Below are 121,506 nucleotides of genomic sequence, written 5' to 3' on the forward strand. Positions count from 1 at the left end.
TGTTCTCAGAGAGAATTCTTATATTTTAGAGAAAAAGAACACCACAGGTTTCCACAGTCATGAAAATTAAATTGGAGAAATTAAAATTAAATTAGAAAACTGTAATCCAGAAGGACATCAAGGAATAGTGAAAGATAGAGGTTTTCTTCCAAAAGAATGTAAACTCCTTGGGGACAGGGGCTGACTTTTGTAATCTGGGGTGGTAACCTGAGATTTGAAAAGAATCTTTTGTTCTTTGCCATTAGACCTCGTTACCCTTCCCCTTCTAGAATGTAAACTCTAGAATGTAAGAGCAGGAACTGGCTATGGAGATGGTGGAGATTCATAGCATGAAACATCCAATTAATGGGGAATCAGGAATGGGACTTGTGTTTCAGGATCGGAATAAATGCAGCCTTTTGGAGTTTCTAAAATGTGTCTACTCACCTAGATACTCATTTTTTTGTTTTTATAGCTTTTTATTTTCAAAATATATGCAAAGTTAGTTCTCAATATTCAACCTTTCTATACTTATTTCCACAATTATCATGCTACACAAGAAAAATCAGATCAAAAAGGGAAAATAAGAACAAAAACAAAAAGCAAGCAAGCAATAAAAAAGGTAAAAATACTATGTTGTGATCCATATTCAGTCCCCATAATCCTCTTTCTGAATGTAGATAGCTCTCTCCATCAAGTCTATTGGAATTCGTTTGAGTCGCCTCACAGTTGAAAAGAGCCACGTCCATCAGAATTGATCATTGTATAATCTTGTTGCTGTGTACAATGTTCTCCTGGTTCTACTCACTTCATTTAGCATCAGTTCATGTAGGTTTCTCCAGGCCTTTCTGAAATCATCCTGTTGATCGTTTCTTGTAGAAAAATTATATTCCATTAACATTCATAAACCATAACTTATTCAGCCATTCTCCAACTGATGGGCATCCATTCAGTTTCCAATTCTAGGTACCCATTCTTGTAAGAATGTAAAATAAATCTTTTCTGCATTCACCAGTGAATCAATGAAGTTCTTGGTAAGAGATTTTGTTTCTTACAGTTATTATTAGAATACCATTCATTGGAAAGGGGAAAAGATCCTTCAAATGACTTTGGCAGATAAACAATGACAAAGACTATAGATAAAATTTTAGGAAGCAAATGCAATTAAACTGAAGGAAATATGCCAGGATATATAGCATATTCCTGAGAGTTGAAGCTATTTCTAATTGGTCTTATAAACAAAAGCAGATAAATGTTCAGTAGCTGGACAAAGCAAACAACTTTAAATATAATTTCTAAGCTGCAAAGAATGATCTAACTTGAGAAAACTAGGATCAAGCTATCCATAACATCTTACCACATTTTGGTTACAGAAACTAGATCAAAGACTACTGTGGTTATCTAACTAGCCATAAAGGTGAGAATATCTTCTGAGAGAAGGGCCACCAGACAGAAGCATTCCACCGCCATATGATATAAGGACAAAGACAGCGCAGAATGGTCACAGCAACCCCCTGCTACCTGGATGGACTTTAATGGTTAATGGGATAAACTAAGTGACCTTTCATAAGAATGTAGCCTTGACCTATGCTCTAATTGTGACCTGATACTTTGCAATAATAATAAGTTGAACTAAAGCTAAAAGCTGCAAGTGTTAGATTATTTTAAACAATATTTCCCTCCTGTTTCCTCTCCTCGCCTGCTCTCCCTCCCCTATAAGTATTTAAGTACTTCATGGGTAAAGAGTTTGTTATTTACTAGTATTTCGTTTCTGGGATAATTTCCAAGTTTATGGTATATGTCTGGACTCCCCCAGACAATTGGAGAGAAAGGGGGGAGCATCTGGTTAGGGTCTATATAATCTTGTTTTGCAGTTTGCACTCCTCTACTGAGACTTTGTCAGGAGTTGTCCTTTCTCACCAGATCATAATGTCTTCTTTTGAGTCTCCGATTTTAATTTGGGTTGGGGACATATAGTAGCAACCTATCAGATGCTGGGGAGCATATCTACCTGTGTGTGCTTCCCCTTCTCACCTTTATGTCATGGTTTCAGTTCAAATCCCAACTCCTAAAGGACTTCCTAGTCACCCTAGTGACAAATGCCTTCCCCTTTCAGATTGCCTTCCATCTCTGCTGCAGTTATCTAGCTTGTACTTTGTTGCTTGTGTTCTCTCCATTTAAACTGTGAGCTCTTTGAGGGAAGGGACTGGTTTTGGCTTTTTTGTATCCCTAGTGCTGGCACATAGGCAACACTTAATAAATGCTTATTAACTGACATGGATGTAGTAGTGACAGGTGCATTCAAGAACGCAGAGTTGCACAGGAGTTCGATTTCCTTGGAATCTGCATTGGGAAATGCAAATAGAACCACCAGAGAGGTGTGGCCCTAGCCCACAAAGTACCTGGCACCAATTGTGTGGGGGTTCCTTCCACCTGGTACTACTAATAGGTTTGGGAAAACTGCCTATGATGAGACATTCATCCACAGGTGACCCCAACGACAACTCCCAAGTTTAGTTTCCTTTCAGAGAAAGTTTATCAACTATCATGGGGATATCTCCTTAAAACCTCCTCTAGGACCTTTGTCTCCCGAGTTTTCCGTGGGATGAAATAAAAGCTGCTCCATTTCCAATACTGGTAAGTTACATGGAATACTCACGTGGAAACTGTGGGAAAAGACAAAAGCTATTTCTATGCCCCATATTTTTGAGATGTCCCTGAAGTAAACTCCAGAACCGGGGCATAAGGAGCCAGAGATTATCTTCTGGGGGTCAATATCAAACATGGGAGTCTGGATTCTTGGAGGAACATCAGGCCACAGATTGCAAGTGTGAGAACTTTTACTTTTAGGTACTGCCTTAGAACTCAGGGGCTAGACATTCAACCTTTCTCATCACTGGAAAAGAGAAACCTCATCTGTTTAAACTTAATAGGAGCAGAGGGCAGGAGAACTGCCAAGAGAGACCTCTCCCAGGAGAGCAAAGTTCAGCAACCCTATTGGTCCACGTAGAGGCCCTAATCTATTGGGGTGGGTAGGGCAAAGGAAATGTCTTGTCCAATAGCTTCCCAGGATATTTGAAATACACTTCCTGACAATCACCAAATATTTGTTTTATAAACATGTGTATTCATCAGATCTCCTAACCCCAAAATGAGACACTTGAGGTGGGAGTTCTTTGAGGCCAGCTGCATTCTTTCACCTGCCCAGAGGCAAAGAATGTGGGATTGATGGCCTCTCCCATCTCAAGGGTCTCCCAGTGACTCCTTTTCCACTTCATATAGCTCTTAGAGATCTGTATAACTTTAATAGTGATTTCCGCTAGACAACTGTGTTTTGTTTTATTCAAAGAAGAAATGTCACAAATTTTAGCCCAAACACCTTCAGAACTTTATCCCTGTTGTGATTTGTGCTCAAATTGCTACCTTTTTTTTTTTTTTTTTTTTTAAATTGCCTTCCAAGCTAGACTGATCCTCAAAGCCTTGCTTGTGACCCGAGTTCGTATATTGTGGTGAAAATGAAAATGCACAGTAGTATTGCATAATTCAACCATAAATTCTTGGATTAGTAGATTGGTTGTTGTGGTCGAAGGGGAGTGACAATGTTAGCTCAATTATACTCTCACAAACTGGCTTCTTTTTACAAAGGCAGGAGATCATGGATGTGTAATGCTGCATAGAATGTCAAACTTTTTCAACATTTTAATTTTGCTAACATACTCTTTCCTGTCTTATTCTGTTAAATCTCTGGAAATGGAGTTATTAAAAAAAAAAAAAAACCACACACAAAGATATCAATAACTGTTTTTAAAAAAGAAAATCTGGCAAAGACAGAAGAATCAGTCAATGTCAGAGGGGCTAAGGACAGCAAGTACATTAATGCCTTTCTGGAGAAACCGTGAATTGATCCAGCCCTTCTGGAAAAGTTTGGAATTATAAGAGAAAAATTACTCAATTGTTCAGACCCTTTGACCCAGCGCTCCCACTACTGGGCACAAACAAAATGGAGGTCGAAGACTTAAGACTCCATCTATATCAAAATATTGTGATACTTTATATTTCAAAGTGGCAGAACAAACAGACGTATAGGGATGTAATGAAATATTATTGCTCAATAAGAAATATGAGGAATGAGGTCAAAGACAAAGACTCCATCTATATCAATATATTGTGATATTTTATGATATAACAAAGTGGCAGAACAAACGGTGGTAGGGATGTAATGAAATATTATTGCTCAATAAGGAATATGAGAAATGAGGTCAAAGATATGACTCCATCTAATATTTTGTTATATTAACAAAGTGGCAGAACAAACAGTGGTACAGGGATGTAATGAAATATTGCTCATTAAGGAATATGAGGAATCAGAGAACTTGGAACTTTTGAGCAAAGACAGCAATAGCTGTCTTTAACAGCTGTAAAGACAACAACATAATGGCACTTTAATAGCCCTTGAAGGTTTATAAAAAAATCTTTATACACATTATCAAATGCTCTTCCCAATATGCCCTTAACTTCAATCAGCAGCAGTGATGAAACAAATTAAAAAACAACCCTTTTCACCCAAGACGATCATCTTTTACAATGCATTTTAGAATCCTCCAACAACCACCCTAAGTGATATAACTGGTAATTTTGATAGTATAGGAAGCTTCTCCACCTGAGCCTGTGTCCGTCCCTCCTCCCAAGCCCCATAATTCCCTTACTATCTATTAACAGGGAGTTGGCAATCCTTACTTGATTCTTCCTTCGACATTTATTGGATGATATAATGTCAAGTGCTTACCATGTGCAAGTCAATGCCCTTAAGGAATTCATAACTTTTTTGAGGACGGGGAATGACATAAGTAGTATAATACAAAATTGAGAAAAGCTTCTTATAAACGAGAAGAGAGCTAAAGTACTCTAGGAAATTATGAAGAGGATACTGAGGAGGCGAGGGTATCAGAAGTGATTTCACTGAAGAGGTGGGACCTGAGCTGAAGTCTAGAAGTAGTTATCAGTAAGAGAATACATTCTCAGCAAAGGGAACGAACTGTCTCCATGAACGTGGAGTGGAGTGGAAGATGGAAGGACAAGACTGAGGGACAAGTCACAGTATTGCAACATTAGCATTTATGTGAAGAGAAAAGTGTGAAATATCTAGGCAGAAAGGTAGGCTGGAGGTAGACTGGGGCAAGCCTTAGACCTCAGGCTGAGGAATATTTTAAACTAGAGGCAATAGCACATCTTCACAGACTTTTTACTAGCTGTGTGACCCTGGACAAATCATTTATTTTCTGAGCCTCAATTTCCATGCATTTCTATGATGTTCTTACAATGAATAAATGGTACGGTTATGAAATTTCTGGATGACCCAAAAGTAGGAAGGATGACATCCACTGCATGACAGAGTAAGGACTCATAGTAGATCAAAAGGCTACAGTGAATGCTCAATGTTAATAACATTACAAGCAGGCAGAAAAGCTATGTTGAGAAACATCCAATTCTGACTTGATTTTGAGCTTTTTCTTGGCAAAGATAGTGGAGTAGTTTGCCATTTCTTCTCCAGTTATGTCTATGGAGGAGGAAACTGAGAGAAATAAAGTTAAATGACTTGCCTGGTCACACAACTAGTGAAGTCAGTCTTTCCAACTCTAGGCCCAGCATTCTAGTTTCTGTGATACCTGGCTGCCAATGTTGAATTAGGGAGATACTGTCCAACATGAAGGAGGTGATAATTCCACCATATTCTGCCTTAATTAGACCACTTCTAGAAGACTGTATTTAGTTCTGAACACCACATTTTAGTAAAGGCACCAAAAATCTGAATCCATCCAGAAAAAGTCCAACAAGATGATGAGAAACATTATACCATCCCTTAAAAAAAATGGTTCAAGGAAATGAGGATGTTTACACTAAATCCCACTCTTGGGCACATATCCCAAGGGTAAATCCATGACAGGAAGATCTCATGTATAACAAAATAGTCTTAACAGGTCTCTGTTAGCAAGAAACTAAAATAAGATGAGTGTCCACTGACAGGAAAATGAACAAACTGTTGTGACAGAAATACAATGGAATATTCTTTCATAGTAAGTAGCAGGAGACATGAAAAATTCATAATTGCTTCCAAAAAGTAGGATGACTTGGATGAATAAACAGAGGGATTAAAATTCTATCCTTGATATAGATTGTGACCATGGGCAAATCATTAATTTCTGAGCCTCAGTAATTTGTAAAATGGGGATGACACTAGTAGTACTTATCTCACAAATTTCTGAGGTTCAAAAAAGACAAAACATGTAATTTGCAAGCTATATGTTAGCTGTTAATTCTCATCATGCAGAACCAAGGGGAAAAATATGCATAAAGGCCACAGTATTTTAAACAATACTGATCAGTGATCTTGGTATCAGAGGACTGATTAAGAATTCTCCGTCTTTCTTCTTGGTCTAAGAATGGAAGACATCTGTGAATGGAGTATACACTGTTCAACCTCATTAGTGGCGTAGGTTTGTTCTTTACTTCTGTGCTACAAGATTGGGTTCTAATTCCTGGGGCATAGTATTAGGGAAAAAAACCAATTAAAAAAAAAAGTTTCAATAAAATACTTAAGGAAACAGTTATCCAAAAACAGAGTGGGTTATCTAGGGAAGTACTGAATTTTCCTTTGAGTTTATAAAGGCAAGTGGTGTTCCCTTTTTCAGGTACAGGTTGGATTAAAAGGCTGCCAAGGTCCCTTCCAACCCAGAAATTCTGTGGCTCTAGTGAGGGATAGAAAGGCTCTTGAGAGTCCAATGCTATATCTCGAATCCAAGATCTATGGTCAAAATTGGATAACGATTCCCATCTGGAGGGCCCTCATCCAGTAATTTAACCCCATGGAAAGCTCTGGACTTCCACAGATTCAGCAGCAGATGAGTTAGAAGGTGATGAGTGATGGTATCAATTCCGCGGAGGAAACAGTTTTAAAATCAGATTATCAGAGTAAGACAATGGGCAGGAGGGTGGACCAGGAGGAGTCCAGGTTTGAAGTGGATGAAACAGTTTGAGAGGGCGAGAACCACAATGGTCGTTTGCATGAAGATTTAGACATTATGTTCTTCTGAAGTGGCTCATCCCTCCCAGGGCAGTCCCGAGGAGAAGCTTCTGGCACATGATGGTTGAGCCAATGGGCCTAGAATGGAACCTATTATGTTTTCCATTTGGGCCCTGGAGAAGAGAAAAAGGGTGTCGCATAGGGAGAGATACCTGATCGTTTCCACAGTAGTAGGTGCTGAGAGACCTCACCACAAAGTAGTCCTCAGAACAGAAACTGAAAGAGGAAAGGACTTCAGTGTTAACCTCACTTAGCTCTACCCTCAGGTCACAACAATAATGAAGACTTACTGGAGATGCTACCTCACTAACGGCAGAAAAAATGTCCAATATGATGCTGCCAAGCCAGCTACTGTTCTCTCAAAGGAGGGCACCATGAGGCCTATGTTATACATGTTATGTGTTGACCCACAAGAATTAAAGGGAGAAAAACAAAAATGATGGGACATACGGCAAAAATCAAGCAAGCCGGCTTCTCCCTGTTCTCCCTTCTGATCCCCAACATCCCATCCTTATGCCCTGGTATGCTCCATCCCATAAAAACTTGTGTGGATTATCAAATCTCTCTCCAGGGGCTAGATGGAGAACAACAAGTTTTCTGGCCCAAAGCATGGGTGAGGCAAGAGTTCAGTTAGATCAGGAAACAAATCACACATGGCTCTGAGGGTAGAAATCAAACCCTGTTTTATAAGGCTGCAATGGCCACTGTTTGCTTCTCAGCTGGGACAACAGGAGCTGGGCAAGCAGCAGGAGAGTGGGACATAGCCCCCTCCATATGCTTTCCCTAAACCCACCATCCCTCTAAGCCCCAGAGAAATCCTCTTTCTGGAATTCAACCTTTTCCAAAAATACTCTTGACTAGGGGCAGGATGGACAGGGGTGGGATTCCAGGCTGGCCGGCAGGCCGGTTCCCATGAGGTAGCTATCGCTGGTGCTCCTGGGGAGGGAGTGGGGTTAATGGAAGGAAGCTGATCATGGGTTCACAGAGGCAACAAGGTTGTTGTTGGCTTTTGGAGGTGGGGGGGAAACAGAGAGTCTCTGAGCTTGCCCTGAATATTTGAGCATAGGTAACACTGGAGGGCAGGGGCTAGAGGTGTGGGTGGCATCCTCATTTTCCTTTGTAGAATGGGGGGGTTTCCTGGGAGAAAGAGAAAAGGGAGAAGACAAGTGTAAGAGTTCATGAAGATGGGGGTTTCTCCCTTCATGAAACGGTTCTGTTCCCCTGAACATGGCTGGGACCAAAAGCAGCTGAGAATTTTAGCAGTCTCCTGTCCTAGAGTCGGCCTCCAATCTATTTCGGAAAGGAGCTTCCTTTTTACTGCTCCCCCAAAGCCTAAAAGGACAGCCAGGTCCACAAGCACAGGAGGGTGCAGGCACACACCCACAAGTGTCCTCCTCGCACCCCTTGGTGCTGGAGGGACCGATGCAGCACCACCCACCACTAGTCACTTTGCACCTCTTGGTTTTGTCCTAGAAGGAGGAGCCTTCTCTATTCTCTGGGCTTCTCCCTGACCCCAATTTTGTCAAGTCCGGCCACTGGCTCACTTCTATCCCCACTGCTAGATTTCTGACTCCTCAGAACTGAACCCAGTCCCACGCCCTCCTCCCCCAGGTTCTGCCCGGATCCGGCCCTTCAGCAGCCTTTACCCCAGCTTGTTCAGGTCTGTTTTACAGAAGGCATTGAGGAGGATGTCACCCTTCATGACGATATGTGATCTCGGCAGGGACCACTACAAACAAAAGAGAAGAGCAGGCCTCCCCACTTAGAGTGAGCAGGAACATCCCCGACAGTCCAGCCCACCGCTGACACGGGGCACAACATCAAGGATTCCCCTTCCTACTCAGCGAGACTAAGGCCAAGCCAGTGCCTGGGTGGCAAGCACCCAGAGAAGCTTGGCAGGACGAGGAGAGACATCAATCTTGGGACGGACCCTGGAGGTGAGCAGGGAGGCTCCTCCTCGGCACCCCTGGAAGAGCGGGATGAGCTCACTCACCATGGGAGCAGAGTCAGAGATGGTTCCAGTGTGAAAGCCTTTGTAGCACCAGCTGCGGAGCAGGTCCACCCCTGGAGCAAAGGGGAGGAGAGAACAAGGTGGGTCACTCTGCAAAGCCTCCTGCCTGTCCCCAAACAAGGTGGCGCACACGCACCTTTAAGTTTGTTGCTGTGATACTTCTGTTCCCACTGCGTGGTCAGGATATTAAAATAACGTGGCTGCTCAAAGAAACGGAGATAGCGGGCAGAGACTCGAGAGGGGAAGACCCGCTCAAACTGGCCCCGGCGCGAAAACTCATCCTCCATCTCAACGAGGACCCGAACGTCATCTGGCGTCAGGATGTCCAGCACCGACGCATAGAAATCCTTGTGTGCCCCATGTGAGAAGAGAGGGAGACAGAGCCTCAGTCAATGGGGGTAGGGAGAGAGGCGGAAGAGGAAAATCCCCCTATTATTGAGGGGGCAGAGCACAGTGAACCCAGTACTGGCAGGATGGAGCCCATGAGGCTGATACTGGGGAGACGGAGGGCACTAAGCCTCATCTGTGGAGGGAAGGCAGTGCTGAGCAGGGTGGAGGATTGGGGGGGCTCCAGAGCAGGTTCTGAGCCACTGCCACTTCATCAGGCTCAGCCTTCTCAGGAAAGGGAGGGTCCAGTTCTGGACCCTCTGGCCATGGGGCATTCCAGACAGAAGATGACTTGCCCAAGGTCAGACAGCCAACTGGATGGAGCAAAGGCACGGAGCCCATGCTCTAGGATGCTGGCTGGCTGCTCTGCCCAGCCCCCAGCCCGTCTGTCAGAGATGGCGTGAGAAGGCCCCATTCTGCTCCTGGGATGGCTCCCCACCTGATCAGGCAGTTTCTGGGTCAGGTAATAGGCTTTCTTCATTTTCTCTGCTGTGAAGTACTCTGGAGCCAGCCTACTCTTCTCCTTTGTGGAGCTACTAAGACTAAGAGCAAAGACAAAAACGGTTTAGGCAGGTCCAAGAGCCCTGAAAACGAGATGCCTTCCCAATGAGAGAAGGGGATGGAGCCTGGCTGGGACCTGAGGGGAGGTGGGGGGCAGATGAGGAAGAGCTGTGAGGAGCCACAACATGCTCCCAACCAGGCAGCTCTAAAGCTCATGATTCCAATACTAGCAAAGAGAAGAAGAGCACAGGGTCTTCACATCAAGGTGAACAAGCCTTACCAGTCCCACTTGGATTGGGGGAAATCTCAGTGGAGGATCCCCAGTGATCTGACCCCCCCCCCCCCCAGCAGCCCAAGGCCTGTGGTGGCCCCTTTCCAGAGGCTATAGTGGGGCAGAGGCCCGACCTGATGGTGGAGCTGCTAGAGCTGCCACAGCTGGAGCTGATGTCCTCTGCGTGGGGGAGAACAAAGCCCGCCAGGTTCAGGAGGTCTCGGATCATCTGGCCCTTGATGCTGATGTCTAGTGGAGAGTTGGAGTGAAGGCTGCAGGAGGGAAGCAGACACAGGGTAATCAAAGCAACTACCTGTTTTTGACCCAGAGTTTCTCTTGACCACAATTATAGTGTGGCCCTAATTCGGCATCATGCCTTTGCCTGATCCTGCAGAATCCAGGAGGGCTCAGAATTCCTGCAGCAACAATTTGCACTTACCTAGTGCTTCATTACAAGGAAGGAGGAGCTAGCACAACTATTTCTTAAAGATGAAGAAAGAGACTCAAAAATGTAAGTTCTTTTATTGCTGTCCCAGGGTCAATTAATGTCGGGACTCAGATTCCAGATTGATGCTATTTCTGTTGCACTGCCCAGCCCAGATGTGCTATGCAATAGCTCCATTACAAAGGTCCCCTGGCCCCATGAGTAGTAAGAAAGGCCACCCTTTTTTAGGTTCCCTGCCAAGGGTAACCCAGGTTGGACATCAGGTTCAAGGAACCATTTCCACCCCTCTCCTCTACCATCTTTAAGTTCCAATAGACAATGGGGGGAGGAGGAGGAAAAGTATGACCAGGGAACAGTCTATCCATTTAACATAAGAGTGGAAACTGAGGTCCAAAGTAGGAAAGGGCTCTGCCAAAGTTGGCAAAATAAGGATTAGAATGGGGCCAAACTTCAGGAAAGGAGGCTGAAGAGAGACTACAGACGGGGGGAGGGGGGGTCTCTGCTGGGTATCCTTGAGGATACCACTCACCTTGGAGAGATGTTGACTTCAAGGACCCAGGGCTTCAGATTTTCATCAAGCATGATGTCAAAACCAAAGAGCTCATGGCAGCTGTAGGGCCGGCGCACATACATCTTGAGCAAACTGGTTACATAAGGCTCTGACCTGGTGATGGGGACGGCGGTAAATTGTGGGCTTCCTCCCATGGCCCAGGCAGAAGCACCTTGCCCCTTGACTAGCCCCAGGAGAGGAAGCACCAGTCTTCAGTAGATCCCTATCAACCTTGAGCCAGCTTCTGCTGAGACCTCTCAGAGAATTGGGGGGGAAAAAGAGGGAAATGAAACCCAGCCTACACACATTAACTCTCACTCCACCACCCCACCATCCCCTCCCCTATCCCTACTCCCCAGCAGGCTCCTCTGGAAAGGCCCAAGGAAGCCCGAAACACCACGTCACGGAGGCCAGTGAACCACAAGTTAGAGTCTCCGGTGACTCACGCAATGATGGTTTTGACGACAACATCCTTAATCTTTTCCCAGATGGCATCACTGTTGATTCCTTTTTGGCTCAGATAGTTCCACAGGGCCTTCAGTGCCCTAAAATAAAGCAACCCAAAAAAAAGGAAAGGAATCTTGGTTCAGTGTCATGTTCTGGGTGAGAACCTCTCCGTGGTGTGAGGGAGCCTCTGTCTACAAGATCTCTTCTCTCAGGCCCCCTGACATCTCGGGGGAGGAGAACGTGGAGGTCATCAGACCCTCCGGACACCAACCCTGAGCCACAGCTCTGAAACCTTGGGGTGTCATGGAGTCCTGGGCTGTCTTTCTCAGGATAATGTTTCACAATGTAAACAACTGAATACGTGGGCTCACAGTGGAAGGGTGTCCTAGGGAGACATTATTAGGAGAAGCGGCCCTGGCCCCACTGGGTGACCGTGCTCGGCTGCCTCACTCCCTGCACTCACACGTGCCCTCTATCCTGGAAGGCCACCCTTCTTCAGCCCCCTGCCCTCAGACAGTACCACTTATGGCCCTGGCAAGCGTTCTCATCGGTGTTGGCCTGGTATTCGGTGTTCTTCTTATTGATGCTGTAATTGGTCAGATGGATGAACTTGTTGCTAAGGCTCTTCATGGAAGAGGAGTATCTGGGAGTCAGCAGGACAGAGAACATGGAGGAAAGGGAGTCAAGGCTTTCCTGGGCTCCAGACAGGCCAAGTGGCACACATGAACCCATTCTCACTGATCCCCCACCCAGAATTCAGGCTCTCTAGAGCCTCTCCAACCCCTGAGGAACAGCCAACTGGTGTCCTTAGTCATAGCAGTAACTGGGGAAGTGCAGGGGTCAGAACCCCAAAATACTTAAGCTTTTTCCTCTCTTAGTTCTCTCCTCCAAGCAGTCTTCCTGATGTAGAGAAGAGTTCCTCCCCAGCTCTTCCAATCACCTCTATCCATGTTTTTCTGCTTGCCCCCAACACCCTCCCCTCAAAAAAAGGAAAGCAAAACCAAAAAACCCAAACAAACCATTTTTCCCACCTATCTTATTTGCTTTAGTTCCTGATAAACAAATCCATATACTACAGTATATCTCCCACTTACTTGCAGCTAGCAAAGCGGACGAGTCCATCCGTGAAGAGGTAGATCCGAAGGGGATCATATGAGGTGACGTAAACATAGATACGAAGGTCAAACTTGCTCCCGCTGATGAGGTAGGGTTTGTGCAGATACCTTCCCAGGAAAGAAGAAAGGGGCCAACAGTGGTAGCAGCATAAGATACAAGAATAGACGAAAGAAGGAGAAAGGACTAGAGCAAGAGCTAAGTCCACAGATTCTTAAAGCAAAAACAAAAGGTTCCTTGGTGCTAAGAAAGCCACTCTGAAAAGGAGACATGGGAAAGAAGAAATGTGGACGAGTCTGGAACTGGCTAGAAAGACTGGGAGATGGCAGATGGGGGAATCTCCGGCAACATGAGAAGAGGCTGGCTCACCTCTGCACGAGAAGGGGTCTTCTCTTAGGTAGCTGGCTCCATTTGTGGATGACCTGGATGCCAATGCCTCGGGCCGATGCTGGCTAGAGAGCAAGAAGGAAGAAAACTGTGTCAGCTCAGGGACCCTTGCCTTCCCTGCTCTTCTTGCTCCCTCCAGACTCCTTACCGGCTTCACAATCCACTTCTGACGGCTGCTACTCTCCCAGGCCTTTCGCAGAAGTTTGGCATCCTGTGGGAGGATGAAGGACTGGGGGAAGAAGCTGAACTCCTTCTTTCCAAAGCGGCTCTGCATGCGCGACAGGTTACGCCATAGTCGGTCTTTCCGCCCAATCTGGAATGAGCCTGGGAAGTGGTTCAGCTACACAGGAGAGGGAGAAGGAAAGAGAAATGAAAAATGTTGAGGGTGGCTAAGGTGGTAGCCAGAAAGATGATGCCAGAAAGAAGATCCAGTCCAGCTGTCCATACCAACTCAGTAGCTTCTGGAAACACTCAGACAGTGGCAATTTGGAAACAGATTATGTTCATGAAAGGAAAAGACGAGTTGGCCCTATTAACATCTCTCTTCTGTATCTGGACCCTGATGGCTCTTCCCTCCAGTGTGAGACAAGAACTGGAGACATACTTAGTCCCTAGAAGGCTTCATCATAAGAAACTGAGTCTATTTCTTCCAACAAGGGACCACAAGCCTCTGTGTTTTATAAAAAAAAAAATGACCAGAGTGGGAAACAAATGGAGGGACTATATGGCAGTTTAGAGTGGAGTATGTGGTCAACTGTAAAACAGAAACTCTTTCCTTTGATACACATAGGATGGTACCTAGAAAGGCCAGGACTAGACTGGCCAGTTTCTTTTTCTCTTCTCTTCTCTTCTCTCTCTCTGTCACTGTCTCTGTCTCTCTCTTTCTATAAGTACTGACCAACAGAGTGGCTGGGACATACGTAGCTATTGCTAAATAAATAATTGAGCAACTCTCAGGTACTATGTGACTGACCTGGATTGAAGCCCAGGGGCCTACAACTAATTCTCATCTGAAAGCCTATTATGCTTCTTCTCCAGCGCTATTTGAAAGCCTTTGGGTTTTTCTCACTTTTTCCTCTCTAATTTTGTGTTCCCTTTCCTTGTTTTCCTACTTGGGAACCACCTGGTACAGTCTCTCAGGGATGGCTCCTACCTTTTGATGCTCCCGAATTGTTTTGAAACTGGGAGATTTCATGTGGTGACCCCAACAGCCCAGCCAATCATCGTTTTCTGTGAAAGACATTTTACAGAGTCAGTCCCTTTTGCAGTTTCTTCTCTTTGTGGTGGAAAAGGACTATAAAACCCCATATGTGCCCTGGAGGTCACACACTATGGTCCTGTGCCCACATCAGAGAAAGGCTCCATAGCCAAGACACTATTACTATATCTTCAGGGCCCCAATCCCACACATAGCATGAAAAGGCCAGGATCTCAGGGCTATCTTTTCTCTCATGTTTATAATATTTGTCCCTCCTCCCACAAGTCCTCCATTAATAGACTCCTCTAAAAATAATTGTGCTGAATCCTAATCTCTTAGCACTTCCCTCAGAAGGCAGGAAGGGCTCCAGATGCAAAGGTTCACATCCCACAGTGAGGTCAGAGCTCTTTGGCAACACTAGGTCTGGTAAATGAGGCAGAACAAACCGATACTCACTCTTGCTGACTTTGAAGTGAGAGCGTCCAATGGTCTGTTTGACAATGTTGGGAGTCACTGTACTCATTTTCCAACGAAGCAGTTTCCTCTGTTCCCAGGGTAGCTTCTCCACTACACAAAAGTCACGGATGGTAGAAAAGACCACAGTGAACAGAGAGAGGATATAACTACATTTGGCTACCAATAACTCCACCACAGCCACATGAGCCTCTGAAATTGTTCTGGTTCAATGCCTACTACAACAAACTGAGATGCTCATGGGCAAGATCCTTTTTTTAATAAAAATCAAGAGGGAGAGATGAAAGAAGAAATAAGGAACAAAGACTAGAGGAAAGAGGTAAAGGAACAGGGTTGATAAGGAAAGGGGAAAATATAGGGAAACGAGGAAGAATCTAAGAAGAAAATATAGTTTGGGGTTAGAATGAAAGCCATGTAAAACAAAGGCATGAACATAGAAAGCTTGACAAATGGTATATTCATTATACTTGGCTCGTGGAAGGTAGGTAGCCTTTCTCCTCCCCCCATGTCCACCCTCCCCCCAATGGATCATCCTTATATAAGGCCTTTTTCTCTTCACCCCACATACTAAATTGTTTCTCACTGGCTCCTATGCTTTTAAATACTTTTCCAGGTTTACCTCTCTCATCCCTTGTGCCAAAGTAGATGGTAGGGGGTACATTAGGAAAGAGGCTGTAGATAAGGGGTTGCCGGACAACTTTCTCATGGTTGGCAAGGGGTTTGGCCAGAACTTCCATGCAGTTCCTAAAATAAGAAGACAGGAATATGGCAGAAGAATGAGGTGACCCGCTGAGGCTTCTTCAGTATGCTGGAGGTACAGATAAATCCCTGCTACCCAAAAAGAAAAGATGCTCACCAACAACTTCCTAAGTAAAAACAGGTAGGATATAAACTGCTAAGCATTTCAGTTCTTCTACAGAAGGTTCAGTTCCATTGGGTTAGCCACATTGTTTGAATGCCAAATGTATGCTTGCCAAAAAAAAAAAAATTTATTTTATGGAGAACTCACACAGGGCAAGCAGTCACAAGGTGGTCAGAAAAAGTGATACAAGGATACTCTCAAGGTATCTCTTAAGAACTTAAGAATCTATTGTATGACATGGGAAACACTGACATAGGACAACCCAGAATAGTGTGCCCTCATCAGAAAAGGTGCTGTGCTCTATGAGCAATACAGAACTGAATTAGCCCAAAGGAAACACAAGATGCACAAAAATAGAGAAGCTACTTTATTTGTGTCCGACATGTGGCAAAGCACTCTGAGCTTATATTGGTCTGATCAGCCACAGCTGGACATAATGTAACTCAACTCTAACATAGTGATGTCATTTTGATCCTCTTCAAGAATGAAGAATAACAATTGATTCAAGGTCCTTGTCATTTTTTTTTTTTTTTTACAAGTTCTAAATCCTTTTTTCTCTGGGATATATATTCAGAAATCCATGGTGCAACAGGAAGTACACTGGATTTGAAGGGGGAGGGTTGTTAGTACATGATGACTCTTAAACCCAGGGCTCTGCTATTTATTCCCAGTGTGATCTCAAGCTAATCACCTCATTGCCTGAGTCTGAGATTTTCCATCTGTACAATGAGGGGGTTGGATTAGACGGTCCCCATGGGGTCTTCTAGTTCTAAGTTTATGATACTTTGAAATCAAGAAGTCTGGCATTTTTTCAGCGCTTCACACTCCATGAAGAAGTAGAGATAAGTACTAAAAAGGACTTTAAATGGAAGAGAATTTGTCCTATTCCCTACACAACCACTGAAGTGCCTCTGGATTCAGCAACTGTGTGTAATCTGCAAAAGGCTATTAGAATAGTCCACGAAAAAGGTGGTGAAAACCCAAATCAAGGTGATTATAGTGACCAGAGGATAGAGATGGTGAGGCGGTATGCTTGAAAAGATTTAACAATTCAATGAGCAAGTATAAGAAATTGAATATGACTTCTAGATTGTAAACTTGGGTAAATGAAAGAATGATAGTGCCCTCAATGAGTTTTAGACATGTTAGATTTGAGAGATCCATGGGACCTCAGGAAAGAGATAATGATTAGGTATGCAGATCTGGGAGTCATCTGCATAGACATGACAATTGAAACTATGGTGGCTGCCAAGGTTATCAAGAGGGAGAGAACATAAGAGGAAAGGGCCCTGAGTGATGATCCTCCTCGAGAGGATGTCAGTCATACAAGTAACAAGATACTGAGGTGTCATAAAAAGCCAGCAAGGAAAGGCTCACGGAGTAGGGAAGGCATATTTTCGAAAATAAATATAATGTCTCAAAAAAAAAAAAAAAAAAAAAAAAAAAAAGCTGTCAATAAAAAGAAAATTAGAGTGAGAGGATGATCAAAAAAGCAAGGTCCCAGAAGAGATGGGAATCATGGGCACAGAAAGACAAATTGGAATTGGCTGGGACTGAAAGGAGCAAAGGAAGAAAGAACAAATGACAATGCTGAACTGATCTGAAGTATGAAACTGGGGAAGAGTGAAAGCTAATTCAAACTAACCCTTGATTTTTTTTTTCCAGTAAAATATGAAACAAGATCCCTTACCAAGAGGAAAAGGTTGATATAATCAAATTCTGAAGGGGTTTGGAATAGTCAATTGGAATAAAAACTTAATTCAGAGGGTCAATCAGGGAAGGCTAAAGGTATCATACCACAGCAGAAAAGGTTTTGTGATCAGAGTATAAAAATGTGTAGTACACTCTGTTTTGCAGCATTCAGCAGCATGTAAGCAACAATGAATATCCAAGTTTGGTCAGCTTTGGAAAAGGAAGACTGGCAATGTGATAAGGGGTCAAAGGATTCCAGGTCTGAAGACAAAGTAACTCTGAGTTGTTCTGTGATCCTCTTCTATCTCTACCTAGTTCTAAACAGAACTGAAAGCAGGGTACTCTGTGGAAGGGACTCCCAAGGCCTCACTCCTTCACACTCTGGAAAGTAGAGTAGCTTAATTGATAATAATAAAGCAGACTCTGGATTTCTCAGTCACTCACCGAGAGATCACTGCAACTGATTCACTTGCTGAGACACCGCTGACTGAAGAACACTCAGAGTCCTCTAATGGGAAAAAAGAGAAAGCAGTGACTTCTCAGTTGCCCAGGAGTTATGCATGTGATACCTGAAGGGAACAAATGGCAGGAAGGAAAAAAGAAAGACTGTCTGAAAGGGACTTGGGGATCAGGCAGTCACTAGAAAGCCTTTTTCCTGGTGCCCTTAAGGCAGCAGAACCAAAAACTTACCATCCTCCTCTTCATCCTCATCTTGGCTACAACAGTCTTCTAAACCATCTCCCAGCTCCTCTTCCACATCCTCAGCTTCACCTCGGAACATGTCAGTATTTGAACTATAAGGAAGCAATTCCACACATCATTGGTCCCCCTTTTATTCAATCTGTTTCCCAGGTTCCCCTGATATCTTGCTCCAAATGCTCCCAAGGTCTAAGCACAATCCATAAAGCTTCCTTTGGTAGGAATCCTATATTGTTTCTTTATTTGCCCAGAGTACCTAATATAGCAGAATACAGTCAAATGGCTATTAATTGGCTCCTAGAATTTGAAAGACCCTTCTCTGAGAATTGTAGGACACAAACCTGCAGAGTGGAGAAAGGCTGAGGCCTGTGTATGCATGGGCTAACCACTGATACAACAACTTGTCCAAAGATGGAAAGGAACCTGTCCTTCTAACCTGAGAAACTTCTTGAATCCACCCTGACCCTTGCCCATCTCGAACAAGAAATCAAACTCTAGTCTGAACTAGACTGGGCCTGACCCTAGGAACAAATCAATGACTAGAGGTACAAAATCGAGTCTACTCACTTAAGATGCTACAGCATTCAACCCTCCACCTCTGGACCAAGGGCTCCCACAAACTTGTAAAAAGTATTTTGAAAACTATTTCAGTATTACTGGTTTCTTTTGTGGTCCCATACATTTTATCTTTTGCATTTACAAAGAATCTTCCAAGAAGGAGTCCATAGACTTCCCAGATTAAGAATGTTTGCTCCCCAAAGAGCCTGGGCAGGATATTCTGTAATTCACCTGAAGCTTCTAACTGATGAGTTCTGTGGCTGTGGCGGCAATGGCAACGGCTGCTGCTGCTGCTGCTGCTGCTTGCCTTCTTTCTGTCCTCTGGCTGGCTGACTCAGATGGATGGAAGATATCCGGCTGGCCATGTCTGCCACACTGAGAGCTGGGGCTTTGTCTCCAGTGGGGCTCCCCACAGCAGGTTCGTTGTTGGGAGGGGTGGGGTGTGAGGCAAGGAGGTGAATGCTGATGCGCTTCGTGCAGAAGACGGTGCTGTCCAGCCCCACGCTGTCAGAACCGTCGGGGACTGGTCTGGTCTCCAAAATAGAATCCTCTCGAGCAAACCGAGGACTCACCACGGGGGGCTGCCACCGCCCATTCCCATTAAGGAGATTCCAGTGGAAGCTGGGGTTCATGAGGCAGGACCGTTCAAGTCGGTAGCCTTGCCCCATCTTGGCAAGGCCCCTCCCTGTCAACTTTCTCACAGCCTCAGTCAATCGGATCTCCCTGGAAAAGGCCCGGGGAGCATCCTTAACCTCTAAGGTCCAGGAAGGCCGCTCTGCCCTTGAGGATGAGACGTTCTGGACATAGTTGGGAGAGGCACCTCTGGTGGGGGGGCTGGTGGAGGGCGCAGTGAGGGTGCTAAGGGTAGGAGTGGTGGTGGTATGGGCAATGGCATGGTCAGGGGCAGTGCCACTGCTCTTGGAGACCCTGTGGTCAAGGTGCAGGGGGGAACAATCTCCAGTGCCCCCTGAATGATGCCAAGAGACAGGCAATGGGATCTTGGGGGGGGGGACTGGCTTCAGGCCCTCTGAGGCCTGCTGTGAAGGCACTTTTGTGCTATTTGGCCTCAGAAAGGAATTGTTGTTGAGCACAGGCTTGTAGGAAGAGGGGGAAAAGGAGGAAGGGATCTTCCCTGAGATGGCAGGGGTCATGCTCTTCCCTGAAGAGTGCTCCCCGGCAGCTCTCAGAGGGAGACACGGGTCTGTGGCTGAGGAAGCCATAGTCCCAGGAAGGGTGGAACCTGTCGCTGGGGTGATGACCTTAGGGGCAGGGAGACCGATAGGGAGGCTCCTTCTGGAGAGAGTAAATGGTCTTTTGTCCGCTGTGTTTGACCGTAAACAGAAAGACTCAAGCTGCTGGTAAGGTTTATGTCTGTAGTTGGAGCGCCGGTACAGCAAAGTGCTGCTGAAAAGGTCCGGGAGGGAGTGCAGATGACAGGGGGAGTTGCCGTGGCCTGCGATGACAGCTGTGGTCCCAGAATTACAAAGGGTGTTGGGATAAAAAAAGTAAGCTGGCTGGGGAGTGATCCCCAGGGCACCTGGGCCCTGCCCTGATGAAAGGGTACCCACGTGCTTCTTCTCTAGTCTCCAGATCGGCTTCACCTGCTGTTGTGCCTGGTACCAGGTTTTGCCCTCGGAGGGTTTCTCGGCTGGTGGGGTCGGCACTGTGCCCGGGGGACCACCCTGCTTGAAGCTGTTTCCCCGGCGGAGGCCAAGACTATAGTGCTCTGTCCCTGCAGAGGCCATGAGGGAGCCATTTCACAGCCACATATGGCCTGGCTCATGCACGGTGCCCTGCGCTTCAGGCTGCAGCAGCAGCATCTTTGGATCCGTCAGCCTGAAAAAAAGGAAAAAAGGAGGAGGTGAATCAGAGTCCACAAAGAAAAACTGGGGACACAGAGATGCCATCACTGGGGGAAGGGGAGGTGCATGTACGGGTGCGCGCATGTGCGCGCGCGCGCACACACACACACACACACACACACACACAAACATCCTTCTGATTTTCTTGGCTTAGGGACCAGACTTGACCCACATTTTTCCTGGTGTGCAAGGAAAGACAGCTCTCAATGAAGACTATTTCCCTCCCATCACCACTCTATCAGAGCAAACCTTCTAGAAGAAAGGAACCTTTTAAGACATATGTACTTGTGAAGGGAGGAGAACCAGGAGAGAAAATTGTACACAGAAAGAGCAAGACTGTTCAGCGAAGAACTGTGAATGGCTTAGCTCTTCTCAACAATATAATGATCCAAGACAATCCCTAAGGACTAGTGATGAGGCATATTATCTGCCCCCAGATAAAGAACTGATATTATCGGAAGCATGTCATTTTTCACTTCACTTTTTTCATTTCAGTCTTCTTGTATAAGATGACGAATATGGAAATGTTTTACATGATTGTACATATATAATCTATATCTCTCAGGGAGAGGAGAATAGAATTTGGACCTCAAACATGTTTTTAAAAATTGCTTTAACGTGTATTTAGGGAGAAAATAAAATACATATTAAACATGTTTATTAAATGAGAAAAAAGTATTGTTTGCATTCCTGCAAAAACTCCCTCTTTCTTCTTTCCAAAAATGGCTCATATTTGAAGATACTTCTCCCTCCAAAGACCTTATCCATGGGGTCTCCTTCCTCATCCCATCACAGGTTCTGCTGAAATAAGGGTAAGTGTGAATCCAGCAGAAAAAGCAGCAGATAATGTCTCCCCCTTACCTACTATGAAAGAATACTTTTTTCACTTCAGAAGGAGTTAATTCTCTAACCACTCTGCTAAACAACTCCCAAATATCTATGGCTAGAATACAAAGTCATGCCAAAATGAATTAGGAATGGTCGAGTTGTTGATTTCTTTGATTAAGCAAAGCAAAAGTTTAGGAAATGGAATGATTATTTCTGGGACCTTGAACCATTTTTAATTCAAAATTTCCAAGTATGAATAATCCCATTTCAGAGACTTGGGTTAGGAAGAGACTATATAGTACAGCTGTTGATATTTTCAAACAGCCAGAGTACAGCCAGCAGGGGACAAGGAAGAGATAAAATAAATCTGTTCCTTTCCCTTCTTCAAATTCCAGGCTAAACCCAATAGTTACAGCAGAGCTGAGATGGGAACCCAACCATAGCCCGATTTTTTCCTGATTCAGTGCCCCCAATACAAAGTAATTTAGAGCCAGGCTGCAAGATGCTTTTCACTCCAACTGGCTCAATATTAAGGGAGCTCAAAGGTGCTGACCGGCACTGGAAATTACCTATGATACTATAATTCAGAGTAATTTCAGTATTTCACAATTGAGAAAGGAAGAAAGTGGAAAACAACATAAAATAAAACTTCCCCAGTTTGTCCTTGACTGCTAAGCTCCTGTCATCAAAAAGAAAAATACTTCTATCTGGTAGTCAAGAGGATCTGGAAAGATTCTGAGAATACTGTTCAATCTAGGCAAGTTGACTAGCATATAAGTAAGAAGGGAAACAAAGTATTCTTGGTCTAGGGTGAAGGACTCAGTAAAGAGCAACTTACCTAAGTTTTATTTTAACTGGGAAAAGGAAAAGTACTCGCCAAGTTTTCATGAGTTCAAAGGAATTATTTTTTAGCTAGAAGGGTGGAAGTGGAAGGCTTCCTAATGGAGGTGGCATTTGAACTAACCCTACAAAACAGGTTAATATCTTAAGAGGCAAGGACAGAAAAGATGAAGAGGACATGCTAGGCTTAAGGACATTCATTCAGTCTTGATATTAGTTCTCTTCCAGGAGCAAAGGCAAGAAAGTGGCAAAGTAAGAGAAGATATCTTTTGAGAAAATCAAATAATTCAAATGGACAAGCACAGGGATTACAATGGAAAAGTGTGATATCAGTATCGAAAACAGGTAGGGGACCAGGCTATAGAGAGTTTAAAAAAAAAAAAAATTTGGACTTCATGAGGCAGATAATAACTAGCCACAGAGAGCTTTGGAGCAGGCCAAGGAAGATGATCATACTCAGATAAGCAGTAACTAGAGTGGTCCACTAGACCCAAACAACTTTGACTTTCTAAATCCTTTATCCAGAATAAATGGGACAATGGATTTAATATTGCTTTCTCTACCTGCCCTTTAAACAACCCTTTTAAATTTGTCTAACACAGAGTACACTTATTTATGTAGTCAGACTGGAAGAGAATTTGGGTCACTTTAACCACAAATTTATTTGAGTCCCACTCAATCTTTTATGTCTGGCATAACTGCCCTAAAAATCTTTTTAGGTTTTCCACAACTATCAATAATAGCATTCTATGAACCCTGAAATGCTTCCTATGTTCCCAAGTTGTAAGAGAGTAAAGGGTGCACATTCATATAATTTCTGTGAGATATATACCAATGCAAAAACAGGACAAAAATGGAAAACAGATATAAAATCAACACACTTAATCCCTGATACTTCATATATTCTGTGGCCCAGGGCACAGGCCAGGCATGAAATTTTTTATTTGCATATATATATATATATATATATATATATATATATATATATATATATATATATAGCATTCAACTGTACAAAATATCAGCCATAGTGTTAACAATAATCAACTGTGAAATATACTCTGACCAATATAATGATCCACAATTTCAAAGGACACATGATGAAAAATACTATCCATTTCCAGGGAGAACTGATGAATTCTGAGAACAGACAAACATATTTTTTACTTTTTTCCTGCCTCCCCCCTTTGGGGGGGGGGGGCGGCAACATAGCTAATATGGAGATATGTTTTCTATGATTTCATATCTATAATGGGTATGGTATTGCTTACCTTCACAATAGGTAGAAAGGGGGATGGAGAGAGGGAGAGAATTTTTTTAAATTAAGGCATAAATAAAGCTTATAAAATGTTCCACAATTTTACCCCCTTAAAGGGGGGAAAAACAAACTTAAGGACAAACAACTAACTACTCTCTAGACCACAAAAATCTCTGACAGATCAGAGATAATCTTAAATGCCAAAGTTCTTTTGTCCTGAAAAGAAGATAGGTGACTGACTGGGCTGTTTCTGAATACATATTGCTTTATGTTTTGCTCTTCTAGATTCAATTGTCCTTATGCTAACCCTCACAACATCTGAATCAAATTAAAAAAAAAAAATCCAATTCTTTAAAGTAATGAAGGGAGAAACTGCAAAGCACATCCTAAGTAGGTCATAAAAAAGTCCCATAAAAACCAAAATATTAGCAAAATAAATTTTGTGCTAACAAAGAGCAGGAAAGAAAGATGATGTTCACTAACTTAAGAGATGACTAAACAAATTGTGCTACATGAATATAGAGGGAAAAAAATCATACGTCTTAAGAAACAGAATACGAAGAATTCACAAGTATAGGAAGACATAGGAACTGAAGCAAAGTATACAGAACTAGGAGAACAAAACAATGACAAAGAAGTAAATGGAACAAAGAGGGGCAGAACTCATGGTCAAATGACAAGAACAGCCAGCTCTCAGAATTTGACTATTTTAATGTTCATGTGAAAGAATGTTTCAAATCAAATGATAAGAGAAATGTAAATCAAAACAACCCAGAGGTTTAATTTTGCCTCCCCAAAACTGGCAAAAACAACAGAAGATAAGAATAGTTGATGTTGGTGGGGTTGTGGTCAGAAAGGCATAATAATGTAGTAGGATGGAGCTGGAAACGATTACAACTCTTCTGGAAAACCATTAGGGAATATGCCAATCAAGTAGCTAAAATATTTCAGGCATCTTAACCCTGAGATACTACAAGTATATACCCTTTAAAAAGGTCACTGACAGAAAGACAGAAAGTAACATGAAAATATTTAGAGCAGCACTTTGGGAGTAGCAAAAAACTGGAAACAAAGTAGATGTCAACCAATTAAAGAAAGACTAAAGAAATTGTGCTACATTAGGGTAGTGAAATAATACTGTGATATAGAAGCAGATAATAGATAGAGAGCCAGGCCTCAAATGAGAAAGCCCTGTGCTGTGTTTTACCACTAGCCAGCTATATCCCTGGGCTTCACTTAACCCCATGTGTCTCAGTTTCCTTATCTGTAAAATGAGCTGGAGAAGGAAATGGCAAACTACTGCAGTATTTTTGCAAAGAAAACCCCAAATGAAGTCATAGAAAGTCAGACATAACTGATGACATACAAAGATTACAAAAATGATGAATACAGAGAAGTGTGAATTAAGAAAATCAAATTTATATTGTCTCCTTTTTGTAATTTATTCTATTCTCTATCACTGGCAACATTTCATATACTGCCTAAGTCATATTTCTTTGTCTTTAAGTTAATTTCAGAAGTTCAGCTTTCCTCTCTTGAATTAATTAAGTTCAGAAATTCAGTTTTCTTGTAGTAACTATTCTATCCTTGTGTCAAGGGAATCTGTTGTCCTTGCAGGTGGTTGCCAAAGAGTCTGGTCTGTTATTTTTGCAACACTGACTATCATTCAAGAAAGTCTGACCTTTTATCACTGTGACACTAGCCATGAAGATGGACATTACCAATGAAACTTTCCATAGTGAAAAAAAAAAAAGTAGGGGTTGTTACCAGCCCTGTATTCCAGACTTCCATCCATTGTTTTCTTCATTGATGATAATGCCTTTTAGCTTTTGAAGGATCTTACTTTTGTCTGTAAAAATAACATGTCTGAACAACTGGAAAAATATCAATTGCTTATGGGTAGGCTGAGATAATATAATAAAAATAGCAGTTCTACCTAAAATAATTTACTTATTCAGTGCCATACCAAACTACCAAAAATTATTTTGAAAATTAGAATAAAAAACAAAATTTATCTGGAAGAACAAAAATCAAGAATATCAAGGGAATTAATGGGGGTCTTGCTGTTGTCTGTAAAAATAGGGGGGGGGGGAGGAGTGTAAAGGGATATGGTCTAGCTGTACCAGATCTAAAATTGTATTATAAAATGGCAATCATCAAAACTATTTGGTACTGGTTAAGAAATAAAGGTGGGGGATTAGTGGAATACATTAGGTACATAGGACACAATAATCAATAACAATAGTAATTTACTGTTTGACAAACCCAAAGGCGCCAGCTTCTGGATAAGAAATCACTATTTAACAAAAGCTGCTGGGAAACCTGGAAAATAGTATAGACCAACATCTTACCCTCTGTACCAAGATAAGGTCAAAACAGGTAAATGATTTAGACATAAAGGATGATAGTATAAGCAAATTAGAAGAGCAAGGAGTAGTTTACCCATTAGATTTTTAGAGAAGGATTACATTAAAACATTTTTTGAGGCAGTTGGGGTTAAGTGACTTGCCCAGAGTCACACAGCTAGGGCAGAAATGTTGAGTGTCTGAAATGGGATTTGAACTCAGGTCCTCCTGACTTCAGGTCACTGCTCTATCTACTGCACCATCTAGCTGCCCCTGATTACATTAAATTAAAAAGGGTTTGCACAAATAAAACGAATGCAACCAAAATTAGAAGGGAAAGAAGATCAAAGAAATCACAAAAGAGAGGAAAAGAATTCACATGTGCAAAAGTGTTTGTAGCAGTTCTTTTTGTGGTGACAAAAAATTGACAGAGGCCTCATTATTAAAATAGAGAGAGAACTGAGTCAAATCTATAAGAAAACAAATCATTCCCCAATTGATAAATGGTCAAAAAATATGAATAGGCAGTTTTCAGATGGAGAAATTTAAACTCTATTTAACTATAGTCATATGAAAAAATGCTCTAAATCGTTACAAATTAGAGAAATGCAAATTAAAACAACTCTGAGGTACTACTTCATACCTATCATATTAGCTAACATGATAGAAAAGAAAATTATAAATGTTGGAGAGGATGTGGGAAATTGGAACACTAATGCATTGTTGGTGTGAATTGATCCAGCTATTCTGGAGAGCAAATTGGAACTATGCCCAGAGCACTAAAAAATGGTGCATACTTTTTGATGCAACAAAACAACTACCAGCTCTGAATCCTGTCATAAAAAAGGGAAAAGGAATCTCATGTACAAAAATATGGATAACACCTCTTTTTTTGGTACAAAGAATTGGAAATTAAGGGAATGCCATCAATTAGGGAATGGCTGAACCAACTGTGGTACATGAATGTAATGGAATACACTTGTGCTACAAGAAATGATGAATAGGTAGATTTCAGAAAAACTTGGAGAGACTTAGATGAATTATTACTGAATGAAATGAGCAGAACTAGGAGAACATCATACATAGTGACAACAACTCTATGTGATGATCAACTTTGATAGACTTAGCTCTGCTCAGCAATATAATTCCTGAAGACTTATGATAGAAAATGCTATCCACATCCACAGAAAGAATTATAGTCTGACTGCAAATCAAAGCATACTATTTTCACTTTGTTTTTTATTTTCTTGGGTTTTTCTTTCCTTGTGGTCTTTCCCTTTTTTTCTGATTGATCTTTCATAACATCTCTAATATGGAAATGTTTAACACGTTTATAAACATACAGTATAGCCTATATTGGATTGCTTGCCATATTGAAGAGGGAAGAAAAATTTGGAACTCAAAATCCAACAAAAATCAGTGTTGAAAACTATCTTTACATGTAATTGTAAAAAAACAAAATGCTATTAAGTGCAAAAGAAATTATCTATCTACCCTTGTTCTAGATCTTTTTGCATGGGGAGAAGCTAAAGACCCTTTTTATTAATAATTGCTAGCCTTACCAATAAAGTAAATATGCTCAGAATTCTGTACTTCAGTTTACCTTGATTTTTTTATTGTAACAGCAATAAATGGAATACCAGAAAACTATATAACAATAACAATGCAAACACAAAATAAAAAATTAATAAGAAAAATTATAAAGAATAGTCATAGTTCCCCAAGAAAGATATGATACAATACCTCATTTCACTCCTTTGCAGAAGTGGGAAGAGGAGGTGTAACTCAAGGGTTTGGAATATTATACATAATATCTTGTTTGTTGTTGCTGTTGTTGTATTGATTAGGTTTGGGGGGATGAATTTTTTTTTCTTTCTTTTGTAAGTTCTTAGTTTTATAACACTTGGTTCTCTGGGAGGAAAAAGGGGGAAAGGAATATAGTTGGATATTTAGATGATATAAACAATCAACTTCGTAATTTTTTCTTAAAGATAAGTTTGATAATAAGGAAGGCAATTTGGAAACCAATGAGAAGTAAAAATAAAAATTAAGAAATAATGAGGGAGAGAGGGAAACCAAATGGTTGTCTCAGTGATAGATGAATTTTTCACCTCCTAAAAATTCAGAGTAAATAAACAGAAGGTACAGAAGGGCTCTGAATCTAAGCTTTGATACTTGATGAGCTATAGAAGGCAGGAAGAAATTCTAGTAGGAAATCATATAGTAAAAGTCTGTCTAACAAAGAATCCCCAACCTGTTTGTCCTATTCTTTTATCTCTTAAGAAGGTATAAGGTATGGAGGGATGGGAATAAATGTCACCTGCCTTCCTAGAACATGTCCAGGCACTAAGTAACAAACAGGTGATGTGAAAATATCTTAGCAACACCATCTGAGCGGCGACTTTAGAGCTATGGAAAGGGAAAATTATTGTATTCAATTCAGGACACTGCACACTTTTTTAAAAAAAGCTTTGATAAACTGAAGAGATGCTTCAAGGGAACATTCAAGGATGTTAGGAGGCCTTAACTTCATGTCCTATGAAGACCAGTTAACAGAAATGGAGCTGTTTAGCCTTAAGAAGAACACTTAGGGGGATCCTGGCAGCTGTGCTCCAGTCTCTGAAGAGTGCTTCAGTGGAAAGAGGATCAGACTTCTTTTTGGCCTCCCAGGGCAAAAATAAAGTGAGGCATGGAAGGTGCCAAGAAGTAAATTAAGGCTTGGTGTCATGAGAAGCTTCCTGGCCACTAGATTACCCAAAAAAGGACTAGCCTGCCTTGAGAGGTTTCAACAAATGCCAAACAAGCACTTGGTCAGCATGTTTACAGGAGAGATTTCTTCTTTAGGTATCAGCTGAACTATGTGGCTGCCAAGGGACCTTCTCATTCTAAAATTCCACAGTACTATGATATGAAGAGGTACATGTGCTCTACCAAGAAAGATACTAAGAAAGGATATTACATAGGCTCTACAAAATCTTAAGGGAAGAAGGTATTGTCAATCATCTCTATGAGAGATGACTCTTCCACCCTAGTTTCTTCCTTGCCCTCTGTTCTCAAGCCTATGGGTAGGAGACAGTTTTCTCCAGGCAAAGATTTCTGATAAGGATCTAAGTCTGTCAGGTCTACGCCACAAGAAGAAAGCTTTTCTCTTCATTTCACAGAGGGGTTAACTGAGGCCTGGCATCCAGATTCCAAACTGGACCCTCTCTTCCCCAGTTGACATTTGTCGTCAGTAGCATCTATCTGCATTCTGGTCTATTTCCTCTACCTCCAGAAGCTCCAAGTACCATTTCCTCTGAAAGCCATATCTCACCTCCTGAGCAAGTAAAGAGCCTAAAATTTAAGAAATGGAGGGGGAAAAAAAAAAAAAAAAAAAAAAAAAGAAATTTCAAAACTTAAATATTTTAAGAAATGAGTCCTTGGTATAAAATCACAAGTCTAAAGATAAGTTCCAGGAAATCTAGAAACAATACCCAATTACAAGTTAGTTTTTTAATGATTTCACAGCAGCTCTGACATCCCATTCCTTCTTTCTATTCAAGCATCCATCACTTTAAGTCAAGTTCTAATCACTTCTCACAGAGACTATTACAAAAGCCCTTAAGTGCTCATTCTACCTCAAGTCCATGCAGTTGCCAAATTTATTTTCCTAAGAGTACAGCTCCTACCACATTACTCCCCTGCTCAAAAAGCTCTCACGGTTCTTTATTGCTGATAGGATAAATTACAAGCTCTTCTGGCTTGTAATGTCCCTCCTAATCATGCTCTTCTCTGGGTAACTCAGAGCAAGTCACTTAAGCTTTCTCGAGTATCAATGTCATCAAATGTACAATATGTGTTTAGTCATATGAAAATTATTACTTATAAGTTATCCATTACATTTAAAATATTTGATTTACAAATGTTCATATAACTTTTCAGGAAGGTTTTGTATTTATTTTATAAGTTGCATTTCCCCAGCATAATTATGTAAGCTCCTGCAAGGCAGTAAAGGTCTCGTTTTTTTTATAATTCTGTATCACTAGAACTTGGCATACTGCTGATTCCTAGTACACATGAAATGACTTTCATACTTATAATTGTTAGCTGGAGCAATCCAAATGATTCATCATGGAATGAATACTCCTTCTATTCATACTTAGAACAGCCTTAATAGTATTTATTTTAGAAGATATTACCCAAATAGCATTTTTTTAACCCAACATGTTATCTTTAGAACCATCAACATGACAGACATCTTTCTTGAACCTTCCGTGAGCTAAAAGAAGGAAAATCCCCTATAAGGGGCAAAGGCCTAGAACATCTGGAGATGGGTCTTCCCACGACTCTCACAAAAAGTGAGAAGAGTTTAAGGGCACCATAAAAATGGACAGAGAGCCGGTCTGGAATCAGGATAACCTAAGGTGTGAGAGCCCTGGCCAAGTCATTTAACCAGTGCAAAGGCAAATCTCTAGGCCTATAAGTTAAAGAGAAGGTGGCCATTGGTAGAAGTTTTCTATACTGACAAAATCACATGTCTAGTATCTGTTCCTGATACCTCTTTGAATCAGGCTACACTGGTGGTCACCACCTCTTGTACCCCAAGCCTAAGAGTCATCCATTGGTGTGGTGAAGTAGCAGGCCAATTGCTAATTAAAGTCTTCTACCATCTTAGCTCCCACTGAATAAGTGATCAAAAAATCCAGTTCAGATAGTCAACTTTTCCCTCTTCATCCTCAATAATCATCCAGTCCATTAACCACAAATAAAGGAGAGATGCTGGAAAAGAGGCCCAATAAGGATTATACAATAAAATTTTTCCTAGCACTACAGATAAAATCCCTTATGAAGTCTATCCCCAATTATTTTGTTCTAATGTAACTTTGTTTTAAAATACATATATTTTTTGTTCCAGGGAATGGCTTTCTGGGGAGGAGAGGAAGGACATATATTTGGGAATGGAGATGATATAAAAACAAAACACAGCAAGTTAAAAAAAACCTCTTAAACACATTATCAGAAACCAAACTCTGTATTTACTACCAAGCCAACCCTCTCCCCTCTCCTCACTTGTGGGATCTAAGTTATTAAGGCAAGCTCTGATATTGTATGATCCCAGGCAAACATAGAGGATTCTGATTATACTTATACAATCTGCATCCTTGGGTAAGGTATTGTTTTTATAGGGTTTGTATCAGTAATTGGCATTCTGAAAGCTGAAGTACATATAAGGATTGAAAGGTAATTACTACTTAATATGAGGACCAAAGAAATAAATGGTCTTTTCTTGGGTAAGTTCTCTTTCTGCTTACAAAACATACAGTCCACAAATCCTTTGTGATACAGAGTGGCCAAAGACTTACATAGAATTCATTGTAACCAGATGAGTCAAATATTATTTCTATAGGCCAACAACTGGAAATAATTGTTACACTGATCTCTTTTCTTTAAAAAAAAAAAAAAAAAAGATAAGCCATGTGACCTGTGGGGGTTCGGTTCCCAGGCCAGAATATTATGTACAAGCAGCATCACAGAACCCAAGCACATTGAGTAACAATGTTTCTGTAGAACAGTGTATTCAAAGTTCCAACATGGAAGAAACTCACTCATTACAATTCCGGGAGAAAAGTTGGGACTATACACAGTGACAAAAGGTTCTTCTACTTCCTACAGCTATAGTAGGATGAGCTCTGAATAGAAGTTCTGACTGCTTCCAGATGGGTCACATAATATGAGAGTGATAAGGAGCTTAGGAAATTATTCCACTCCCTCTCTTTTCAGCCAAGGAAAAAGGCCCCGAGAGAGGATTCACTGCCAAGTAAAGGTTGCAACTAACAGAGATTAGGTTCTCAGCCACTCTTAAAATTCAGGGATTTTTACTTATAAAAGACCCAAGCCCATTAAATTCTCTAGATAAGAAGTCTGCAAATGTTTCAAATACTGCTGTAATAAGGTTTTAGGAAAAGTCCAGAAAAGATCCAAAGTAAGGGGCATAGTTCCGTAAGAAATGATGCCAACTGGCATGAGAGCACTGATATCCATACACCTTCAAATGCTACAAAGTTCAGCTTCTAATGGCCTTGATCTCGGTTAATTATCCCCAGTTTGTCCTGCAGAATTGTTTGCATGTTGTCTTTCCCATTAGACTGAGTTCCTTGAGAGCAGAGACTAGTTTTGTCTAGTGCTTAGAAAGGAAGAAAAAAAGAATTTATAAAGCTCCTACTATGTGCCAGGCACCAAGTATTTTACAAAGATGATCTCATTTGACCTTCACAATAATCCTAAGTGTAATTTTTATCTCCATTTTACAAGTAAGGAAACCAAGGCAGTCAATATTTTAGTCAACTGGGGATAGACTTCACACAAAATATAAATATTTAGACTTAGTAAGGAAACCAAGGCAGTGCCTAGCTTACACTGGCATTAAGCTGGCTGAGGACAAATCTGAACACAAAACTTCCAGATTCCAGGCCCAGCACTCTTATCTCCTAATATCACCAAACTACCTGTATACTCAGCACAATATCTGACACATAGGAGGTCACTTACTAAATGATTACTGACTCACCTGGCTTAACTCAGCATCCTATCCTGACATTTCTTTAACTCAAGGAGAGTGCTGGTCATGATAGGAGCCACAGATTTAATAGCAACTGAACATTTTCTCTGGAATACAAAGGGAATCCTGGGAAACTTTTAGCCTTTCTGGCTACTCTATAACCAGAGCAATGGTAGAAGGGAACATAATCTTTCTTAATCCTTTTTCTTTCTTTTCTTTCTTTTTTTTTTTTTTTTAAATAAAGCTTTTTATTTTCAAAACACATGCACAGTTTTCAATAGTCACTCTTGCAAAACCTTGTGCTGTAATTTTTTTCTCCCTCTCTTTCCCCCCACTCCCTCTCCAGATGGCAAGTAATCTATGTTAAGTGTAATTCTTCTTTACATATTTGTGTGTGTGTGTGTGTGTATACATATATTATTTTTTGCTGAGGCAACTGGGATTAAGTGACTTGTCCAGAGTCACACAGCCAGGAAGTATTAAGTGTCTGAGGCTGGATTTGAACTCAGGTCCTCCTGACTTCAGGGCAGGTCCTTCAGGGCCACTAAATCACCTTGACTCTTCCTCCTACTTTTCACCTGTACCTGTATCTCCATTGGCCCAGGAGTGAGAACAAGAGTTGAAACCAAAGAGAAGGAAGCTCAGGGGCCTTTGAAGGTTACAATGAGTTTTGGAACTTGAAATGAAAGGTACAAAATGGATCAAAAACACTATACAACATTGTCACTCAACTAATGCTAAGGCTTTTGGAAGTCAAGTACCCCACGGAGCATCTATAGTTTTGGCCTTTATGAAGAATCAATCTAAGGCTAGCCTATAGGATTACACTCTATGATTAAATGCTAAAGCATCTGCCAGTTCCTGAACATAGTCAATAAGCCAAGAAATCCATCTGAAAAGACATGGGAAAAATCATGGATGAAAAAAAGAGAAGAAAAGTTATATGATCTAAAGAAAAGAATAATACAATGTGAACAAAATTGTTAATTTCAACTTTGAATGACCTGAACTCTGTCTGACCAATATGATAACCAATCAAAATTCCGAAAGTCTGATCACAGTAAACAAATAAGTTGCTTATACAAAATCCATGGTTTCATATACAAACCTCTTTTTCCAAATTTTCTTTATCAAAATATTCATGTTTGCTGATGGTTTTCTAGCTTATAATACAACTTTTTTAGAAGGTTGAGGTTTCAATACACTTGGCAAATTGGTAAAGTTGACAAAAAGCCAAAATAGTCAGTGTTAGAAGGGTAGTGATAAAACAAGCACATTGTAATCTGAGCTGTGAATTGGTCCAACAGTTTTGAAAATAAATTAGAAATTGTTTGTAGAAATCTTAAATGTCTTTGACCTAAAGATTCCACTGGTTGGCATATACTCCAAGAAGGTAAATAACAAAAAAGGCACTATATATACAAAATGTTTATAATTGCAAAAAACTGGAAACAAAGTAGATGGCCATCAATTGGGAGATTGCTAACCAAGTTGTGCTAGAATACATGAATGTAACAAAATTACAGTGCCATAAGGAAAAATGATAACCAATACAGAGAATTACTGGATGAAACATGAAGAATTATACAAAGTAAATAGAACCAGGGAGACAGTATACACAATGACACATGAGAGAACAATTGATCCAGAGTAAACTATCAGCTCTAATAAGTAGGCCTCAGGACTTTTAAAGACTATGACTAGGAAAAGATCTATATAGTTTGGCTAGCTAGTTTTAGGGACCCAAAGGGCTCTCTAGGAATCCAAAGATAGCTTACTCTCCTACTTTTAAGCAACTTTGGGGGTGTGAAAATTGACCTTATTAGGATACAGTTTCTCAAAGTAATCACCAAAGCAAATACAGAAACATTTGTTAAGACTTCACATAGGTGGCCAGTGAGGCAGGGACAGAAAAATTCAGAATACAAAGCCTAACAAAAATAAATGGTGAAAACTATCTTTATATGTATTTGGAAAAACAAAATACTGTCACAGGAATCCAAGGGAAGTCTTTGGATATTAAGGAATATTGACAAATAGGGACTGTGGGATGAAATTACAGCAGCATCATGTAAAATTGGCCAACTTGCTGCAGACTTTTGGTTGCCTATACTTCCAGAGATCCTTCTGCTACAGAATCCACTGTGGTCCTATGCAGCTTCAGGATACAAAGCAAAATTATTTTGCCCTGTCAGCCTAAGTGTCATGGGTAGGGGTTAAGCCTAGAAAGAAGGAAAATAGGGTATTCTCTAAAGCAGAGGCCTCCATACTTTTTTGATCACATGCCCTGGTTTCTAAAATGTTTTGAAGATGCAAATGTATATATTTACTTATATATTATAGATATGTACTACTATATATTATAAAACAAAAAATAAGACAATCTGAGAGGATAAGAAAAATATTTTTTTTAATTAAAAAAAAAAAATCTCCAGTCAATAAGGAGCCACTGTTGTTTACTGAGTAGAAGGGTGACATGGTCAGAGCAGAGCTTTTGGAAACTAATTTTAGGGAGGATTATGAGACAGACTTGAAGAAGGCTGCCCTTTGGGAGAATATGACAGTGATCCAGGTCAGAAGAGGAGGTGGTGGGCATGTCGTGCATAAGGGGAAGTTTTCCAGTGGCATCAGCACAGGTGCTCCTGGCAGTTCCACTATCAGTTAAGTTATGATTGTCCTGAAAGGCTGCCTCAAGTGAAGGAGGCACTACAGGGGAGTTAGAAGGGGGGAAGTGTTTAAGGTTAAAATGGGGGCAGTTAAGCTTAAGACAAGTGTCCTGAATGGCTTTGCTGGTAGAGTTACCCACTCCAAAGAAGTTGATCAGCTTGCCCCTCCATTCTGGAGAATGCTTTATCTTAAAGTCCTTCCTATTGCAACTCCTTTTGGAGTTTCCTGCGAATTTTAGATTCTTCCCCTTCATGAACTCTTCTGCTCCAACAAAGCATTCACCAAATTCAGCCCTCCATTTCTTACATTCATATCTTTATGCAAACTATGTCTCATACCTGGAACCTACTCTTTTCATCTCATCTCCACTCTTAGAATCTTTTCAAAGATCCACTTATCCCACCTCCAAAAGAAACATTTTCGGATACTTTAACTATTAATTCTCCCTCCTCCAAGCGTCTATATCCCCTCAGCAGAATGTAGCCTCTTGAGGGCAGGGGCCCAATATAGAGCAAGACTGCTCAACAACTCAAGACAAGAATCCATCAGTTTCCTTACACAAACCAGTCTCCAGAGGCCAGGTACAGTCTAACTGGGACATATTCTTTCTTTCTTCTTTTTTCTTTTCCTTTTTTAACAAGTGAAGCCAGCATGCCTTTTCCCTTTTTTTTTTTTTTTTTTAATTTTAAGTGTTTTAATTGATTGTACCACAAAAGAAAAAAAACCAAAGATTATCATGTCTTGTCTGTGAATTTGCAAGATACGCTTCCTAGAGTACCCAAATCTCTTTACTACATTACTGGAGAGTGTGGCTCTTAGGTTCCAAAGTTTCCTTTCCCTTCTATCTAGGTATTTTCCTAGGTCATCAAGGGAAATCTAGACACAAATACAAAAAAATGAAAAAATCTACAATCCACAAGGTCTTTGAAAAATGTTTAGTATTTATAGTCAAGGTAGAATTGTCTTACCTGAAGATGAGAGTCAAATGGAGTTTGAAAAGAGGAAAGAGGATAAGATCCTATTTTTATTTGAGAGATAATGCCCAGGGTTCTCCTTCACTCAGAAAGTACAAAAAGTAAAAAATAAATAAAAAATAAAATAAAAGCAGTGAGCTTCTACAAGCCCAAATAGGGAAGATGGGTCAGGAACATCAGGAGAAAATATACTATTACTGATTTTCAAATGAGTTATCAAGTCTAAAAAAAGGGAATAAACTGAGGTACCCACAGCTATAGAAGCTAAATCTCTCAATTACTGAAAAGGAAGCAAAGTTATTCTTAAAAAGTGAACTGCTTTCCTGATCCTAATCCTGAACTACCTCAGAAGTGAGATAACCTCCCTCAGCCTCATCTCTAACAGCTAGCCCAACAATTAAGTCGAATCTTGTGGATCCAATGGTGCCAAGAAGAGAAAGTAAAAACTTCAAAGCAAAGGAGGAAAACACCTTTTTTACTTAGCATCATGCTAATTAACCAAAACAGCAGGTTGTGAGGCAGGGAAATAATTACCAGAAACTTCCAGGAACAAGAGATGATTGTAAAAGTAAACTTGAGGTTTTGACCTTTGAGGGCATGACCCTAAGGGAAAGAAAAACCTAGGCCAACTTTCATCATTCCCCTTCAGCAAATAGAAGACCACTACACAAAGGTCACAGGCATGTCCATAACTTCTGAAAAGATAAGAAGTGGATAGAGCACCTGCCTCAGGAGGACCGGAGTTCAAATTTGACCTCAGACACTTAACACTTCCTCGATGTGTGTGACCCTGGGCAAATCACTCAACCCCAATTGCCTCAGGGGGAAAAAGCCCCAAAAATCCCCAAAGGAGGAAGAATGCTCCAAAACACTATCAAAATTCTCAAAAACACAAGGCTACCTGAAACCAGGTGAACAATCCCCAAAGAACCCCTATTCCAGCTGGCTAGAAAGGAACTAACTGAAAACCCCAATTTGCTAAGGTCCTAGAGTGACTTAAAAAAAAAAGAAAGTCAACCACACGATCTGCTTGAGTTACAGAGACAATCAGAAATAAGGCGATGCCCTCTTTTAGTCGCTTTTAGCCGTGAAGGATATCACCAACTTCTTTCTCACACAAGTGCTCTACATTACAAAGCTGTCTATCTATAGTACTTTACAGGGACTAAATAGAACCTAAGTGTCCCAGAAACCCGGTCTTGCAGCCTGACAAACTCCCGTACGTCTAACATGCCCTGCTTGCCCGATGCCCGAGAGCTGGCACCGTTACGTCGGTACCCATTCTAACGAAAATCGTGCCGAGCATTCAGAAGACCCAGGATCCAATTTGCCCGTGTGTCACGGACGAGCCATTTAACCCAACCAGATGAAGCGGCTGAACTAGATTTCTGAAGTTTATTTACGGCTTAAAAATAAAACACACGTTAAAAACCACCAACAACGAGAAAAACCAAAACCACGACGATAAACTGGCTTCTCAAACGCCGCCGACCCGCAAGCCAGTGCGGGTCAGCGAGCTCTGCCCCTGGAGGCGCAGAGTAGCAACGGGAGGGAGAAATTACGCCAGCCCGGCGGGAGCCGGAGTCCAAGGGGCCAGACGCGTTTTGTTCTTCCTCATCGGAACGAGCTTTGCGAGGAGCAAAGCGGCGGCGGTTTCCGTAAGCGGGGGCTCGGGGGGGGAAGTCCTCCCGCTTTTTTAGAGGGTTGGGGGGGGGGAGCGCTTTCCCCGCTTTACTTTTTCCCGAGAAGGGGGAGGGGAGGCCCCCGCCCCAACACTTCTCGTGGAATGTGGGCTCCGGGACTGTTGAGTGTGCTGGCACCACACGGAGCCGCGCAGGGGCAGCGGGGGGGGAGGGAGCTCAGACCAGGGGGTCCGGGGCCGCCAGAGGCTGGCCGAGGTGGGGGAGGGGGCGCCCCCGACCGAGCAGGCCGAGCGAGGGGGCAGGAGCGGCGAGGAGACCGCGGCCCGGGGCGGGGGGGGGGGCCCCGGGGGCGGACGCGGAGGGCGGGGCGGGGGGGGGGACGCGGCACACGGCACACGCCTCAGGGTCGGGACTGGCGGGAAAGGGAGCTGGGGGCCGAGAGTCCGGAGGGAAAGTGGCGGAAGTAGAGAGGGAGATGGAGAGCGTCCGTTCCCGAGGGAGCCCCCGCCGCAAGCCCCTCCTCACTCACCTTGCTGGCCCCCGCTACGTCCCGGCTTCGATGCCTGGCTCCGCGCTGCTCCTCCCTGGCCTGCCGGGCGGGCGGCCTCGGCGCCCCTAGCAACCACGCACCGCCACGCGACCCGCGCTCGCCGGCGCCGCCGGCCACGTCCCACGTGCGCGCCCCTGACAGACGAACGGGAAAACGAATGAAGCAGCACCAAGGCGGGGAAAGTTAAATAGGGAGAAGAGAAGAACTGGAGGAGGAAGGGAGGGGAAGGGGTGGGGGAGGGGAGGAGGGAGGGGAGAGGAGGAGAAAGTCCCCTCCCGATGGCCTGCGCGTGTGCGAGAGCATTCCATTGCTCCCGAGAGGCACTGGGACCGACTTTGGCGTGGTGCACTCTGGGAATGGTAGTCTTAACGATTCGACTACCGTGAATCTCTAATGTAGGACTTTCTTCTGAACCTTCCCCAAAGTCCGCCGTTATTGCAAGTGAGATCCAAGGAGCTTCCTTTCCCCTTTGATGAACAAATCAAATGCGTCAGAATATTATATAATTGTGTGTGTACTTTATTTATAATGTGCTATTTTCTTGATATTTGATTAGTTATGTTTATGACATGTTTGTTTTACTCTATTACATACCGTAATATGTAATGTATTTATTCTATATTATAAGATGACATAGAGCATCAGGTCTGGAATCAGGAAGGCTCATCTTCCCGAGTTTAGATCTAGCTTCAGACACAATTTGCCTCAGTTTTCTCATCTGTAAAAAACAATCTAGAGAAGGAAATAGCAAACCACTCCAATGGATTTGCAAAGAAAACCCCCAAAGGGACTACGAAGAGTCAGATGCTGTTAAAATACTATAATAATGTAATTATATATTGTATAATTATATAAATATATATGTTATGTGGCTATATTTTGTTGTTACACATTTTATTTGTATACATTATTTGCACATTGTACAAAGTATATTACAGATATGTATGCATACCCTGTGCATTATCTGTGTGTATAGTATAATAAGTGAGGTGCTTTGCAAAAACACAAAGTGTTACATAAATGTTACTGCTGGGCTTTTGATTATAGTTATGACAAAGCATGACATGCTGGATTCCAGGAACATTTGGGAGGTTCATCCTATGAACCAAAGTGTGGAAAGGCTTAGCCAATCCGCCTCTCCTTGCCTTCCTTGAACCTTTAAGATACATTGACTCCCCAGCTTATTTATTCAGTTACTAAACTAAAACTGGCCATTGGAGCAATGGAAACCTTGTATCATTGTTCACTTCAAAATCTTTGTTTTTCTCCACACATTTCTCTCTTAAGTATTGTGATACTTAATATAGGTGCTTCAGAAGTCATCACCAATCATTTCACTTGCTCTGGTGAGAGCAGTCAGTCAAACACCACCTTCTACTCCCTTACCCTAAACACTTACCACCAGCAAGCACTCCAGACAATGGGGTCATCGTTATTTATGTCCTAGTTGATTTAATTTTTTGAGAAACCAGGGAGAGAACTATAAACTCAGGAAAACTTAAGGAAATTCAAAAGGAGGGATGAGAAGCACTTTTTTTTTTTATTAAAAGACTTTACAAAAAATTGATATAACTACCCTCACCCATAGATGGAAACATGAGTACAAAACGGGGACTAGGTATCAGGGTGGCCCCCAGCAACAGGGAGACACACACAGGGATTTATAAACACACTTCAGAACTGAGCAAAGATGTTGCTCCCAGCTCAGGATGTGGGGTCTGGCACACCAAAGTAGAACCCTTTTGGGGCAACAATGAAGACCCTCCAAAAGAGAGACGAGTCTGGAGCTCCAATAAGGTTGGTTCTCTTGAGTCCATAAAATTAGTTCCTAGGACTAAAGGTATTTTACTGAGGAGAATATATCCCAAGATATGGAAAAAAAACAAGGGTCCCATGGAACCAAGAGAGCTAGAGGATAGGGCCCAAGAAGTCTGATTTTGGCCTGAGAAGGCAGAAATCTCTCTGTGGCTGAAGGAAAATAAGACTTCTAATCAGGATCATTTCTGATCTGTGATCATGAAAGGCCCCTATCTCCCTCTTCTGGCCTCTTGGTAAATTAGTGGTTTGTGTGAAAGGAAGAGGCTGATGTAGTTGGGGAAAGCCCTCCAGGGTGTCTGAAGAGACTGGTGGCTTGGGACCCAAGATTTCAGGCTCACGTGCTGTGAGCTGGTCTCAAAAGGTGGATGAGTTTCTTGCAGTGCCTGGCAGAAGAAGGCCGGGGGCTCCCAGGAGGGAGTGGGCCGGACGATGAGAGGGAAGCTAATTTCTCACTGGCATCCAAGGACACCAACACCTGGAAGAGAGTGGAACATTCAAGCTGTCAGGTGCTCCTGACTGACCCCCCCAGGAAGCACTGGCTGGGTCGACCTTCAGAGCGGGCACTTCCTCTTGGTGATTTTATTGCTAACTCTGAAATGTCAGGAGAGGGGGACAATGGGCTAGGCCCCTACACTCCTCCCTCCCCATTGCAGATAAAAATGAGAAATAAGTCAAGGCAGCCTGATGATCTCAAATGATCCTGTAGCACGGCTGGCAAATCTTGGCCAACTCTGGTGTTCCCTCTCCCTTCAATGGAGATATGGAATGGGTCCTTACAGAGCAGGATCTGCTTGTAAGAGGCCATGGGGGAGCAACTCTAGATTTCGCCCCCGAGAGGCCTGGAGGGACAAGGATACTACTCCCTGTGTGCCTTGTACAACAGAGCCACTGAGGCACTACAGGAGACAAGAGCTTTCTTCCCAAAAGTGGTGGTTTCTCGGCCTAATGGTTCTCACTTGCAGGACTCTCACTCCCTTAGGGAGTGGCACAGAAGACTGAGATGGCCCATTTCCTTCTCAATCCCTGGACGCTCCGCCCAGCTCCAGAGCTTTATTTTTGATTTTTAATAGCCAAATACAAGCTAGGTTTCCACCCTGAGACATCTCTTCCCCAGTGGCTGTTTGGGAGGTAATATGGCCAACAGGGGAGCTCAGTTGTGAGGTCTCTGAGGATGTACCTGATGGATGCAGGGCTCTTGCCGGAGGCTCCGCAGAGCAATGAGGGCAGCTTCTCTCACTGTGGGTTGGGGATCCCCACATGCCGTTTCTAGGAGCCGATGGGGCACCTGGCACCGAAGTAGTTCCTCTCCTAACCCTTCAGGGCCCAGGTTGCCCAAAGCAGAAGCTGCATTACGACGGGTGCCCGTCTGAGGATCACCTAGCAATTGGGTTACCCTAGGCACTGCAGGCGCTAGAGCTGCTGCCAGGGGCCCAGCCTGGTAGGCTGCATTCCCAACAGCAAAGCTGGCACTGCGGCGAACAGCAGGGTCCTTGTCCCTCAGCCCAGCCAAAAGCAAGCTTAGCAGTCCTGCCTGGCTCTGGAGGGCCCCCCGAAGGGCAGTGCTGTGATGTAACAAGTGACCCAAGAGCCCATAGGCTCGAGCACGCACTGGATTCTCTGGGTGGCCCAGGAGGCAGCGCAGAGGCCAGTAGGATTCATCAGGCCCAGCTAAGAGGTCCTGTAGGAAAAACAAGTGGGTGGGAGGCCAGACTCGGGCTGCATGGGCTAAGAGGGACAGGATGTCAGAGGTCAGAAGGGGCTGGTCACCCAGCAAGGCGGCTGACAGGAAGGTGATGGTGTTCGGTGAGGCAGCCACAGCAGCTACAAACTGATTGAGGGTGGTGGAATCTGTAAGGGCCAGGCGGGTGAGAAGGCTGACAGGCAGCTCAGCCTGTGGGAGCAGGAGGTAGCGGCAACAGACCTGGGGGAATCAAGGTGAGCACATGAGAAGAAGAGAAGGCTATCCTTGGACTCCCCAGAGAGGAGTTTCTCAGGATAAGAGGAATCAAATCCTAGGAGAGAGCCAGAGAGAAGAGGAAGCACAGAGTATCACTGCCTCCATTTCTCAAACAAGGAATGTAAATGGATAGGCTTCCCACACATCTCCCCCAGGAATTCCTAATCAAAGAGAGGTGTCCCCAAAAAGAGATGGGATAGGTTATCTTGCCCTACAGGGATAAAATATTACATATGTTTTCATGTTTTTTCAATGTATTGGTTGATTTTTGCTGCCAATTTTTTTGTTTTAAAATTTTTCTTTAAAACATTTCTTACTATATGGAATATTTCTCTGGGAAAGGGAAAGGAATACTGGGAGGAAATTGGGGGATATAAAAACAAGATATCAAATATAATTTACAAAAATTTCAAAGATGCCAAGCGACTTGAGTAGAACCAACACCACATTGTACACAGCAACAACAATATTATGCGATGATCAATTCTGATGGATGGGGCTCTTTTCAACAATGAGATGATTCAAGGCAATTATAATAGACTTGGGTTGGAAAGAGCCATTCACATACAGAGAGAGGGCTGCAAGGACTGAATGTGGAGCACAATGCAGTACTTTCATCTTTTGTTGTTATTGTTGTTATTTGTTTTTCTTTCTCATTTTCCCCCTTTTGATCTGATTTTTCTTGTGAACATGATAAATGTGGAAATATGTTTAGAAGAAATGCACATGTTTAACCTATAATGGATTACTTGCTGACTAGGGGAGGGGGAGAGGAAGAGGGAGGGAAAAAAAGTTTGGAACACAAGGTTTTTCAAGAGTGAATGTTGAAAACTATCCTTACATGTATTTTGAAAAATAAAAAGCTATTACTATAATTTAAAAAAACTAAAAAGATATCAAGGAAACTACTGGCCAAGGATCCCAAAATGGGGAAATGCTCCCTTTGGGCTTTTGCTTATGGCATTAATAGGGACTAACTCCCATTGTGGTCTTCATCCAAGCCCAAGCACCGATACCAACTCCTCCTTGACCTCCCTTCCCTTTGCCAGGCCTAGTGAGACACTATCTTTGTCCTTGAAGGGTGGGATTACAACAGAAATCATAGAAACAATTATGAAGATAACTAGCAGTTGCTGGGTATATTGAGGGGAGGTTGCTGAAGTGATTGCCATTACTAGAACCAGCTGAAATGACTGAAAATGATTTCTGTGGGGTGGTTTTGGACCAGGAAAGAGACATATTTGGAGAAGAGGAAAGACTTACAGGCTAGAAAGCAGAAGTAATCAAATCCTGTCCCATGGTGGTGAGGAAATACATTTTGTGGAAACTAATCCATTGCCTGCCTCTACACACAACCCAACCTTCCAAAACCAATCTTCTACTGGATATCTGTCCCCTGCCCGCTCTTCCAAGGCTGCAGCAGCACCTACGTACCTGCAGCAGATTGGCTGGCACTTCTGAATCCCTAAGGTCAGTCAGGATACTTAGAAGAATGTCAACATCCACATCCATGGCAAAAGGAAAGCAGAGAAGCTGGCAGACAGGAAGTACCACTGCTGGAAGCAGCTCGGACCCATGGGGTCTGGGGAGTGCAGATGAGGCTGATGTTCTTGATCTCTCTCACCCACTCAAATGCCAGACCACTGGCTGGCTCCTTGCGGCAGACTGCGTCCCCTCTCCCTAAGGCTCGGATTCAATCTCCCAGTCCCCCAATCCCTCACCCCCCTCATTTCCCAGGTATCTCGTTCCTCTCCTTTAACAGACTCATTCTTGGCCTCCCATCAGCTAAGGCCCAGACTTACGCCTGCCCGAGCTGTTGCAGGAAGCTGGGAGACAACAGGTGCTTCAGAGTGGACATGAGGATGCTGCCATGCTGAATCAGGTGGGGGAGACACAGGTGGGGCTCCTGGGTAAAGACTGCCAGGGCAAGGTTGAGCAGAGCGGTTATACCTGTGAACACAAGGGTGAGAGTGTGGGAAAACAGACCATTAGGAAAAAGAGGAGCCCAATGAGTCCTGTGGCCTAGGGCTATTTACAGACTCACAGAATCAAGCACTAGTGCTGGAAGAGATCGGAGGATCACTTAGTCCAAGGCCCTGATCATTTTGTACATGTGACAGAGCTCTTTCCACTTAAACCACACTGCCTCTCTTCCCTGAATAACTAGGAAGATAATCCTACAGCAGCTCTCAAGTTCTGCCAGCCTCCCCTTCCCATGAAATGCCTATGGTGGGCATCAGCAACAGGAATAGCCTTTGCCTACCAAGATATTACAAGCTGCAAATTGGATCCATCATAAGTTGTTGGATCCAGTGCTGGAAGGGATCTCAGAGGCCATCTAATCCCATCCCTTCAATTTACAGACAAGGAAACTTGGGAACATTAAGTGATTCGACCCTAAATCTCATAGGAAGAGAACCAACCTGGGCCTAGAATGGGGATGATACAAAGGATGGGACTGGTCAAGAACTAAGGGCCAGGGCTATGCAGATGTCAAAGGCTGGAAACTTGAGAGGGCCCACACCCCATTGATCTTGGGGAAGTTAATAAATAAGACATAAAAACTGGGAATTCTACCTCGGGGAGAGATGAGAGTCCATTCAGGCTCTGGGATGGTTTGGCTGGGTAGGTTCCTCTTGTCCTCTGAGGAGGGTACCTCCTCGGACAGCCTCAGAGTCATGAAGAATCGGTGCCACAAAATGGTCCACAGTTCTGAGTTGGCTACATCCTGCACTATCTCAGCCCCACCCTGAGAGAGAAAGCATCCAGGTGGGGACTGGGCTTCAGCTGCCAGGATTCCAAGCTATTCTTCCCTGCCCCCAATGTATAGAGAAAGGGCATCTTAAAAACAAACCTCTCTTCTTCATGATATCAACATTGACCAGTTTCTAGCCTCCCCACATTCATTCCTACAATCCCTGACACCTGTGACCTTGCCCGGGGGAGAAATCACTTTCCCTATTAGCCCTCTAGGTTCACAGTGGATGTAGCTGACTTAGTACTTCAGATCTCTAAGATGATGGAAGAAAGGGAGCAACTAGTTGCAAGCAAGCACAGCAAATTTAAAAAGAGAAGTAAAACTGAAATCCCTCGTGTCCTTCACAGCAGAATAACCTAGTTCCCTTGTCCCTATTTCTTGTCTGTCCTGGGTTGTGCAGATACCTGGGTGATTAGCTGCAACAAAAGAAACAACAGCCCATCATAGAATCCAGAACCACCAGGTGGAGTACGACGTAACTGCAAGAAAGAAGGGAAGAAGGTCAGGTATGGACAGAAACTACACATTTTAGAGGCTTGTCCAATCACACCCAGAATAGCAGAGGGTTGTATCTGTTAAGACAGATGAGCAGCCAGAAAATCTAGAGTGTAATAATTATTCCAGACTTAGTTCCAGAGGAAACCTCATGCTATATGTAATAAATACTTTCCTTTGAAAAAAACTGATTTCAACTTAACACAATAGATATTTCCCAACAAATATCTAAAAAGTATGTTACTCAAAAAGCTTACTGAGTCTTCTTTTTAAGAACTTTTTAATTTTAATTTTCCATATAATAATATTGTTTTTTCCAATACATGTAAAGATACTTTTCATGCAAATTAAAACAATTCTGAGGTACCACTATACATTTCTCAGATTGGCTAAGATGATAGGAAAAAATGATAACTATTGGAGGGGATGTGGGAAAACTGGGAGACTTAGTACATTGTTGGTGGAATTGTGAACTGATTCAGCCATTCAGGAGAGCAATTTGGAACTATGTCCAATGGGCTACCAAACTGTGCATACCCTTTGATCCAGCAGTATTTCTATTGGGCTTGTATTCTAGAGAAATCATAAAGAAGGAGCCACATGTGCAAAAATATTTGTGGCAGTCCTTTTGTAGTAGCAAGGAATTGGAAACTGAGTAGATGCCCATCAGTTGGAGAATGGCTGAATAAGTTATGGCTTATGAATGTAATGGAATGTTATTGTTCTATAAGAAACAATCAGCAAGATGATTTCGGAAAAGCCTGGAGGCACTTACATGTACTGATGCTAAGTGAAATGAGCTGAACTAGGAGATCATTATATACGGCAACAAAAAGACTATATGATGATCAGTTTTGATGGATGTGGCTCTCTTCAACACTGAGATAATTCGGGCCAGTTCCAATGGTCTTGTGATGAAGAAAGCCATCTGCACCCAGAGAGAATACCGTGGTAACTGAGTATGGGTCACAACATAGTATTTTCATTCTTTTTGTTGTTTGCTCGCATTTTGTTTTTTTTTTTCCTCGTTTTTTCCTTTTTGATCTGATTTTTATTGTGCAGAATGATATTTATGGAAACATGTACAGAGGAATTGCACATGTTTAACATATATTGGATTATTTGCCATCTAGGGGAGGTGGTTGGGGGAAGAGAAGGAAAAAAATTGGAACACAAGGTTTTGCAAGGGTGAATGTTGAAAATTATCCTTGCATATATTTTGAAAATACAAATAAAAAAGCTTTAATTTAAAAAAGATACTTTTCAACATTCACTTATTTTAAAATGTTGAGTTCCAAATTTTTTTTTCCCTCCTCTCCTATTCCCCAAGATGGCAAGCAATTTGATACAGGTTATACGTGTACCATCATATTACACATACTTCCACATTAGCCATGTTGTGAAAGAAGAATCAGAATAAAAGGGGAAAACCACACACACACACACACACACACACACACAGAGTTAAATAAGTATGCTTTGATTTGCATTCAGATGCCACAGTTCTTTCTTTGGATGTGAGAACATTTTCCATCATGAGTCTTTTGGAATTGTCTTAGATAATTATGTTCCTGAGAAGACCTAAGTATATCAAAATGGATCCTCACACAAAGGTATTGTTACTGTGTACAATGTTCTCCTAGTTTTGCTCACTTCACACATTGGTTCATGCAAATCTTTCAAGTTTTTTCTGAAATTGGCCTGCTCATCATTTCTTATAGATCATTCAATTACATTCATATACTACAGTTTGTTCAGCCATTCCCAATTAATAGACTTCCCCTCAATTTTTAATTCTTTGCCACTACAAAAAAGAGCTGCTATAAAATTTTGTACTCGTGAGTCATTTCTCCGACCCTCCCTCTTCCCCCTCCTTCCCCCCCCCCCCCTTTTTAAAATGATCTCTTTGGAATACAGAACTTGTAGTTGGTTTTGTTACATCAAAGAGTACTTTTTTAGCCCTTTGGGCATAGTTCCAAATTGCTCTCCAGAATGGTTGGATCAGTTCACAATTTCATCAACAATGCATTAGTGTTCCAATTTTCCCACATCCTCTCCAATTTTTATCATTTTCCTTTTCTGTCATATTAGCCAATATAGGTATGAATGAGGTGATACCTCAGAGTTGTTTTAATTTGCATTTCTCTAATCAATAATGATTTAAAGAATTTTTATATGATTATATATAACTTTAATTTCTCCATCTGAAAATTGCCTGCTCATATCCTTTGACCATTCATTTATCAATTAGGGAATGATTTGTTTCTTATAAATTTGACTCAATTCTCTCTATATTTTAATAATTAGACCTCTATCAGAAACACTTGCTGTAAAGATTGTTTCCAGCTGTCTGCTTTCCTTCTAATCTTGATTGTATTGTCTTTGTGTAAAAACTTTTTCATTTAATGTAATCAAAATTACCCATTTTGCATTTCATAATGTTTTCTATTTCTTGTTTGGTCATAAATTCCTCCCTTCTCCAAAGATTTGAGAGGTAAACTGTTTTTTGCTCTTCTAATTTGCTTATGGTATCACTGTTTAAATCATGTTCCCATTTTGAACCCATCTTGGTATAGGGTATAAGATGTTGGTCAATGCCTAGTTTCTGCTGTGCTATTTTCCAATTTTCCCAGAACTTTTTGTCAAATAGTGAGTTCCTATCCCAGAAGCTGGAGTCTTTAGATTTATCAAATAACAGATTACTATAGTCACTGACTACTGGGTTTTGTGTACCTAATCTATTCCACTGATTCACCCCTCTATTTCTTAGCCAGTACCTAGCAGTTTTGAAGATTGCCACTTTAGATATGGTACAGCTAATCCACCTTCCTTTGCATTTTGTTTTCATTACTTCCCTTAATATTCTTGACCAAATTTATCAATTCTTAACAGAAAGGATGTGTAGTAGCCTCTAGCTTGGCTGACTTGGTGCTAACCCCAATTTATGTACCTCTTGACAAGGTCCTTATTTATACCATATCACTTAGCTACTCAAAGCAAGGATCAAAATCAGAAGTAAATGAGAAGAAATATGATTCTTCTTATTTTGGAAATATCTTCCACAAAAATCACAATACTTTTAATCTAATCTATTTCAGGAACTACTGACACACCCAAACTTAAGTGAGAAATAGCAAAGATATTGACTTCTGTTTTCACTATTTTCTACTGAAATTTAATTGATGGAAAGCAGTTACCATAAGAAGGCCAAAACCCTTGATTTTTTTTGACTAAGAGGAGAAATGAAGCAGCTAAATGCAGTTAAGTATTAACACTGATTGCACAGTGAATGATGTGAGAAAATCTGGGGCCTTAAATAAAAGGAAAGGGAAAAGGCACCGAGATTGTGCGGCCTAGAGGAGAAAATAGCCTTGAGTATGTGATAGTGATCCTTCTCCATCTTCATGAGGAACAGAAGGGGAGGGAACGGACAGTGGGAGTGATGAAGATCCAACAGCAGGAAGACTTTTTCAACAGTAACAGGGACCTAGAACAGTCTCACTCTGTTCCTTCAGGTCAGCCTCTTCCTTCCGGACAATGGGAGAAAGTTGCATCTCCCTCCGAGAGCACCTTACCTCTGCAGGAGCAGACAGAGCGTGTGCAGCCGCAGCAGTCCACTCCTTGGGCTGGAGATTGAAGGCCACACCCTGCTGGCTGAGCTGGGACAGCAGGCCAGCCGCTGCACTCTGAAAAGGAGAGCAAGGTGGGGAAAGGAGCAGGAAACAAGGAGGTTCAATGCCCTACGCTGCAGCTGGATCCCAGAAGAGGAGCTCAAATTTGGCCTCAGGCAGAGCCTCTGACTGTCCCAGTTTTCTGTCCAAGGGGGATAACGACATCGACTTCACAGGGGTGTTATGAGGAGCCAATGAAATATATGTAAAGTGTTTTGCAGATCTCTGAATGCTGTAGCTAATAAATATCTATTAAGTATCTACCATGTACCAGACACTTTAGATAAATAGGTAAATGCTAGCTATCCAGATTCTGAATGGCTATGGGATTGGATGAGAAAGGAGGACTATATCTTGATGTAGAATAGCAGCATTTTCTTGAGAAACAGCTAAAATTGGGACAGTTGTTCTACCTGTCCTACAGCTTCATGAGGAGTTTGGAAAGAAACTAGATTAGACTTACAACAAGAGAAACAACAGGTGAATGGACAAAAAGAACAGCAAGCTCATTCCCGATCTTCTTAACCCTGGAAAAAGATAAAGGGAGTCAATAGGATTATTGTGGATTACATAAAGAAGGAACCAAGACTTTTCTTTGCTCTGATAAAATTTCCCATTTGTACTTTTTACTACTTTTTTTTAGTATTTTTTTTATTTTGAGTTCCAAATTATTTCCCCTCTTCTAGACCCTCCTAATCCATTGAGAAGACAATATGATAACCATTATACATGTAAAGAGGTACAAAATATATTTCTATATTAATGTTAAAAAAAAAATAATAAAAAGCAAGAAACAAAGTGAAAAAAGTATGCTTCAATCAGTTATCTCTCTGGAAGTGAATAGGATTTTTCATCATGGGTCCTTTGGAACTGTCTGGATTCCCTGTACTGGGTTCATTGTACCAAAAGAGCTGTCATCCACAATTAATCACTGCACTATGTACAATGTTTTCCTGGTTCTGCTCGTTTTACTTTCATCTGTTCATGTTACTTCCCATGTTTTTCTGAAACCATCTGTTCATCTTTTCTTATAGTATGATTGTATTCCATTACAATCATATGCAACTGGTTCAACTATTTCCCAATAGATGAGCAATCAATTTTCAATTCTTTGCTACCATAAAAAAAGAACTGCTCTAAATATTGTTGTACTTATAGGTCCTTTTCCTTTTTCTTTAATATCTTTGGGATAAAGACCTAGTAGTGATAGTGCTGAATCAAAGAGTGTATAGTTTTATCACCTTTTGGGCATAATTCTCTAGAATGGTTAAACTACTCACAACTCCATCAATGGTATACTGGTTTCCCTATTTTTCCACATCCCCTCTAGTACCTATCAATTTCCTTTTCTATCATGTTAGCTAATCAGATAGCTGCAAAGTGATATCTAAGAGTGGTTTCAATTTGCAATTCTCTATTAGTGATTTAGAGTATTTTTTCATATGATTATAGATAGCTTTAATTTTTTTTGAAAATTGCTTGTTCATACCATTTGTCAAGTGGAGAATGATTCATATTTTTATAAAATTAGCCCAATTCCTTATAAATTTGAGACCACTAACTTCTAAGATAAAAGTTGACCCACTCCACTCATATTATGGAACACAAGCACTGGCACCCTCTATTCCATGCCCTTCTCATTGTTGGCGGATGAAGACTCCGCCTTATAAACTCCATAAACCCTTGGGCATGAGAGTTTCCATGCTTCTACTCTATACAGTGGGAGTACTGGGCAGTAAAATTTCCATGGTGATACTCCTCACTATGGCAGAGTTGGGCAGGAGCTTCTCCATGGTCATACTCCTCACTATGGCAGAGCTGGGTAGTAAAATTTCCATGGTGATACTCCTCACTATGGCAGAGCTGGGCAACAGGGTCTCCATGGTGATACTCCTCAGTATGGCAGAGCTGGGCAGCAGGGTCTCCATGTCATACTTTATACTATGGCAGAGCTGGGCAGGAGAGTCTCCATGGTGATACTCCCCACTATGGCAGAAGGGTCTCCATGGTGATACTCCTCACTATGGCAGAACACGGTCTCCATGGTGATACTCCCCATTATGGCAGAAGGGTCTCCATGGTTACATTCCTTACTATGGCAGAGCTGGGCAGCAGGGTCTCCATGATGACACTCTTCACTATGGCAGAGCAAGGCAAAAAGATCTCCATAGCCGCGCTCTGTACTAGGGCAGAGCTGAGCAGGAAGACTCCATGGTTGTACTGCTCACTATGGCAGTTGGGCGAGAGGGACTCTGTGGTTACATTCCACACTCTATAACTTACCCAGGAGGTAAGACCTGAAGCCGGAGGACCAGGAGGGAAAGAAGATGAAGAGTAGCTTCGGCAGCCTCTTCTGGATCCATTACATCTACCTGTCAAAGAAAGCAGGAACTCAGGATAAGCTCCTGCATTAAGATGTCTGGACTCCCAAGGAGATTCCAGAACTTTGGTGCCTTCCCACTTGGTGCTACCTACCTTACCCTGCACTAGCAAAAGTAGTGACTCTAAGGCCACAGGCTCTTGGTCTAAACGCCTGCAGAGATTTTCACTGACGTGACAGCAAGCATATAGAACCTGGGGAGATATGCAGAGCAGTTTATCATTCAAATGACAGGATGCTCAAGCTAAAGGACCAGCCACCCTGTTCCATCCTTGTGCTCCTGGCACTGGCCCCATAGCTCATAGTAGATGTTTATATTCTAAAATACACTGGGAGGATGGAGAAAGGATTGGGAAAAAGAGAACAATTTTGTCTAAAATGCAGTGGGGATATCTGTTTGGGAAACATTTTAAAATAGAATCCCCTCAAGGATCTGTTTTTCATATGGGTCTCAGGTAGTATTATAGTAGGACTAGACAATTTTCAATTGTAGAAAAGATAGCCAATACCTTGAGCAGATGCAGGGAAAGAGAGGGATGCTGCAGGCTGGAGAAAAGGTATGGCCGAAGCTGACTGCCCTCTTCTGTCAGCTGATCTGCCAAATACCTGGAAACCTGAAGATCACATTAACATACTTTATAAATATATGTATGCTCCCTTGGATTCACATCTGCTTTTAGTCCCCTACTAACCCACCCTGTTGCCCTCTCCTGGCACCATACTACTCCAGAAATAGAAAGCCCAAAGACCACAATTCAGTTCTTCCCCACGAGGGAGAGGGAAAACCCAACATAGAACATGTGTTCTGAAGCCTTAGGGAAACAAATCAGTTGGGAACTCTATGACAGCATGTGGGATTACTTTCATGTTTTACAGGACAGGAGATTTATCACTGATCTGTGGCCATCTCAAATCTCCCCTCTCAGTCATTCAGAGATAACTGGGCTAGGGGAAATCCTAAGGAATCACTGTTTCACATCCCACAAATGGCTCCATAATAAAGGCATTCAGTGAGCAGTGTAGCAGTGTTAAGAAGGCCAGAGGACCAATGCCAAGTTAGACGGGGGAGACTGGTGTCAGAATTCCTGGCAAGTTGGATCAGGGCTCTCCAATAAGGAGGGAAGGCGACCATCAAAGCACCTACCTGTTCTTTGGAATCCCAGCAACCAGGCAGCCCCACTGGGAGAGTGCAGATGGCAGCAAGTGCAGTTGCAAAGGCTCTGGGCAGATCCTCATCCTGTTCCCTCAGTGGCTGGCTAACTTGTGGGGCACCTTCAGAAGTCAAAGAAGAAAGAATACAGAGGGGTTAGCCCATTCACCCTTCAGAGACAGAGGAACTGAGAAACCTGGGAGAAGTGGGAAGCTGGATGGGAAAGGTGAATGACTACCTACCTGGTGGTGTGTGAAGAGGGAGTTGTGGGAGGGCCATCCCATGAAGGAGGCCATCCAGCACAGGCCTGTGAGTGGTCAAAAGGCTGGAATAGAAGGACTTGGAGATGCTGAGGCTGCTGCCATCCATCGTCTTACACAAGTCAGTGAAGCACTGGGGGAAAGGAGAGTTAGTGTAGTTTGAGAGGAGTCCTGCTTAAAGCAACTGGTCAATGACTCCGATCACAAACAGTGGTCTGTGGTCCCGCCTGCCTGGGAGACAATAGGTACCAATGACTGGGAGCCTGGCACAGAAGTCACCCTGCAGACACCCCATGCTACCCATAAACAGGCAGCACTGAGTTTGAGGCCTTCAGCACCTATCCTGGAGACAAAAAAAGCCGTGTTTGTCAGGGTAAAGAAAAGTTTACAATAGAAAAACTAAATAAATATTGAAAAGCTCCAATAGTTTGTTTTCTTATAACAGACTTTATTATGGTTCTTTATATGACTTGTGATTTACTCCATTTTAATAATTCATGCTCTTCCAATAAAAGAAAAGCCATGGAGAACAGACTATCAAGGCTCTCACTTGATTTGGGTTCAAGATCTTAAGACTTTGAAAAATTTCCATTTACAGCAAGAGAATGTAAGGTTTTAGGTATACGCAAAGAACTTGACTTTGAAGCACGAGAGATGACAAGGAAGCCTTGGCACCTCTTTCTTTGTGATCTTTAAGGAAAAAAGGGCTAGCTTCTCAGTTAGGATCATTTAGAACTAGCTAGAGGAAAGAAAATCACTAAACAACTTTTTGAAGTATCTTCTGCTAGAATGAGGATTTGGGGTTGGAGCCAATGTAGCTAGAGAGAAACAAGAGTTGAGAAAAACCTTAAGGAGAAGGACTGGGCAGGACAGCAGGAAAAATACTAATCTAGGGAATGGGGCCAAATTACCATAAGACCATCCCTGCGCAAGGTCTGCTCAGCATCATCAGGCTGGGCCAGCAGCTTTCCCAAAAGGTTCAGGAAAAGGTTGGCTGCCTCCTGAAATACCTGGAGGCTAAAAGGAATAAGCCTCTGTTAGCTAAGAGCAGCTTCCATCCACTCGCTGAAGGCTCTGACTCTCCCCTGTACACCCTAGCCATTTCTCTCAAGTTATTGCAAAGCTTGGTTTCAGAGGATTTCCTAACAAGGAACTAGAAAAGACATCCCCTCAAATGCTACAGGTAGTTCTGGAGGGAACTCTAGGATCACTCTCCTGAGGACACAGTAATGTGCTCCCCTGCCCCCAACGAACTAACAGCCAGAATTCATCTAAGGCTTTAAGGGTTGCAAGTATTATCTCACTGGATCCTCACAACTGCCCTGAAAGGGAGATTCTATTATTATCCTCATATTATAGATGAGGAAATTGAGGCAATCAGAGATGAAGTGGCTTGCCCATAATCATACAACTTGGAAGGATCTGAGGCTGAATTTGAACTCAGATCTTCTTGACTCCAAGCTCTGTGCATTGCTCCATTTAGTTTTCTAGTTCGGGGAATCTCTTGGTGCCGTAATCTCTTTGGTATTGCAAAGGTATGGACATAAGTCAAGACTATCTCTATGTCTCTGGCCTCTTAGGATTTCCAGCTAGAATCTCAGAGGATGTCACTCACTGTTCTAGCTGCTGTGTTTCTTTCCCCATACTCTTCCCTGTAGTTCTATGGGTGTACAGGGCAGGGAACCAGGCTGAAGGATGGTCAGAGGACAGGGGAAGCTACATCTCCCACTCCCTCATCCCCATACTTTCAACCTACCTGTCCCCCGTCTGGCTTTTCTCTAGGTTGAAGTTGCTGGCAAAGTAGGCCTGGATTGTAGCCACCAGGTCCCTCAAGAAAGTTCCACACCAGGGCTGCTGCCAGGGAAGAGAAGGATTAAAGTGGAGACAGAGATCAGGAAGAAACAGACAGACAGACAAACGTAGGAGAAAGGAAGAAAAGAACAGGTTCACGGCGTTGTGGACAGAAAGCTCTACAGGACCTCAGTACTTCTCTAGCACTCCCATTTTACAGAGGAAACAGAGGTCCAAACAGCGAATGACTTATCTAAGATCACGAAGATAGTACCAGAGCATTGATGCAAACCCAGGTCCTCTGTCCTTTTTTCCATCCCATCCAATATTTGGCTAAAGACAGAGTAGAAGAGAGCAAAAAGAAGGGGGACACAGCAAGGGCGGTGGCCAGAAGGGGGTCGGGGGCAGTGGGCTTCTCTGTGAGCAGGTATTCACCTGCTGGATGCTGATGCTGCTCTGGCTGTGTCTGAGAAGGTTCAGCAGGAGGCCGGGCAGCCCAGCTTCCCGGCAGAAGGCATACAGCAGACTTGAGTCACTGCAGGAGATCAGGAGGCTTTTTACAACACGGAGGGCAGGGAGCAATCGGGAAGCCCCATCCAGGATGCCCTCGAGGACCTAGGAGATGTCAGGGGAGAACAAGTAATTAAAAAGTATTATCTGTGATAAAAGAAGGAGGGACCCAGAATATCCCTAAAGGAGAAATAAGCAAAGACCAAGGATCTCCTCATTTCTCTCTGACCTCTGAATCATGGGCATGGAACATGGACAGAATAAACCATATGAGCCCAGTTCCCCAAGGGGACCCCTGAAGATCGCATCTCCCATCCTCTCACTGCTTCCCTCCATCCCGTTCTCCGATCCATCTCTTCCAGTTTCTCTAGGATGCTTGGCTGTCCCTCCCTGGCCTCTCCTCTACCTGCCCACCAGCACCATGGAGCTGGTTCTGGACACGCTGGCAGAAGTCAGGGTTGCAGAGCAGGGTGAGGGGGGCTTTCAGCTGGAAATTTGAAGGTGCTGTGGGCTCCAGCAGGTGCTGCCACTCATTATCACTGTCTGGCTCCTGGCCCAGAGAAAAGAAAAGGAAGGGAAAGTATGGCTTGGAGCCTGAGGGAACATCAGCTGGAGACCTTCCCAGGCAAGAAGTCAGTCATCAGCATCTCACCTCGGTCTCCAAGTTCACGGCATTCATGTTCTCCTCAGCTTCTCGCTTTAGTTCTGGGAATTGCTGATCGTATTCCTGGGTGACTTGGGGCTCCCTGTCCAGGAAGATGCTGAAGAAATTGAGTTCCAGTACTGGGAGGCTCAGAGTGCAAGAACCATTCCCTCCCCAAAAGCCCTAAATGGGAAGATGAGCCTTACATACATACAGATGAAAGCCAGTAGATGATACAGAAAAAGATAATACAAATTTTGCAATAAGGTACTGTAAACATCCCATAAGAGAGGGAAAAAAAAAATATCAGACTTCTTCTCTGGTACAAAGGATCAAAAAATTTTACACAGATTTTTTTTCAGATTGTAGGGGTGCTGCACTCCTACCTCCCACAATATGAAAGGGAAAACTAGTTAATCTTCTGATGGAGAGAATTTTTTCCCTTTTCATTGGGAATCCTGAGCCACAAAAACCCTCTTTACAAAATTAGTGCTAAGAGCTGGTGCCCATCCAGAGCTTCCTCTACTCCCCCAGGGCAGGGCCAACAATGCCCCCTTACCGGGTAGGAAGGGGAGGCTCACTTGCCACCCAGTCTGCCCACTCATTCTTGTCCTCTGGGGAAGAGGCTCCAGATGAGAGGTTGAGATCATGAGAAGTAGTTCTCAGTCTGGAGAGGAGGGCTGTCATAGGAACCGCCTTGCCTGCTTTGTCTACTTGTTCAAAGGGGAGTCCAGGGTTTAGATGTTTCTATGGGAGGGAATTAGGTTACAGAGGCTTGGTCACTACAGGATATCCTAGATCTTGTCCTACACCTCATTCAAACTCTCGAAATTCTTCTCCAATTTCCATCACTAGCCCACTCTGACCCTCTCCAACACGAAAGACCTGGACTTCACCTCTGCCCCAAATACCTTCTGCCTAGCCTCCTCAGTCATACGCTTCCGGGCCTGGCGCAAAATTCGGGACTGACCCGACTTGGGGGCCAGCCAGTGTGCCTGTTCTTCCTTAAGAACCTGAAGCTCTGGGGGTAGTCGGCTGGTGAATGGGGTTCCCAGATCAGAAGTCACTGATTCAGAGGTCACTGTGGGGGAAAGTTGGAGAGAATGCCATGCTAGAACTTACAAAGAGCAAAATGATGGCCAAAGTCCTAGCCTACAAAGGTTTGAGGAAGACAAGGGAATAAAGGTTGGTACAAAAATAAAGGGTTCTTGTCCCACTCTGAAAATCTGGGATCACTGAGTGATGGAATGCAGGGAATGAGATCCTGGAGATGGAACAGAGCTCACCGGTGACTCGGCCAGCAATGAATGGATGGTAGAGGAGCTCAGGCCAGGCCAGCCGCTGACGAGGATCCTTGGTGAGCAGTCCCTGCAGGAAACTCTGTGGGGAAAACACTCCATCGCTCCTCTCTTTTGCCTTCAGCATCCCTCTCCCCAACCGAGGAACACTATCCTCTTCCCATGCTTGGAAGGTGCTTCCCTTCAAAGTCCTAGTTTCTTTTCAGGGGACAGGCTACCTTTGAAATGAGCATTTTTATTTTTGGCTATCCTCCCTTTGCCTCTACCAGCTGCTCGTGTCATCTCCTCCAAGTTTATTTCAAGTCTGATTTAGATTTGTTTTGGGTATACATGCTTTCAGCCCCATTCTACATTCCCTGAGCACAGGGACAGTTTTACTTCTGTCTCTGTATCCCCAAGAGTGCTGCACAAAGTGATGGCTCAATAAATGCTAAAGTGAATATTTCTCCAGAAGCTGAGCTGCTCTTGGTCACATCCCTGCCATCCAATCTCAATGAGCCTTGTTTCTGTTTTCAGAAGTTAAAGACTTTCTAGCACATAAAAGAGGAGCCTTGATTCTACAGCCTCAGGAGATCAGAATAGTACCTCAGCCTCAGAATAGTACCTGCAAATCATGTTCATCTTCAATAACTCATCAATGCCAAATGATTTTTTTCCCCACATTCTGTCTCAAATCCAAAAAATGGAATTGGGAAAAAGAAGGAAAAGGGATATCCAGGAAAGACCCTCTGTGCCCCTGTCTTCACTCCCCTTCTCCCCACTCTACCCTAACCATATTCCCAAACCTTAAAGCACTGGCTTATTGTTGGCGGCCATCGCACGGGGTCCTTTAAGATGAGGCTGACGAGCTGGAAGATGCTGGTGGTGTAGAAGGGTGGCGTGCCCACGGCCAGTTCATAAAGGATGCAGCCCACGGACCACAAGTCAGCAGTGTGGTCATACGGGCGCTCCTCCACCAGCTCTGGGGACATGTACAACGGTGTGCCTTTGATAGACGTCAACACCATCGTATTTGTACTCATGGCACGAGCAAAACTGGGAGAGAGAGTGGAGAAAGGGAGGGGAGGAGGATTAATGGCCAAGGTGAGAAGTTGTGCAAGAAAAGTCAAACCCGTTCCAAACTAAGCCAAGAACATGTCTCTCACCGTCATCCAAACCCCTTCTCACTCCCACTCAGCCAAACTGTTCCGCCAAGCTGGCTCCCACGACTCCAGAAGAATCGTCCCCCACTCAGACCCTTTATCTACCTAACCAAGCCATTGGCGGAGGCCCTTGTCTCCCTCCCCCCAGAGCAGCCACAGGGGCCTGGGATTCCCACCCAAAGTCACAGAGCTTGATGCCGCCGCCCTTGGCGAGAAGAATGTTCTGTGGCTTCATGTCGCGATGCAGGATACGATGGGAGTGCAGATAATAAAGGGCCGATACCAACTGAGCCGCGATGGCCTGGACCTGAGGATCAACCAGCCAGGAAGGGAGAGAGGATGGGGGAAAGGGAAGACGCCGTCTGAGGCTGGCCACTCCTAGTGCCGCCCGACCGCTGCTCCCAATGGCTGCCGAGCTCCTCTGCCTCGTGTCCAGCTTCCTCAAGCTTCTCTTGTCCATCCCCTTTCTGCTCCTTCACTCCCCAGGAGCCGAGCTCTGCTAAAACCCCCGCCTCCACGGCTTCCCAAGACAACATTCAGTAAGCCGGATGACTGAAAAGCCCGGGAATTAGAACATTCTCAGGCAAGAGACTCGGGCAGCTTAGAGATGATGGGGACAGACAGGAATCCCCCTCTTCCCTCTCAGTCTTCCTAGGACATCATCAGCTCCTTCAGACCAGCCCCTCTCTAAGGCTACACAAGATACTACGACTCCTTTCAACACTGCCCTGGGGACTAGTCCTGGCCAGCTTTGGCAAGGCCGTGCAGAAGACAAAGGAACCAACTAATCACAGATACCTGGTCTTCGGGCAGCTTCCCGTCATCTTCCAGGATTTGAAAGAGCTCCCCTTCAGCGTAGTCCGTTACTACTACCACCTGCGGGGAGAACAGAAGCGCAGGGTTCTGGAAACGGGAGAATCCCCCCTCTGTGCTAGACCCTGGGACCCCTCCCGCAGGGCTTGGAGGAAGCGAAAAAGACTGGCCCTCACTCACCTCTTTGTCAGTCTCGAAGCTGTCAAGCATCTGCACAATGTTGGGGTGCCTCAGACCCCGCATGATTTCTATTTCCCGCTGTAGGTTCCTCAGCTCCTTTTCTGAGCGCCCCAACTTAGGAATGAACTTGAGAGCCACCACCTTCCCAAGGGGAGGCAAGGGGAGCGGTCAGGGCCGCCTTCCCCGGAGCAGCCTCCCTCCGCTTTTGCTTCCCGCAGCGCCTTCTCCGCCCTGGGCCCCAGCTCCCCAGGACACAGCCTCTCTCTCCGCCCGCTCGCTAGCTCCCCGCCTCCCCCCTCTCCGCCATCCCTAGCGCTGTGGACAGGTTTCCCATAATCCTCTCTTCCAAAAGCATCCTCTCCCGGATAAGTGCCGCCCGCCCCCCCCCCCCCCCCCCCCCCCCCCCCTGCCCAGCCACGGTTCAGCCTGAGCAGAGGATACTGGGAGAACAGAGGGAGGGGAAGGAGGGAAGGACAGAGAGGTGTGAGGAGGAAAAGGACCGGGCCGGCATCTCTCCCTCGCTTGTCTCTGAGCCCTCTTAACGCTCAAAAACGTAAATTCTCCGCTCGAGGGCCCAGGAGGCCTCCGTCGGCGGCGGTTTCCCTCAGGAGCGCCCGTTTTCCGCTTCCTTCCTTCCGGGGTCCGGCACCCCTCATTCCCTAAGTCCGAGTACCTGGGCGCTGTACTTTTTACGGCCCTTGTACACTCTTCCGAAGGAGCCCTCGCCGATCATTTCTAGCACATGGTACTTCTCCATCCTCGCGGCTCCGGGGGTCTCCCAGTCTGGGGGACAAAGAGCTCATCAAGCCCGGCGGCACTTCCAGGAGCCCCGGCGGGTCGGGGCGACCCCAAATGCAGCGCAGAAAGAGGGGCGTCTGCCGGGATTGCTTCCCTTAACGCCGGATCCTGACCCCAGGCTGGTCCCTGGCCTCCCAGCCCCGCCCTCCCGAGCATCACTCCCGACTCCAGTCCCGGAGCATCCCCTGCCTCCCAGCCTCTTCCACCCCGTGACCCTTGACCCGCTCCTACCCCGACGGCTCTGACCTCTTAGTCCCCTCCCTCCCTCACCCCGGGCCCCAGTGCCTCGCCAGTCCCTCAATCGCCCCCAGCCCTGGAGCTTGGGCTCCGCAGGCCGCGGGAGCCCCCCGCCCCCCCCCCCCCGAGCAGCCCCCCCAGGTTGCCTGACCGAGCTAGTCCGCAGCCGGGGCGGGCGGCCTCCCCGAGGGGCCCTTTCCCCTCCCTCTCCCTCTCTCCGAGCCGGGCGGAGGCCCTCGGGCCGGGGCGACGCGGAGGGAGGGCTTGACGGCCCGCTCCATGGAGGCACTTGTGCGGGCAGCTCCGAACCGTCTCCCAGCCGCCTCAGGCCCCAGCGAGGACCCCGGCGTCTACGGTCGCCTAGTAACGGCGGCCGGCCGCCGGCCCCTCGGCCTCTCCACCTACAGGTCTGCGGGAAGGCACTTCCGGTTCCGGCGCAGGCAGCAGGAGGAGATGGCGGCGGCCGCGGCGGCAGCCGGGGAGGAGGACTGGTAACTGCCGGGGACGCGGGACCTGGCTGGCGGCCGCTCCCGGCCTGGGACGGGACGGGCCGACGGCCCCATCCTGGAGGCCCGGGGTGGGGGTTGGGGGGACGGAACTCGAAGGGGGGGGCACCGCGGGGTCTGGCTGGCGGGCCGGCCCACGCCCCCAGCCTTGCCCGGCCGGGTGTCCGCCTCCCGTCGGCTCCGCGCCCCGCGGGAGCCGGCCAGGCCCCCCGCGACCCCAGCCGAGCGCCCGCTCCTCCGCCCCTCCGCCCTCCTACGGCGGCGGGGCTCGGGGCTCCCCCAGCCGGGGCAGAGGACCGGGGGTCCCCGCCGTCCCCGCCCCCCTCCTTCCACCGTGTTGGTGCTGGTAGGCATTGACGTTGGGGGATGCAAGCACCCCCAGAGCCGAGCACGGGGGCGGGCTCGCGGGACTCTTGCAGGGGTTGAGATGTAGGCGGATCCAGACACATTTTCGGCGACCTTGGTGCTATCGGCAAGCGGGTCTTCCTGGGGAAGCCCCGGGGCCGGCCCGTCCCCGGGAGGGCCCGAGGGGCGCTCGGCGGTCCCCTCCCCCACTCACGCTGGCGAGAGGGGGAGGGGATGCAGAAAAGCCTGGGACTCCGATTTCCGAACAGCCATAGGAAAAAGTCAGGACCTGAGTGCCTGAGGTTTGTGGGGTAACTAGCAATTATACTGGTGACTGTGATGCTGCAGACCGGCATTATTCATGCTTCGGGTTAGGGTGATGAAGTAGAATCACAGACTTAAGAGCTAGAAGCCGGGTCATCCAGTCCTGTCATATTAAAAAATGTTGGCTCGCTCAGGGTTTCCCAGGTGGTAAATGTCGGGGCTTAGTTTTGGTACTGTTGTAAAAGACCAGGGGTTTGGCCATCTGAAGGCCTAGCTCCTCATGCTGGCTTTGCCTCTTAGCACCTGGGGGCAAGGCACAATTTTTCTGCTTTTTCCCCTGTGAGAGTGGATTTTGAGACCTCTTAATGCTGTGAAATTCTGTTTTTATTATTACTCACTCTTGTTTCCTCCCGTTTTGAAGTAGGTATGGAAAAGGAATGAACTGGGATCTAAGAGATGTGCTTGAACTACTGTGCTTCTCAAAAGAGCAAGGTCTCTCCTCTAGGACCCTCTTGCTTGGGTCCTGATCAGGTCCCACTTTGGGAAAAGGAGAGGTTCTTGATGTTTCTCCATTTTCAGGAAGTTTACACAAAGACACCAGCAAATGTAATTTTTCTGCATAGTTGTACAAATCCCCAAGCCTGTGATAGCCTTGAAAAATGATCCCAAACTTGTGGAAAAGGAAGACTGGAAATGACATAGAACCTTAAACTCTGCTCTTCGGTAGCCTCTAGGACAAGCACCCTCCCTCCTGGAATGTCAGTAAGGAAGGACATGGTACAAAAGCCATCTCTTTTCCCAGGGTTCTACCCTCTGAAGTAGAGGTGTTGGAGTCTATCTACCTGGATGAATTACAGGTGGTTCAAGGAAATGGGAGGTGAGTACTCAACTGGGACTGAGAAGGGCTTCGAAAAGCAATAAGGGAATGACCTTGATTGAGACCATCATCTGGTCCTGAGAGATTGTGAGAAGTGAAAGAGTTCTCTGAGAAAGAAGGGTGATACCTTTAAGTTAGCATAGGATGGAGTCCCTTTTCCTTCCTCTAGGGAGGGAATTCTCAACTTATCACACCCATCACTCCCGGTTCCCATTCAAGATCCCACCTTGAACCATCACAATAACTATCCACAGGTCTTCACCATGGGAAATCTGCATCACGCTACATCCTGCTACAGCCGAAGACCAGGATTCACAATTTGTCTGCTTTACCTTGGTGTTGCTGGTCCCTGCACAGGTGAGGTGCCTATTGGGTGACCACAAAGTAAGGAAGAATGCTGGTGTGTGGAGAGAGGGTACTTCATACTGGTCTGGTTTCTTTTTTCCAGTACCCCAATGAGGTGCCTAAGATCTCTATCCGTAACCCCCGAGGGCTCTCAGATGAACAGATTCACAAGTAAGTGTTGCATTGACCAACATAGGATAGAAGTAGGGCACATTTTAACATAATTTATGTTTTGTTACCAACATAGGATATCTCTTTTGCAAGAAGTGGAAAGGAACTGTCCTAACATTGGTGTTGGGTTCTCCTTTTCAGGATCTCACAGGCACTGAATTGTGTGGCTGAGGCCGGACTGGGCACTGCTGTGCTCTATGAACTCATTGAGGTGAGTTGGGCTCTAGGGAGACTTCCTTCCTGTTATGCCAAAGCAGGTTTAGTCATGGGTCTAGAGTCATTCATTTCTCCTAAAGTCAGTTCAACCCTTTCCCTCCCTTTGGGTAAAGACTGACCCAAATTGATGAAAGGCCTGTTTTAAAAGGCTCCAAAGGGAGAGGTTCTACAAGCTTTTTCATTTGTTTACTCCATTATCTTGAAAGCTGACAAGACTGAGAGAATACTTTTTTTTGTCTAACATAGTGCTTCATTCATTTCCTGTTTTTTCCCAGTGGTGAGAGAAAAGAACATATGGATCATCTTTATGTCTGAGACTCAATTTCAGATAGTGTGTACACTGGTGCTACAGGAGGTAGAAAAGAATCAGAAGACAGTCCCTATACTCAAAGCTTACCTTCTGGACAAGTATACAGAACATCCAAAAAAGCAACACCTTACATTTACATTAGCATTCTGTTTACAAGGCTCTTCTCTTTCAATGAGAGGAGAGAAATTCCCTTTCCTTTAGACCTACTGCCTCATAACAGACCTTAGCAACATAAGGGCAAGTTAAAAATATACCTCTTGCTTAAAGACCTTACCTCTTTATAATTGCCCTGTGTTTTTTTTTTTTTTTAATCAGTTCTAGCTACTGGGTAGAAAACCAAAAAGTTCTTTAGAATCCCATCCCAGTCATTTTAAATTCTCTGGAAAAGACAAATCTTGTTTCAGTCAGAGAGGGATGGACTGTAAGGAGTATTTGGGAGGATGAGTAAATTAGGCTTCTATTTCTTCCTGAGTCAAGACCTTATAATGTGCCTTTCCATTTTGAAATGAAATTCAAGATTATCAAGTGCATCATAAATGGGAATAACCATACTTGGTACTATCTGCCTCAGGAATTTTTAGGAGAATCAAAAAAGTTAACATGTGTGAAAGTGCTTTGTAATCATAAAACACCAATATAAATAGAGACTATCATTTTGTGTTCAAACACTGAAACATTTCAGAGACAAAATATGACTTTCAGGTTATCTGCCTTTGGGATTAACCATACTTCTTCTTACACAGTCCCCGAAGTCCAGAGTCAGCAGTGGAATAGACTAACCTGTGAGGGCAGCAGTGATGCCAAATAGAGAAATCATCAGCTGGGAAGACTTTTTAAAGCGGGTGGAAAACACGGATTGGTCTTTAGAAAGGCAAGGCACTAGCACAATGAGCTTGTACCTAGAATTTTCTAGAGCTGAGAAGCCAAAGTGTCCTTAAAGTAGATGTCACAAAGGTTCATGCCCTAAAACTTGTACACCTGCAGACGGGAGAGTCCCTCAGGCCCTTGTTCAAATTTGTTCTTGTTAAAGAAACACTTTAAACAAGCTTGGTTACCACAAACACAAATTAAAGGGATGGGCTATCACAGGCAGACCCCTGACAGCAAGGAGAAGGGACAACTTGAAAGCCTGGCAATACAAAGGGAAAAAATCAAGAAAACCCAAAATTACAGTAGTCTAGGAATTATTTGTTAACAGGGTCTAAGGGCCTCATTAGAATATGCCTCAGGACAGCAATTAATAATGACAACTAGCTAGAAAGTTATTTGTCTTATAATTTAAGAAGCCTAGGATGTAGGGTAGCTACTTGGTATAGTAGATAGAGCACCATCCCTGAAGTCGGGAGGACCCGAGTTCAAATCCGGCCTCAGACACTTGATTACTTCCTAGCTGTGTGACTCTGGGCAAGTCATTTAACCCCAATTGCCTCAGTAAAAATAATAAAGTAAAGAATGTACTTCAGAAAACTTCATCCTAAATGAAATTTTTTGAAAAATAAAATATGTAGCATTCTTTGCCATCTGGAAAACATTGAGAATGATCTATTCCTGGAGGTTCCAGGTGGCGAAGGCTTTGGCCCAAGCAGTGACTGCCTAGAGGTGGCAAATATATTAACCACAGAAATGGAATCTGCCCAGAGCAGAGCTTCCTAGATGGAAGGCTGCTGCCTGCACCCTCCCAAGCAAGCTGGCTTTTCTCCCCTCCCCCACCCGCTTCTCTTTCTAGAAGGGAAAGGAGATCCTCACAGACAACAATATTCCACATGGCCAGTGTGTCATCTGTCTCTATGGTTTCCAGGTCAGTGCGACAAGGGGGACGAGGGGTGTGTGTGGGTTTGCCCAGTCTGGCCTCAGCCACACATTTCAGGGCCTGTGAGATCCTGAAAAGGAGAACCCAACCCCAAGCTGTTCCCTTTCTGACCAGGAGAAAGAAGCTTTCACTAAGACCCCCTGTTACCACTACTTCCATTGCCATTGCCTGGCCCGCTACATCCAGCACATGGAGCAAGAACTCCTGGCCCAGAAGGAGGAGCAGCAGCAACACCCCGGCTCTCCGGTGGAGCAGGTAGCGGCTGCCTGGGATTGGCCTCACCCCCACTAACCCCTAGCCCTGAGCAGCCATTAGACCTCTTCTTCCTGTCCTGTCCCCAGGACCTAACATCGGGACACTTGTTTCCCAAGCATGCTTCTCCCCTCCCCCTTTCTCTCTTAGTTACTTCTTGTAGCAAAAATAAAAGGAGGATGCAGTGGGAGAAGAGTTCAGCGTCTAATACAGACAATTGGACACTGAGTATTCCTCACTTGAAGGGGGAAGGTCACTGTCTTAAGAGATTTTCTATGGAGACAATTTCACCTGCCGTTTTGTGTGGCAGGGTGTCGGCGTCCAGTGTCCAGTCTGCAGAGAGCTCCTGGTCTACGACCTCGCCACGCTGCAGGCAGCTCCCCCACCTCAACATCCTCTGGTAAGGGGGCCACAGGGCGGGTGGGGAGGATGACCCAGCTCCTCAAGGCTTCTCCAGAAGGGTGCCTTATCTGCCTGGGAAGGACAGGGCCAGGCAGCCACAAGTAGCCCTGGGCCAACCAGTCAGTTCCCTCTTACTCCCTCCAGGAGCCATACCAGCCCGATGCAGAGAGCTTGAGGCAGCGGGAGGAGAGGCAGCGGCTCTACGAGAGGCAACAGCAGCGCGGGGGGATCATAGATCCAGAAGCTGAACGGAACCGCTATTTCATCAGCCTCCAACAGGTGAGGAAACGTCTTCCTGACCCCATCACCCCTGTCGGGGCTGCAGAATCACAGATGGTTTGGAGTGACAGAGGGCATGGGGATGTCAAAGTTGGGGTGCTGCACTGGAGGACCCCATCCTTACTGCACTTCTCCTTTTTCTAGCCTTCCCCTGTGGAGCCTGAGGTGGCTCAGGATGCCTCCAAGGGATCTCAGCCACCAGGTGCCCCTGCCACAGCTTTGCCCACCCCACCAGACACTCTGCCTGTTGCCCCACAGCATACAAGAGAAAGGATCTCAGGGGCTGGGCCAAGCCAACCAGGGCTGAATGAGCTCCAGAGGGCAGAAAGAGACACCTCCAGGGCCTGCCGGACCCCTGGGCAACAGTCAGAGCAGAGAGACCTTCGGGGAAGTGGGAACTCTGCCCCCAAAGGCTCCAGTTGTACACAAGAACTGCCCCCTCCTACAGGGCCATTCAAAGAGCCCATGGACCTGAAGCCAGAGCCTCAGAGTCAAAGGGTTGAAGGCCCCACCAAGGAGAAGGGGGCTGGCAACTGGCAGGGGCCCCCAAACCGCAGGAACTGGGAATGTGGTCGCTGGGAACGTTCCAAAGGCCGGATGCCTGGCTCCTCTTATCCCCGCCTGCCTCGAGGTCGGGGAGCTTACCGGCCCAGTGCCCGCAGGGAACCTCCAGGCCTGGAACCAGAGGAGGCTTCCTAGCAGGAATGCTGGGGGACAGGGAATAATGGGTGGGAGGGAAGCAATAAAGAGTATTGGCCCAGCTCAGCCAACTCTGCTTGCTGCTGCCTCTGGAAGTAAAAAGTCTAGTCTTTAGGAGCTATATCCTTGCCAAATTTGTGATGGAAGGAAGAGGCAAAGGTGGCAGGATAATTCTTTAAATCCTTCTGTATTTGTATGGAAGTTGTGACGGCCATGAATGTTAGAAAAAGGAATGTACTCCTAAACTTGTTCTGTCTCCTCAACTGTGGCTATTTCTGTAGGACCTCAGGGTAAGTGGAAGTTCCTTTGTAATAACCCAGCGTCTGCCTCCCTTCTTCTCCTCCCTCCCTTTCCCCCCATTTTTAAATACTAGCAGGAAAACTAATCAGAGAGGTATTAGTGCTGTGAACTGTGTTTATTGGTTTGATGTTAGGCCCGGCTTGGTCAGAGCAAGAGCCTCAACATTCTTCAAAGCCCCCTCAGGGTCATTTTTAAAGAGCATGAAGTGGCCTTGTACCTGAGCAGCACTGAGCTGGCCCTGGGCCAACAGGGCTCGGTCTGCAAAGGATTCAGCCGTAGACACAGGCTCTTCTGGGTAGAACCTCTGAAACATCTGGGATAGCTGCCAATGCGAACAATAACCAACATATTCCTTAAGGTCCACACGACCCGGACGCACCAGAGCAGGGTCCAGCCTAGAGATGGGAAGCAGAGAGTGGCAGACCCTAGTGTCATTATGGTTTGAGATGTGGACCTGTCACCACCTCCAACTTGCTGGTCTAAAAAGGGTATAAAGAAAAGATCAAGTTTCCCATTTTTGCTATTTAACAAGGATCCTTCCCTCCTTCCTTACCTGTCAACATAATTAGTAGTCATGAAGACAATTCGCGCCTCTGTGGAGGCCACACCATCTAGGGCATTGAGCAACCCGCTGAAGGTCAGACGTCCAAGTCCTTGGTATTTTGCTGGGTCTAAATCAAATGAGAATCATGGAAGGGTAGTTAAGTCAGCTTAGTTTGAAGTAGGCAGGGAAGGGAAGCAGGAAATGGAGGGATCTGATTTGGGAAAAGATGGCAGGGCACCCAGCACTCACTTTCCTTCCCTAAGTCTCGACTGAGGAAGGCCGCGTCCACGTCCTCCAGAAGGACCAGGCTCTGCTGCGGAGCCACACTCAACAAGTGGTTCAGGCGGTCGTCAGAGAGGCTGGAATCAGTAAGGCTAAGGAGGCAGATGCTATGTTCCAGTTCTCCAGCCAGAGCTGTGCTATGGAAGACAGGGAGGAGGATGAGGCCCTGTGAGGTAGGGCCTTTCTCCCCACACCCTGGCAGACATTTCTGGGGTCCTTGGGATCATTCAAGCTGGACTCGGACAACTTGGTCCTACTCACATGAAGCTGCTCTTTCCACAGCCAGGGGGCCCGTACAATAGGTAACCTCGCCGGTAGGGAATGCCTGGGAATACAGTCCGGGGCAGCAGGGTCAGGACCTAAGCCAGCTGGACAGCTTCCAAGATGGGGATGTGCTGAGGAATGAGGGGCCGGATGGTTTGCCGACTACCCCCCTACAAATATCCTGGCCAGTCAGCCCCAGCTTGGGGGCAATGCCAGTACCACTGGCCCCCCAGAGCCTGGCTCTGGCAGCAGGACCTCCTCCCCGCTGAGCCCCAGGGCTCACCTCTATCGCTGTACCACTTGGGGTTATTGATGAACTCCCGGATATCCTGGATGATGCGCTCAGCCAAGCCCTTTTGGAGCACCACTGACTTCAAGGGTCTACGGCGTCTGGGGTGACCGAAGGGCCTCCACTCGGAGCCCATGGCCGTGTACATCACTGTCTTCCCCTCTTGTTGCTGCAGGGCCAGTTCCCGGGCTAGCCATGGGGGGAGAAAAAGAGCTTGGAAATGCTTCCTTTCCTTGGACACCCGATTTCTTATATCGAATGGGTCCCATACCTTCCTTGAGGATGCTACAGAAAATCCTGCGATCAGTGCCCAGGGCGGTGAAAGTGACAGACTCCCACGGGGTCCCCGTCTGCAGGTCAATCATCTGTTTCTCACGGTTCCGTTCCACCCGGATCCACTTGCCCTGGTACCTGCAAGGGGGGCAAGGTCCCTATCAAGGCACAGCCTGACCCTTCGTGGGGCGGGTCTTCCCTCTCCCACACCCCCCTCACCAAATGAAGTGGCTGCCCGGGCTGGGCACGAAGTCAAACTTGGTACTGACGTGGCCACTCTCGTGCTGCAGGTACGAGGTCTCCACGCTCAGGTGCTGCGTGCGGGAGCCGTGCCGGGCCAGCCAGCTCAGCAGCCACGAGTAGCTGCGGTCCCGACCCGGCACCTCCAGCGTGATCATGTAGTAGCGCCGGAAGGCCACCAGCCCCAGCTGGGCTCCCTTGCGGGCCAGGGCCAGGGCGGTGCCCACGCCCACCAGCCCAAAGCCGGCCCCGAAGTACGGATTGTCCTTCAAGGCCAGCACGAAGTCGGACAGGGCCATCGCGGGGGGCTCCTCTCAGGGGCGCTTCTGCATTGCCGACCTGGGGGAGGAGGGGGCAGACGTGTGGGAAGGAGGGCGACTCCGGACGCTCCTCCATCCTTCCCCGAGATCTTCAAGGTCACACGTGGCAAGGGGCAGGATCCCTCCTCCCCGCCCCGGGAAACGGCAAGGTAACACTGGGTAGGGCTCCTACCTGGGTTCCGGAGGGGGGGTGCGGCGAGAAGGGGGGGCGCCCAACCAGCCCCCCTACTCTAGGGCTGGGGAAACTGAGGCCGCGGCGCGGGGAGGGTTCGTCTGCGACTCCCTTCGGAGCGGCGACCGAGCCAGAGAAATCCGGGGGAGGACCGGCGGCCACCTGCGGAGCTACCTGGCACTGCCTGAAGGCCTCGGCTCTGCACGCTGTTACTCTCAGAGGTGCCCTCTGACCGCGTCCCGTCATGCTCTCGGGTCCCGGCCCCGGCACCTGGCCGCTCTGGCCCGCCCTCTCTATGGTACTCTCCTGCGGACCGAGGGGAGGAACCATAGAGTAAGGGCCCCGCCCCCCAGGCTGGCGGAACGAGAAAGAGAGGCCTTCTTCCGCCGGGAGCTCTAGAGCCCGCTGGGCCGGAGGCGGGCGCCCGCAGGGAGCCTGACGGGGCTGCTCCTTCCTCCGCAGACCATAGAGATGCGCCTCCCGCCGGCCCCCGGCCCTGAGGTGGGTGACCAAGGAGGGAACGGGAGCGGACGGGGAGGGAACAGAGGAGGAGGACGCTGCGTCCCCCCGATCCCCGGAAGGAGGGACAGGAAAGGGGGCGCGCGGCTTCCCTGGCGTGGAGGGAAAGACCCCGGCCCGCCCCGCCGCTAACCCCCGAGGAGGTTCCCCCCACACACTCCCCCACCCCACACGTACCCCTGCCTCTGCGTTAGGGCCCCGCCCCCTCCGCCCCTCCCCCCAGCCCCGCCCGGGCGCGACCCCGTAACCCTCCGCGCCTTCTGGCTGCGGGAGGGAGACTCCCAGAGTTCCCTGCCCATCCCGCCCGGGGGGGGGGAGGGGGGAACGTTCTGACCGCCGCAGAGCCCCCGCCCCCTCCCCTGTGGGAGAGAGAGTCCCCCGCCCGTCCGCGTCCGGCCCGGGTGTTCCTCCGCAGGGACAGCTCCACACCCCCCTCCCCCCGCAGCCTGCCTGCCCTGTGCCCCCAAGGCTGGGAGCCCGGCGGCGCGTGCGGAGACTGTCGCCCCGAAGAAGGAGGGGGGAGGGGCGCCCTGTGCCAGCTTAGCCCCCCCACCCACAGCCTCACTTCTCTCAGGCCTTTCGGGCGGCTGCCGCCCTTGGCGGGCCATTTTTCCTCCTGGTTCATGGGTACAAGTGGGCCTGTGGCACAGCGGGTAGAAAAGCGCCTGGGCACCAGCCCGGCCGCCTCCAGACGCGGGCACCGGCCGCCCGGGCAGCTCTCTGAGCAGCAAGCGGGGGAGCCCCCTTGCCCAGGACGCCCTCAGCCCCTGCAGCAAGCTTCAGCTTTAGTCTGTGACGGTTCTCTTGGAGGTGAAGAGCTGCCTCAGCTGTCAGTCGGCTTCCTATTCTGTGCCCAGGTTTCTTGTGCCGGGTGACTTGCCCAGGGTCACAGAGCTGGGAAGAACCTAAAGCCGCATTCGAACCCGGGTCCACCTGGCTCCAAAGCTGCCCCCCCCCCTCCCCCAAGCCGCCCCCACACGCCCACAATTCGGGGAACTCGCGCTAGTTGGGAAATTGTTGAGTAGTTTGTGTTCAATGAAATGTCAGTCGGGAAGGGTCGCTTAGCCCCGCCCTATCGTCAGCTTGGCCTTATTCTTGCAGGGATTCTGCATTCTTATAGTGCCACACAGAATTCTACCGCATATGGTCCTGTGTGTCCTGTAGGAGTGAAGATTTTTAAATTGGAAGGAATCTTGGAGGTCGGCTGCCTGAACTCAGACAGACCAGACTAAAATGTAATCGGGAAACGTTTAACAAAATGCATGACAATACGATGGACCTAGATGATGTTACTTAAAAAAAAAACTTAGTGAAGTATTACTCTTTTCCAATTACACGTAAAGATAGTTTGCAACATTCGTTTTTATTAGATTTGGAGTGGCAGATTTTTCTCCCTCCCCTTAGACAGCAAGCAATCTGATAGGGCTTATACACCTGCCATCCTGTTACCCATATTTTCACGTGAGGAGGACATTACGTTTTAAAACTAAATCAATAGGTGGCCCTCAGGGATTCTTGTGAACGGCTTAATGGCCCCGTTTCTGCCTGAATGTGACACCACTGATGTAGTTCAACCTACTTTATTTTGCAGATGAGAAAACCAAGCACCTAAGACGCTAAATGGCTTGTTCAAGGTCACACAGGTAGTGAGTGGGGGACCCTGACTTCAAGCCCAGGTCCTCTTGACTAAAATCTAGTGCTTTTCTCTGTATTGATTTCCCTTATTAATTCCTCCTATTGTGTGTGGTTTTTAATTTTTGCTATTTAAAGCAAGAGAATACTTTGCTGTATTATTCATATAAGTCGGTACCACGATTATGTGGTGATGCCCAAAAGAGTAACCACTGGACATTTCCGGGTTCACCATCTCCTTACTAGATGACTTATTTGGCTTATGGGGAGCTTGCTGGAGTTGATGGGGACCCAGGAGGAAACTGACTGGACATCTTTTGCTTTTTCCCTCAGTTGGCTTGTTAGCATCTCAAGGAAATGAAGCATCTCTGTGGGAGGTGATGACTGATACTGTACTGGGCCCACAACAAGGGAACAGCAGTAAGGAAATGGATGGGCTATGCCCTCAACTGTTGCTACTGCCCTTACCCCTCCCTGACCGTGGTGTCCCAGGGTCAGTTCAGAGCCCTTCCTACTCTGAGACCCTCACACCTCTACCCACCAACTCAAATTGCCTGCTTGTGGAAGCCACAGCAACAGAGGGCAGTGCAGGAAGCATGGAAATCTTTGTGGAAGCTGTCACGGGAGACTTGTCTCAAAGTGCCCCTGGAGAGACCCCAGGTATAAACAGCCTTATAAACATTGTGATTTTATAACAATTGTTAGCCATTTTTGTAAAGATGTTTCAAGAAACAGTCGTTTTGGGGAAAGGGGAAGGAAATGGCTATTCGTCAGTTAGTGTTAATTAAGGAATGTCTTAGCTTTATAACTGGTTCTAAGCACAATCAGTTTTCTTGGAGTTTTCTTCTCCTATAAGGAGGAAATGATGAAACTATCCGATTAATTTTTTTTTCCTAGTAAATTTATGTATTTGTAATACACATTGCTTTATGGATCATGTTGGGAAAGAAAAATCAGAGCAAAAGGGAAAAATCATGAAAGAGACAAAAAAAAATTTTGAACATAGCATATGTTGATTTACATTCAGTCTCCTTAGTTCTTTTTCTGGATACAGATGCCATTTTCTTTCCAAAGTCTATTGGGATTGCTTTGGATCACCGAACCACTGAGAAGAACTGAGTCTTTTTAATAGTCGATCATTACACATTGTTTTTGTTATTGTATACAATGTATTCCTGTTCTGCTCATGAAACTATTATCTAGAAAGGAATGGATGAGAGGGAAACTGTTCAGATCTATGGCTGTACTTAGGCTAGCTAAGGTTTCCTAGATAGAAAAGTAATCTACTTTAACTTTAAAGTAAAAGTAAATTAGAAAGTAAAAGTAAAAATTTTCCAAAAGTAATATAGCTGTGTATCCTCACCCTCACTCCCTGACCTAGGTTCTTGGGCGGGATTGCCCCTAACTCAACCTAGATAGATTGTTGGAAGGTGAGAGTTGAACATGTATTAGCATTTCCCTCAGCTATTACTCATTTTTTAGGAAGTCCTGGTAACTACAACAACTTTGTGTTAAAACTTTCATTTCTTTTTCTTGGTTGTTTCTGTAGAGATGATCAATGTCCTCTGCTTAAGATGTCACCATGACTTTAAGCCCTATTATCCATCTCTTCTTCCTCTCAGAGAAAGCTCTCATCTCTTCCCTTTTATCTCATGGGATCATTGTTTTTCAGTTATCTCTATGCATTCTCCTTTTTCTCTCCATATTTCTTATGCCCTTCTTCAGTTGGGAAGCTCAGAATTGAACTTGGAATTCTCAGCTTCTGAGGTCTGACTGAAGAGAGTGGAAAAATGATTTTTTAGTTATCTACCCATAAAGCTGGGACCACATAGTCTATGTCTTCTGTATTCCTCCATAGTATATAACATTACTTTGCACTTTCGACAAACTACTCAGTAAATATTTTGTCAAGTGAATGATTCTGTATCCCAGAATCAGAAGCTATTTCTCATCCATCTTCACTATGCTTAAGGCTTTGTGTCCTTACTTTCTCTCTTCCTGAATTTCTGTCTCTGTCTCTGTGGCTCTGTCTCTGTCTACAGGTGTTCTGGTGAAGGTGGTGAAGCTGTACTTTTGTGAAGGCTGTGAGCAGAGCTTTCCTGAGCCCACACTGCTGGCCCTGCACCATTGTCCCAAGACTCTCTTGCAGTCCAAGGGCAGCCTATCTAGCTCCCAGCAGTCTGTAGAACTGAATCCTGGGGATTCTAGCCTCCCCAATCCCTTACAGGGGCACAATCCACTAGATGAAAATCCCCTGCCATGCCCAGTGTGTGGGCAAGAATTTGCCCAGCCACAGGCACTGAAAAGTCACTTCAAGAGCCATCAGGTTCCCCCTCAGGTCTTCTCCTGTTTTGAGCCAGAATGCGAGTTCTTGACTAGAGAACGCAAGGAACTACAGAACCATCTACAGCAGGCCCACAGTTTGGTCCCAGTGCCCTGCTCCTTTCGTGCCTGCCCTTTACTCTTTGGGAGCCAACAGGGCATGGAACTTCACCGTCGCTCCCACTACCCCTTCCAGTGCAGCTACTGCAACTACATGGGCTCGAATGTCAAACTGTTCTGTCAGCACCAGCGGAATCACCTGTCTGGGGCTCACAGAGAACCAGCTCCTAGTCAGGGCCCCTCTTCTCAGGCGATGCAGTCAGGTATGAGCTTGAGGTCACAGCTTCCCTCATTCTCATTTGATGTAGATTAGCTTCGTGGGCTTTAGCTTTAATTTCCATGAGGAAAGATGGCTGCTGCATTCCTTCTTTTCAGTTAGAATAAGAGATCTTTATCATGAGCAGGGTAAAGGGGTTCACTCTTGAAATAGGGGAGTAGTTTAGGATTGGGTAATTGAACAACACATCTGAGCAGGAGTAGCCAAGGTCTTCAGATAACAAACAAACAAACATTAATTTCTTTTCAGAACTGCCAGAAGAAGAATGGGTTTGATAGGGTTGGGTGGGCAGCTCTAAAATTACTTGAGCTGGAAAGTGACAGGAGAAAAGAAACAGAATTCAAAATTTGGGCTTTCCTCATCTCTCACTGGCCTTTATTTATTCTCATGGTTCTCATTACATGGGCTGCAGGGAGCATAGCTGACTTGTTTTCATGGTCTCTGCTTCCTTACAACTGAAGGGTGATGAGGTAAGCAGGTTTAAAGGTGAAAGCATGGTCTCGGGCCAACATTGGATTAGGGTTTCCAGGCAAAAATGCCTGAGGAGGAGAAATTATAGACCAATATTGTGATCTTAGCTATCTTGGGATCACTGGCCCAGGGAAGAAAGGGAAGGGTCTCCACCTTTAGACTTGAATCTGTAAAGAAGTTGAGGGACTCTTGTTTTACAGATGAGGAAAATGAGCCATGGAAGGGAGAAGTGACTTTCCCAGTGTCTCTCGGGTATTAAGAAAAAGCCCTAGGATGAAAACCCATGTGCTCTTACTCCATGTCAAGTGTTTGTAGGAAGGGTGAGGGGAGAGACACTGCACCCTTAACTTCTGGGTGACTTTACCAGGTTAAATTTGTTTGCAGCAACTGAGCGGTCCTCTGAAAAAGGGAGACCTCCCAAAGGAACGGATAGCTTCCTGTCGAGCAGCAAACCAGGGGAAGAGGAGGAGAAGAAAGAACATGGAAGTGATCTTCTCTCTCCTGAGGGGAAGGAAGACGAGAAGAAACAAGGAAAAGCTGAGAGTGAAGACCAGGATGGGAGCAGCAAGAAAGTCCAAAAAACTCGCAAAGGGGCTCGGCAATTCAAAGGTAACTGTGTTAGACTCTGCCAAGTGGGTGTTACTCATCTCAGATTTTACAGATGAGGAAACTGAGACTGAGAAAAGCTACTCAGTAGTACCTTAAGTCTTCTTGATTCCAGTTCCCTCCATTGGGCCCCCAAGCTGCTTCAGGATGGAATCCATGATCCCCAAACTTCATTTGAATGAGTTTAATAGTGAGGGGCTTTGTGGCATCTGAGTTGGGTGCTGTTTCAGGCTGGAGCAGGGCCAAAAGTGTAGCCATCAGGGTGTTGTTCTACTCCAGCTGGCCTTGTCTTCTCCAGAAGGGCACATGGTAGCTATGGAAATGGGATTCAATGAGATCATTTATCAAGGGCTGGTTTCCTACAGACACAAAGACTGCCACCTAACTGGAAAAGACAGTTGTGTTAGAACAGTTGTAAAGACCTCTGATCAAACTTGTGTATTGTTTGGATGACTGTTTTCTTCTGCTCTCGGCTCCATTTTTCCTCTTTTCCAATGTAGAGCAGTAGCATTTAGAACCTGTCCTTCATGGAGCCTGTCCTAGATGATGAATGAATACCAGAAGTACTCATTTTGCTTATAACCTACTCTCCATTTTATAGAATAAGATGATCCCATGTTTGAATGGTTTACACCTTTTTGCTTCTGGCTTCTTGCTTTAGACTTATTATCCTTTTCACCAGTATCTCTTCCTTCCTTGTCTTTATTGGGGCAGGTACAGGAAAAGTAATTAAAGCTGTGCTGTTTAATGCAAGACAGCTGTGGCTCAGGGGACAGCAGTTAGGAAGACCTGAGTTTAAATGGTTTAAATCCAGACTCAAACTTCTTAGCAGGTCACTTAACCTTTGATCCCCAAATGGATTCACTGAATCTTAATGGAAAGGACACTCTAGTGTCTTTACCAGCAAAACTCCAAGAGGGGTCACAAGAGACTCAGACACGGTTAAAATAACTGAACAACAACAGTGGCCCACATAAAAGGCTTAGATGCTCAGAGGCATTTCTAACATACTGTAGAATCAGTTTTCAAAAGACCCTAACAGGTTTGAATGCTGGGCCAAATCTAATAACATAAAATCTAGTTTGGATTTCCCCTAAGAAATTGACCCCCACATAGGCTAGATAAAGGTTCAGTTAGATAACAATTGATGTGATGAAGATCTGAGGATTTTAGTGGGCTGCAAACCAAGGAGAGATCCATAGTGTGATATGATGACCAGGAAAGCTCATCTTTTAATGCTGATGCACTGGGAGAGGCATCATGCTTTAGGAATAAGGAGATGTGATAGTTTTCCTGTCCACTCTCCTGGTTGGACCACTCCTGCAGTATTTTAGGACAGATTTCAATGAGTTGAAAAGGCGCTCTAGAGCAAGACCGCCTGGATAGTGAAGAGCTTTATTTTCATGCCATAGGAAGACTGTGAACTAGAGATGTTTAATGTGGAGAAGAAGAGCTTTGGCTTGGGCAAGGAAGAGATATAATAGTTTTTAAATATTTGAAGGGCTACCATGTGGAAAAAAGAAAAGGATTATTTTGCTTACTCCCAAAGGCAGAATTGGGAGCAATGGTTGACAGTAGCAAAGATGCAAGTTTAGACTTCATGTGAAGAAAAATCACCCCAACAATTAGAGCTACTTGCAAGTGGAATGGGCTTTGGTGAAAGTTAAGAGTTCTTATTCCCTGACTGAAGAACCATTTGTCAGGCATATTGTGGAGAAGAGTGATTCTTTTTCCAAGTTTGGTATCCAAGGCCCATTGTATGGGCTGAAATTTTGTTCCTTTAGAGTGGTGCTTAAAGCAATGGAATAGACAAGAATGAAGTTTTTTTTTTTTTTTTTTTTATTGTGATTAAGTTTATTTTTAATACATATTGCTTTGTGAATCATGGGAGAGAAAAATTGAAGCAAAAGAGAAAAACCAGGAGAGATTAAAAACATAGAAAAAAGTAAATATAGCATGTGTTGATTTACATTTAGTCTCCTTAGTTCTTTTTCTGGATGCAGATGGCATTTTCGGTCCAAAGTCCGTTGGGATTGCTTTGGATCACTGAAGAAGAACCAAGCTTTTCATAGTTGATCATTGCACATTCTTATTGTTATTGTATACAGTGTATTCCTGGCTCTGCTTGTTTCACTCTGCATCATTCATGTACATCCAGGTCTTTCTATAATCAGCTTGTTTATCATTTTTTAAAGAACAATAATATTCTATTACTTTTATGTACCATGACTTGTTCAGCCATTCTCCAATTGATGGGCATCCACTCTTTTCCAATTCTTTGATACCACAAAAAGATCTGCTACAAACATTTTTGCACATGTGGGTCCTTTCCCTCCTTTATGATTGCCTTGGGATATAGACCCAGTAATATTGCACTGCTGGGTGAAAGGGTATGCACAATTTGATCGCCCTTTGGACATAGTTCCAGATTGCTCTCCAAAATAGTTGGATCATTTCACAACTCCACCAACAACGCATTAGTGTACCAGTTTTCCTGTATTCCCTTCAACATTTATCATTATCTTTTCTTGCCATCTTAGCCAATCTGAGAGGTGTGAAGTGGTACCCCAGAGTTGTTTTAATTTGCATTTCTGTAATCAATAGTGATTTAAAGTATTTTTTCACATAAATGGCTTTAATTTCATCATCTGAGAATTGTTTATTCATATCCTTTAACCATTTATCAATTAGAATGACTTGTATTCTTGTAAATTTGACACAATTCTTTATGTATTTTAGAAATGAGACCTTTATCAGAAATACTGACTATAAAGATTTTATCCCAGCTTTGTACTTCTCTTTTATTCTTGTTTTTGTTGCTTTTATTTGTGCAAAACCTTTTTAATTTAATGTAATCAAAGTTGTTCATTTTGCCTTTCATAATGTTCTCTAGTTCTTCTTTGTCATGAATTCCTCTCTTCTCCAAAAATCTAATAGGTAAATTATCCCTTGTTCTCCTAATTTGTTTATGGCATCCTCCTTTATGCCCAAATCATGTATCCATTTTGACTTTTTTTTGGTATGGGGTGTGAGATGTAGGTCTATTCTGAGTTTCTGATATATATATTTTTTCCAATTTTCCCAAAAATTTTTGTCAAATAGTGAGTTCTTATTCCAGAAGCTGGAGTTTGATCAAATGCTAGATTGCTATAGGCCTTGATTATTGTGTCATGTGTTTCTAGTCTATTTCATTGATCTACCACTCTCTATTTCTTAGCCAGTACCAAATGCTTTTGATAATTGCTACTTTATAATATAGTTTTAGGTTCTGTACTGCTAAGCCACCAGCCAAGGATGAAAATGTTACTTGTTTATTATTTGACTGATTTAAAGGGAAAACAAATCTTAGAATTTTTCTGTGGCTTGTGTTCCTTAACATTATCAAGAGTTAATTGTGTTTGTTTCTTGAAGAGAAAAGAGATGACAGAGTGACTTATGTGTGCTGGCAGTTTAGCTCTTGTTGTCTCTCTCTGCCCATTGTCCTCTGACTCTCAGTGCTGTCCCTTGTCCCCACTTCCCTCTGAGCTGCTCCTGATGCTCTCTGTCTCTCTTCCTCTCACAGGAGATGTGGCTGCTGGCTCTGAATCCTTGTTCAAGACTCACATGTGCCCAGAATGCAAGCGTTGCTTCAAGAAGCGGACGCACCTGGTGGAGCATCTCCACCTGCACTTCCCAGATCCCAGCCTCCAGTGTCCCAACTGCCAGAAGTTCTTCACCAGTAAGAGCAAGCTCAAAATTCACTTGCTTCGAGAGCTAGGTGAAAAGGCTCATCGCTGTCCCCTGTGCCACTACCGGGCCGTGGAGAAGAACGCGCTGAACCGGCACATGGCGAGCATGCATGAGGACATCTCCAACTTCTACTCGGATGTGTACGCGTGCCCGGTATGTCGTGAGGAGTTCCGCCTCAGCCAGGCTCTCAAGGAGCACCTGAAGAGCCATGCCGCCGAGCCCACCCGCCTCCACTGCTTCCAGGAAGGCTGCAGCCATGCTGCCCCCGACCGTAAGGCCTTCATCCGGCACCTCAAGGAGGCCCATGGGGTGCGGGCTGTGGAGTGCCGCCATCACGCCTGCCCCATGCTCTTTGCCACGGCTGAAGCCATGGAGGCTCACCGTAAAAGCCACTATGCATTCCACTGCCCACACTGCGACTTTGCTTGCTCCAACAAGCACTTATTTCGCAAGCATAAGAAGCAGGGACACCCTGGCAGTGAGGAACTGCGCTGTGCATTCTGCCCCTTCGCCACCTTCAACCCTGTGGCCTACCAAGACCATGTGGGCAAGATGCATGCCCATGAGAAGATCCACCAGTGTCCTGAGTGCAGTTTTGCTACTGCTCATAAGAGAGTGCTCATCCGCCACACGCTGCTGCATACTGGTGAGACCCCTCCTCCTCCCTGATCTCCCCACCCGATTTTAGGGTCCTTTTCTCCTAAGCACTTAGAGAAGGGAATGGTGGAGAAGATCCTATCTATGCAGGTCATCAAAGGTTGCTGAAAGAGGATGCAAATAAGATGTTAGTGACCTGGCAGCTATGGTTTCTTCTCACTGTCAGACTCTGGCCTGCGAGTGGCAGCTCCCAGGAATGCTCAGTCTCTTAGCCAGCCCTGGGGAAAACACAAATCCCCATTTGAGCTTTGTTTACAAAAAGTGACAAACATAATTTAAAAATATAGTATTTGGGGGCAGCTAGGTGACACAATGAGATGGAGCACCAGCCCTGAAGTCAGGAGAACCCGAGTTAAATCTGGTCTCAGACACTTAGTACTTCCTGACTGTGTGACCCTGGGCAATCACTTAACCCCAATTTCCTCAGCCAAAAAACAAAACAAAACAGTATTTGACTAGGGGAGAGGGTGCGAGGAAGGGAGAGAGAAAAACTTGGAACATAAGATTTTCTAAGGGTGATTATTGAAAACTACCTTTGCATGTATTTTGAAAATAAAAAAACTATTATTAAAAAAGAAGGAAAGAAAGAAAAGACTGAGGGAGAAAGGCATTGCTGATAGGGGAATCCAGAAAAGCTTTCTAGAAGAGGTGAACTTTAAGTTTGTCATTAAGGTATAGTCTAGGAATTTACTAAATGAAAAAAGAAAGGGAGCACAGGAAATTTTATGCATAAGAGCAATTCAGGTAAGTACAATTCAAATGACTATGTTGCAAACTTTATAATGCTTTGCAAACATCAATAATCATCAATCCATGTTAGCCAAAGTGTAGATATCATCAGGGTGAATAATATTAAGTCACTTTTCAAAGGTAGGGAGGCTTTAGAGCATAAAGGACCTTTGAATGTTTCTCATGTAATTAGGAGCTACAAAAAATTGAGTAAAAGAATGATGTGGTCATATATGTGCACAAAGAGTATAATTCCAATGATGGTAGGATTGAAGGACAGGAGAGAGAAGGACAGTCACAAAGTACAATAAATTGTACTGTGAAAAAGCACAAGTAATAGAGACAAAAAAATTCTCTTATCATTAGTCTTGGTTTTTCTTTATAATTCATATATTATAACTTGTTGTAGGAAAGCTTAATTTGAAAGAGGTTTGCTTTTGCACAGTATTCCATGATTGAGAATTATTTTTAAAATTAGCTACTTTGGTTTTCTTTTTTCTTTTTCTTTTTTTTTTTTTGCTGAGGCAATTGGGTTAAGTGACTTGCCCAGGGTCACATAGCTAGGAAGTGTGGAAGTGTTAAGTGTCTGACACCAGATTTGAACTCAGGTCCTCCTAACTTCAGGGATGGTGCTCTATCCACTGCACCACCTAGCTGCCCCCATTTCTATTCTTTAGAAACTTTTAAATCAAATCTGGGAAAGTTTGTGGCTCATTACATTAGGCCATTAAAATCTATTTATGACTATCCAGAGGACTGTACAAAACAAGTAATACAATAGATTCACATTTGTTACTAATGAACCGTCATTTAAGAGAGACAGGCTACCAGTATGCTGTATCATTTACATTTTCCATAATGTTTCTTTTTTTATAACAAACTTGACAATTATAAGAAATTGAAATTTCCCTATACAAAAAAAGAATGTATATGAAACCATGATTCTCTATTATATATACCTTGTCTTTTTAAAATTAGATATTAAATGAAATACAATTTGGTACCAAAAAACCCACAGTATTTGAGAGGGCAGCTTTATGGTATTCAGTGCACTGGTCCTGAAGTCAGGAGGACCTGAGTTCAAATCCAGCCTTACATACTTAACACTTCCTAACTGTGTTAGCTAGCTCAAACAACTTGTGTTTTCTCCTGAGCTGGCTATTTCTGGGAGCTGCCACCTGTAGGACCTTGGGAAAGTCACTTAAGCACAATTGCCTCTCAAAAAGAAAAAAAAGAGAGAGAAAAATACAGTATTTGGGTAACTTAAGTTTATTAGCTATCCCCCAAAACCCTTCACTTCTAAAGTTTTCTATTTCCAAGACTTTTACTAATAGGCCCAGGGATCCTGGAGGTGGTGTTGATTTATCTCCTCTGCTCCTGCATTCAGACCTCCCTTCTGAAGAGTCGATGAGTTTGAGATTCTGACCTGTTCCAGAAGTTGGCAGAGTGCTTGCTGGCTAAGTGTAAAAGACATGAACAGAAGGCCCTCGAGCCAATTCAGATGATCTCACTTGTATTTTCTTCCCTTTTCTTTTGGGCTCCTTTGCCTTGGTCATGCTTGTCTCTGTTAGATTGTGGGGTTCTGGGGGTCTCTGAAAATAGCCCATAGGAGTTGGAAAAGAGGGTGGCTACAATCCCAGTGCTGGGAAATGTGACTATCGGAGGCCTCGAACTCTCTCTGGGACACCGCGAGGCCCCAGGACTCCTGCCTAGTGTGGCAGTGGGGGCAGGGGAAGCTGCACCTGAGCAGGGAGGGACAGGCCGAGGACAGCAAGCTATCCTTTCTCACCCTTGCTTTCTTCCCCTCTTCCCTTTTTTCCCAAGGAGAGAAACCTCACAAGTGTGAGCTGTGTGACTTCACCTGCCGAGATGTGAGCTACCTCTCCAAACACATGCTGACCCACTCAAATACCAAGGACTACATGTGCACCGAGTGTGGCTATGTCACCAAGTGGAAGCACTACCTCAGTGTGCACATGCGCAAGCACGCTGGCGATCTCAGGTACGCCCCCACTTTCCCCTCTGCGGTCTCGGCCCTGGGTCACACGCTGGCTCTCGGGCTTCTCTTTGCCGCTGTTCTCTGGCCTTCTCCAGTTGCTTCAGGCGTGAGAGCTAAGTTACATTATGGGATCCTGTCGTTCTTCCTGAGCCTCGGTCAGGAGATGCTGCACCAAGCTGAGCACCTGGGCCCTCCTGGGCACCGGCACACACACAGAGAGAGAGAGACACACACACACACACACACACACACACACACACACACACACACACATATGTCCAGAGCCCATCCTTGTTTCCCTCAGACTCAGCAGAGGCCTCACACAGACTCTGGGCTTTGGCATAATGGGGTCTGGATCATGAAAGGGTCAGTGAGCTGTCCCTCCATTCTCTCTTCTTCCTCCCCAGGTACCAGTGCAATCAGTGTTCCTACCGCTGCCACCGGGCTGACCAACTGAGCAGTCACAAGTTGCGCCACCAGGGCAAGTCCCTCATGTGTGAAGTGTGTGCGTTTGCCTGCAAACGCAAGTATGAGCTGCAGAAGCACATGGCCTCTCAGCACCGCCCGGGCGCGCCAGCCCCCCTGTACCCCTGCCGCTACTGCAGCTACCAGAGCCGCCACAAACAGGCCCTGCTGAGCCACGAGAACTGTAAGCACACCCGCTTACGAGAGTTCCGCTGTGCCCTCTGCGACTACCGCACTTTCAGCAACACCACGCTTTTCTTCCATAAACGCAAGGCCCATGGCTACGTGCCAGGGAACCAGGATTGGCCACACCGGCACGCCGGCCCAGAGCAGGAGGGTGCTGAACAAGGCCCAGCTGCCCTGCCCACCCCGGAGGCCCCAAGCCAGCCTTCCCCCCAGGAGGAGGTGCAGTGCCCGCAGCCTGCAAAGTCCATCAAGCCCAGCTTGGGCCGGGCATTGTCACTGATTTGCGTGGAGAAGGGAGAAGGAAAAGAAGGCGAGACCAGCGCCCCCCATGGGGATAACTTTGTGGGGCCATCTCCCAGCCCTGCAGAGGTGGATGAGGAGGGTTGCACCCTGCACCTGGAGGCACTAAGCGTCGAGTTGGAGCCCACTGCTGCGCCTGCCCCCAGTGAAATTACAGAGACTCCCCATGTAGAATATGGGGATTTGGGCACCTCTGAAACCTTGGGCCCAGAGGAGCCAGATGGCCCATTGGAGGGTCTGCCTGACTTTGAGGAAGAGCCAGATCTCCAGAATGGTGGTCAGTCTGGCCTGGGGGCTGGAGGGGCACCTCTGCTAGAGATGCCAGCTCCTGATTCTCTTAGAAATCCCTCATCCTCAGATGACTCCCCTGAGAACTTCAAGGAACCCTTTGAGCCACCTGTATCCCCTGGGGTGCCAGCCCCATCCCAGATCCCACAGTCAGAATCGGTGCTTAAAGCGCTAAGAAAACGGGACAAAGAACAGGCAGAGACTCTGGTGCTGGAGGGGCGGGTGCAGATGCTGGTGGTCCAGGGAGAGGGACAGGCCTTCCGCTGTCCCCATTGCCCTTTTGTCACCCGTCGGGAAAAGGCTCTGGGACTCCACACCAAGATGGGGTGTCAGGGCCGCCGGGAACCACTCCTTTGTTCAGAATGTGGGGCCAGCTTCAAGCAGCAGCGTGGGCTCAACACCCACCTCCTCAAGAAGTGCCCCATCCTGCTCAAAAAGAAGAAGCCTGTGCTCCAACCCAGTTCTCCTGCCCTTGCGGACCCTCAACCTGCCGTGCCTGTGGCCTTGGAGAGCGTAACCGAGGCGCTGGCTGGCCCTGCCACCTGGGATGTGGCTTCCGCTGAGCCCCCCGTGTTGCCCCCCTCAGACTCACTAGCTCCAGCACAGGAATATCTCACAGCCCAGGGGTCCCCTGAGAAGTTCCACTTTGAGCAGGGCAAGTTCCATTGCCGGGCTTGCCCATTCCTCTGTTCCCGGCTCTCATCCATTACTTCCCACGTCACCGAGGGTTGCCGGAGCCAAAGCTGGGGCAACAAGCGCACCATCTGTCAAACCGAGCCCAGCCCCAGCAGCGGGGAAAGGAGCATGCCAGAAAGTGAGCAGAGTGGGCCAGGCCTGGCCCGGGAGGACTGTGCCCAGGACCCCCAGAAGGGGCCCCGCTTCTCCTGCCCTACCTGCCCTTTCAGCTGCAGGCAGGAGCGGGCGCTGAGGACGCACCAGGCCCGGGGCTGCCCCTGCACAGACCCCACGGAGCTGCGCTGCAGCCTCTGCCCCTTCACTGCTCGAGCTCCGGCCGCTCTGCGGCTCCACCAGAAACGGCGACACCGGCTGGTCCCTGCACCTGCCCCCGCCCGCGGTCCCCGCCCCCTCTTGCAGTGTCAGGATTGCAGCTTTACCTGCAAGCAGAGCCGGTGCCTACAGCAGCACCGGCGGCTGAAGCACGAAGGGGTGAAGCCCCACCAGTGCCCCTTCTGCGAGTTCTCCACCACGCGGCGCTACCGCCTGGAAGCGCACCAGTCTCGGCACACGGGAGTGGGCCGCATCCCGTGTGGCTCCTGCCCTCAGACTTTTGGCACCAACTCCAAGCTGCGCCTGCACAGGCTCAGGGTCCACGATAAGACGCCCACTCACTTTTGCCCCCTCTGCGACTACAGCGGCTACTTGCAGCACGACATCACCCGCCACATTAACAGCTGCCACCAGGGCACACCGGCCTTTGCTTGTCCACAGTGTGAAGCCCACTTCAGCTCGGAGACGGCGCTGAAGCAGCACGCCCTGCGGCGACACCCGGAGCCCACGCCTCCGGCCCCGGGCTCCCCGGCCCAGGCCTCGGAGGGCCCTCTGCACTGTCCTCACTGCGGCCTCTCATGCCCCAGCCCCGCCAGCCTGCGGTGCCACACGCGCAAACAGCACCCCAGGCTGGAGTGCAGCGCCTGCCAGGAAGCCTTCTCCAGCCGGGGGGCCCTGGAGGAGCATCGGCGGCAGCAGCACTTCAGCCACCGCTGCCACCTGTGCAGCTTCGCGGCTCGGGAGCGGGCGGGGCTCGTGAGACACTACCTGGAGCAGCACGAGGGTGGCGGGGCGGCCGGGGAGGGGGCGGCTGAGGGGCCCCCTCTGCGCTGCCCCTTCTGTGACTTTGGCTGCCGCCACCAGCTGGTCCTAGATCACCACGTGAAGGGGCACGGGGGGACGCGGCTGTACAAGTGCACCGACTGCGCATACAGCACCAAGAACAGGCAGAAGATCACTTGGCACAGCCGCATCCACACTGGGGAAAAGCCCTACCGCTGCCATCTCTGCCCCTACGCCTGTGCCGACCCCTCCCGCCTCAAGGTGAGTGGTTGGGAGTGTGGCCTCCTGGCAGTCAGGGCCAAGGGGGAGGGCAGGGAGGTTACAGGTGGGAACGGAATGACCAGATCAGAAAAACATGAAGGGGCGATGCCCATGGGCACTGGCTGGCTGAAGGGGCGGGATGAGAGCACTCCACTCTTGATCCTTGATGTCCGGTGGGTGAGCTTGGCCAACCTGGAAGTCTAAAGACCGGGGCTGAGAGGAGACTCCTTATCCTGGATCCCAGCCAGACCCAAAAGGCTCCTCTGTACAGAGTGAGGGTGAGCTCTCTTTGGACCTCCAGAGTCTGACTCCTAATCAGATATGGGGCAAAGACAGGGTATAGTAAAGAGCTAAATGGAAAAGCAGCGTTTCCCTGTCCTGCCTGACTTGCGAGGGCCGTGGTTGGAAATGCAAGAGAAGGGGAGGGAAGGGGGCATTGGCCGCACCTCATGCATTCTGTGCCGCTTCTCTCCCCGTCTCTAGTACCACATGCGGATCCACAAAGAGGAGCGGAAGTATTTGTGTCCTGAGTGTGGCTACAAATGCAAGTGGGTAAACCAACTCAAATATCACATGACTAAGCACACAGGTGAGTCTGCATTGGGGGGAAGGGGTAAGAAAGGGCCCTGTTTATTCGGCCTTGCTGAGGCAGCCGCTGTAGGGACTGGGCTTAGGGCAGGGCCATGCGGCTCCTGTGTGGAAGGGACATGAAGTGAAAAGGCAAAATTCTTATTTCAGGAAGTGTCTCTCCCCCAGAAAGAATATAAGCACTTTGAGATCAGAGATTGTTTTATTTTTAAACCTTTGTATTTCCAGTTGCTAGCACATAGTAGGTACTTATTGATCAGTTGGTTCCATACAGGCAGATGGCCATTTGCCCAGCAGGGCCTTCTTAGACAAATCAGTAGGATTTTGTCTTTATTCTTTCCCCCCAATCCATGCTTCCCAGCCATCTTCTTTAACTATCATTCTCTTGAGTTAGACTAAGATTTATTATTTGTTTTTAAAAAATGAGACTGGAGTCTCTCGACAAATGGTGAGTTCCTTGGCTGCTTTCTCCTCAGCCTTTTTGGAACCCTCCACATAGCTGATGCTTCTTCCCATCCCAAGGGTGGCAATTCAATTGTCAGTGATGTATATTTAATGTTCTTGAGGAAGGTGTGAAGTAAGAGCAGATGTGGGCCCTATCTTTGAGGTATTTACAGCCTAATAGGGAAGGTAGGAGAAATATCAAGAAATGCCCAGAATAGGTCTAAGTGTTGGAATGATGTGAGTGGTCAGAAGTGATGTGTCAGGCTTTGAAAGCTTCCTAAAGAGAGGAAAAGTGACTCTTCTCCTCTTGTTTGGAGATCTCTCCTCTTCCCAACCCCAGCTCCTGGCTTCACCTCCTGACTGTTCCAGAGAAAGGCTGCATTCAGTAACCAGGTCCAGATTTAGTGTGAGCCAGAGGCCCAGGACGTCAATAGCTTAACTAAGTACTGTGTCTAACTCCCAGGCTCAGAACCTTTAGAGGACGGCCCCTCATGGCTAAAGTGCTCATCGTGTGCCTGGGATTTAGCTGGGTCCTATACGAGCCACCTGCTTACAGTGCTGTTGGCTGGATACCACGGCCTGGGCGCTGAGTCTCCCCTCCCCTTTCTCTCCCCTGGCAGGACTAAAGCCGTACCAGTGTCCTGAGTGTGAGTATTGTACAAACCGAGCAGATGCACTCCGGGTGCACCAGGAGACTCGGCATCAGGAGGCCCGGGCATTCATGTGTGAGCAGTGTGGCAAGGCCTTCAAGACGAGGTTTCTGCTACGCACCCACCTTCGGAAACACAGCGAGGACAAGCCTTACGTGTGCAACGTGTGCCACCGCGCCTTCCGCTGGGCTGCCGGCCTGCGCCACCACGCCCTCACCCACACAGACCGCCACCCCTTCTTCTGCCGCCTCTGCAGCTACAAGGCCAAGCAGAAGTTTCAGGTGGTCAAGCATGTCAGGAGGCACCACCCCGACCAGACTGATCCCAGCCAGAGCGTGGGCAAAGACCCCACCACCCCCACAGTGCATCTTCATGATGTGCAACTTGAGGATCCTGTTCCCCTAGCTCCAGCTGCACCTGAAGGCTGAGCCAGCCTTCTCCGAAGTCATGCATCAAGGGGCAAGGGCTTGGACCCGAACTACTGGTACTGAGGAGGTGAGGAATTGCTGGCTTTTGTCACCTCCTGGAGGCTGGACGCCCTCCTGGAACTGTGCATAGGGTACCATGAAATGTATAGCTGGGTAAAAATGACTGATCAGAGTATGACTCTTGTCATACCTGGGGTGTTTTTAGTGCTCAGGATCCCTAAGATTTCCTGTAGAAATCCCAAATTCAGGGGTTTGGATTTTATTAATTCTTTAAAGGCCTTTTCTTCTTACTTGTCATGTCTTTCTCTATTCCATCATCGTCAAGATATCTTTATTAAGCATCTAATGGCATATACTTTGTACAAAGCAACTTAAACAGGATGTGATCTCTAGCTTTGGATTCATGGCTGCCTTTTTTTTCCTTAACATATCTTAACCAAACTGGCACTTTATGCTGCTCTTCCTTCTCAAACTGTTCTCTGAACCCTTTCCTACCCCATTGAAACGGGAGTTTAGTGTCAGATACAAACTGATGCAAGCCTTGACTCATGTCCTTGTGCCTGATCCCTGTCTCCCTGCTTTACTCATGCCTTTCACCCCAGCTCTGAGAAAGACTTGGCTAACGTGGGTTTTAGCAAGCGGGGAAGCCTCATGCAGATAAACAGTTGTATTTCCTCTGGAATCCCAAGCCCTGAGACATGCCCAGAAGCTGACCAGCAGCTTTCAGGAGCTGAAGGGCAAAGACCCTGCTGGGGAAAAAGGGCTCTGGAGTTTATGGCCCATCCAGGGTCTTCCTCCATGCTCCAGGAGCCTTAGGTAAGATCTAGCTTCAGGCCTTTTACCTCATTCTTTCTTCCTCTTCCTTCGGTGCCATCCACCCGATTAGGGTGCTTTCCTACTTCTTGCTCAGCATCTTTGTTTCCTTTATCTTACCTTCTCTCCCCATCTCCCAGCAAAGTTGGACCCTGCCCTTCTTCACTGCTGGGGCCCTTTAATACCTTTTTCTTCTCTTCCTATCCTACTCCAAAACAAGGATGAGCTGCATCCTAGACTGAATCGGGGATGAGGTGGGGGAGGGAGCGGAGAGCCATGTTTGGTATAGAAAGGCCTCAGAAGATCCAAGAGAGGCCCTAAAGGTTACTCTTCAGAAGTCAGACACAATGCTGTCTCACAGCCTCTGACCCCACAGGGGTCCCAGCTTTTTCTCTTCCTTAGCACCATCCTTATGGCAAAGGATGCAGAGCCCTGCCTCAAAAATCCAGGGACTCCTTCTGGCCTCCTCTTCCTCTCTGGGCTGCAGCAGCCTTTGCCCCAGGGTGAGAGCGAGAATCTTAGAACTGGACCAGGGTGGAGACTACAACAAAAGGAGCAGCTTCCAGGGAGAAAAAGAAGAGGATGGGGATTCTGGTGATGTGACAGGAAACGGGAAAGATGCAAAAGGCCCAAGGAAGCCGAGACCTAGAAGGAGAGGGTGAGTGATGAGACCCCCTTCTCCAGAGTTGGGCAAGGCTTGGGGACGCCAGGAGAAATGCCTTCCACACCCTGCAGCCTTCCCTGCTACCTCTTACTGCTCCCTACCCGAAGTTCTGCTGGTGCCTCTCACTCAGTCTCCGTCCTCATCCAGCTCTTCCCGGATCTGGATGTGCACAAAGATGGAGGCGGGGTGGAGGCTCGTCCCATCCTTAGAGAGAAGATGTATGTGACGGTAACCTGAGTGAGGAAGAAAGGCCGCTGTGGCCCAATACAGGAGGAAAGGGGGCATGAAGACCCTTGTCCCTTCCCTAGGTTGGGGTCGGGCTCAGCCAGCCGAGACACCCAGGGCTGGGGGGACAGACACACTCACCTTGTTGGACACAGGTCCAAGGCAGTGTGTACTGACCCACAAAGTCATTTCTCGAGGCCCTGTCATAGTCCTCCACCACAAACCGCAGCAGGGCTAGCTCCGGCACTCGCACTCGGAACTGCAGTGTCTGCCCCCAGTATGGATTAAAACCTGCTGGGCCAGGAGACAGCCTTGATTACAGGAAATGCTGAGAAAGAGGGAGGGGCTGTGGCGATGCCCGCTCCTACCCAGGCCGGGCTGTCTGGCCCAGGGCTCCTCACCATTGTTCTCCACATAGCTGGTCTCTTGCCGCGCCGTGTCTCCGGGCACGCCGTAGATTTCCACCCTCACCAGGGGATCCACAATTGAGCCCTCTTTGCTGTTGGCCACTTTGGGTAGCTGCTGACCACTGATCACCTGCGGTCAGATAGTCACTGACCCACAGCTGCCCACGTAGCTCCCCTGGGCCCCCCCAGTTCTGCCATTCTTCCAGAATGTCTGGGGTCATTTCCCAAGGTGGAGTTCGCTAGGCTTTAAGTTTCTTTCCCCAGAGGAACTTTGCCGTTTAAAACACATCCAGACAGAACAGTAAGACTGAACATGTTCACTCCACCCACACTCATCCCAGCCCTCCTGTCCCACTTCCTTCACACACACTCATGTTCTGTTTCCTTGTAGTGCCATACCTGAATGAGAAGAGTCAGAGTGGGACTGGGGGGTCTCTCGGGGTGAAAGGAACTTTGGGGGTCACACAGGAAAGCTGGCTTCAGCACGTAGCCACAGCTGCCATTCTGACTGAAAAGCCCATCACAAAGATCCATCTCCAGCCCTGCAGTCTGAATGTTCAGGGCCACTTGATAGGTCAGAGCAGAGGGAGGGGGAGCAAATCAGACTGTGCCACAAGGGCCCATCGACCTCCCTGGTCTCCCCCACCCCTAGTGCATCTCTACTCTTGGCTACCAGTCTGAGTGTCTCTGCTCTTGGGTGTCTGTCTGGACCCCCGGCCTCTTACCCATCTGGCAGCCTGCGTTCCAAAGCTCCTGAGGGCTGTAATTGGAGGAATCTGTCCTCAGACCACTGGGATACACTCGGCTCAGCTGCCACGCGTTGTGTTGCACAAATTCGTTCCCTGCAAAAGGAACTGGGATTGAGGGATAGTGTCGGAGCCCCTCATCCCCAACGCTGCTCTTCCCCCAGGACCTGTCTTTGTGGGACCTGAGTGACTGCTACATGACCCTCAGTCTCCTTGGGTGACCTTCAGCTCTCTTCTGTTTGGCTGCCTGCCCCTCCTGTCCTCCCACTCCCCCCATAACTCACTCCCTCTCCAGCCTTGGCAGCTGCCCAGTACTATGGTGCCCTGGTACACCCCTCCCAGCCCACATCCCTCTGGTTTCCACTTTGTACTGGTCCTGACCAGCCTCCTTGACCAGGCGCCGGGCCTTTGTCTCAGAGAAGGACGATGTCTCGTAGAGGCGGTAGTGAGCCTTCGAGTGTGCAAAACTTCGAAATGGGACGCTCTTCATATAGACAACTAGGGCCGACAGGGCTGGACACAGGGTGGTCTTGGATTTCTAGAGAGAAGAAAACGGGGGGGGGGTAGTGGAAATGGGACAGAAAGGAAAAAGAAGATCCTGACCTGGGATTGAACCATCCCCTCATGCTAAGGGCCTCCCCACCACCGCCACTAGGATTCTCCTCCCATCCCTTCCCTCCCCACCTCACCTGCTTGGGCAGGAGAGGGGACCCAGACATGGGGCCAAGGGCCTGGGGCCCAGTCTGACAACACGCAGACGGACACAACAGCCGACAGGACACAACCTGGGGTGGGAATGGGAATAAATGCAGCCTGGATACCCTAATGGTGTCAGGGGAACCCACCATATACTTCTGGGTATGGATGGTCTGCCTGTGCACATTCATTATGCATCAGTTCTCTTGCAATTAAGAGTTAGAATTGGGGGCAAGGTAGGGATGGGGGAGAGGGCAGGGAGTGTCTCCCTTTTAAAACCCATTAACATAGCTAAACTTTGTATCTTCCCCCCAGCCAGTGCCTAGTAGTGTTCTGCACCCAGTAGGTGCTCAATAAATGTTTGTTGACTTGAAAAAGCCCGGTCTAAGTGCATGAGTAGAGATAGTTGTTAATACTTTGCATCCTAAGTCTGGGGGACCCCAGAATGATGTCTTTGGGTTTGCTCTCTAGAATTCCCATTTAGATTAAACACAAACAGTGAGGTGTCTTGCCAGCTGGATAAGGTGAAGAGCCTCATCAGAGAAACAAAGGACATATATAGATACAACAGACAGACCTAGATCTAAACTTCTGATCATGAACTTCGGAGGGTTCCACCAAGTGCACACTCCCCTTTCTTTTCTGACACCCCTTCCCTGTCTCAGTGATCTGTCTAGTTCATACCCCCAGCCACCGCCTTTCCACACCTGGGAGGCCATCCCTCCACTTTTGCCCATGTATCTATCTTCTCTTCTAAACTTGGTTCAAAACGACTCCAGAAAACTTTCCCTGGCTAACTTCCCCGGACAGCATGATCCCAAGTCACAGCAGCTCTACCTGGGTGTTCTCTCACATACTTACATAAATGACACATACATAAATGACACTCGGGCAGGTTTTTCACCATGTCTCTCGATTTCCCAAGTACTTTCTCTCTCACACACACACATGCACAATAAGAATGCAAGCCCCTTCAAGAACACAGATTTCTGCTCATTACTTCTCTGAATCTCCACCAGGGTTTCATTAGCTGTTGCACAGTTGAGTAGAGAGAGTATAACACAGATACAAGGGACCCAACAGCCAGGTTAAAACTACCTCAAGTCCCACTTTCTTTTTCCTCTTGTCCTCATTTCGGGCTGTCTCATCAAAATCCAACACATCGGGCTCCAGTTCTGGCTCAGGCTCTTCCTCTTCTTCAGGCTCTTCCAGCTCCTCAGGTTCCCCCGGAGCCTCCCCAAGCTCCTCTTCCAATGTCCCCATCTTCTTCCCCTTGAGGAGAATCTTCCCTCGAAGTTCCTGACAGCATGAAAGGAAGGGAGATGAGGCAGGACAACAGGATAGGTTCCAAAACTTTCTCTAGAACCAATCTGAAATTGTTCCCACTGAAACTCCTCCAAGCAGGAGGATCATCTGCAGATCATCCCACAGAGGGAGACTGGCAAAATGGGGAGCAAAGGCCTGGGCCACCTGAGGTTGAGGATGTCTAAGCAGGACAGAAAGCTCTGATTTGGAGTCAGAAGACTTGAATTCTTGTGCATAGATTTCGGGGGGATCTGTGAACTTTCAGGAGGGGAAATTACATTATTTTCATTAACTTTGGGTTACTTTGTTTCATTCTACATTATGCATTTAAAAACATTCTGAAAAGAGGCTGATTGATAAGCTTTTGCAAATTGCCAAAAGGGTCTGTGACTCAAAAAAATGGTTAAAGAGCTTCTTGTCTATAATCTGAAAATTGATCTTAAATCTGGTACATTTATTGAGTCTTCTAGTGAGAGAATAAGGATACCCATACCTCCGGTGATGGCAGTTGGGTGGGCAGGAGCCCATCCAAGGTAGTATTAAGCAGTCGGTCTCCCAGGATCTCTGTCAGGTGCTGAGCAATGACCTCTTGTTGTTCCCAGCTGCAGTGATTCTCAAGGGACACTATGACTGGGAAGTCTGATGTCTGGATCAGGGAAGCAGTATTGGTTTTAGATGCTGGCTCCAGACCTTTTAAAGAGCGTCTCCCACTCTCCCCTAACACATTCTAACCCAGAGTCCTCACCTAGCATTTCCCCAGGTCTCCTTAGCCCTTGAGCACAGCTGCTATCAACATCTCTTAGAATATCAAGCTAGGTCTGAATCTCAATCCCAGAGGCCACTCTCTAAAGGGCTATATCCTTGGGCCAGGATTACTAATGGCTCTTTGGGGCCTTTGGGACTGGGTTAGATTCTAGATCTGTGGAAAGCACAGCGCCATTCACCTCATTTCACAACATTTAATATTCCTCTCCTTAGAGGTGACCCTGAGCTCTCCAAAGTATGCCAGAAGAGCACACGCTGCTGCTCTGAGTACAACCTCAGCCACAGATTGGGTCTGCTTGCTAAATACAGAGAAGAGGCCCATCTGGACAGGTTGGCTGCTAGCTGATTAATTCATTGGCCAGGGAAGTAAACTCCAAGGGCTCCATCCATCAGGCCTCTAGCCCTCCCTGCCCCTTAGATGCCCGAGCCCCATGTCCCTATCTCCTCAGCCCCAGCCAGTCTGCCAGGACCTTCCTGCCTCACTTGGGCCCTAGACTCAGCATCCACACCTGGAAGGCGTACTGGGCAATGGTGGCCACGACATCTTGGAAGGGGATCCGAGAAGTCAGTGTGTGTCCGTGGTAAACAATCGGTTCCCCACTGGGTCCATCCCATACGTCCACTTCCACACAGCGACATCCACGCTTGAGAGCCCTGCAGGACCCCTCCGACCCAGAGGGGACAAAGGGTCAGACATAGCCTTGCCCATAACAGTGAGTGGTTCCTCACATCCATCTATACTGTAGCTTTGGAGCTTGGCAGAAATTTCCTCCCACCTGGGAGGCCGGGGGTGGGGATGGGGGATTATTTTTTTAGTTTTGTTTTAGAGATTATATGACATGAAGTGACTCCCAAAGTCTACTAAATAAACTGAGATTCACACTCAGGTCTTCAGTTTCCTAGCCACATAGGATTTCCATTAGATTACAAATGTTTTGTTACATGAACGAATGAATGGATCGCAGGATCATAGGATTTTAAAAATAGAAGGGACCTTGGAGATTGAGTCTAATCCTCTCATTTTAAAGACCAGGGTCCCAAGAGGTTAAGCTAATAAGTGGCACAGCTGGGATTCAAATTCAGAAGCCCCCAAATAGTCACACACACCCCCCCCCTTAAATTCCATGACGTTAAATCCATGATAAGAGAGGGAAGGAACTCAATCAATGATAGGATTGCTCCACCTGCTCTGTTTTCAGAACCCCAAATCTACTGCTACCCCACAGACTTTCTGGTATCCTCAGCACCTCCAATCTCCCCTCACTATGGATCTTCAGCCCTCCTTCCATCTCCTCCAGGGGACTTTCCTCCTCTGCTCTTCTAAACCCCCCTGGGGTCCTTCATGATTTTCCCCACCCCTTCCCATGCTTCACACCGTATGTAGCCTTCCACACTGCTCTGTCCTCGAAACTGGTCCCCCAGCAGGTAAGTGTTGTGTGAGGAGTGAATGAAGTAATGATTCAGCGGGTAGCTCATGTCCTGGTAGACAGGGCGGCAAGCTGGAGAGAAGATATCTCCATCCGGGGAACAGAGGTATGCGAGAAAACCATCGATGGTCAGGACGTGCCGCAGTTTGGCTGTAGAGAAAAGGATGGCAGATGGAAATAGCCAATACAGCTCTACCCCACCCTCACCCCCATCCCCATCCTAGACTGCCTGGCTTTAACTTCAGCCAAAAGCAAAAGGGCTACTTGGTTCCTCAATGGCTTGAGCTGGTGGTGACTGCCTGGGTCCCTGACAATATGCAGGGGATCAGAGCTGAAGGGGCCTGTTGAGGGATGAGTTCAGAGGATCTTTGCCTTTTTTGTGATAATTCCCCCTTGGGAAGACTGGTAAAGCCCCAGGGCTTTCTCAAAATCATGTTTTTAAATGCATAAAACCAAATATTTTTACAAAGGAAACCAATTACACCGAAATACAATTAACAAAATATTTTAGAAACAGGCTCATGGGCCCCAAGTTAAGAATCCCTGAATGGAACTAGGCTTCCAAGCCTCTTCTAATTCTAAGGTCTGAGTGAGATTGGAGGGGCACAGTGGAGTTTGAATCTCTTGAGTATTCATCCCATCAAACTTACCTTCCCCCTCACTTGGAAACCCCTGCTTCATCTATTCTCCCAACCATGTTCCAACTCACACCCCAAATTCTGATTACGAAACGTCCCCTCTAGGAGGCCTTTCTCCCTTAGTACTACTACTGAAAGTCATCTTCATGTCAAAACTCTGGCTTTTAGAACTTACAAATAGGATGATGATGATAACATAACTAACTCATGTGAGTTATAAAAATGTGTCATAGCAGAGTAAGGCAGCAATGATACTAGGAGTACTAGATTTGAAGTCTGTGGGAATCTGGATTCAAATTCTGGTTTTTTCCTACAACTATGATCTTTGACAAGTTATTTCCTCTTTCTGGCCCTCAGGATACTTATTTGCAATAATAAAATAGAGTGTTGGACTAGATCATTTCTGAAGTCTTTTCCAGTTGTTAATCTTATAATAAATCCCATCTAATAGGTACCTTAAAGGTAGAAGGGACCTTAATAGTCGTAAAAGCCGACACCTTCATTTCAGAGATGAATACAGTAAGACGGCCTCAGGATGATCATACAGCATAATGACAGAACTAAGTTAGTCAGACCCAGATCTCCTGACTCTTAGCCCATGGCTTTTTTCACATTAGCCAATGAGGATGTTATGTCTTCCTACCCTGGGTTTTTTATAGATGTTCTGTCTCTTCCCTTAGAGAACAGGGATTGTGTGTTCTTCTATATCTGTCTTCCTCCTCAAATAGCTATTTAGAGTCTACATGAATTGAGGAGCTAGTGCCCAGTGGATTGAATGATGGCACATCTGCTTATCATTTCCATTTCCCATTTATGTCAGTGATGTTCATTCAATAAATATGTATTCAGTACCCTGTAGGCATGGGACAGAAATAGTAGCACAGCATGAATGTAACTGACACATTGTGCATCCAGAGGGGCACTAGTATTGACTGTCAGTCATTCGATCAATAAATATTAAGCACCTACTATGTGCCAGTCCCTGTGTTAAGTTCTGGGAATAACACCCCCTCGCTCCTCCCCCCCCCAAAAAAAAGGAAAAAATAATCCTTTCCTCAAGGAATTCACAATCTGATGGATTTCTGTAACTTCCTTCCTTCTTCCTTTTCATATTCTGAATTTGAAATTAGTAATAGAGACATAGAATTCTCCTCTTCTAGAAGACTGGAATCCAGGCCACCTGGATCTAGTATATAACTCTCATGCAATGTATTTCTGACTCTCACTATGTTGTCTACATTTCCCATAAAGTAGGATCACCGTTTTAGATCTAGAGGAATTTGAGAGATCATCAAATACAACCTCCACTTGACAAATAAGGAAACTAAGGTCCATAGTAGGGAAGTGATTTAATAAAAAACAATAACAGCTAGCATTTATACATATACTGCTTTAAGATTTGTAAAGCACTTTACAAATATTAACTTATTTTATCTTCATAAATCTGGGATGTCAGGTAGAATCATTATCTCTATTTTACAGTGAGGAAGCTGAGGCAAACAGAAGTTTCTTGTCCAAAGTCATACTCAGAGGTAATTAGTAGAGTGGATCTGAATGTAGGTCTCAGAATTTTAAATCTAGCACTCTGGACCAAAGAGAAGGATCCTGGTGGAGGTGGGGAGACAAAAGAAGGTTTGGGATATAGATTACAAATGAAAAAATACCCTAATAACTAACTAGTCCATATCAACCCATTGAATCATCTCTACTCAAGCTCAGTCCAGTGCTAGGCAACTAAAGACAGATGGGGGGAATGTAAAGAGGAGACAATGAAAAACAAAAAAGACAGTTTAAAGCTGGGAAATGAAACCATATCATTTATCTTTGAGAAGAGAAGATAGGACTTTTATAGAAATGTTTAGCATATATGTAGGGTGGGGGAGAGAGGGAGGGAGGGAGAAAAAATTGAAACCCAGGTTTTGCAGTGGTGAATGTTGAAAACTATCTTTGTGGAAACCAAGATGGTGGAGTAAAGTCAGGAAGCTGCTCAAGCTCTCCCAGTTTCCCTTGAAAACCACATGAAACCAAGCTTTTGAACAGAGTCTAATAGAATGAAACCCCTCTCCAGCTCAAGATAGACTGAAAAAAATTCAAGAAAGGTCAGTCTTACTGGGGAAAAACTCAGGTTTGATAGACTCTGGGAAAGCTGAGAAGAGAGTCTTAATTACAGCAAATCAGCAACTATGACCCTTAGTCCTGGCTCAGGAGAGGAGCAAATCAGTGGGGTTTCTTCAGTTCCAGCTCAGAAGACAAACTCTGGGAAACCCATCTGTTTCCTGGAAAGAGCAAATAAAGCTACCCTTGCAAACACAAAAGACCCTGTACTCACAGCCAAGGCTTAGAGCTGCAGAGGAAGCTTGGGACAGTGACCCTTTTACCCCAGAAGGAGAGCTTTACCATAAAAGTAAAAATAGAGGATATACCAAAAGAAAAGGGAAAAAAAAAATAAACAAGAAACAGAAAAGAACCTTGACCATAGAAAGATACTATGTTGGAACCAAAGGATTTGCAAAGGTCAATGCTGAAAAATTACCTATGCAAATATCTTGTAAATAAAAAGCTATTAAAAAAAAAAGATACTATAGTGACAGGGCAGATCAAAATACAAACTCAGAAGAGGACAGAATGTTTAAGGTAAATAAGAGAGATAGAAGAAAAAATGAGAAAAGAAATGACAGGTATGCATGAGAAAGTCAACAGCTTGGAAAAGGAAGGGAAAAAGTTGTCTGAAAAAAAACAATACCTTAAACAGTAGAAGATCATGACCAAAAAAAAAAAGCCAGGGATAGCATTCTACAAGAGGTCATTAAGGAAAACTGCCCCAATATTCTAAAAACAAAGGGGAAGGGGAAATACTTATTGAAAGAATTCATCGTCACTTCTAGAAAGAGATTCCACTAGGGAAACTCTAAGGAACATTATTGTGAAACTCCAAAACTATAATCTCAAGGAAAAAATACTTCAAGCTGCTAGACAAAATGAATTCAAATATTAAGGAGCAACTATCAAGATTACCCAGGATCTAGCAGCTTCTACAATAAAGGATTACAGAAGACAAAGGACCTGGGGTTACAAACAAGAATTAACTACCCAGAGAGATTCAGCATCATCTTTCAGGGAAGGTGATGGAGCTTCAATGACGTAAGACACTTTCAATCATTTCTATTGAAAAAAACAGAACTAAACAGAAAATTTAATCTATAAACACAGGACACAAAAGAACCACAAACCATAAAAAGGTAAACAGGGGAATATATATATATATATTTAAAGGTTAAACTGTCTAGATGGCTAAATGGGAAAATAGTATCTAACTCTTGAGAACTGTCTGTCACCTGGGCAGACAGAGGGAGGCATCACATGGGCTGAGGGTGTGGTTGTGAATGGACTCTGATGTGATGACATCAAAGAAGAATATATTAAGGGGTAGGGGAAGATCTGTACTGGAAAAAGAGGAAAGGGAAAGTATGATGGCAAAATTAGTTCACTTGAAGAGGCACATTACAATTGGAGAGAAAGAAGGGAGAGGCATGAGCACTGTCTGAAGCTTGATCTCATCAGTTTGGGCTTTTAGAGGGAATAAATCATTCAATTGGGCATAGAAATTTAACTAACCCTATATCTTTATATAGTAGGAGGAGAAAGAGGAAAGAAAAGGGAGGGACAGGATAGAAAGAAGGGCAGAAACACTAGGGGAAAAGGTAAGAGAAGGGGGGAAAAGGGGAAAGGAGATAAGGTAGTAGTGGGATGGGTTAAAAAACACTAGTGAGAGAAGGGGGAGGGATGATAGAAGAGAAGGTAATGGATGGGGTGAGTTAAAAAAGCCCAGAAGACTAAGAACAGGGTGGAAAGAACAAAGTATATAAGGGAGAGAAAATAGGATGGAGGGAAATATAGAGTTGGTGATCATAACTGTGAACGTAAATGGAATGAACTCCCATAAAACAGAAGCAAAAAGAGCGGATTAAAAACGGGAATCCTGCAATATGTTGTTGACAATAAACATATCTGACACATACAGAATAAAAGACTGGAACAGAATTTATTATGCTTAGCTGAAGTAAAAAAATCAGGAGTGGCAATTCTAATGTTAGATAAAGCAAAAATAAAAATAGTTCTTATTAAAAGATACAAGGCAGGAAAGTACATCTTGATAAAGGGTACCATAAACAATGAAGCAGTAACAATACTAAATGTATATGCACCAAGTAATAGAGCGAGGAAAATCCTAGAGATTTTAAACCAGTTACAGGAAGAAATAGCCAACAAAACTATATCAGTGGGGAATCCTCAATCTTCTGTTTTCAGAATCAGACAAATCTAACCACAAAATAAACAAGAAACAAGGGAGATTAATAGGATCCTAGAAAACCTAGACATGACAGACATCTGGAGAAAATTGAATAGGGACAGAAAGGAGTACACCTTTTTCTTGGCAGTACCTGGCATCTACACAAAAATTGACCATGTATTAGGGCACAAAAACCCTCACAATCAAATGCAAAAAAAGGCAAAAATAGTAAATGCTTCTTTTTCAGACCACAATGCAATAAAAATTATATTCAATAAAGGGCCAGGGAAAGATAGATTAAAAACCAATTGGAAATCAAATAATCTAATTCTAAAGAATGAGTGGGTCAAATAACAAATCACAAAAATCATCCATAATTTTATCCAAGAGAATGACAATAATGAGACAACATACCAAAACCTATGAGATGCAACCAAAGTAGCTCTTAGGGGAAATTTTATCTCTCTAAATTTTACATAAATAAAATAGAGAAAGAGGAGATCAATGAATTAGGCATGCAACTAAAAAAGCTAGAAAAAGAACAAATTAAAACTCCCCCCATTAAATATCAAGTTAAAAATTTTGAAACTCAAAGGAGAGATTAATAAAATAGAGACTAAGAAAACTATTGAACTAATAAACAAGACGAAGAGTTGGTTTTATGAAAAAACTTAACAAAACAGATAAACTTTTGGTTAATTTGATCAGAAAAGGGAAAGAAAACCCCCCAAAATCACCAGCATCAAAAATGAAAGGGGTGAATTTACCACCAATGAAAAGGAAATTAAATCAATAATTAGGAGCTATTTTGCTCAATTCTATGGCAGCAAGTCTGACTATCTAACTGAAATGGATGAATACTTACAAAAATATCAATTGCCCAGGTTAACAGAAGAGGAAATAAAATACTTAACAAAACAGATAGAAAAAAGAAATAGAACAAGTCATTAATGAACTCCCTAAGAAAAAAATCTCCAGGGCCACATGGATTCACAAATGAATTTTACCAAACATTTAAAGAACAATTAATTCCAATACTATGTAAACTGTTTGGAAAAATAAATAAAGGAATACTGCCAAATTCCTTCTATGACATAAATATGTCACTGATACCTAAACTAGTAAGGGCCAAAACTGAGAAAGAAAATTACATATCTCCCTAATGAATATTGATGTAAACATTTAAATAAAACATTAGCAAAGAAAACTACCTTTGCATGTATTTTGAAAAATAAAAAGCTATTTTTTTTAAAAAAGAAATGTTTAGCATGATTTTATATGTGCTTTCTCAGTGGGAGTGCAGGAGGGAGGAAGGGAGAAAATCTGGAACTCAAGAGTTTTAAAAACAAATGCAAAAAATTGTTTTAAATATAACTAGGAAAAAATAAAATATTATATATAAGAGAAGACACAACAAGATAGGAGAGGCATTATGGCATAATGAGTAGAAAGCTGGCCCCTCAGTGAAGAAGATATGGATTCTACTGCTATCCACTAGGATGTGCAGTAGATAAAGTGCTGGTCCTGGAGGAAGACCTGAGTTCAAATGCAACCTCAGATATCTGCTAGTTATGTAACTCAGGGCAAGTTTTCCTCAGTTTCTCCATCTATAAAATGGGAATAATAACAGTACCTATTTCCCAGTGTTGCTATAAAGATCAAATGAGATATTTGTAAAGTGCTTTGTAAACTTCAAAGCACTACATAAATGCTAGGTATTATTATCATCATTACTGTTATCATTATCATCATCATTATTATTATTTATTCTGACTATGTGAGCTCCAGGCAGCTCTCTAAGACTGCAAATTGTAGAACAGTTGTTTTGCTTTGGTGGAACATTTCCTCATTGGAGACTTCCCTATGCTGATGAAATAACAGGTTTGGCCCAAAATTTAAATTAAGAAAAAAAAAAAATGAATAGAGAGAGAAGACTGGAAGTCGATGAGTAGCTAGTCTCCTTCTCTGTGGAGCACAAAACAAAAGGAAATAGGACGAAACTAGATCAAGGTTAGATGCCGGAGTCTCCTAACAATGAGGGATGAGATCAGGTGCTTGGCATTGAAACCCTGCTTCCTACCTTGTGTGACTTTGAACAAGTCTCTGTCTTTCTTACTATCCTTATCTACAAAATGAGGGGATTGGGTTTAAGTGATTTCTCAGCTTTTTCCACAGTGGGCAGAGTGCTGGACTGGGAATCAGGAAGAGCAGAGTTATGCTGCCTCAGACCCTTACTAGCTGTGTGACCCTAGATAAGTCACTTCATCCTGTTTGCCAGTTTTCTCATCTGTAAAATGAGTTGGAGAAGGAATCTCTCCCAAGAAAACTCCCAGTGGGGTCGGGAAGAATCAGACACGACTGAAAATGACTGAAAGAGAAGCTCTTCTCAAGACCTAAATCTGTTGGTGTGAATGGTCACTGTGGTAATCACTGCTTCCCCGAAGCTTTAGTCTGTCATGAACCATGGTTCCCAGAGGCCAGGACTCTCTCGCCTTAGATAAGGCGCCCTTGCGAAGCTGTTTTTCAGTCTCTTCTTCCCCACCCAAGCCCACTCCCACACATGTACCACTGTCTGATGGCTCATAGCGAGCAATCAATTCCAAGGCAAGGTCAGAAGCATGCTCTCCCTCTCTCTGCTCTTCCCGAAGGAAATCTGCAAACTCCAGCAGCGTCAGCTTCTGGCCATCTCCAGAGAGGATTTCAAACAGCTCCAGTATCTCTGAGCGCTGGGTCAGGGCCCGATAGAACTCTACAAATTCTTCTCCTTCCAACATCCCTGACTCTGATTTGTCTGCGGCCTGCATGAAAAATTAGGGGGATGGAGTTTTCAGAGATCCTGTTCCCCATTTACTCAGCTCCCCAAACAGGCACCAGCCATGCAAAGAAGTTTCAAGGAAATGTTGCAAAACCAACTCTTTTTGTCATTATCGCCATCTTATCTTAAATCTTACAATTCATCTTATCTCCAATATCGGGCATTTATTAAGCATCTACTATGTGTCAAGCACTAGTGACATATACAGAAACAGGCAAAAGATAGTCGCTGCCCCAAGAAACTCAGAATCTAATAATAATCCTGTACAATATTACAAATCACTTAAGGGCAGGAATTAAACCTTAGACTTAAAATAGATCATGGGATTTAGAGCTGTAAGGAACACTGCAGATCATCCAGCCAAGGGATTCATCCTTGCTGCTCATTATGGCAGCTGGAAAATTATTGGAAGGACTCAGGGAATCCCTATGTAAATACATAAATATGTTATACATTCTGTAGACTGAATGATAATCATCATAATAAATGATAATAGTATTCACAAAACATTTTACAAATATACATTCTATAGATTTGATAATAATAAAAGATAATAAAATTTTTACAATTTACAAAGCATTTTGTACACATTATTTCAATCCTCATAACAACCCTTGGAGGCAGGCACTTTATTATCCCCATTTTACAGGTGAGTAAACTGAGACTGAGAGAATTTAAGTGATTTGCACAGATTTAATAAGTTTCCAAAGCAGGGCTTGAACTCCGGATTTTTACTCAAGGATAATGCCCTATCTATACTCTGCCGCCTAGATGCCTCATATATAACAAATATATATAATTACATATAACATATACATATATAAACATACAACCTAATTTAAAGCATCATAAGATTAATAATAATTTTTAAAGAATTTTGATGTTTCCCAAACAATGTAATATTCACAATAACTAATACTATCATACTGAAAGGGGAGTAGTCTGTGAAATATTTTATCATCAAAAATGAATCTTCATACCCAAAAAGGTAGGGAACCATTGCTCTAACCCAGTTCTGGGTGGTTCTTTGTATACTCTTTCCCAACAGCGTCTAGGTAAGCAGGCAGATATTTTGCAAAGTGTTAATTAATTGAACAACTAATTGATATTAAGAGATGGCTTGAGCAAAGAGGTCAACGCACTGATTCGTTTTTCCTCCCTCCCCGACCAGGACACATACCTGGAAGAGCTGCAGAGCATGCTCAGGGTCCATATCTACATTCATCAACCGGAGCAATCGTTGTACTTCCCGGAAACTCATTCTCCCATCCTGGTCTTTGTCTCCCTGCTGAAACCAATCACTCAGCCATCTGTATCAAGGTGAAGGAAAACCCAGAGGCTGCAGTTTTAGGAGGAGAGATTGTATTTTTTGTTACTGTTTTTTATTTTTTTTTTCACTAATCTTTTATTATTGTTGTTTAATTGTTTTATTTTTTCTGGTTATACATGTATATTAACTTTTTAAATATACATTTCTTTATGAATCTAGTTGGGAAAGAAAATTCAGAACAAAAGGGGAAAACCATGAGAGAGAAAAAGAAAAAAAAAACAGAAAAAAGGTGTGAACATAGCATGTATGAGAGGTTGCATTTTAACATGAACTCAAAATGAGGGAGGGAAGGAGGGAGAGACAGAGAGACAGAGACAGAGACAAGAGAGACAGACAGCTAGACACAGAGACAGAAAGACACACATAGAGACAGAGAGAAAGAGAAATGGATAGATGAATGGACAGATAGATGGATGGAAGAAATAGATGGATGGATGAAGAGAAGGAAGAAGAGAGGAATGGTTGGATAGATGGAAGAAATGGATGGATGGATGGATGGGTTACAACCCATCTTCTCACTGGAAGGATACTGGTCCATCTTCTCCTGCTGGTCCATGCTGGTGATAATCTCCAGCAGGCGCCGAAGCCCTTGCACCCAGCTCTGTGCCTCTTCAATGCTGCTGGCCACCAGGTCCAGGTTGGGACGGCGCCCGTGGAAAACAACTGTAAAGCCATGCTCTAAAGGGATTTCATCAGCAAGGCTCCGCAACAGTTCTGATTCATGGCCTTCTCGCACTGTCTCCACATCTGAAATGGAGACTGGAAATGGAGTGGAAAGAAAAGGAAGAGGAGAGAGAAGAGTTAGGATTTTGTTTGTTTATTTAGTTCACTGGTTTTTAAAGTCAAGGACTTTGTTGAAGGGTCTCAGAGAATCTGAGAAATGGAAAAGACCTCAAAGACCATCTGGTCCAGTGCTCTTTAAATTTATTGTCTTTAAAATTATTGTATAATCTTTGCATGTATTTTGAAAAACAAAAAGTTGTTATTTAAAAAATTATCGAGTACCCCAAAGAGCTTTGGTTTATATGGGTTTTATCCAGAAGTGTGCTGGGAAATATTTAACAACTGGCTCTCCAGGGAAAAAAAATATACCCATGATACACTCAAGTTTTACATGCAGAATTCATTAAATCTAGATGATCAATAAAAGAACAAATCAAGACTTAATTTTATAGTTTGTGAATTTCAGAGATATAAATATTCACATTGAAAATTTAACAACTTGCCCTCCTGAGCTGGAGTGCTCCAGAATACCACTGATTATATTTATCAATATATATCAGATATTAAATGAATAAAAATTTGAGATATGCATTAATTCATTAAAAGTATAAACTTCTACATTAACACATATTCTTTAAAAAATTTTTATTACAGTGGCATTATTTTACATGTTTAAAATATCTACCTTAATAAAAAAAAAAAAGACATCTAGATTCTCATATCTGCTTCTGCATTCACTTTATTTTAAAATGTTGTTTTGGTTGAAATAGATAAAAAAAATTCGGCCTCAAATAATTTAGTTGGTAAATGGAGGAGTATCTTCATAAGCAAATAATGTTTTAGACATATTATTATGAAAAAGGACAGCTGGATAAATAGAGTGAATAGAGTTGGGCCTGGAAACTCTTTGTGAATCCATTTGATGTTTTTGGGCAAAGATACTGGAGTAGTTTGCCCTTTCCCTCTCTAGCTCATTTTACAAATGAGGCAATTGAAATAAAAAGTATGATATAGTTAGAAGCATAGCACAAAAAAGTGACTTGCCCAGGCTCACTCAGCGAGTAAGTCTTTTAGGCCATATTTGAATTTAGGAGGCTTAGTGTTCTTGACTAGGTCCAATATTCTACCACTATACCAAAGACTCTTGATGTTTAAATAAACTATAATTTAGAAATTCTTATTGAACCTAATTTTCCAATTCTAATTCTGCAAGGGAAAAAAATTTAATTGTACTGTTTCCTATTCACTAGGGAACCAAATTATTTAACTCTTCTGAAGACACCTGAGATTAGGTCTTATTTGGGTCTTTAAATGTTAAAAGACTTAGAAGATCTCAGCTTGATGAGTGAATTGCCTATGAAGAATTTATGAGAGAATGTGGACAAGAATGATGTAAGATGAGAAGGCATGCTGGATTGCTGTCTGTACTGCTAGAAGGAATATCCATTTTAATGATATAATAGATCTATTATTAATAAGTATTTCTAGGTTATGGGTCAAAAGATGGCACGTTTAGAGTGATCCTAGAATTGCTAAAATGGACTTGGCCAATGGTGTTTGTAAAATGTAAGCATTTATTTCTGGTGGAGTTTTTAGAAATAAATAATAAATCTTAATACTTTCCCTAAACCCTTCTGCCTAAAAACACAACCATTGAGTCAGAATCACAGAGGGGACACTCAGGCATAGATAAAGTCTGCTTGATCAATAGATACTCTCATCACCCCTTGTATATATCCCCAGCACTTCCCCAGGCTGGTCCTGCCTTTCCATGTCTTTTCTCCCTTCCTCCATCCCCTTCACAGCCACTCACAGCTGGGTTTGGCTCTTCCACCAGCCTGCCGGGCATACCAAACAGTCATCCCATCATCCTGCAGTCTAAAGTATCTCTGTTTCTTCCAGCTTCGGGATTTGACCTTGCGTAGTATAGACCCATTCTGCATCAACAGCAGATCATCATCCAGAGGCAGCCCTGCAGGTGGGAAAGGCATTGTGACAGAAGACTTGGTTGGAGGATTGGTAGAAAGTTTGTGGAGACTTCCAGCACTTGGTCACCATGCCCACCAATGCCTCCCGCCTCCCCACATCCTCCTTTCTTGCAATTGATACTCACGGATGCTGTGCAAGGGAGAAGCCATGATCCTCCTTCACAGATGGCACCTGCTGGGACAAGACAAAATGTCAGACGCTAGGATTATGTTGGAGATCACACCAAAGCCAGCAAACTCAGAGATGGAAAGGCCCTCAGAGGACACTGGCTCTAATCTATTCTGGATTAAGAGCTTCCTCCATAAAATATACTTAAAAGGATTGCACCTATTTAATCTATATCAGATTGCTTGCTGTCTTGGGGAGGGGGTAAAGGAGGGAGCAAGAAAAATGTGGAACACAAAGTCTGACAAAAATGAATGCTGAAAACTATCTTTACATACATTTGGAAAAATAATATACTATTGAGAAAATAAATAAATTTCATAGCAAAAAAAAAAAAAGGGAATTTCCACCACAATATACCCAGCAAAACAATCATAAAGATACATGAAGATATGATGATAAATTTTGTGAAATAATCAAACTACAACTATACATTCATTCATAGATTGTTAGAGCTGAAATGATCCTTAGGAATTACTGAATTTGTAGAATATACTTATAGAAGCACTAAGACTTCACTTATGTAACAAAGATGCTAAGGGGTGCAGTGGATAAAGCAGTTGGCCTGGAGTCAGGAAGCCCAAAATTCAAATCTACCCTCTGACACTTCTTAGCCCCCTCTTGCCTCAGTTTATTCATCTGTAAAAATAGTGATAATAATAGCATCTACTTTATAAGAGAGTTGTGAAGATAAAATGAGATAATTGTTGTAAAGCACTTTGCAAACCTTAAAAAAAAAACTACATAAATGCTAGCTATCAATATTTAAAAATATTTGGAATACTATAAAAAATGATGAACAAGCTGATTTTAGAAAAATAAAATATGGAAAGGCTTTCATGAAATAATAGTGAAATGAGCAGAATCAATAGAACATTGTATAAATATTAGCAATATTGTTCAAAGAATGACTGTGAACGATTAAGTTATTCTGGGTAGTACAAATACTCAAATCATCTACAAAAGAGATATAAAATAAGATACTAATCTACCTCAAAAAAAACCTGATTAGAAGTATGCTAATATGGTTATATATATATATATATATATGTGTGTGTGTGTGTGTATAGAGAAAGATTCAGATATTGAATATATACATGTATATCTATATATCTATAATTACATGTATAAATCGAAATATATCAATATATACAGAATACATATCTATAGATAGATAGATATAGATATACATGTGTCTCTATATGTCAAATGGTGGCCTTTTCTAGTACGTACCAGATGGGGAGGGAAGGAGTTCAGAATTTAAAATGTAACAAAAATTAATTTAATTAAAAAAAAAAAGATATTATGAGTAGCTTAGTCCAAAGTCCTTGTACCCAACCAAAAATGAATTTGTATTCTTTGAAGAGGAGATATCAGTTTCAGGAAGGAATCTTTATTTCTTGAAATTAGAAGAATTGTTTATTTCTATCAAAGAAGAATAGAAATGTTTTTAATTACATAAGGAGAAATATATCTTTGTTCACTTTTGACCAAATTAAAATGAGCATAACTGAAGGAGTGGTTGATTTTAGATTATTATTTTTCTAAGAGTGCACCAGCAAGAGTTACTTTAGTTTTGTTTCAGTAAATCCGAAAGCCCATTTAACCCTTGTACCTTTGGTTTATTTGGTGTGGAAGTAACTTTTGTTTTAGTATGTCTGTAGTGTGCACAGGAGTTAAGAGTATCAGGGAGTATCAGGGAGACTAATCTTTGTGAATGCAATTCTGGCCTCAGATATTTCTTAGCTGTGTGACCCTGCCCAAGTCATTTAATCCTCAATTCCTCATCTATAAAATGAGTTGAAGAAGGAAATAGCAAACCACTATAGCATTTCTGCCAAGAAATCCCCAAATGGGATCACAAAGAGGCAGACACTCCTGAATAACAATTGAAATGAATCTATAGAATGTAATTGGAGATTACCTGGGTGGTAAAGAATTTTGATGAGCACGAGGAAATTTGCCAGTTTGGACCTCTTTCATTGCAGGAATCCATATCTAAAAATAAATCATCTCTGAGAAGTTTGGGCTAAGTTTTTCTTTGGAAGTCCAACACCCTCATTTTATTGCTAAGAAAACAAAACCCATGGTAAACAACAAGACTACCCCAATATCACATAGCTAGGCTATGAGAACAGGCAGTAGAAAGAACCCAGAGGTCCTGAATCCCAGGCTTATTCTACTTTACACTACTTTCTGAAATAGATGCAGTTCTCTTGATCTACCAGTCTCATAATGCTATTTAAAAAGGAAATAAAATTAATCTGATATAATTTATTTTTATTTTTTAGTAAACCCATCCTAATTCCTAGTGAAATGTATTTCCATTTCTGCGTGCTCACAATTCATCTGTGTAATAAGTTGTTCTAAAATCAGCCTGGGGATTAATGTCAAGCTCACCGAGATGACATTTCAGGCTCAGCTTTTTAAAAATCAGGACTTCCCCCCCATCTCCGGTATTTTGGCATTTATCCACTATATGTCAAAGATCACCAGGATATCTCCTTTGCCTAAAGTTTCTTCAGTCATCTGGAATCTAATTCATCCACACCTAGAGACATGAATCATTTAGAATCTAGGTGTTTATGTGGGGCTTCATGTGCCTGCTTTTAAAATATATATGTATAACACACACATAAATATATATACATATATTTCTATTGATATTGCTTGTTTTATACAATTTTATTTCTAAAAACATCTTTTCCCTTCCTCTACTTAGCAAGATGTCAAGGGTTTATAAGAAAGAATAAAAAAGAAAAAGATAACTAGTAAGACTAGAAAACTAGTAAATGTAACTAGTGCATGGTGGAGTGGGAAAAGTGCCAGGTTTAGTTTAGAGGCAGAGAACCTGGTTTTGCCTTACTACCTGTGTGACATTAGTTAGGTCATTGTGTAAGTCCCCAATTTTCCTCATCTATAAAATGAGAAGGTCTAGCCCTCTCTAAAGTCCTTTCCAAGCTTTAATTCTATGACTGCATAGAAATATCAGCTGAATCTAACAGGATAGGTAGTGTTCCACCCCTACAATCTCACAGCTCTGTAAAGGAGAGGTGTTTTGTTGTTCATTCATGACCTCATCTGAGGTTTCTTGGCAATAATACTGGAGTGGTTTGCCATTTCCTTCTCCAAATCAACTGAGGCAAACAGGGTTTAAGTGTGTTGCCCAGAGTCACACATTACATTCTGAGGGTGGATTTGAACTCAGGAAGATGAGTATTCCCAATTTCAGGCTCAGTACTTATCCATTAAGCCCCTAGTTAGAAGGAGATACATGTTATTTTCTTGGGCCAGACCTACTAATCAAATGCCTTTTTAACCTAAATTCTTTTATATTTTCCAGACAAGACTGGAATAATACAGAGGGCAGAAAGAAGCCAATTATCTTTTAAAAATACCATTTAAAAAGAACTATTCTTATTTTCTGCAGCTAAAGTAGTTTATTTTTTTTTCACTGTTCTAAGTGCTTTTTATAAATGTCATCTCATTTGATCCTCACAGTAATCCTTTGAGTAGTTGTTTTTATTTCCCCCATTTTACAATTGAGACCATTGAGTCAAAATGATATCAAATCACTTGCCCTGGATCACACAGCTAATATGCATCTAGATTTGAACTCAGATCTAAAAAGAACCATTCTTGAGAACAAAGGAAAGATTTTGTATTTGCCTAAATTTTACTGCTTTAAAAAGAAAAGGCATCAAGCAAGGTCTAGGAAGCAATCATTAGAGTTCCTTTTATTTTGTGTTTTATGCCTTCTTACACCCAAACATTTCTTATTAGTCATGCAACTTCTAGTCAGACTTCATTCCTCTTGCCCTGCCTAAATGGGGACGAAGAACAGCAAAGTACCCTCATTATTGTAAACACCTTTCAGAATCCTGAAATCTTTCCCTTTAGCATTTTTTATTCCTGAATCCTCTGAAGCTCATTTTTCAGGGTTATCTGTTTCTTCTTGGTTTTCTGGCCAAAGAGAATCATAAAATATTGGAGCTGGAACCTTGTGCCTTGGATCATCCAATACAACTGCCTCACTAAGCAGATAAAGAATTTGGGGCCCAGAATTAATTTGAGCCAGTTTGGTGGGGTGAAAAATAGCATTAGGAGATCTTCACATTCTGGTTCTTTCAAACCTTACTGTACATAATATTTTCCCCATGGTTGTCTAAGAACCAGTCAAACTAGCCCTCACCTAAAATGCACTTCCTCTTCACCTCTCTCTCCTGGAATCTCTATCTTGAAGATACACATTTAAGGAACTGCCTCCTACAGAAAGCTTTTTTCTGATTTCTTCTCTCCTCTCCCCAAATTACTACTGCCCTGCTTCACTAACTACCTTAAATTTAACTGACTTGACTTTATTTTGTATTTCTTCCATATACTTTATTCTATATACTTAAATACTTAAGTATTTATTGTATATAATTATAAGAATGTTAATCCCTTGAGTAGGATCTGTTTCATTTTTTGGTATTTGACTTCCCAGAACCTCACCAGTTGTATTTCTTGTACCTAATACCTAGGATTGGAACTCAGAACATTCCCTTTAGAAGGGATAGTCTCCTATTTCCTCTAAATGGTGTAAACTGTCTAGAAATGGAAGGGCAAAACAAATGGCCCATCCTTCAGAAAAACAGATTTCTTTCCTTGTTTTTAAAAGATCCCAGAACTGGCCAGAGGTCTCTCCCCAAAGCTGGGATGTGATCTCTCTTCCCTTCTCACTCCATATCAGACATATTATCACGAGGGCTGGGCACTGACCACACCACTTCTCTGAACTTTAATTCCCTTTTTGTGGCACAAGATATAGATGTTGTTTGTGTCTGAAAAGTGGGACCCACTTTATTTAACCTTGGATTGTTCTTGGACACTGGAGCCTCACTAAGGATCCTGAAATGAAGACCAAGAACAGGGCACTGTATCTACTGTTTTACAGTTGGAAGAAATAACTTTGATTTCTCTTGTCAAAATTTTCCTAATCCAGGGCTTTCTATGCAACCCTTCCCTATCTCCATATCAGGATTTTACCTGTGTTCAAGTAAGCTATAATCATCTGTGGCTTTCATTTCATCTAGAACAGGGTTTTGATGGGTAGAAAGTCTACATGGGGGAAAGGATCAGTCCTGAGACAAAAATATGATTGTCTTCTGCTCAGCAACGTCTGTATCTCAAGATAAGAGTGGGCTCCCCCTCCGCTGCAAATCCCATGAGACAAATCTTCTTTCCTGGAGTGACAGGCCTTCTTTTCATTATCCCTGGGGAGCCCTGACAGCTGCATTTCTTCAAGATTCCTCATGCTGGAGTCCCTGCAGAGACAATTTTCCAGGCTATCTGGCTGCTGAATAAGAGGATATAGATCTAGGTCACCATACTATCTCCCCTCACCAGATGGACACCTGTCTTATCCACTTCCAACTCCCCTTTCTTCCTTTTCTTAGTCCCACTCAATTCACACACATAACACTGCGATTGATCAAAAACTGTCACAGTTATGGTACTTAAAATGCTATTTATTTGCCTCAGTTTCCTTTGTAAAATAGGGATCATAATAGTTCCTACCTCCCAAAGTTGCTGTGAGGATCAAATGAGATAATATTTGGAAAGCACTTAGCACCTGCCTGGCTCATAATAAATACTACATAAATAGTGGTAGTAGTAGTGATAGTAGTTATTATTATTGTTATAATAATAATGATGATAATAAATTATTATTATTGCTATGGAGTAACCACATAGGCCTCCTCCCTGACCCTAAATTCCTGGCCCACAGTCTCATTTCCTATCTTGTCATTCCTCACATGGTAACAAGTCAAGTCTTGATCAACTAAGTCACCACCCTTCATACAGTTCTCATCTATCTTCCAGTAACATCTCCTAACTCTCTGTTCCCCCTCCATCCTCCTGTATTCCTCCATATCTCTCTATTATCTAGAACCATAAATGAGCATTGTTTTTTGGCTCAGGTAGAGCAGGACCGGGGACAGCACACACACACACACACACACACACACACACACAGGACTTCTAAGTGAACATTTTCATATAAAGGAGTTTAAATGTGAAAAGATAGAGACTACTGGTGCTATGCCGTACTCCAGCCATCACCTTAAATGCAGAGTAGAGGAGGCTAGGAAAAAGGGATCAGGAGGTGATGACTCTCCTAGTTTAACAAAGGATTAGTATTAGGCTTAGAATCTAATTAAAGTCAGGAAGACCTGAATTTAAATCCTAAGATAACTGACTAACTGTATGACTCTGGGCAAGTCACTTAATTAACAACTAAATTGCCTTAGTTTTTTCAATTATAAAATAGGGATAATAATAGCACCTACCTCACACCTCAAACACACACACATACATGTAGACATTTATGAACACACATGTACACATGCACCAACATGTATGTGTGTGAATGCACATGTATATTCGAGGTGCCGGTCATGTTCCCAGCAAAATGTGCATGCACATAAATGTGCAATGCAGTACATGTGTGCACATACTTGCATGTGTGTGTCCTATATATACACATGTGTGAATATGTATAGGTGCACATATAGGTATGTACACACATGTGTGTATATACTTGTACCTATGTATATATGTATCTACATATATATATTAGATGCACAAATATATATAAGATATTACAAACTTTAAAGTACTATTATATGAATGTTTATTGTTTGTAACTGGGTGCTAAGTTCAGTTGTTTCTACTTGTGGAAAGCCTGCCAGTCCCCTCTAAATTTCAGCTTCTTAATAACCTTGCCCTGCTTTGGGCTCTGTCATTTCCTTTCCTACAACCCATTTCTTCAGCTTTTATTTCTTCAAAGTCCTTTATCTCTTCTCTCCCCCTCCTCAATAAATATAAATCAATCACAAATAGTTATTAAGATCCTACTAAGTGCTAGACCCTATGGCATATATAGTGCTTTATGTTAGGATTCATACAGATTAAAAGAATGTTGCATTTCAGTAATAGAAAATGAGGGCAGTTTGGCTGGATTGCTGAGTGTAACGTGGCTGGAAAGTGCAAAAGGAAGAGGAAGATATTATACAATGAGGTTGGTCAGTTGTAAAGAAAAAGCTTTTAAAGTCAAACCAAAAAAATCTGTATTTTATCCTAAAGATAATAGGAATGCGTTGGAGTTGATTAAATAGGGGCATGATATAGTCAAAATTTTACTTTAGGAAAATCAGTTTGTATAGAATGGACTGGAGATCAAAAGACTTGAGGCAGAGAGACCGATTACTCATCAAGCCATTGAAATAATCTAGGTGAGAATTGGAGATGATCATGGCCTGTACCATGAGAGTAGTTATAGTAGGAAAGAAAAGTAGTTTGACTGAAGAGATATTTTGGAGGTAGAAACTGGGAGATTTGGTAACTGATTTGGATTTGTGAAGTAAGTAGGAGTGGAAAGATGAGGATAATGTTGAAATTAAGAACTTGGGACTGGAAGAATGGTAATACTAGGGAAATATGCAAAAGAGATAGATTTGAAGAGAAAGATGAGTTCTGTTTTAGATATTTTGAATTTGAGGTATCCAATTTGAAATGGCTAATAGAAAGAGTTGAGTACTGATCTGGAACCAAAGGTCAGAGCAGAAACTAAGGATGATATTTTAAATTTGCATATAAATGTATAGATATGTACACATGCATATAATATAAACATATATTACATACATACATATTAAAGCTAAGTAGATTAAAGATGAAAAAAGACTTTTGGGAATTCCTGCATATGCTTATTTGTCTCCTCATAGCTTTGCATATTTTTTATATTTCTCTTTCTTCCCATCCCTCATCTCTTCACTTCATCCTCTTTTCCCTTTTCTATCATTCTTTCCCCTCATCATTTTGTCATTTCAACCTATTCCCTCTTCCTTTCACCTATTTTCAAAACTCAGTTCCTTTCACTCCTTGTCCCTTGTCCTTTCTTCTTATCACCTCCTCTCATTTCTTCCCTTTTATTTTCAGATGTATTTCTATACTCTCTGTCTAAATTCCAGGCATTTCCAAGCCAGAAAGCAAAATGTTAAGGTAGGATTTCTCAACTTGGCTTCAATATCTCCCTCTTTCCTAGTAGGAAACAGGATTTAAAAACATTCTCCACAAAAGAACTGGAGTTTCCACACATATCTTTTTAATGTAAAACACTGTCCTCCATTCTTCCTCTCCCTTCCATCTTCTCCCAGTGCACCCCTCTTTCTCACTATATATATATATATATATATTTTGGGGGGAGGGAGGAGATATTCGAATATAGTCTACCTACTGGCCAGTTTTCTAATGCCTAAGGTAGGATTGGAGCAGATGCGTCAGAGCAGTAGCTAGTGAAGGACTGAGGATTAAGGGATCGCTGGGGTGAGAATGGGGGTTAAAAAATCTAGAACTGAAGTAGAATAGATTAAATTTGGGGTAATGGGGTGAGGGAGTTTGTATTCCCAGCAAAGCCAGAATGCCAAAATGAAGATAATGGCTAAAGACCAAGAAGCACTATAGCATCAATAATACATCCCATCTTCATGCCTTTTTCGGCTCCACCTTTCTCCTCACTGGACCCTGGAGAGCAGAGGGAATGATCTATGCCATAACAGGGAAATGTGAAACATGAATAGAGAAGACTCTTGGTCCAGAGTTGTAGGCTCAAGATTCAACATCTGACAACCACAGATCATGTAGCTTTGAGCTAATTCCTGGGAAATGATTGCCCTCGAGTGACTGCCAGCAACCTTTAGATAATAGTGATTTTGGCTGGGATTCCAGAGGTCCGGGGGGTGGGGTGGTGAGGACAGAGTCTCCAAGAGAGTCAAAGAAGAATTTAGGTCACATTCCCCATCTCCCTGCTTCTAAGCAGGGTCTCTAGCTGACCTGATTCAGAAGAAACAGGAGAATGAAGTGAACATAGGCTAAGATCATAGAATCATAGAATGTTAGGTATGGAGAGGAACTCAAGAGATAGTTCATTGAGTACCACTCCCCATTTTTAATATATGAGGAAACGGAGGCAATGAGGAAATATAAAATTTGGAAGCCCTTTATGAAATAAACAGCAGAACAACTAGCTATGACCATTAACTATCACAAAAGAAGAAAAGTCAATGAAAATTCAGGGACAAAGATTTCAAAGCCTTGCAGAGGATTTCAAAGACTTGGAAAGTTGTTATAACATTTTGTTCACTGAAATGGATTTAAATGTAAATAGTTGCAAAGTAAGATTAACTAATTGTGTTGTGCATAATGTTGTTTATAATTCCATTTTCTGAAAGAGAAAAACGTTCCATTTTAGTCTCATTTTGCTTCCTAAAGTAACATTTTCCATTCTTTAGAGATAGGGGATGGATACCAGACTCATGATTTTATTAGCACACAGAGCGTAATTACTGATGAGGCAGCTTCCTCCTTCGACTGTAGTTCCACACCTTCACTCCAACTTCCAGCCAAATGGAATTGCTTGAGGGTATGTAGAGATTAAATGACTAGCCCAATCACATGTCATGGCAGCTCTAAAATCTGGCTGTAATATTCTCTCCACTCTCCCATTCTGGCCATTGACTGCCTACTATGTGCAATAGTTAGTGTTGGGCACTTCAGATATAAATATACATAAGATCTGGGTTACTTAGGACAGGCCAAATCCATGAGGTTAAAGTAGTCCAATGCCCTCTCTAGACTGTGAAACTAATGCTCAGAGAAATGAAAGTTAAACAAATAGTAGGACACAGAGTCAAGATGTGGTGAACCCGTGTCTTCTACCTACTTAGATGGGCTTCAAGAAAGAGAACAAAAGACAGAGAGAATAGGAGAATGTATTTCAGGCATAAGGCATGTGCTATGTAAAAGCCTATGACAATAAATGTTTAGCAACTGGCTCTTCAAAATATATATATATATATATGTATATGTATATTTGTGACACAATTTTAAGTTTAATATGCATTATTACATTTTACCTTTCTTAAGTCTAGACAATTCAACAAAACAAAAATCAAGTCTTTGCTGCTCTGATTTCCCAGGTATAAATACTCATATTGACAATTTAGTCATCTGCTTGAGAGCAAGTATAAGTTGACTTCAGAACAACCATCAAGATTCCTAATCTTTTTTTGGGTGTTGGACTCCTGGGCATTCTGGTGCAGCCCATGGACTCTTTCTCAGAATGTTTTTAAATAATTAAAGGAAATGTTACATTTCAGTTAAAAGCTAACTGAGGATATAATTTTTTCCACCTAAGTTCCTAGAGGATTCCCCAAAATCTAGAAGAAAAGCCTTGAGGGTCCATGAACCCCAAGTTAAGAGCCCATTCTCCAGGGTTCTAGGGGCTTCCAGGGGCTCTGGGACAAGCATATAAAGAGACTGATCTTTGGAAAGATGGATCACATGCTACTCTCAAATACCAAGTAGCATGTAAAAAGAAATACAAATGAAGTACCAAGAGACTTCACAGATTTCTGGTTAGCATAAAGGATAATAAATAAGATGTGGTCTCATTAAGATGCCTGTGTCTGCAAACAGCATTTCCTCAGCTCACCTCACTGATCAATTGCTCTCAAAATATCTACCAGTAAAAATGAATCGCTTTAGCTTCATGTTAGCCAGCATCCACAAAAATATTCCATTGCGAACTTTCCTCAGAATATTTCCACATTTCCTGTTTTGGGATGTTTTCTTTTAGGGAAAGATCCTCTGTCGTACACTAGTGGCCAAAAACTGAAAGCCACACACAGTAGTCTGAGGCTTGAGTATCTTGGTTAAATGCATTGCAACTTCTTACTACTTACAGGCTTAAATAAATCTTTGCATGGTCAAGTTTATGTTTTAAAAGATGTGCTTTTATTCTCATTACCGTAGATGCTTTCAGATTTATAATAGGAAAGGAATTATGGGTCAGGAGATTTAAATATATCAGCAGTGTTCAAAATAGAATTAGGTGATGTATATTAGAATTTGGGAAAAGGCGGATTAGTCTCAGATTCTTTTTGAGGAAGCTTAGATATGAAATAGCCATTTTTGTACAATTTCATGGTACTTAATGTAAATACCATAGTCTCTACTCTGAGGACTCTCTTTTGACCCTGTTATCAGAATAAGAAACAAGAGTTCAGAATTTTATCCTAAGTTTAACTTTGGGGCAAATGATCATAGCCCTTAGTTAGTAAAAAAGTTTGGATCTATTATTGTTAATGACATCCATCTTTTAACTAAAGAAAAACTCAGAGAGAAAGATAGAGATGGACACACACAGAGACAGAGACAGAGAAGAAAGGGATAGAGAGAGACAAAGATGAGAGAGAAAGAGAGAGAGAGAGAGAGAGAGAGAGAACGAGAACGTACCTATACCTATTATTGTTTGAATCTATTATTGTTAATGACCCATCCATCTTTCAATGAAAGAAAGACACGGAAAGACAGTGAGACAGACAGACAGACAGAGAAGAAGAGAGGGAGAAAGGAAGACTGGGGGAGAGGGGGAAAGAGAGAAAGGAGAGTGAGAGGAACAGAGAAAGAGGAGAGAGACGGAGAAAAAGAGAGGGAGAAAGAAACAAAGAGAGAGACCCAGAGAGAGAAGCTAAGAGATTGTTGAGGATTAAGACAGACGGGACAAAAGGAGGAAAAGCAGAGGGAGGGTATAAGTCAGAGATAGCCTAGGGGCCCGTTGGAAGGAGCTGTCCTGGGGGAGAGTTCTGGAGCTGAGCCCCAGATGGGTCACACACGGGATAGAGCCGGGTTGGGGGTGCGGAAGAACAGAGGTTCGGGAGAAGTGAGAGCGACCCAGTAAAACGGGGCAGATCCCCAAGTCCTCTTACCGTGGCCGGGATAGCCCCAGGTCCGGGGGTTGAAAGCCCTCGGCGAGGCTGAGCTCTCGCTGCCCGCGCCTTTCTCCTCCGGCTTGGCTGCCTCGCCTGCTCTCCGGCGGCTGCTCCAGCCCCTGCGGCTGGCCGAGTTTCAGCCACTGGAAGGACGTTTGCGGGGCGGAGGTGAGCACTGGTGAGCCCGTCAGCCTCTTAAAGGTCCAGGACGCTGGGCTGGGCAGGGAATCTGACAAAGGAGGAGGCGTGGGAGAGAAAGGTACCACCTCTCCTCTGAGAAAGGGCATTGGCTGCCCGGGTCCTGCTTCCAGCGCTGACCCCAAGGCTTCGGGAGCTCTCGGAGTGAAATCTAAGGAGCATCTGGAGCCCGTACAATTTGGTGAATCAATCACTGCATTTAACTCTGGTAGTTTTCCTGTGTGTAATTCTCTGATCTCTGCTATCTTTTGTGCCTAGGCTGTCTCTTCAAAAGTTTCTATTTCAAACGATCAGGTCCAGTGTCCGCTGACCTGCTTTGTACAGCACCCAGTCCAGCATCGTGGCAGGAGGAAGAAGTGGGGGAAGGAGGCCGGTGTTAATCTCAGATCATCCAGGGACTTTATGGCGCGTTTAATATAGTAGGTGCCGAATAAATATTTGTCGGACTGAAGGATAAAGGGTGGGCGAATAGCAAAGTCCCCCCTTTGGGAGATCTTGGGGAGGTTAGGTAGGAAGAGGGTTGGGAATATGGAAAGGGAGGCAGTATAGGTTCTGATAATAGGGTGGGGGTGGGGGGGAGATGGGGAATTTAGTAGGAAACCCGGAGCAGGAAGCCTCGTTCCGGGGCTGGAGATGGGAGCAGGTGGAAGGGAGCTCTCAGGAGATCCAAAGGAAAGGGGCTGCATCTGCACCCCACCTCATCCCCCACCATCAGAGGGGCTGTGACAAGTGTTTTCCTGTGACATTTTCCAGAGGGTGAAACTGACCCTGAGGCTTAGGGAGGAGCAAACTTGGCTGGCTGTTCCTTAAAACCTCACTAGTGACCTGAATTGGGAGGTACCCAGCCCCAGCGATTCTATCTGGGCCTAGAAAAAGCTCTGCAATTTCCCCCAACACGGCCCAACCTCATCCCTGCCCTAAACCCAGTGCCCTAAAGCCTTGAAGATCAGATTATCTGACAATAAAATGAGGGTTTCTTGAAGATGAAGTAAGATTGCCAGGGGGCTTCAGTAGCTAAGGGCAAAATGAGCACCACCTTCCTCCTTGTCTATAGAAAATCTGCAAAAGGCTTCTGAAAAAGTTGTCCTTCACTGCAGACAAGTAATCATCTAGATGACATTATTTTAGATGCAACAGGAAAATTTAACCCTCAAACATGTATATTTATCTTCGTAATTATCTTTAATATTCCTGAATTTTCACTATTAGAACCTCATTCCTCTAGCTAAAGACATACACTCTATTAATAATAAACAAAGCACCATGGGGAGAATTTACATTATATGTGCTTTGTAAGACTATATTAGTCATAGGACAGTTATCTGGAGTTTCTTTATTGAGTTCCCTGAATCAACAAATCACAGCTGGGACCCTCCCTCCACCCCCAATTGGATTTGCCGCTTAAATTTGTCATATTTCTTAAGATTCTGTTTGGATATAAGGGCCCAAGAAAACTAAAGGAAGTGAAAAGGTTGCCATCGTTGGGGAAAAGGGGCCCAGAGAGAGGCAGGTTAGACCACAAACTTCACAACCATCTCTCAGGACAGTCTTATTCTCTGAGCTCTGGTCCTGACCATCATCCCCCTTCCTAAGTGAAGGGACATGCTTAATTTACTGTCCCTGCCTCTCACCCATTCTCCTGGGAAGTCATCCCAGAACCATATATAATCCCAGTCTGGGTGAATCCACCTTTCTCGGAGCATCTACCCACCCCAACCCTCCCCAAATCTTATGCTGTGCTTAAAGCCTTTCCTTCTGGGTAATTAGGGAAGATTCTGGGAAATCCTCACATAAAATGATTTTAGAATTGGAAGGAATCCTAGATGTCACCTGCTTTAATGTCTATTTTGTGTACAAGAAAATCGCAGTTTAGAGGGAATAGGTGATTGATTTAACCAAGATCACATTTGATAGCAGAGCAATGATGAGAAAGAACTAGCTTCCTAACTCCCAGCCCAGGGATCTTTCAGTTACATTCCATTGCCTTTTAGGCTTAGCACAATCCTAGAGAGCCGGTAAACTGCAGAAAACGTTAAGGTAAACAGGATCTTGGCTCAGCAACTATTCATCTCAATTAAGGTCCCAACATGGACCAGGGTCTTGTTCTTTTCCCTTCCCCCATTGTTGTCTATTATTAAAAGGGCCAGAAACCTGAGCAGGACAGCAGTAGCCCAGGGATCTTCTGGGAATTGTGCCCAGGAAAGGTCTTGTGAGAGGCCCTATGACTAGCATAAGAATTGCCAGGAAGTTCCAGGACCACCAACCACCCTGTACCCCCAGCTTGCTCAACAGCAAGCCAATTTCTGCATCTCTGGAGGTCCCAGAGGGGATCCTTAAGGTTTAATATGATCTAGCTCAACTATGTATCTTTAACTGGGAGTCATGTGGCATGAGGTCAGAAGGCATTTTGGTTCTCAAGAAATCCTAAGACTTTCTATAGTCCTGCCACTTAAATGTAATCTCACTTTACTACCTGGAGTCAAGTTCTTGAAGCTTCCTGACAGAGTGCCCACCCATGTCCTCATGTCCCAGGACTGCTGCTCTGGTAACTCAGGCCTACTCATTCTGCTCCTGTTTCTGTTCTTAGCATTCCACCCGAAGATAAATTTCTTTAAAATGTTTTCAAAACCCTATTAAAAGCCATGGCAAACATCTAGACTTCATTTCAGCTAACAGCTTCCATTCAGCATTAAGTAACAATTTTGAACCTTTTCAATCAGCACCATACTATTCTAAAGGTGGGGCTGATGTGTTCCAAAAAGGACAAATGGTTAAAATGAATTTTTCTGGAAATTGTAAGGCTGCAGAACCCTGCCCTCCCAACACCATTGATTCCTTAGTTGAAAGTTATGCTAGGTCACTGCAAGAGA

The 121,506-nt window shown here is 44.4% G+C and overlaps 6 protein-coding genes and 1 long non-coding RNA gene across 17 annotated transcripts; 3 read left to right on the forward strand and 4 right to left on the reverse strand.

The window, feature by feature from the left end:
* Positions 1-4,126: 4,126 nt before the first annotated feature.
* Positions 4,127-38,390, reverse strand: TTLL4 (tubulin tyrosine ligase like 4). 2 transcript variants are annotated; one of them, XM_012546372.3, is made up of 19 exons: positions 38,140-38,390; positions 18,887-20,491; positions 18,089-18,192; positions 17,843-17,906; positions 15,464-15,588; positions 14,827-14,937; positions 14,326-14,402; positions 13,321-13,512; positions 13,155-13,237; positions 12,767-12,895; positions 12,193-12,315; positions 11,672-11,770; positions 11,205-11,339; positions 10,365-10,502; positions 9,898-10,000; positions 9,208-9,418; positions 9,054-9,124; positions 8,707-8,789; positions 4,127-8,197 (listed from the first exon to the last, which is right to left on the reverse strand). In XM_012546372.3, the coding sequence occupies exons 2-19, from the start codon at positions 20,398-20,400 to the stop codon at positions 8,032-8,034; spliced, it is 3,528 nt and encodes a 1,175-aa protein (XP_012401826.1). In that variant the 5' UTR covers positions 20,401-20,491; positions 38,140-38,390; the 3' UTR covers positions 4,127-8,031. The 2 variants fall into 2 exon arrangements, with proteins under 2 accessions (XP_012401826.1, XP_031813907.1); XM_031958047.1 differs by lacking the exon at positions 38,140-38,390 and adding an exon at positions 31,131-31,278.
* Positions 38,391-39,691: 1,301 nt separating this feature from the next.
* STK36 (serine/threonine kinase 36) lies at positions 39,692-60,356 on the reverse strand. 4 transcript variants are annotated; one of them, XM_031958045.1, is made up of 27 exons: positions 60,213-60,356; positions 59,700-59,809; positions 59,027-59,167; positions 58,832-58,909; positions 58,210-58,340; positions 57,677-57,926; positions 56,880-56,973; positions 56,505-56,674; positions 56,153-56,340; positions 55,603-55,696; positions 55,357-55,500; positions 54,876-55,055; positions 54,406-54,503; positions 53,561-53,666; positions 52,632-52,782; positions 52,384-52,511; positions 51,749-51,853; positions 51,335-51,433; positions 51,143-51,231; positions 49,323-49,386; positions 48,764-48,874; positions 45,098-45,172; positions 44,513-44,684; positions 43,738-43,885; positions 43,370-43,517; positions 41,156-41,899; positions 39,692-40,453 (listed from the first exon to the last, which is right to left on the reverse strand). In XM_031958045.1, exons 2-27 carry the CDS (start codon positions 59,781-59,783, stop codon positions 40,313-40,315), a joined length of 3,933 nt encoding a protein of 1,310 aa, XP_031813905.1. In that variant the 5' UTR covers positions 59,784-59,809; positions 60,213-60,356; the 3' UTR covers positions 39,692-40,312. The 4 variants fall into 4 exon arrangements, with proteins under 4 accessions (XP_031813905.1, XP_031813904.1, XP_031813902.1 ...); XM_031958044.1 differs by having other exon boundaries at positions 54,406-54,500; positions 55,603-55,711; XM_031958042.1 differs by having other exon boundaries at positions 55,603-55,711.
* LOC111720047 lies at positions 45,121-49,378 on the forward strand. Its single transcript, XR_004232790.1, has 2 exons — positions 45,121-45,199; positions 48,704-49,378. It is a non-coding gene; the product is annotated as an uncharacterized LOC111720047 (long non-coding RNA).
* Positions 60,289-66,786, forward strand: RNF25 (ring finger protein 25). 3 transcript variants are annotated; one of them, XM_031958049.1, is made up of 10 exons: positions 60,289-60,552; positions 61,979-62,053; positions 62,308-62,410; positions 62,502-62,569; positions 62,711-62,780; positions 64,822-64,893; positions 65,020-65,160; positions 65,468-65,557; positions 65,704-65,838; positions 65,983-66,786. In XM_031958049.1, the coding sequence occupies exons 1-10, from the start codon at positions 60,341-60,343 to the stop codon at positions 66,535-66,537; spliced, it is 1,521 nt and encodes a 506-aa protein (XP_031813909.1). In that variant the 5' UTR covers positions 60,289-60,340; the 3' UTR covers positions 66,538-66,786. The 3 variants fall into 3 exon arrangements, with proteins under 3 accessions (XP_031813909.1, XP_031813910.1, XP_031813911.1); XM_031958050.1 differs by lacking the exon at positions 60,289-60,552 and adding an exon at positions 60,920-61,214; XM_031958051.1 differs by lacking the exon at positions 60,289-60,552 and adding an exon at positions 61,221-61,782.
* A 147-nt stretch (positions 66,787-66,933) lies between these two features.
* Positions 66,934-69,524, reverse strand: LOC100919063 (mitochondrial chaperone BCS1). 2 transcript variants are annotated; one of them, XM_003765930.4, is made up of 8 exons: positions 69,222-69,524; positions 68,709-69,068; positions 68,488-68,627; positions 68,211-68,405; positions 67,925-67,988; positions 67,631-67,800; positions 67,391-67,508; positions 66,934-67,232 (listed from the first exon to the last, which is right to left on the reverse strand). In XM_003765930.4, exons 2-8 carry the CDS (start codon positions 69,026-69,028, stop codon positions 66,953-66,955), a joined length of 1,287 nt encoding a protein of 428 aa, XP_003765978.1. In that variant the 5' UTR covers positions 69,029-69,068; positions 69,222-69,524; the 3' UTR covers positions 66,934-66,952. The 2 variants fall into 2 exon arrangements, with proteins under 2 accessions (XP_003765978.1, XP_031813912.1); XM_031958052.1 differs by lacking the exon at positions 69,222-69,524 and having other exon boundaries at positions 68,759-68,809.
* A 79-nt stretch (positions 69,525-69,603) lies between these two features.
* ZNF142 (zinc finger protein 142) lies at positions 69,604-88,367 on the forward strand. Of its 3 annotated transcripts, XM_031958041.1 has the most exons (10): positions 69,604-69,722; positions 71,332-71,383; positions 71,706-72,032; positions 73,415-74,017; positions 74,887-75,111; positions 78,671-79,483; positions 82,048-82,225; positions 82,630-85,513; positions 85,997-86,102; positions 87,166-88,367. In XM_031958041.1, the coding sequence occupies exons 3-10, from the start codon at positions 71,753-71,755 to the stop codon at positions 87,621-87,623; spliced, it is 5,547 nt and encodes a 1,848-aa protein (XP_031813901.1). In that variant the 5' UTR covers positions 69,604-69,722; positions 71,332-71,383; positions 71,706-71,752; the 3' UTR covers positions 87,624-88,367. The 3 variants fall into 3 exon arrangements, with proteins under 3 accessions (XP_031813901.1, XP_031813900.1, XP_023356389.2); XM_031958040.1 differs by lacking the exon at positions 71,332-71,383; XM_023500621.2 differs by lacking the exons at positions 71,332-71,383; positions 73,415-74,017 and having other exon boundaries at positions 69,607-69,722.
* Positions 87,722-119,041, reverse strand: PLCD4 (phospholipase C delta 4). Of its 2 annotated transcripts, XM_031958048.1 has the most exons (18): positions 118,436-119,041; positions 106,582-106,628; positions 106,282-106,440; positions 104,276-104,504; positions 103,596-103,725; positions 102,167-102,398; positions 94,620-94,821; positions 93,754-93,898; positions 92,973-93,125; positions 92,273-92,473; positions 91,168-91,263; positions 90,860-91,016; positions 90,458-90,574; positions 90,132-90,298; positions 89,727-89,862; positions 89,467-89,616; positions 89,202-89,333; positions 87,722-89,081 (listed from the first exon to the last, which is right to left on the reverse strand). In XM_031958048.1, the coding sequence occupies exons 2-17, from the start codon at positions 106,604-106,606 to the stop codon at positions 89,227-89,229; spliced, it is 2,406 nt and encodes an 801-aa protein (XP_031813908.1). In that variant the 5' UTR covers positions 106,607-106,628; positions 118,436-119,041; the 3' UTR covers positions 87,722-89,081; positions 89,202-89,226. The 2 variants fall into 2 exon arrangements, with proteins under 2 accessions (XP_031813908.1, XP_003765980.2); XM_003765932.4 differs by lacking the exon at positions 91,168-91,263 and having other exon boundaries at positions 118,436-119,037.
* Between the last annotated feature and the right edge of the window lie 2,465 nt (positions 119,042-121,506).

Source organism: Sarcophilus harrisii, chromosome 3 (assembly GCF_902635505.1).
Source record: "Sarcophilus harrisii chromosome 3, mSarHar1.11, whole genome shotgun sequence".
Taxonomy (NCBI): Eukaryota; Metazoa; Chordata; class Mammalia; order Dasyuromorphia; family Dasyuridae; genus Sarcophilus; species Sarcophilus harrisii.

Bases quoted from the DNA above. Each gene is read 5' to 3' on its own strand.
- TTLL4 (XM_012546372.3), bottom strand. From the start codon at position 20,400: ATGGCCTCTGCAGGGACAGAGCACTATAGTCTTGGCCTCCGCCGGGGA. The intron at 15,589-17,842 runs GTGAGTGACTGA...TTCTTATTTTAG, and splicing joins TCAGTTGCAGTGATCTCTCG to GAACTGCATGGAAGTTCTGG. The intron at 10,503-11,204 runs GTGAGTGGTATC...TCCCTCCTGCAG, and splicing joins GAAGTCAACATCTCTCCAAG to CCTTCACTCCAACTCTCCAC.
- STK36 (XM_031958042.1), bottom strand. From the start codon at position 59,783: ATGGAGAAGTACCATGTGCTAGAAATGATCGGCGAGGGCTCCTTCGGA. The intron at 51,232-51,334 runs GTAGGTAGCACC...TTTCTTTGACAG, and splicing joins TTTTGCTAGTGCAGGGTAAG to GTAGATGTAATGGATCCAGA. The intron at 41,900-43,369 runs GTACGTAGGTGC...TGATTCCCCCAG, and splicing joins TGCCAGCCAATCTGCTGCAG to GTCTGTTGCCGCTACCTCCT.
- RNF25 (XM_031958049.1), top strand. From the start codon at position 60,341: ATGGAGGCACTTGTGCGGGCAGCTCCGAACCGTCTCCCAGCCGCCTCA. The intron at 62,411-62,501 runs GTGAGGTGCCTA...TCTTTTTTCCAG, and splicing joins TGTTGCTGGTCCCTGCACAG to TACCCCAATGAGGTGCCTAA. The intron at 65,161-65,467 runs GTAGCGGCTGCC...TTTGTGTGGCAG, and splicing joins CCGGCTCTCCGGTGGAGCAG to GGTGTCGGCGTCCAGTGTCC.
- LOC100919063 (XM_003765930.4), bottom strand. From the start codon at position 69,028: ATGGCCCTGTCCGACTTCGTGCTGGCCTTGAAGGACAATCCGTACTTC. The intron at 68,628-68,708 runs GTGAGGGGGGTG...CCCCCCTTGCAG, and splicing joins CCGGGCAGCCACTTCATTTG to GTACCAGGGCAAGTGGATCC. The intron at 68,406-68,487 runs GTATGGGACCCA...CCCCATGGCTAG, and splicing joins CTGTAGCATCCTCAAGGAAG to CCCGGGAACTGGCCCTGCAG.
- ZNF142 (XM_031958041.1), top strand. From the start codon at position 71,753: ATGACTGATACTGTACTGGGCCCACAACAAGGGAACAGCAGTAAGGAA. The intron at 74,018-74,886 runs GTATGAGCTTGA...ATTTGTTTGCAG, and splicing joins TTCTCAGGCGATGCAGTCAG to CAACTGAGCGGTCCTCTGAA. The intron at 75,112-78,670 runs GTAACTGTGTTA...TTCCTCTCACAG, and splicing joins AGGGGCTCGGCAATTCAAAG to GAGATGTGGCTGCTGGCTCT.
- PLCD4 (XM_031958048.1), bottom strand. From the start codon at position 106,606: ATGGCTTCTCCCTTGCACAGCATCC. The intron at 93,899-94,619 runs GTGTGAAGCATG...GGGGTCCTGCAG, and splicing joins AGTGTGGAAGGCTACATACG to GGCTCTCAAGCGTGGATGTC. The intron at 90,575-90,859 runs GTCAGGACCAGT...TTCCTTTTGCAG, and splicing joins GCGCCTGGTCAAGGAGGCTG to GGAACGAATTTGTGCAACAC.